Raw genomic sequence first — 144,179 nt, 5'->3', positions numbered from 1 at the left:
CATTATCATTTTCTATGTTTTTGGTGTCTATTTTGCTTAGTGTTTCATTAAATGAGGTCCAATCTGCTTTTGAATATATCCATCTAGGGGTTCTTTTTAGCGAGTTGTATTGGACCGTCATCTGCAGAGTGACTATTACTGGAAAGTGGTCACTGCCCAAGGGGTCAGTTTGATCCACTCTCCAGTCCGCCACCTGGGTTATTGATGGCGAGCAAATGGTGAGGTCGATGGCGGACATGAGACCGTTTTCTGGGTTAAGGCGTGTTTTTGTACCGTCATTTAAAATGGCTAAGTTAGATTCTGCGGTCCATTCTTCAATCAATTTGCCTCTTTTGTCCGTCACACCGCCCCCCCCCCATAGCTCGTTATGGGCATTGAAATCTCCACAGATGACGATCTGATTTACTCGTTTGTGATCATTTATTTGTTTGTAAGTAATTAAGTTAGCTGTGCCTGATGTTCCCCCTGGGTCATAAATATTGAATATTTGTATTTGACCCTTGCCTGTATGAATTATGAGGGACTGAATTTCGAATGCTTCGTTGCTACCTGGGGTTGGTGTTATGGTTATTGTTGTTACATTCGGGATGTTATCTGCTATATAGATGGCTAAACCCCCACCTCCTTGTCCCGTGGTTCGATTTTTGAAGTGACCTGGGGCATATCCTGGGAGTTTGGGTATTTGTTTGGTTCTACTTGTTATTTTTGTTTCTTGAATGCATATAATATCTGGTTTGTGTTCTAAGCTTTGTAATTTGGCTTTGAGTTCACTGATATTACTTATTAAGCCTCTAGCATTCCATTGCCATATTATAATGTTCCGGTTTGTTGTATAATCCATTATTGGGGTGGTCATTTATTGATTCTTTTGTGTTGAGGGTTATTATGTTAACTTCAAATTTGATTCGATTTTGCTTATTATGCTTATTATCTGTGTTATTTTATCCACGATGTAGTGGTGGTTGTTGATAAGTTCGGCTTTGATCTCTGTGAGTAACTTTTCTATTGTCGGGTTTGACAGTGATTTGTTTTTGGTGTTAGTGTTATCTGATTCTTCGGGGTGGAGTTGTGAGTCTTTGTGGGATTTGATTAAGAATGTATCTTGTTTATTTAATCTTGTTTGATCTTGTTTGACCTTGTTTGACCTTGGTAGGTTGGGTGTTTGGGCTGTGGTTGCTTCAGTTGCTGGTTTGTTTGGGGTCATGATGTGGTAATTTTTATTATTGGGGGTTAGTTTTTTCGCCGCATGATACGGGATTTGCTTGTTGTTCATGATATCTATGGTTTGATATTCCTTGATAGTGTTGGGGCATTCGTGGGATTTAGGTAGGTGCGGGCCCCTGCAGTTGGTACATTTGGGTGTGGTTCTACAACATACATCTTTGTGGTTTCCCCCACATTTGTAGCATAGTTGGGTATATCTACATCTGTTAGAGAAATGTCCCCAGTGTTGGCAGTTGCTGCAGAACCTGGGTTTGTTTATGTATGTCTCAAGGCGGTGGCGTGCCCCAGAGTGATCTAGTCTTATCATGGTTGAGAGTGGAGAATTTGATTCTAGTATCGCTGTATTGGTTTCCTGTCCTAAATGATTTTTGAGTTTATACGCCCTATTTATGGGGGTACCACTGTCTTTGAGTTTGGCAGTGAGGGTTTCATTGTTTATCCCTTTATTTTGTCCTGTGAGTTTTAGAACTGCTTTAAATGTGGGGGTGTTCGTGCGGGAGTATGTGGCTAAGTCATTTGTTCGTGTGTTATTGTTTATTGCCATGAGGGTCTGGTTGCTATTGTGTGTTTTGGTTATTATGTTCTTTGTCCCTATTTGTTTGTGTCTTTCGACCTTAACCCTAATGTTGTTAATAATTTCAATTTCTAGGAATTTGGCCATTTGACTGCGAGTGCTGCAGTGTACTATTATGTATCTTGTGTTTGGCCTAAATATTTTGAATTGTCCTTGATGAACCCTAAGGAGGGCCTGTGTGAGACTGTTAACAGTTAAGTTTATCAGTTTATTGGAGTTGCTACTGATATAAAGTGTGTGTTCTATGGGGTGGTATGAAAATTTGGCCTGTTTCTTTGGTTCTTTGTGGGGGTGTGAGTTTGAATTATTTTGGGGGGCAGGTTTGTTCTTGGTAAACATGGGTCCCTTCCCTTTACCCTTGCCATCCCACACGTTAGGTTTTGATTTAGTGGTTGGGTTAGCTTGTGTTTTGTTTCGGCTGCTGAGTAATTGTTCTTCAGTTAAGGGTTTTGATGGTCCAGGGGTCTGACTGTTAGGTTTTGATTTAGTGGTTGGGTTAGCTTGTGTTTTGTTTCGGCTGCTGAGTAATTGTTCTTCAGTTAAGGGTTTTGATGGTCCAGGGGTCTGACTGTTATGATATTTCGGTTTGTTGTTACTGATATGAATGGGTGGAGTTATCGTTACCATGGGCCCCATTTTGGGTGTAGTTTTTTGTTTGTTACATGAGTTGGGCCCTATTTTCGGTGGGTTTCTTATTATCATGGCTATATGTTTTTTTTCCGGGGATTGTGCAATGACCATGTATTTGGGGGTGGGTGGCTGGTCTTGTTTTTGGAGTGGCGATATTGGTGTTTCTATAGGTATTGTATCATCCAGGTCCTTGTTTGCCGATGGATCTAGTAAGTTTTTGAAACTTACAGTTGAGTTGATACTTAAGTCGGCTGCTGATATTTGAATTAGTTCATTTCTCTCAGGGGTGGTTAGATGCGGTGTTGTTAAATCTTTCCTTTCAGGAGTGGATGAGAAGTTGAGATTCTTCTCGCAAAGTTCAAGGTGCTTGGAGTTTTCACTGAGATCCAATTTCCCCGTGATTATTTGCGGGTTTGGTGTCATAGGGGTGGGAGGTTTATGTGATTTCATTTCCTTTTCAAGCCTATTGTTTCTTAGAATTTGTTTTCTAGTGTTAAAGTTAAGTTTGTTTGTGATTGATTGAGACATTCCTACTTTGGTTTTGAATAAGGTTTAGGTTACTTATTGTTGTTAATAGTGGTTGTGGTTATGAAGAAACAATGAGAGATGAGATTCTGTTACGTTCCGTGAATCGGAAAATCTCACAGCGGTTAGCTTGTGCTTGTAATTTGTGAGATTCTGACCAGGCGTGGTATCAGTGTGTTTCCTAGTGCCTGTTTTCGGGAACAGTGCTAACAGCTAGAGTTGTTATTATAAGAAAAAGGTAGTCGTTAGTTGTGTAATTTGTCGAATTTATTCTCTATGATTGAAAATCACACAATGATATTTGGTGCTTGTATCATGTGTGGGTTCAATCCAGTCGGTTCTAGTATGTTTCTTAGAGACTGTTTAAGAGAATAGGCGGCAAATTGAGTAGATACGGAATTTAGTACAAGTAAGGTAAAATATGTTATAGTGAGATGTAAACAGCATAGAGTTTTAATTGCCCGCAGGCTTAGTAATTTTCCTACCTTGTACTAAAGTACTTAGCTTTTATACGAGGTGGTATGATCCAAAATGGCTGCGTGGCGGGCTGCTTGGCTGGATTTCCTTTGTCTGATATATTACTATCTTACTGCGTGTTCCTATCGTTCCTTTGTGAGAGTTCCTTAGATCTGTGCACTTCCTTTGTTCACGGCTTGCCGGGTTGCTAATCGTTTCCTCTTCTTAGCATTATTTCTTTGCACAAGTTGTCCTGTTCCTTTTTTCTATATTAATTGGTGTTGGTGGTGGCCGCACTCAGTAGAAATTTTAAAATTATACACCAAGCCGGTTTTAAACAGTAAACAAGTCAAGCAAATTCACATTTGCTAAGAAACAATAAAGAAACCCATAATCTACTATTCTCACAAACATACCTTTACTCATACAAACACAAACACATACCCTCACATTTTTTAAAAAAAGAGTTAGTGTTTATATACACACATTGGCAAATTAATAGTTATTTCTTTTCTAGAGTATTGGGTAGCCCTGAAAAGGGCTGTTGGTTTTTTTCAACTCCAGATGCACCTATCTAATGGTTGCACCTTCCTGGCCTTGCGCCACACACGCATCTTCTTCCCCAGTCTTCTTTCACCTTTCTTCTGGGGAGCGCAGAGGGAGGATGATTCGCTTCAACACCCCAATCCTCTGTCTCGGGAATATTGAACGACATCCTCTCTTCTCTTTTCTTTTCCTCTTCTTCCCTCTCTCTTCTCTCCTCCTCTTCTTTCTTCATTCTTGCTTCTTCTACGATAGCCTCCGCTGATAGTTCGTTTACTATGCGCCTGGCATATTCCAGGTGCATCTGGAGTTCTAGCAGCTTCACAATCCTTGTATTCATTGTCTTGCTGTTAACAGGTCGACGATGGGCCCAACTGACGATTTGTTTTTAATTTATACTGAAAGCGCGGACGTGATGGAAAACATCCCCCTAATAACATAAAATTCATCTTACCTAGATCATGACCAAAAAAAACAACAACGCGCGGACCTAAAAGAAACACTCACTCACTTTTTATGCTCCCCATCACTATTTTAAAATTTTTTCATAAATCACTTCAATAGACTATCCACATACGCAAAGCAATCCAATCTAACCCCAAATATACACCTCAGACACCAAAAAATACATCATTTTAATCTACTATCCACACCAACTTACGTGAGCTCTTACAAACACACAAACACACAAACACATACTCTCACATTTTTTATAAAAGAGTTAGTGTTTATATACACACTACTCTACCTACACACATTGGCAAATCGATGGTTATTTCATTTCTAGAGTATTGGGTAGCCCTGAAAAGGGCTGTTTTTTTGTTTTGCTATGGCATTCTTTTTTTAGTTTCTAAGAATGCGATGTCCTCTGAGGATAGACTTTCTGGCGATAGGTCTGCTTCTTCGGAAAGAGAAGAAGAACTCTTTGGTGTCGATACGACAATCGACAAAGCCTCTGTCAAGTTCAGGTTGCTGCTGCTGCTGTTGCTGTTGTTGCTGCTGTTGCTGCTGTTTCTGAAGTCTGTACTTCTCTGTCCATTCTTCTTTTTCCCTGTTCACTTCTTCTCTGAAGAGCTCTTCTATTAGGTCTTCAGTGATTTTTAACATTCTCACATTCTCTATTTCTTCTGGCTTCGGTATCAGACTGTGTCTGACCCTATGCAAATTCACGTAGGCTTCGTTGAGCTTAGCTAGTTTGGAGCACATCTTCGTAGGAGGATGAGTCGACAATGGATGGTTAGACTCCAAACAACCCCCCGTTCTTAAAGTGAAAGCGCGGACGTGAAGGAAAACATCCCCACACGGTTTTCGATCCGCAACGTTCAGTGAATGTCATCAGAGGGATAGTAAGAAATGAAAGAGCATCAATCCAACAGTCTTATAGCTAAACAAACCACAAAGGCATTTTTTTCAAAACACAACATTTTTATTCAAAAATCACTTAACACTAAACAACAACATTTCTAACATTTTTAACAATAATCCAACACTATAACATCAAACAATTTTTTTCAAATCACAAACATTTTTTTCTTCAAACTCTAACTACTTTGAACAGGGCTGACAACGTTGTGAATGAAATTGTGATTTCCACTGTTGGAAATCATTAGGCCATTGATGGACACTACGTTTCCTAGCTTGAGACAAAAGATAAGCATAATGGTCACAAAACCATCGGTCTACTTTCACATCATTTCTAGCAGAAGAACGAGGATCGAAATGAGTCACTAAATGTTCTAAGGAATAGCCCAGGCTGCGATGATGCAGAAAATACACACAGTACTGTCCACACACCAAGGAATCTGTGCCTTGTAATTTCACGTTATTGAATCGGGTGGTTTGAGCATTTCTTCTCATAAAGTCGATGATATCGTCTTCCAAAGGGGGCAATCCGTACGAATCGAAATATTCCACACATCCTTCTTGAGGAAAGTAGACGGCTACCCAGTGGGTTCCTGGGAGATGACTGTCGTCCGTGTTGATCACGTAAGCTTGATGGTCTTTAGGTTTGCGATGAGGGAGTTCATCTTTAGCACAGACGACAGGATTCCAAGAAGACGTATACGAACTGTGGTTCAAAAGGTAATAAAGTTCCCAGGTATCCATTGTTTTGTGTGTTTTTTTCTTCTTCACAGGTAATAATACGTCGTCAATTCGATCCTGACTTTTTGCTTGAAAATGTCTGACGAATAAACGGTTATCCGTTCTGTTTCCTCACTCTGATTCAGGAGAGCTTCGATACGATGGATCTCTTGAGTGGTTAATGGTGGACAAGAATGTTCACGCAAGTCTTTATACCACTGGTGCAACACGTCTTTGTTCGAGATGAGACTCCAAGCTTCGTCCAGATACTCGTCCAATTTTTCTTCTTGACTTAACATCAGGCATTTATCGTGTTGAATTTGACTGGGATGATCGTTTTGACATCCATAGCAATTTTTCTTGATCAATTCCGTCATTTTGTCGACCAAGTGTTTGGCAAAACAGGAGACTAAATGGGCTTCTTGTTCTGGCCATCTCGATTTCATCATGATCACTTCTTCTTCTTTTTCCACGGTCTCCTCACATTCCATCTCCAAAGTTTCTCCACTAGGTAAAGAGGGATAACAGTCTTCCATGGCTTTCTAATAATCTAGAATGACTTCTCTCAAACTGTTGATTTCTATGGTATTATCGAATTCGGCATACAGGATGACGTTCACTGTCTGTTTCAGTTCTTTTGCAAACTGAAGTTCCACACGAATCTGGCCGGATTTTATAGGGTGGAAATGTCCCTCGTCGCTGCCTTGGTCTGGAGTGAAATCGAAAGCCCACAAAGCATAGCCTCCGTCATAATCCTCGTACTCAATGCCGTGACTGGTGTTGGTTCCTAACTGACCGGTGGCTTCGTACAGGGACAAGTACGATCTCAAGTAATTCTTCTCTTTAAAGTCAGGTTCGAAAGGTCGGGTACACAAGGTCTTGCCATCGCGACTGACTTCGATTTTCTTCACGTCGAAGTGTTGAAAGTTGAAAGGATTTTTAGCGATAGCTCCGTTGAAGGCTGAATTCTCGACCATGCCAAGGATTAAACGCTTGGGTAGCTGTCCTTGAAACAGATGATCTTCGGTTATGGATTGCTGGTTAGCGGGAATGGTGAACGTTTTCACTTCCACACGTCGTATGGGACACTTGGCGGTTGTTCTGCTCAACGTTTGACTGATGTCGTTACCCACTTTGGGTAACACTTCTACGCGTCGTACGTAGAGTTTGGCCTCTAAAATTTTGCTTTTAGGAGCCTTATCAAGATTAGCAGCCTGCAAATGGAAAGTGGCACTGCTGCGATTCAGTCTCAAGCGAACATTGACCCCGTTCAGCAAATATTTCTCTTGCAACCACATGTCCAAATGCAAACGATCCATCAGTTCTAAACTCTTCATATTTAAGATTTTGTTTTCTCTTGCCTCAAAGCCTTCATTGCTTGGATCTATTTCGTCGAACTTGTCCGGTGTGTCATCTACCCACAGCACACAGGCATTGAGATGACTTGTCTTGGCATCTGTTCCGTACGTCAAGAGATTTTCCAGGTAGGCACGGTAAGGGTAAGTATCCATGCTGCTGCTGACTAGTTTGTTATTCAAGTACAAATCCACTGAGCTGAACAAGGAATGCATGAAATTGTTGACGGGAGCTATATTATCATCGTCTTCTACTCCTTTATCATCTTTTTTTAGAACTTGGACTTTTAAGTACAAGTAACTGCTATTCAGATCGATGTAATCTTCGGGCTGTCCTTTGATTTCAAACTCGATGGGAGCGGAATCGATCAATGAGGAGACGGGATTAAATTCCACCCATTGGGATTCTTGCATCGTCATCATGGTAGGGGGCATGGCAAACAGATCCAGTTCCGTCTTGGAACAGGCGCAAGACTCTCGGTGCATCATTTTGTTCTGTGTTTCAATAATCGAAAACGTCTAAGTCTCGAACGGTTCTTCTTTTCTTGGCCTTTCTCGCTTGAAGTCTGGTGAAAGGGTGTTTTCTTCTTCGTCGTCTCTTTCTGCCTTGTCCTTGCTGAATGCTTGACTCGGTAGCGTGCAGGGCATTTATAGGTGTGTCTCGTCGGCCTAAAATGTCTTTGCCCGTTTGCAGCAAGACATTTTTGCCTGCCCTCATGAAGGCTTCTTTAGGGTTTTGTTTGTCGATGATGACATTTTGGAGAAATTCTTTGCCTTGCGTCAGTGCCGCATCTTTCAAGGCGTGCAATCCTCGTGTCACCATCGGTTTCAACACTGGGGCCACCGAACGAAAGGCCGATTTTAACATGTCTCCTAAACCGTGTCCTCGTTGTCGAGCCACCCCTCGGTACACTGGATACATGACTTACTTACTTACGAGTCGTGAGAGAACCGTTTTCGAAAATGGAGTTTCACCGTGACTTTTCCTTTGGTGAATGGAATATTTTGTCCCAAATCTCCTTTTATAGTAATGTTGACCGTGTCCAAATACGACTTGCTGACAGGCAAATAGTGAGGATGGACAAATTCGCGGTGGACGTGATAAGTGTTTCCACCTTCCTCGTCAGCGTTTGTGGCAGAATCCACTTTGAAAGGAATGACACGCAGTAACGGCACGGAGGTGTGTCCCACCACGTTGTATTCCACCACATCGGAGTACACGAAGATCAAATTCAGTCCTTGGTTCAGTTCTACCGGGAAACGAAAATACTTGGCAAAAGAGTCGTTGTCATAAATGACTGGTAATTCGGGGGATTTTTTTTGTTCTCCTATCTTCCTCATCTCCATGTCACCGCCCAATATGTCAAACAATTCAGGACAAAATAAGAAAGACATGAATTTTTTGGACCCCTCAGAAAATTTCATCAGAAAGCGACGAGCTATTTTGTGGTATTCCAGGGTGACACTTTTTTGGACATTCCCCAAAGCTTTCAGAAACACGCCATTAAACTTGGAGGCTATGGCGCTGACCAAATGATGACCACTGAAATAATAGCCTGGGAGAATGGACAAGTTGTAGGTCCACGTTTTAGTTTTGTCATCATAGGTTTTATTGGTATATGTGCCAATCTTATCCAACTCATCTTGCAATTGTTTGTCATGAACTTCTACCTTAAAATAATTTTGATTGGGAATGACATTGTGGACTTGGGTTGGGTGAATCATTTCCACTAAAGCCACTTCCCAATGGGCTTCGTGATCTAAGGGGATGGCTTGAGGTAATTTGGCCGTGTAACAGCACAACGTGTTGTTGGGAAACACCTCCATGGAACTGTCACTGGGTAAGGTTAAGTAAAATTGATTTTGGTGACTCATAATTCCAGAGTTCTGTGGCTGTCCGAGGGAATATTAGTGGATGTCAGAGGTGTGTCTCCGCCCAAAATGGGGTTCTGGTTGTGGTTGTTGTTGGAGTGGTGACTGGCACTGGCACTGGACACAACGTTCCCGTTCGAGGAGAATTTCAGGGAGGGATTGGGAAGCAGGTAACCGATGCAACTGCTCAATAAAATGGTCCACAATTGTTTGTCTCCTTGTTGCAAACTCAAATTGGCGATGGCTGCCCCGATGACACAATACACCACGAAGATTTGGCAGAAAAAGACGATTTGCGTTTTAGGCACACGTTCTCCACACCACACCCACAAGGGTTGTTTTTGTAAATCTTGCACAGAAGAACTAGGGGAAGAAGGAGTGGTCGACGTAGCTGCGTCTGCTGAGTGAAAGGGCATGATGGTCACTTCTTCTTTTTATAGTCGATGACTTGCGAAGCGTCGATCCAAGAATCGAAACTGGGTGGATATCCTTTCCAACGTACTTTGACTTCTTTGACACGTCGTTTGCCCACTTTACGGGTTCTGCGTTCGAGAATGCTTTCGATGTCGTACACGTCGTCTTCTTTTTTGGTGACACGTTGTAACTCGGGCAAATAAAACGTTCCTTTGAGTACTTCTCCGTTCATGTCTTCCAATTTATAGACGGCAGGATGACGGCCATGCACTCGTCCAGTGACGCGAAACAATTCGGTCGTCCAGTTAGGTAAGTAACCTTTGTCGAAAGTGCGTTTGGTTTTGCCAATGCGCACCCAATCTCCTACGGCCAACTCTCCACTTTTCTTGGGGACAGCCCTCGTCGGGGACGTACCGAACAGGCGCTCAAACACCAGCACTTCGTTGTCAGGAGTCACGTCTTGCGGGGCACGTCCGATGCTTCGATGGTAAGATTGGTTGTACGCTTGCACCAGGTGCGGTAAGATGTCGATGTACTTCAGAGTGTGGTGATGCGTAAAATATTTCCGCATGCGTTCTTTCAAAGTGCGTTGAAAACGTTCCACGATGCTGGCTTTGGTTTCGGGATTCTCGGTGGTAAAAAAATGAATGTCACGTTTCTTTAATTCTTTTTGGAAAGCTTGGTTCAGAAATTCGGTGCCTTTGTCCGTTTGCCATCGAAGAGGGCGACGACCGCTTTGTTTCAACACCCGTTGCAGGGCTCGCACTAACTCGCTGCTCGATTTGGAAGTCAAGGGCACGACCCAGGCAAATTTGGAAAAGACGTCGATGACACAAAACAAATATTTGTAGCCACGATTGTAGCTGGCCAAATGAGAGACATCGGCTAAATCGGCTTGCCATTGATGATCGATGCCTTCCACTCGGGTGCGACTTCTGGCAAACTTGCGTCGAATGGGTTTGTGTAAAGTGTAGGTAGCTTGTTCTTGTAACCATCGTTGCACTTGAAGTAAACGGAGACTTTTCAGTCGAGTTTTGGCAGCACGATACAATTTTTGAACTCCTGCGTAACCTGCAGGATGCGAGGGATCGTAGTAAATGCTGGCTAAGACTTTTTCCATTTTTTTGTGTTGGTTGGTGTGTTAATAAGGCACCCACTCTTGGAAGAGGCTACTCTTTTTCTCTTGGGGTATTTTCTTGGATTGCAAGGCTTTGCGTGTGCGGCCAGCAATAGGTGTCGAAGAGGAGAAGGATGTTTGAGCGGGGGATATCGGTTCTTGTTTCACTTCTGTCTTCACTTCTGTCTTCACTTTCTTTTTCTCTTGTGATGAAGAAGGGGTGGCCATCATCTTTTTAATCCATCCAATTCTGGAGGTAGGTGGTGTTGTTAACTTGCGTACTTTTTCTGGTGGAGTTTGAAACCCTTCTTCTTCTTCTTCTTTTCCTTTTTCTGTCTTGACCACTGGTACCGGTACTGGTACTGGTGATGGTGTTGGACTTTTCATCAAGGTCTTAAAATCTTTCAAAGTGGGTAGAGCTGTTTCGTCTAAAGCTTTCTGGTGAAAGAGTTGCAGTCGTTGCAAGAGTTGACCGTACTTTTGCGATTTTTCTGTTTCGGACAAATCTTGGCGATCCATCAAGGACTGCAATTCGTGTTGTAACTGGGACATCTCGCTCAAATTGGGATTGGGAGGTAAATGCGGGGTGCGTTGTTCTTGCCACCGATGGTATTCCATCCATCGTTTGTAAGGCACTAAAGCTAGTTTTCGTCCTTCCATGGGGTTGTCAGGGGTCGATTCTGAGATCTTGGGACTTCCGAAGGCCTTTTTATCTTGCTCCCACCAGTCCTCCCAACATGGTTCCCAAGACTCCTTTCAGTATGGGGCCTAACAAGAGAGGTAAAATGCCTCCACGTTGGACCAACATCTTCTTTTTTTGACGAATGGGAATTTTCTTTTGAACCATTTTCCGAAGAACGTGACGATGTTTGCCTAAGCATTGTTTCTGATGTTTGGACAAAGGGATCGTGCCTTTCAAAACGTTCAAACAACATTCGCACACGGTATCGATGACCTCTTTGGAGGCCGTTTGAATGAGTTTTTTTCGTAGGGGTGGAGAAGCTTTGGACAGGACAGATAACAGGTCCCCATGTTTGGCTAAACGTGGTGGCAGTCCTTTCCTTTTCTTTCCTTGGGGTTTTCTGGAGGGTGACATCTTTGAGTCTTTAGGAGCACCTAAAAACACTGATACCCTACTCGGTCACAGGCCTTTTTTATACTGGAACGCGTCGCCACTGATTGTCTTTACGGCGTATCAGTTTGAGGACAGGCATGACACGTCGTGCAGGGGTACGTAACGGACTAAATCGAGCCAGTTCTTGCTTGGACAAATCCAGTAAACTTTGCAACATGCCCGATCTTTCATGGACTTTGATTTTGGGAGAAGGTACTTTGTGAGCAGCAGCCACTGCCGCTAAATGGGAAGGTCCTGCCACTGGGGAAGTTCTTTTGGGGGTCATCAACGGAGAAGTTCTTGGTGTGATCAACGTCTCCAAGTACTCTTCAGTTCCTGGTGACATCAACGGAGAAGTGGACAAACGTGAGGCTGCCGGAGACGCAGTCACCGCTGTGGCAGGTCGTGGTTTGCGAGTGTAAGGTTGCGTCCTGGCCGAAGTGCCTCTCTTGCGACTAGTTTTCTTCTGTGGACTTTTCTTTTTCTGAGGACTTTTTCTCTGTTTCTTTTTTTGGGGACTTTTTTTCTTTTTCCGGGGTGGTGTTTGGTAAGAGGAGGGTCCTGCCACTGGAGAAGTTATTCTTCTTGGGGACCTCGTCTTTTTCTTTTTCTTCTTGGGGTTTCGTTGGACTTTTGTCTTGGGGATAACTTTGGGGGCATTAGGATCCCATCTTAAGAGTGAGCGAATGATGACCCCTCCTAGAGTACCGCTCCCTCCAGGTTTCAAAATGATTTGTTTTTTGGTTTGAGTGTCGATGCGGAGATCGGCCAGTTGGACCAAAGCGACTTTGTTTCGATCGAAAAAGCGTTGGGTTTGATGAGGAATCTGAATGATTCCTTGGAGTAATTGACGTGCCGTCACCGTGAACCATCGTAAGACTTCTTTGAGACTAGCTTCTAAGACACGAGCTCGTATTTGTGGATCTTTTTCTCGACTGATGCCATACAAGGCACGAATCAATTTGACGGGAAGATGCGACTGAAGGGACGTCATGTTCACACTGTGTGAGACAGACGAAAAAGGGTCTGAGGTTTTTATAGATTTTTTTCATGGGGAGTGAAATGAAGTCGAGGACGGAGACGTGTACAGGACAGGTCCTCCGTCTTGGCACCAGTGGTGAAACAAGTGGGTACGAAATCGCAAATCCTCGGGAGTCGTAGGTTTCAAATCGACGAGTAAATAGGCGTGTGGCGTTTGAGTGGCATCGTCGTACGCCTGAGTCAGCCAAGGCGTTCCTAACTGTTTGGCTAAGACTTGCACTTGCGATTTATCTCGAGGGCTTTTAAACAAGACCACGTAATGCGCATTGAGACTGATGGTGCGATGGGCTTTACTTTGTTGAAACAAATTTTGGGTGATGTAAACGACACTGGCATTACGGTGATGCCCTTTGCGCGTGAACCACAATTTAATTTCTTCTTCGTCTTCTCCTAACATGTCGTCGAAAATGACCAAATGGGTTTGACGGGAGTCAGAGACGATGCCGTCGTCTTCTTTAGGAATGCCTTCCACAAACACGATGGAATCGCCTTGACTTTCTCGCAAAAGGCTGTACGCCGATTGCCACTCTTTGTAACACCACACGATCCGTTGAGGTGGCCGATCGATCAAATGATGTTTATGTTCGATCAAACGTTTGACGAATTCGGTTTTGCCCGAACCGCTAGGTCCAGCAATGAGCATGTTAAAGGGATGGCGAAGATACAAAGCCTCCCAACTGGCACGATCTAAGTGTTCGTCGATGACTTTGACAGTAGAGGAAGAGGGAGCAGAGACAGCAGAGGTAGCCATGGTGTGAGAAATGTCACTTGTGACACGAAAAACAAACAAGACAAGAGTTTATATACTTTTTTCAGAACACGTTTATTGAATGTTTCAAATATGAACACGAAAGACAAAAATACATACAACCCAAATAGTGATGTACAGGAATATAAAACACAGCAAAGCGATCAAAGTGGAATATAAACAAGTGTCTGTACAACATGTTTTGGGTAACCAAGATGTCCTAGGGACAGTGTGTAATGTTCTTACAGTCTCTACATGAGGTATTGTCACACAAGTGTCCTCCCGGAATGACCTTTCAGGAATGTCCATGACAGTCCTGTCCTGAAGCGAGTGGTTGTTCTCGGTGACGGGTTCTTCTGGCACCGTCACTAACACAGGTTGAAAAGTAACTTTTTTCCTTGAACAACTCTTGTGCATACTGGGCCACTTCTTGGGTCCAAACCTCAAAACCCCCCTTTTTCCAGTCACGAACATCTGTCCAATGAGGGTGTAAGTCACAAGCTACACACACATCGTCATACACGTCTTGGGTAGCTAAAAGTTGACGAATCTTTTTTTCCTGTTGAGGTCGAGAAGTATCCAGATGAAACCGCAAGGCTTTGAGCAAAAGGAGTTTTTCTTGACCATTTAAGGCCATGGAGGCGGTAAGTACTGATCGTAAAGAGTCCACAAAGAATCGGCTGGTAAACGAAATCCCAGAAAACAAGTCACTAAGACACACACCACTTGTCGTCCCAAATTGAATGGATACAGTTCTTGCAATAATCGATGGTAATGATCCACGGTTTGAATATGGTCATTGAGTTCCTTCCACGGAATCTGTTGGATTACATACGACATAAGTCGTGGCATAGCTGCCTGTTTTTATAGTCTCTTTGTTTCGAAAAGAATACACGTACTTTCTAGCCAGTGATGTTCGTTTTCCAGTGGGTAATGTAAATCTTGCATACTGTAACCGAAACGTCAGAGTTCGATTAGATGTTTCCTCTTCCGCTAAGTAGATTCCACGTAAAATATGTTGGTAATCCTTTACCTCGTCTTCCTCAATGGGTTGCTCTAGGTGAATCTCGAAGTAACCAAAATGATCAACACGTGAATCATCGGGGGCCTGGAAGTATTGAACAAGGTCTGACCACTGAAACAATTTCTGACGAATCAGTTCTCTTATACCCTTCAGGTACCAGTGGTTAAAGATCTGGTGACGTAACGGATGCAATTGTTCTTTACGTTTCACTTGTATTTTGACCAGCTCTCGGTAAATGCGTTCTCTCAACTCCACAGGCAAAGCACGAATGTTCTCTTGTAAAGTATCCATGAATAGGTCATACTAAGTCCTCTTTGGTCTGACACAAGAAATGTACTCTTTGCACAAACATGGTTTCACTTCAGTGTCGAATTTAAATCGTTGAGTCACTAATCTACACATTACAATTCGTTCAGAAGTTTCCTCTTTCACTAAGTTGACATTGTGTTCAAGATGTTGGTAATTCGTTAACTCTTCCTCTGGAATTCGATGCAGTACGTTTACAATGATGTAACTACAATCGTCCATACCAAACCAATCCTTTTGAAAACTAGAGGATCGTTGATCAATGTCTGTCCGATGGAACACTTTCAATTGAATCAATCCTTGTATAGCTTTCAGGTACCAGTGGTTCAAACACCGGTGACGTAACGGATGCAATTGTTCTTTACGTTTCACTTGTATTTTGACCAGTTCTCGATAAATGCGTTCTCTCAACTCCACAGGCAAAGCACAAATGTTCTCTTGTAAAGTATCCATGAACAGATTATTATGGTAAGAAGTTACTTCAATGTCTCGGTCCCACTAAGGGTAAGTAATGACAATTCGGTGACCATCGAGCATGTTCTACGTAGGCCGAATCTTGCGGTTCCCAGTGGTGAAGTGACACACCGCAACTGAAGCACTTGACTTTATCTCCTTCGCCCAAGTAGAAAAATCCGGCTCTGGCTAATTCTTCGGGGGTCGGTCCTCCCAGATACTTAGGCCATTTTCCTTTGAACGATTGAAGACGATTTTCAAAGTCGCAGTATTCCGACAAACGCACAGGGAACGAATATTCGTCTTTCACAGGTTCGTTTCGATGAGGGTTGAGTGACATGGGTAGGAGTTTGCTCAGGGCTGGATGACATCCGTAGGGGGGTAGACGTGAAGGTGAACATTCCCCTTTAAAACGAAACCCAGTAAAATGTCCAAGAGGACGAGCGGCATCACTTTCGCATCCCACAGGTTTGACACGCACAGCATCACTTTCCATGATAGGGGTAGGGGCACTAAAGTTCCCATGATGCTTTACGGCATCGCTCAGGTCACAAGGTACAGCATCGTACCCATCGCAAGGCTCACAATCGCATTCCACTTCCGAAGCCTCACACTTGAATTGTGCCCTTCTAAACAACTTGTTCTGTGTTTCTCTGAAAGTATTCATCTTGTTCGCTCGGTCTTGGTAGTCACAATGAACTATCGATTTTGCCTAGGGTTCCTTTTTATATACAGACCAATACCGACGTGACCGTACGGTAAGGTGAAATGATTGGGAAGTCGAACTCGCTTCTGGTATACAATTTGATAGATTTTTTCCAAGGGTCGACTGACGATGTAGTGAGTGGGTAAACGTACAATCTTGTTCGGTTGATAGGTGGTCACTTTAAAGTTTCCATCCTCTCCCGATTGCAAGGCTTCTTTCAATACCCCAAAGTTGACCACTCGACTGGTACGATAATTCAGAGTCAGTCCTTTCACTTTGCACGTCGTGTGCACTTCTCCTTGTTTGTCACGGTATTCGTAGCCGTAATTTTTGGGACCGCCACTGACGAAACTTAAAATCTTGTCGTCGGGATGCTCGACTGTCCAGGCTCCTAAACGGTCTCCTTCGATGTTAGGGTGATGTTGAATCGGGTGATGGATGTAAATGCAACTGTCCGTGTCAAAGTACAGGACGCGTTCCCCTAACAGTTCTAAAGCCTCGTACACTTTTAAGCGAGCATGGGCTGTCACGTAAGCCGCAATGATGACATTTCCAAAAGGGTCGTCTTGTACAAAGTCCAGATCTTCTTCGTAATTGACCAAGATCAAATTCTCTCGAACGACGTCCACGTGTTTCATGTATTTGGTTTTGTCGTGAATCATCTGGAAGTAGCGGGAAGGTTCTGTCAAATATTCCGTCTTGGGTAAACACGGTCGTTGTGCCATTTTACCCCACAAGCAATTTAACATCACTTTGGCAAACGATCGCCTGCCTTCGTTTTTCTCGATGTGGTCTAAAGTGATGCCTTCTTGTTCGTAGTATTTCTCTTTGAATTGTATTTGGTCTTCGGGAGTGTGACACCAGGAAGGATAGCCGCTGGCTTCTTGCTTCAGTTTCAAAAAGGCATCCACGTAGTCTGCGAAAATGCCTTTCTGAGTAGGGTCACCCTTGCGGTATTGTTGTGTCTTGGGAAAGTGGCAAATTTCGTACACTTCTAACAGTTGGTATCCCATGTCCAGAGCTTTGAACAATTCTACGCTGACCCACGTTCCCGTCAAGGCCCGTTCTTCCTGGCTGTGCTGACAAGGTTGGTCTTGGTTGCACGTTTCGGCACAAGTACGGCACAAGGGAAACATCAGCTTGCCTTGACAATGGTGAGGTAAGACGGGATGGTAGAGGTTCGTGGGAGGCAAAACTTTGCACTTGATCAAGCCTTCGTATTGTCGAATGTTTTTCAGGTCGATGTGTTCCGTCAGCAATTGCGGGTGCCCTACAGGAAAGCGACACTATTTGCACACGTAGGGATACAGCGAACACACGTCCAAGTATTTGATTTCTTCTCCTTTCTCTTCGTCGGCTTGGTACAGCAAACAGGTGGCATTGGTCCTTCCTACGTACAAACTATCCCTCGGGTTCAGCGGGTCCATGAACTGGTAACTTTCCACGAGGCGTTTAAACTCGGGATCCGTTTTCATACGGTGATCGTACTCGTGTTCCCACATTTCCACCACTTGGTATCCTTGCTGTTCTAACTTTAGGCGTCGCTGACAAGTGTCCTGGTACAAGTCTTCCATGGTTCGTTGCAAAAACTGATTTTTAGTACCACGGTCAGGGTAACAAACAGGACATCCGTGAAATAAGCAACCGTTAAACTCGTACACGATCTTGGGGTTTTCTAAGTCCCAGCCATCGACCGAATACGTTCCGATGGTCTTTTCACCCCCTCCGTTGCGGGCATGCTGAATCCACTTGTCTTCCTTGTCGCACAAGTAATGTAACCAACGTAGGGCTTTGACCGAGTATTGACGCTTGACAAAGTGGGTCGTTTGAGGGCTGATGACAGCCACTGTGTTTTCAGGCATGAATCGTTGTCGATACACTAGGGAACACGCTTTGGCAATGGTGCAAGCTTCTTTCAAAGGATCCACCCCTCCGTGTTCCATGAACAGTTCTCGAAATTTTCCACAGCAACGCCGTAAAATGTCCACGTCGGAACGACAATACTTTAGCATTTCTTCCTGAAAGTCGAAAGGGTCTGAGGCGTGAATCTGGTACCAAGCGTAGAAAGCTTCTCGTTGTTCGGTACGCATGTTGTCGTGGTCGTAATAGTGAGCCTCAGGCAAATGGGGTAGAACGGCGTGTTGATTGGCTTCCGTATTGAAAAAGTGTGGAAAGTACCCTTTAGCCATTTCTGTCATTCCAAACGTTTTAGGCATTCGACTCAAAGGCATGGCCAAATAGCTCATCGAATCTTTAAACTGTACTTGTCCCACTTGCATGAAAATGATTTTGGCTCCGTTCAAAGTCACTTTAGGACGCTCGGTGCCTTGTTCCGTATAGTGCCTCAAAAGAAACTGTCCATCGTATCCGGAGAAATTGTGAGCCATCACCGTGGCATGACGATGACAATCTCCGTAACGTTCGATGTCCTCTTGGCTCCACGTCTTGTCGATGGGGTCTAAGACCCATCGAGCGAAATCGGCTAGCGTGTTCGGCCCCCGAAAGATTTTTTCACGTCCTCCAGGAATCTTGCTGCAGTGAGGGCAATGACTAAAGATAGGTTCTTGAATGCACTTCTCGCACGCTCGATGAGCCACGCAGAAATTAGGAATGTGAATGCCGGTCTCTTGCATGCATTCGAAATCGAAAAAGATGAAATTGCCTTTCTTCTTGTGACCGTCCTCTTTCTCTGGTGGGGGTTGGTATTTTTGCACGTAACATTGGTGTTCCAAGTCCACGATGTGGTGACAAATGTGACATTTTTTCTTTCCTGAACATACGTGTGCCTTGGTATTATTGGTACGTATGACTTGTTCACACGTAGAGCACAATCTCAGCAGTTGACAAGCGCATTTCTTCTGTGAACCTTGCGTCATCAAATGTTGTTGGTAACAGGTAGGGCTGACAAACGTGCGCAGACAAGTTGAACAAGGCACTGGTTCTTCGCTCAGACAGGGTGAAGAGGCCAAACATCCTGTGCATTTCGATCCACAATGCTTGTGTTGCTCTCGATTGTTATAACCATGGTCACATTTTTCACAGTAATAACTGTATCCCAGGAATCAAGTGATAGTGGTAATCGTATCGAAATGGTCATCGTGATAATAGACATGAATGTATTTTCCGTCCTTAAAGTCTTGCCCTCGAAACAATAGAGGTCCGCGCACTTCTTGAGGGTGCACTTTCAAGGTGTATCGTGGAGCTAGGACATCTTGCAATTTTTGCATCTCAGGAATGCCGCAGGGTGTGTCTTTGGGCAGTCCGGCTTGTTGTAACAGGAGTTCTGCTTCATTTCGTTGTTTGGCTCGGTCGGAACGTTGAATAGTGTCCCAGGTTCTTTTCCATTCTACCGTGTCGTTCTTGTTGGCATAGGTTCGTCCCACCACGATGGCACGGGCTAAGCACATCTGGTCATGAGGGTTGTCAATTCGGACGAGACTTGTTTTGGTGTTGCGAAGGTCGTCCACCAATAACATCTTTTTGCGTCCTGTCCCTTGAGGAGGAGAGACGTGGGTCATGTCCAGTGTGGCTTTACCATCGGTGATGTCAAACTGGTCATTAGATTGTTGTACGTGTTGAATCTTGTCCATGACTTTGGAAGCAGTCAATTCTGCAGGGGTGCTAAACTCGATCCAAACAGGGGATTTCAAACCGTCGTGTTGTATGGAAAGTCTCAAGCGATCGTCTTCTTTGGGTTGACATTGTCGCTTGAGTGAGGTGAGCAAAGAATCCCACACCTCGGTGATGAACACTTCTGCTTTCTCTAACGGCACTTCAGCCTTGAAATCTTTAAACTTCACCGTGTATTTGTAAGCCGTGGTTCTAAATTTTCTAGAGGAGCGCTTTTCCGTCTCTTGAATGGAATAGTACTTTTCAGGGTTGACAAAGGGTGGTGAACTTGGTTTAGAGGTTTCGGATTCTGGTTCACTCATGTCCTCTTCAAAATCACTGGCATGAATTTGTGCCAAGATTTCAGCCCTGGTACGAGGCGATAGATCACGTTTCTGCCTCTTACTTCTTTCTTCTTCTTTCTTCTCGAATGAATGGGATCGTTTCATCTTGAAAGCAAAAAGTCAAATGACTCAAGTTCAAACACCATAAACTACTTTATAGTCATAGCAGACCAGCGTATATAAAAGGGTGTGTGTCTTGTCCTTTCACTATTCATTTCACTCTCAAGCCGAGCACAACGATGGAAGAGACTAACCAGATGGAACGTTTCGTCAGAGCTTTGCGAGGGGTCATTAGAAAATTCTCTTCAGACCAGCCGACGGACTACTCTCCTTCCTTTAGAGATAAAAGTCAAGATACTTGCTATATCTGTCAGAAGAAAGGGCATTGGTCTTCAGAGTGTCCAGACCGTCAAAAAAGAACAAAAACAGGGACTAAAAAAGACAAAAGTCAAGATACCTGTTATTATTGTCAAGAAAAAGGACATTGGTCTCCAGATTGCCCAAAAAAGAAACAAGAGGAGTCAGAAGAAAAGAGGAATTCTTCAGAAGAAAAAGAGCAGGGTTTCTTCGGAGGAAGAGAGGGATTCTTCTGAGGAAGAAAGAAGACAGGTGAAGAAAAAGAAACAGGAGAAAAAAAGAAGAAGGGAAGAAAGCGAGGAGGAAGAAGAAGAGGAAAAGAGTGTGACGGTGAAGAAATTCAAAAAACAGAGAGACTAAACAAGGAGAAAAGAAGAAATCAATGAACTTTTAATTAAAGTGTTGTGTTGTGAATTGTGAATTGGATTGTAAAAACAATGGAGAAAAGAATAAATGAATGATATAAGGTAAGTGTCTTTGAGTTTTGATTTCAAAAATAAGAAGCTACACTCACGCGCTCATACACAGACACGTACTATAAGGGTAAAATGGGTGAGTTTTTTTGAGTTATTGGCAAATTGAAATTGTATTTCTTTTCGAGAAATGTGGGTGGCCCTGAAAAGGGCCTTTTTTCTTCATGGTGAAAGGGTGAGTTTAAGCAATCAACTTTAACTGCCTTATGCCTTTGCCACGGCCAAGGCCTACTTCTGGACTGCGTAATGTTGATGATGATTGAGTTGAAATCACTAAGGGTGGTACGGTAGGCTTAGTCACAGGGTTGACGTGTTTAGCTCGGTAAGGTCGTATTCTCTTCGGTCGTGATAAAGAAGTCTGATACATTTGTTTCAGACTTCTTAACTCTGCTAAAATGTCCAACAGTACCGTGACCGTTTGATTTTCACCCTCTTGTTTCTTTGCTGCTACTTCTTCTTGCTGTTGCTGTTGTTGTTTTTTTCTTACCTCTTCTTCTTGTTGCTGTTGCTGTAGGAGAAAAGCCTGTTCCGCTTCCTTTTGTCGTTGTATAAATTTCTCCAATTCTTCTTTCTGTCTCTGTCTAAAATTTTCCACTTGCGGTAATGAAGAAGGTAACGAAGGTTCCGGAACAAATTCTTGCGAGGAGAGAAAATCCACAAAATCCCAATTCACCTCTTCTGAAAGTAAGTCCGAGTTCCCTTGGGCAGTCTCCCCTGCTGGTGCACCCCAATGGATCGTTTTCTGAGTTTCCGTCATGTTGAATCACTGTCGCATAGATTGACTGCACACAAGCGCTAGCGAATCTATATAGACTACGTGACGTCACAGACTGCTCTCTTCGGATTGGATGCGGGCTGACTGAATTCTGTAACGCGTGTTAGGATTGGTGAATGAACTCAATCCGTTTCAATCCTTCCTATCCCTATAAATAAGCGCCGTTCACTGCATTGATTCACCTATTCTCGGAGCCTCAACATGTGGACAGACGTTGAATCTTCAACCCTTGTGTCAACAATGATGTTCAGGACGGACATGCTCATGTATGTCCGATCCAAGTGGACCGTTGTCCACAGGACCAACAGCAGCCTGTGGATAAGAAGAGTCTATATAGAGAGACAAGGTTGCCTCAAGAGGACTCTGATGTATGGCCCTGCTGTAAGACGAAGTTTAAGGAAAAGAAGATGTCGCAAATGCCCTTTATGTTAAGGGCATATTAACATAAACCAAAGGCCCTTTTCAGGGCCAGCCATATTTCTCGAAAAGAGATAGTCTTTGAATTGCCTACCCCTTTTTTTAAAAAAAAATTTTAAAAAAATCCCATGTTAAATTCCCCTTGTCCGTAGAGTGACCCACGATTTATCGCCATGTTAAATTCCCCTTGTCCGTAAAGTGGCCCACGATTTATTCCCATGTTAATTCCCCTTGTCCGTAGATTTGCCCACGATTTTTCTCCATGTTAAATTTCCATTGTCCGTAGATTTGCCCAAGGGGTTTTGTAATGCTAATTCCCATTGTCCGTAGGGTGCCCCCCTTCACTACTATCATCGGTGTCGTAATGTGTGTCACTGATGTCTTCAACAAGTTCATAAATCAGCGTGCAATATGTTTGTCTGTACATAATGGCAGTACTGCGCAACCATTGACAAATAGATAAGGCCTCGCTGATGACCACCCACGAGTGTTTAGAGGCGACGAGTAAGGTCATTATGGTCACATGGTGCACCAAGGCCTTCTCGTTGTTTTGGGTGTTGCACTATCCGCTTTTATTTTATTTGTTCTTGTTCCTCTGGTGTTTTCGCAGGTGATACTCTTTTTGGCCGTTGTCGTTTTGCACGCGCTTTTTCAACTTGCGTTTGTGCATGCATTTATGCCAGTTGTGGAATTAGGGTGCAGGTGAACGTTTATCATTCGTTCCATTTACGGTATTTTGGATAAAATAAACCGTGGTGTCGTCAGCGTTCTGTAAGCCTTTGATTCATGCATTCTTCTGTATAGTTAGGTTCAGGTGTAGCTGCCACTTCTGCCCATGTAAAATATTATATCCTTTCATATGATCGATTAATTTCTCCAGTTTTAACCATAGCAATACATCATTATAAAACTGAAACAAGTTACATTTGGCTTGTTTAAACCCAGTGAATACCCTATCTACAGACTTGACCCATACCTTTATGTATTTTGTGTTGGTTGTTTTATCACTATATTTTCACAGCCTGGGTGTATGCATATGAAGGAATGCACAAATGTGTCTTCAAAGATCCACTAGTGACTGTAATCTTTAAAATTTGACTTCGGTGTTTCTATTATTGAGTAGTACTCTTGTGGTCCTAAAATCGTTTGAAGTAATTCTTTGAAGGTTTGCTCTTCTCTAATCTTTACAAAATCGTCTACGTCTTCTTTGGCTTTAGCAATTGTATCTGGTAAAATTTTCCAGTAGTCTCTGTAGCTGTTCTTGTTTTCTTAATATGCTTGGTGCGTTTGGCTATTTTGCGAATCGGACCCGTTTATTCTGTTCCTGATAGCGCTGCCAATGATACCATCTTTGCCCTCATAATATTCACAAGACTTTTCGCAATTTCCATTGTTGGTTTAATCTGCGTGCAGATGTTTGTAAAATCCCGCTGTGAGATCTTCTTGTTCAGTTTATCGGCACTGTAACACTTCTTTGAAACTTTTACGACCTGCAATAGCATTACGAATCAATTCCTGGCGTTCACATGCGGTTTGTAAGGTGTTGTCCTTCACACGCATTAACAACATCACTGACAGAAAGCGGAGATTTTTCATTTGACATCTTATATAATTATTATGATTGGTCAATTGTTTTATCAGACATGTTTGTGACCAGCACGATAGTTTTGTTTAGGGCCCACCTGCCAAGTCAATTGTAAACAAACTATCCTGCTTCGCGAGAACATAACACGAAATTCATGCTATGAGTAGTCAGCGGCACACCAAGTCCAATGAATATTTTAGAGACCATGCTCCTCAATGCCACGAAATATCATCACGTTACAGTTGTCACGGATCACTTAAGGCTTTGTGTATGTAATTGAGTCAGATAGTTCACATCAGTGTTTTTGTTTCGACCTCGTGTAAACATTTGCTCGGGACTGATTTCATTTTCAAGCATCACATTATCGTACACTACACATGCCGAACAATTTTATTCAGCCATAAGTACGCCCAAGAGTTATTATTAAGATCTCGGAGTGCAGAGAAATCTCGAATGCATGGTGCTATCACTTTCAAGCGATCACACGAATTGGTAACTTGACTTCCAATGGACATAGAAGCACTCAATACTGAAATCAAATGTGCAATTAGTTTCAATAAGCTAATGCAATTCGACAGAAAAGGAAGATAATTTGTTCGTTATCTGTATGACCCTAAAGACTTAGAAGATTGGCAACTTCGTGCTGCTGATCCGATATGGTCAGTCGAAGTAATTACTGTCTCAGTACGGATTGATACCCCAAGTAAGGCAACAATTTACCGTCTGGCGCCTATTAATGAACAAGCAGCAACGCCTCCTAGCAGAACATTTGTGCGAGAGAAAGTGTTTCTCCATTTTAATGTTCTTGTATCCAGAATTTCATTTTCACTTGTGGAAATGCAGGATCACACCAAAATCAAATAAATGTTAGGTCGAAGTCACACATATTCTTCGATTGGTTTACCCAACCATTCGTCTTTGAGTTTACCAGCAACCTTTATATTCTTATTGCTAAACAACGGGTGATCTTCTTGATAATCGCTGAATTGAAATTCGTGCTCTTGATGCGATACCTGAATACGCTTCATCGGTGGTTATATGCATCAGCAGTGAGTCAGTGTCTGTGTAGAGCATATTCACACGATCCTGATGAAACGGTATTATTTTTCAAATTATGAACAAGAACAAGCCCACCATGAAAGATCTCTCGTGATTCAAATGCAGCGAAGCTGATCTTGTTCACTATCAATACCAAGGTTAACTTGAAATCGTTTCCACAAATTCTCCACGGTTTTACCAATCACAGCATTATTCACGAATTTAAGAAAGTTCTTACAAAATCACTTGAGTCATTTGTGCGCAGATCCGTATTAATTTGCATATACGGCACCATCCAAACTTGGCGAAACCTAAACACTCAAAAGACTTTACTTACACGCATTCCAAATCTTAAGTACAAATGAAGATTTCGCACGTAAATACATAACTGTCCTGAGACTTCAAACAAGTTTAGTACATTCTGTACACTTGCGTTCCAATTCATTCACGGTTGAGTTCTGATACGAAGACAGCCATCCGCTAGGCACTGACAACGCTTCTGGTTCTAACGGATAATGAGCACAATGAAATGGTTCAGAGGATTCTAGATCAACTTCGAAAAAGTGTCCGTATTTAATGTTGCCGTTATATTCCTGTACGTGTTTTTGTACGTCAGTGTGTGCGGCATCAACCCCAAACGTATCGACATGTAACGGTTGCATCATTGACTAAGATTATTGGTATCACGATATATGATGTAACTGTTAAGGACAGAGGGCTCATATCCGTCCACATTTGGTTTGTTTGTGCGCGCATATCAATGACTTACCACCATAGAAATCCCGCCACGAAGTGAGCGAGCGATGAATAGTTCTTGGTCAAGATCTATGAGTAATTCCATTTCGATTTTGGCTTTTGTCACAAAAATGTTTCAAACCTATCCACAAGCAAAAACTCATCGGTGCGCAAATAAAGATCGTGCTAGTTACCAATGTTTTTGCATTTAAATGAGGACCAGATTTTGTCTGCGCGCGCTTTGTCGCTGGCGGAATTGCCTTTACATGATAGCAATGAATGAAACGTTTCAATAGATAGCAGCTTTGTTTCCGCAAATTTGTCCCATTCGCTTACGTTCTCGTATGAATATGGATACACACAATTTCTCGTTATCAAGTCAGTGCTAATGGCACAATATTGATAAGTGATTTTGATGTTTTCTACCGCTATATTGCTTACTAACATGTCCAATGACGAATGCAGAACCTGTAAAGACTCGATGCACTGTAATCGTCCCAACCTAAACGACATCAATTTTTCATTACAAACTGGAATAATACTTAATGATGAATTTGACACTGATTCTACAACTTGCATTATTATGTGGCGACCATTCCAGACTGGTTATGAAGTATTACCTGAATGTTGGTTTTCTTTGGGTAAATTCATAGTTGCAAATTACATGTGTTGTGCCTATCTCTTTTATATATGCCAATAGTGCTAAAGTGATCAAGAACTTTGAAACTTTCAGTTTCATCAAAAGCTGTTTCACATATCCAGCAATGAATTGCTGCGGAAAGTTCACGAATATTTTGTTAGTCATAATTATGTATGCGGAGAGTAGAGCTTTTGCCGGATCCATTTAACCGTGACTTCAAGAAAAACCACAAAGTTCTTGGGGCTTGCGCCCTGGGCGCGATACATTGGTAGCTCAATTTGCCCGTCACACCAAAATACTGTATAACTAAGGCCCCATGTTCAGCAACTTGTGTTGTATTTATTTAAATCTTGTATTTATTTATCAGGTCATGGTCGTTGGAAGCATCGGTAAAAACTTCGAGACATCCAAAGTCCGCATTGATGATGTACGGAACAATTGTCTTTCGTTGCAGCGAAGCATATCCGAGAATATTTTTGCTTTGTTGTGGCATTATTGTCCGCTGTGGTTTTTCACTGATCCCACCACAGTAAAAGTCATGCCAGTGAGCAGTTGTTTGGTACTAAATATATGCATGCAACGTCTGCATGGAAATTTATTACCCTAGGACGTGCTGTATTGGTTAAGCAACCGATCATGATTCTTTATCCATACTTAATGAAATAACGATTATGAACCAATCATAACACTCAGCAACAACAAATCATTGGGGATTCGTTCGCTTGGTTCACGTGGGGATAGTGCAAGCGGATAAAAGACTTTATTACGAGCGAACACATTAACAGCGATAAAGTGTTTAAAATTTGTTCAGTGTAGCTTTAGCAATCTTCACAGGAAATTCTACATCACCAAAATCAAGTTCACTTAAATGCTCTAGGTAGTTTTGAAGCTTGTTTTGATTATCATTAGCAGAATATAACGCTGAAAAAATGCCCAGTCAATATTTCTTTGTCAGAATCTTTTAATATACATTTATCATTGACCGCTGTGGAACATAACTTTGGTGTTCATATATAACTGGATATACAAAACGGTTGATACGGGGAAGATATGTACTTCAACTTTCTCACATTTGTCAAGAGTCAGTCTTGTTTCTGTAATGTTGTAATTTTCTAAAGTCTCGAGAATTCAGTGGTGGATTTCATCATGATAACCCTGGTGTCTTTACGATTCAAAAGTATACGAACACTGCTGTGAATCCAAGGTGATGTAATTTTCAATCCATCTTTGTCTAATGACTTTCGATTAAGTGGACTAACCAAATACGCATTAAGAACAATATCAGCTTTAGTTCCTGAGGTGCCAGAGTGTTCTAACGCCAACATAAATCATGGAATCATGTCCGATACTACATTCAGACACCGACATAAATCATGGAATCATGTCCGATACTACATTCAGACACCGACATAAATCATGGAATCAGGTCAGATACTACATTCAAGACAATGTCAAACACCTGTGTTAACTCGATAAGCAAACAAATTTATTTGAAATATTCATAATGTCATCCTCTGCGGCATAGTTCACATTTCCCACGCATACACCTATATATGTATTGTGTCCCAATGCCATTGAACTTTTTATATAAGTTTATCTAATTGGGCTATATATGAATACGTTTATTCAACTGGGTTATATATGTATATGTTTATCTAATTAGGCGTAAACAAAGATGAGAACGATCTTAATGTATCTTAATCTGAAATATTGCACGATATTCGAATAATCAGTAACAAACAAATCAACAAACTCGTGTCAGATATTTCTTGAGTCCCTTTCTGCCTAAATCAGTTTATATGATCCATCACTTAAAAAAGTACCAACCCACATACTAGCGTTTGGAGCATCAATGATATATATCCTTTTTGAGCAAATAATACAAAAAACAACGTACGCTAAAATTAAATTGAACATAAAAGAGGATTGGATTTAATTTTAGAGTCACATGTTAATGAAATCTAAGAATATTTTTCGTGCATAGACGTTAATGTTTTTCAGGTTGGTGCAAACAATTACGAAACTAACTTCGTTGTCTCAAATGCTTCTGACCGAAAACGAAAAGTTTCCGAGGGTCTGCTTCATTGAGATGGATTTCAAAACAGAATGCTTTGATTGTACTTTAACCCTTGGGTTTTGACAAATCAAAACTTATTTGCTTATTTTGCTCAGAGCTCCAACACATGAGAATTTACAGACAGTCACCCCCACAAGAAACTAAAAAGAAACAGAAACAAACAAGCAAACAAACAAACAATCAAGAAGAATAAGAAAAACACAACAAAAATCCTCAACAAAACAAACAAAAACAACAAACCAAAAATTAAGTTGGTCTAGTATAAAAGATAGGTACAAGGGAAGTTAAATAGACATATGTAAACTTGGAGCATTATTACGTGTAGTGCCTGAGTACATTGTGTGTGCGTGGAACTGATGCAAGATATATATATATATATATATATATATATATATATATATATATATATATATATATATATATATATATATATATATATATATTTCATACAATTAATTGCATTAGAGTTAAATTCAACAAGTTAAGATTGAGCCAATAGGAAATAAAAATACTTTTGTAAGTTCCTGTTCATGGCAGCAGTCACGACGTTGAAAATACAAGCTTTTATACTCAAATTTAGTGTCTCTCGATGTATAATATGTGCATGCTGGCTGAAGTATACATACTGTGAAAGAAAACAATCAGATACATTTTGTTTGACCCAGGGGTAAATTATCAGATATGTCGTTTAGTCAGTACCTTTTTATATTCTCTCTCTCTCTCTCTCTCTCTCTCTCTGCACATGGCGTCACACAGTTTGATTTTAATAGGGACTATTTGACTACAAGGACACTGACCTGAGCTCACTAAAACTAAACCACGCCATCATACAAAATAAACTTTTGGTGTGTTTCATATTGAAGAGATCTTATCATGCATTGGCCTATTAATGAAAGGGATTGCACTAATAGTTAACCGACATTAGCATATAATAATATGTTAGCTATGTATTATTTGACTTCAAAATAAACATTATTGGTCAGGTACTGTATGAACTTGATTTTGGACAGGGTCAAGTATAATATACAATTAAAGCTTACAATCATGGTTTAAAAATTAAGAAATACAAATTAAATATGCATAACACAGGTAAGTAGTGATCGTAATAGTCGCAAATATGGCTAGAAATAAAGTGCAAATATATTACTTACGTCTGAATTTTACCTACGATAAGCAACCAGCTTATGTATTGCTCATATATCCAAAGAAAATTAAATAAACTTAAACAATCAAAAGATAAAAAGTAGTTAAAAATATGCCCTCATCACCCCCACTCCCACCCCCTACCCCCCGCGATAAAACAAGAAGATAATGAAAATAGGTGCTAACCTAATATTTGAAGGTATGCTGGAGCTGTTGAGAAGCTCTTTAAGCAAGTTACCGCGTGGCTTAAAAATGTGTGTACTGTGAGACGAAGTTATAGGAAATGAGCGGGGAAGGTATGGGTATGTCTATGTTTATGGAAAACTGCAACAAGCAATGAAAATGCAGCTTGCAAAATATAGTTTTAGATATTGCTTTCATCTAACTCAGAAAGAGAAATAAAAGCAAACAGTTAATATTCAATTATTTTTCTGTTCTTCGTTCAAGCTACCAATTATTATCAAAATCATCATCAGCGAAAGGCCTGCGTCGAAACGTTTAACTGAGAATGACGAAAAACTTCTTCACTCATTAATGACATAATCTATGACGCAGCGTTTCCAAGAGAACGTTTCTTATCCTTACGTTGTGCACTAAGCTTGCTGTACGTATTCACGTTGACAAAAAGAAATCTTTGATTTTCCAAGTCTATTCATTTCAAATTTGATGAAATGGTGGATTTTCAAGCAATGAGTGATCTCCCGGAGTCATATTCAGCATTAACGTGAGTAATTTATAAATAATACTATATAATTTTGAAAGCAAATGAATGGTTGGATGACTCTTTCCTCACAAATTGACCCCTACCCCCGCGATTGACATGGTATTTGAGCTAACCAAACGCTACTATCAATAGTTAACCTTTTGCTTATGGTAAGTAGGTCGGAAAAGAGATTCGGCATGTGCATTTGCATTATCATTATTTAAATTGATTATGAATCGCAAGATCAAAGAGAAATTGTTGCCATTCTTTCCATTACATAGTCATCAAAATAGAGCTCTGTAAAAGAACGCATTGGTTTCATTATATTACACGAATAGTGCTTGATTATTTCAGCATGACCCGACAACCATAAGTAGCTTCAAATGAAATCAAAGAAAAACTGGCAAAATAAGTGCTCTTTTCCTTTTCCTACTGTAGGACCATATTTCTTTTTCCATCGCTCAAGTTTAAAGGTTCCGTTTAATTCCTTATTTATTTAGATCTAAATAAATATATATAATGACAGATTAATGTGAAAGTTTTGATAATGGAAACCGGAAAACTAACACTATTAAAAAGTACACGACGGCTTTCAATCGGTAGACAAACATCATTTCATTCGGTCAGTTTAACTAACCGGAACTGTAGAGTCGAAGCACAGCTCTTTTCGTTTTGAAGGCCCCATCAGCAAATTAAAAAACAAACCACTCACTTCACTGGAAGAAAATGTTGCGATAGTTTTCGCGTGAAAATAATGTAATTAAGCAGACTTATGAATAATTTTAATCCGATTGATTATAGTTATATGTAACTCATTATGCTTCCTATTTCTGTTTAAGTGACTTTGACTTCTGGATGGATGTTCTGGAGGAGAGAACTCTCAGCCAAGATTGGTGTAAGACGAAGGCTCTGGCCTGGAACGAGAAACTTCAAACACGTCTGGACATGGCCAGAGGTACCCATCTCCCCGCATCTCTCTCTCCCTCTCTCTCTCTCTCTCTCTCTCTCTCTCTCTCTCTCTCTCAGTAGTAACATATTACAAGTAATTGACATATATCTGACATATCTCCTTCTACATCACCTTTGGTGATTGACGGTCAAATTGTACTTATTTAATTTATTATTTTCAATCTTCAAAGGTTACAATTTGTAACTCTTGCTTTTCGTTACTTCAGATTATCCTGTCATCTCGAGAGCTTTCTCTTCCTTCTTTTATGGTGTTGCTATGCAACATTTGGATGCCGAAAAGGACGTCTCTATATGCCTGGATACATCCAGAGTCTTAAGGAAGTTAGTATAGGCAGTATAATTTGTTCTAGTTCACCATGCGTCTTGAAATCTACTCTTTTTAATTTTATTTTTAAAGTCAATGGTTTCGTCTTCCGTTTCATGCACATATTGATCGATGTTCTGTTTGATTAATAGAAAACTAGAAATTTGATGACTGGTGTTTGAAATGGGATGGAATTCGTGTGTCCAAATTATGTTAAAGCTTATCTGCTGCTTGGATAAATTCGTTTCTTTTTAATAGAATTTAAATTTACAACGTTTCTCTTTTACTGTAAAGATTCAAGCTGAGTTTTATATCAATTAAACTTGGAAATTAATTGATAATAAAAGCGATGTAATCGTAAATGATCTACAAGAGGCCGAAGATTTATTCCTCTGTAAGCAAAACCTAAAATGTTTCCCAAAGTTTAGTGACATTTGGAATTTCCTTTTAGTTTCTTTTCATACAGCTTAGAGGTATATTTGTCTAGTGGCTTACAAGTTATTTAAATGTTTTCAAAACATCCTTATTTTGCTAAATACTTTACAAATGTTCCATTTCAGATTCTCTTTATCTTCCGAGGAGAAGATGATTTTGAACATTCTGAGAAAAGCCCTTAAGAAGACCAGAAAAACATACATACAGGCATACGGACAGACCGAGGACAGGCGGCGGGTGAGAATACGAGAATATTATGTATCTATATTCATCTGGATAAACAAACAGTGCCATTTCTTAGAGCATTGAACAGAAGTCTTTAACAATATTGTTTCTTTGTTCATTCCAACATAAGCGTTTTTACTGCACAGGAATTCTTCAGGCGGCCAAGGCGAAATTTTGTAATTTTAGTATCATGAAATATGTACATCTGTGCATGCAATGCAATATTTCTTTTGTAGAAGTACTTTTCATCACGTTTATTCATTATTACCTAACTTTCTCTTATGACAAACACCATCAATAATGTCTCGAATAATATTAATAATAATAATAATAATGACAATGACTACAACGACGATGATGAGATGTAATCTCATAATTCTACAAGTCGGCTGAAAAATGTTTTCTTATATTTGTAATTTATTGGTCATCAGTTGCAGTAACTGATTAGATTAACGGACATTATGGAGATTCGTTATGCTTTTAAAACAATTTAATTTCTTTCTTTATTTATTTTTACAGATGTATAAGAACGCGTTAACCCGCCCCGAGTCCCAAACGGGATCCAAGGAGGTCTTAAAACAGGCCCTTACGGTCAAGGCCAAGGAAGCCGCCAACCGCTTTGTGAAAGCCCTAGAATTAGAGCAGACTGCGAAGGTGAAGATGATGACGGTAATGCTGTTTCTTTTTCATGTTCACTTATTGTTACATGCGTTGAAGAGTAACTTCAGATAACTCATATAGCACACTCTCAGTGGCCCAGGTGTGGGCATGAAGTGACTTACGGTGGAGGAAACCTGAGAACCCAAGATAAACCAGCAGTCTTGGACTGACCATCACTTACACTTGTACGTGTAAAAACTGGAGATTTTTCACAAGAGATAAAAAGTGATCACGGCTTTTGCTGCCGTCTTTCCTCAGTTAAAATGCATGAAAAATGTATATTGTTCTTCAGCTTACTTGTATACGTGTTCATTTGTTACACTGAAACCTCCAAGTTACTATAATCATGTTTACCCACTATAATTCTTATAATCCTGTCTTCTATATACAATCCTTATCATCCTGTATCTTCTCTATGTACACAATGAACAGTATAGAACTTGAAGGTACTGCTGATATGCCTATGTATTTATTGTTTATTCTTTCCATAACATTCTATTGTAAAGAAAGAAGGAAAATCGATCAGTGGAGGTATTTTCCAATCCCCTATTCTTAATCTATCTCCCTATCCACCTATCTGTTAGGTTATGGAGAAATACGAATATGTGTCCAAGCGAATAGCCGTGAGAAAAATACAGCATTTTCTCGACACATGGAGAACACAGCTATCTCGCTACATCGAACCTTCCTTCACTTCCACCGAAAAAAGTGTTGGGTTTGAATGCATTCTGTATGCAATTGCAATAACCTATAGTTCTTTTAAGATATTTAAGTAGAATCTTTATCGTGAATCGTGCTATACTATATAGTTTTTCTACATTTACTAAACTGTGAATGGAGTAAAACAGTTGTGATTTATGTAATGATTTTTTTTCTATTTGCTTCAATTCTTTCTTTTGAAATTTCTCTGTAATTTACATGATGTCTAATTGGAGAGTGACATTACTCTATCTGCAGTTAGCCCAGGAGCCTTATCTTATCATAATAATTTCACTCATCTTTATCTTCTTCCATTTTGAAAGTACTGACACTTTGTTTATATATATATTCGTTATTAACTGTGAAATTTGTCTTTGTCCTTCATGGCCACATGGCCAGTCTGTATCCTCTTTAGCACTATACCCATTGACAGAAAAGAAAATGCTTTGTAACTGTATATATGGATTAAGCTGTATCACACCCATGAAACCTTGGTCACTGTAATTGACCTTCTAAAGTCAATTGAACAACATTAATTTTTAACGAACCACTGAAGCGAGAATCTTTTCTTAACCATATTTTTGCTTTCTTTCCTAAAAGGCTTGAAAAAGTATAATCAGTGCCATCGTTATTATTATTATTATTATTACAGAAATCGATATCGAGGTGCCTTTATGCGAGTCCTTGGTGTCAATGCACATGATGCAGTTGGAACACTTATTGAGTGCAATAGAGAATATTCATAACATTACAAATAAATGTAAGCAATAAACGACGATATTTTATCAAAAGTGATTCAATTTATACTGTACAGTGGTTTATCATACTTGTTTTCGTCATTCTTTCAAGGAAATTTACATAATTTAATTTCTTCAACGCTTCTAGAGAGTTTTGGATGAAGATTTCGTAAAAATCTCGTCTCTTGTATAGACTTTTAAATGATTGACCCTAAAACGAATAGACTATAATGCAATGTTCTTTCTGATTCTTACTCATGATGGGGCATTAAAATGTATAATCTTTTACCAACTTTTATTTCCCTCTTCTTCCTAGTTTGCTTTGATGTAGGAACTAAATTTTAATCTTGCAGCATTTGTATCTTTATATTCAACTCCTTTACATTTAAAACCAGTTTCACAACTTGAAGCTAACCTTTAAATTCTAAGTAGTTTAATGAGAACCACTCATTTGCTGCGGATACAGTTCCATAGGTTACAAACTAATTAGGTAAATAGGTGTCAAACGGTTATGTATTTCTTTCTTTTTCAAAATAGAGGACCACTGACATTGGTGTAGACGTAAAACAAGTTCTTGGATTTGAACCGAAAGTAAGATCCATGACAGAGAAGACGAATGACATTGAGTCATATATGGGTAAGTAGATATTTCAGCATGTACACTGTAATATGAAGTTCCTAATAATACGTTCATAATGCAACAAATATTTGACAAGAAATGTCCACAACGAAAAATGTTAATAATTGTGACATTTAGTATTACGAGCGTGTACTTCTACAGGTGCAGAACTCAACCAATGTCAACGCGTAACGTAAACCTCTACGAACTTAACATGCATCAGCAGTTAATGCATATTGGTTTTACGTCGCTTTTGAAGGACACCATTATCGCTATCAATAATTGTCGTTATCTTGTTCTGCAGAGTATTCTGGTCTTGCTGACTCAGTGTTTCTGCCTCCAGGCTTTAAATGGCATGAAGTAGACCAAGATACAAGGCAGTCCCAAGTGACATCATCAGGTTAGATATTAAAATTGATAAATAAATTAAACTAGATAAATAAATAAATAAATAAGAAATATGTTTGAAGATATTAATATGAAACAGGATAGGCGCAAAGCGAGCGTTTCATTGTGTGCTATACCGGTTGTCTGACTTTCCAACATACGGTACAATTGTTCTAACATTTCGACCAATTGGCAAATGATTGAAACATCGCAGTTAATCAGCTGAAGTTATTTTTAATACAGAAATATGTGCATATCTCATTAAATCTTTCAGGCTTGTCTACAACCCTCAAACAACAAGTGACAGTTGCACATGGCCATAAGGCCAATGGAAAACACGAGCTCAAATGCAAGAAAGGTAAGATTTCATAATATTTGATTTGCAGAGAAGCAAATCTCATTTTAATACATTCTAAAAGCATATTGTTCTAATATGGTCAGTTTTTATTGCATTTGAAATGACTATCGTGTTTGGCAATTGCGAAATACAGTAAACATTGTTCTGATGCAGCCTTTGTGACAATCTTTGTAATATATTGCCCTTCCTCAGGATGTTACTGTTATTGGTGGTGGTGATTTATTTCTTTTTTATCAAAGGGATAAAATTACTTAGTACAGTCTTAAAAGTATTAGATTTTCTCTCTGTATCTTCACTAATTTTATCGTCAATCGGTAGCGTCATTTTGACCAAAGAGATACAAATCTGCAAATCTAGGTAGATATATGTGACTTAGTTGTATCTGTAAATGACCAAGCGGGATAAAGGCAGGTAAATTGAAAAGTCTTTTTTGCTTTCTTCTTTTCAACAAGTACTATTTATAAATTCAAACCAGGATTTAAATCCTCCTCGTAACACGAAATAGACATAAAGCTCCTTTCTACTGACTGTAAATATAGAAGGAAAAATACAGGCAAAAACGTGTTGCTGCTGCATACTTTTAACAATAACTTAACTCACTGACACAAAATGTACTAATGTATGAACATTTTATCCACAGGGATGGTGGTCAATCAACTGACGGATGCCAATGAACTTGGACGGGCACTCGGTTTTTATAAGAGAACCTACCCTTTTAGTAAGAACAAAATCGGATTTGTCCCCTTAAAGTGTGTGAGCTCTGAAGCCCGACTTGTTTTAAAGAAAAGCTGCAGACGGTAGTAGCCGAATAACAATCATCGGGTATTTTCTAACAAAATGTAAATATTGTTTATACATGGAAATTCATTAATTTTTGTTCTAGTGAAATCATAATGAATAATGCGAATCGTGTCTAAAGCATTATTTTGGCCAGCAAAGGCCGTGTCACTGAATATTGATCATGATAATTTCATTTATCCATGTATGAGAGAGAGAGAGAGAGAGAGAGAGAGAGAGAGAGAGTAATTCTGTCTCAATAAACTTATTATGTTTTACCGATGTGACTTATCCTGATTCAGCGAATAAAGAAAATCGTCTAACATATTTTGTGTGTTATCATTAAATCATCAAGCTAGCCTAAGGGATTCACCACAAGGACAGACACAGACACACATCCCTTCATCCTTATCATAGAGTGAGTAATGCATTACCTAAAGATCGTCGATTAAGACGATGCGAGAGCACTTGAAGAAATAAGGAATAAATATTACACATAAACAATATTCTGCTGAGTTTACTAAAAAATTTAAATACATGAACCGGCGTGCGTGCGTGCGTGCGTGCACACACACACACACACACATATATAGTGAGAGAGAGAGAGAGAGTATGTATGTGTGAAAACGACATCATTCAGCTAAAAAATGAATTTATAACCTTTATACTGATGAACACATGAAGCAGACTATACGAACATTTTATGAAAAAATATTGATTTTATATACGAGTTAGATGACTTCATACTTTAGCTGGGCAAGACTGCGACCGCTTACAGGTATTGGACGACTGATTATTTTACAGCCTGAGGACAAATCTACTATTGGATAGTAAAATATATTTTACGAGATACTTTAAGATGCACCCCTTATCTATTAAATGTATTTAATTGGTTTCCACTATACATTTCATAAGAACCTACTTTATTTTATTTTGATATCATATATTTAATTTTATTATGGAAAAATAGCATATGGACTCTTGGTGCGAGGCTATGTTATTTGGTGCAGACCAGGAAATCACCCCTTTAGGAGCACGAGGCTAAAAACAATGCTACCAAATATCTGTCTTGTTTTAGTCCAGTTTCTGTTACACGGACAAGCGCGTATTTGGCGAATATCAATCGACCAGGTCTTTCTTTTCATGGTCGAATAAATATTGGTTCAGCATTTATTTTTATAGGTTGATAATGTAACCCTCCACTTGGATTTCCTAGTCTCGGTACAAACGTCGACATAGATTACTTTTCTTACCATATTTTTTCCAACTAAATTAAAATAACCCCGCACACCCTTTCAATTTAGTTAGCAGATTCAAAATACAGTATTCATCAGGTACTATTATTGCTTCTCAGTCTATATAAAGGTCATCCGACTTTTACAATTATCTAATAAAATCTATCCCAATGTTTGAAAAAAGAAAGAAAATCAAGACAAATTGTATCACTTGTATGTCCTGGAAGTATTGCTCAATGTGCTTCCTGAGGCACGGCTCTTTGCTTTTCCCAAAACATGTACTGCACATTACGACCAATATGTTAGTGAGAGCAATAATGGGAGTGGACCTGTCGACCCTAAGTACACAAATTCTAAATATAAACAAAATAATCATTTGATAGTATTACTGTATTATCATATTAAATCGACGGATATCATATAAAACTGACCATATATAATTAATATATTTTATACGGTTAAGTTTCAACTTTCATCAGTTCTAGTTTGGACAACATTTTACGGTAGGAAACGGTACAGTACTGTGCAGCACTATATGTCTACTCGGCACAGTTATAATAAAGTGTAGTAACATCAGGAAATTTCTAATTTAATACTTTCTTGAAAATGTATATTTTCTGTCCTGAAAATATGGCAGGCATTTCTATCACTAGCGCAATGATACGCAATACGGAAATCTTTTTATTGAACAGCATGTGGACTGATGAATGAACCACTCTGTTTGGTAAGTGCATTTTTCATACGTAATCGGGGCGGATTGTGGATTTTTGACAAAGTGAGAAAAAACCAGACTGACATAACACATTTCTGGTTTTTGCCGGCATTGCAGCAACACTTAAGAGAGTATTGGTATGTGTGGTCAGTGATGTATAATGTGTGCGTACCTAGAGCTCTATCAAATAGATTGACGCGCGTGCGCTTGTGTGTGTGTGTGTGTGTGTGTGTGTGTGTGTGTGTTTATGTCCAAATGTTTTGTGTGGTGTTATCAAAGTTGGAGAGACCTTAAGTTGCTTTATGAATTAATTTTTTTGTGCTATAGATACGTTGTTCTTGGTGTTGGAGTTTAGAATAACTCTGTCAGACACAGCAGAAGACATCAAAGATTTCTTTTCGAACATAGTTCCTAGCGCGTGGATGACAGATCATAGATAACCAGACTAAGTTAGGAAAAGTAAGGTGAGCAAAACAATCGGATTTCTCTTTTGCATGGTAGAGAAATAACTAATGTGGATTCATCAGTGAATCTCACATTATCCTTTTGGAAATTTTTTAGTTGATTTCACGCTCGACGTTGACGCATCTATTTGCTAGGTGTTTTCGCGTGCAAATGCAACATTTTCAAGGTGGTCTGGATTTGTTGGTGGCATATTAGAAGGGAAAATTGCAAAGCAGCTGAGGACATCATATTCCGACAAGATACTTTAATAGACTCTACAGAGCACGGTTGATAGTCCGAACCATTAGATTTGTGAATATTTATTAGCATCTCTGCAAGATAAGATTTAAATGGTCAGCATGGTATTTTCAATATCTCATATGTCACGTTTGTTGCAGACATTGTGGATATAACGTTCAGTCTTTTGCGTTGTTGAAAGTTTCTTTGTGTGACTCAGTGAACGTGTCCACATCGTCAACTTCATCATCTCTACTTTCAAATGTTTAGTTCACCCTTAGACGAAACTAATACATCAAACGCTCCGACATCTGCTACATGGGCGTGCATTGTGTCTTTACAATCGAAAATAGTTCCTACCACATAGTACTACTTTAAGACAAACGTGTCGTGCAGTATGAAGCAGTACAGAACGGAAAATACTGCATGAATGAGCATATAACAAGAACTGATATTCATATGACAATACACGTCGATGTAACGAAATAAATATTACAACTGCTACATAGTCTTGGAGTATTCTTTAATCAAAATTTGCAAAAATGTTAAGAATTAAAATTATTTGTAGCCAGGAAAACTATAAATAACAACGTATTTGTAATATTGGCATGAAAATAAGATTAGTTTTCATCCGAGCAAATTATCACATCTTCACGTCATCAGGGCTGAATGGCAAATGCGTGACGCGAACGTATTTCTGCGTGCAAGTGCAAACGAAGAATTTAAAGTTAGCGAACTAACACTTTTTTACTGGGTGACTCATAACACACACTTAAAGTAAATAATTTTTTTACAGTATTCAAAAAACAGAAAAATCTGCAACTAATAGCATACCAATTCATTTTTAGAAAAGTATAACGTCAAAATCATATCAATTTATTATTTTATGATTTGCGTACATACGATCTCGTGGGGTTCATTATAGGGGGGAAAATAAAAACGTTAAAACGTTATTCTATGACACACTTCTCCCTTTCGGGAAATGTCCTGACAGTTTATCCACGGGAACAATCACAAAGTAACATATACAAACAGGATACAAGAATAAAATCATCATGTCAGTATCCAGTTCCACGTGCAGATTCCATGGTGGGGCACGTCTAGTTTATCTGCCACTTTTACTATGTCCTTAACACAATAAGACTCAGGATGCTTCGGCATCTGTTACAAAACTGACAAGTCTATTTACAACTGCATTTTGAGTTTTTATGCATCAACCAGTCTTTCCCATCCCTCGTCTGGCAGGTGTACGTTACCACAAGATTGATCATAGTATTTAATAATTGTAAAGCTTTGGTGACAGAAAAAGTAAACAGCTTTTTTAATATAATATATAATGTATGCAGTTCATTTTTTGTGGGACTGAGTCTCATGTTCTTCCTCTGCCTTTGTCCAAATCTATTAAGGTGTGATATAGAATCCTGTATATGTACAACCAGGTATATTATCAATTAGTTTATGATGTTAATTGTCAATACAAATTTCATTACCACCCAATAATCCACCATTTCTGTACAATTTAATCTCTCTCTCTCTCTCTCTCTCTCTCTCTCTCTCTATATATATATATATATATATATATATATATACATATACATATACATATACATGTATGTGTGTGTGTGTGTGTGTGTGTGTGTGTGTGTGAGGTTCGAAAGAATTAGCTATATCTGCACATTGGCAGTATCACTTGAGTATGGCAAAGCTAGACAATACTATGATTATTCTGTAATGCAAATAGCATTAAACAGGTAAAAAGTAACTACAGTTCGCAATGCACATCCTTTGAAAGCTAAAAGCTAAAACTTCATAATGCCGAAAAATACATGTTAAATGATCTTTTATCCTCACCTAGTTTGGAGCTGTTGCCAAGAAAGAAATTATTCTATATATTTCATATAATAGGGTTTGCGTAAGCCGCATAAAACCTTTCAAATGAGACGCATCAGCCTGAATAGTTTAAGAAGCATTCTTATATGATACAATTTTATAATAACATTGTTTGAAAGCAAATTCACGTCCTCACAAGGAAGCATAACATATTGCTTACAGTCAGCATAGGTCAAGAAGTATTCGTCTTATTCTGATCAAAACTAGGCTTTTAATAATCTGACTCGTAAACTCATGTGTACCTTTCCAGATTTTTTGCTAGTTATGTCTACACCATTTTGGACAGGGTTATTGTCCTTTTTCATTAACTTCATATTCTTAAGTAGGAAATTGCTTGTAATCCATATAGTACAAGAATCATTCAACATTTGATTTAATTTGACATGAATACTGTTTGAGGGACCTAGCTGTTTACTGTCATCTAAAACCTTTTGGACAGACCTATGACGAGAAACATGGAATCGTTACACTATGTGGCTTCGTGAGACTTTTAAAACGGCGGATTTGAAGCATTCCACACCATAATTTGGAGAAGTAATGACAGACGAATTATCGTCTTGTCCTGACATTTGCTCTCCAACACAAGTTTCCATGTTTAATGCGCCAATAAACACATTTTCCTGAGCGGAAAGCTTTGCAATGAAGTCGTTGCGATTCGATTTAGTTTCCGTCATCTGTCTGCTCACACAAGAACTTGCTTCTCCTCTTTTGCTGTTGTGGTGGTTGTGTTGTTATGTTTGTTTTTATTTTAATCTGGAACACATTCTAATCTATGTTATGTTCAAGTTGTATCAAATAAAATTTATAATCGAATTATAGAATCTAAACTTACAAAAACATAACAAAGTGTTCCTTTTGTAAAAGATCGCATTGTTGATTGCATCAAGAAGACTGTATCTTCATCAAATTCTAATAATAAACAGTAGTCTGATGTGTGATATCATAATACACTGACCATCACTATCAATCTCAAGTAAATTTGATTGATTAGTAGACCTGAATTGACAAGATGCTTTGTGAAAAAGGTTGATACGAATTCCAATGTTCCAAATCAAAATATTTTCAAAAAAACAGAGTAAAATATATGCTACATTATTGAGATCAAATGAAGTTATAATTGATTCGATTACATCAAAAGTGCATTGTTTCAATCTTCGTTATGGGAATGAAACTAACTATACAGACCGAAAGTGAGACTTTGCAAATATTTTATTTTAGACCAGAATATGTTTCTTTGAAATATTTATTACTTCCTCCTTTTATACATTCCTTTGATAATTAAACTAGCTGAAAGATCCGTCAATTGACAGATTAATGCAAAATATCGAACTAAACAATGAATGTACAATCTTTTTACTCTATTGCCATTTGTCCGTATGACGACTTAAATAACATGGCTCTAAATATTGCCTCATCAGCACTTGAAATATACTAACATCTTAACAGCTGCCCTAAATTAGAAATTGTTAGTTCTAATGTGTTCTGTATCTGAAGTTCAAATTCCATACAAAGCAACTGTCACAGTCAAACAAAGTCTTAACCAATCGTTTTCTAAGAATCCCTAGAGATATATCTACACTTGTTCTTCGGGAGATTATGCAAAATACTAGTAATATTTAACTAATGGGACGTAAGGCACTACAAAGGAGCATCATCGCATCGGATATGAAATAGCTGGGACACATCGCACACTGCATGCAGGAGAGTGGCTGTATCAACTATAAGCCGGGCAAGACAATCAAATTATTGACATGCCAAAGATAGGCTATTGTGTTCACTATATTGTAGAACATACGTTTTATAAAGATAGCCTGTCAATACATTTTCTCTAAAACTGCATTTATAAATGTAGTGTATTCTCTATAATTGTCGGTCCCATATAATGCTGAAAGCAGAGTTGGTAAAAGAAGCTATTGGCCACTATGCTCTATTGTGTTGATTCTTTCGTTTCATAGATGCGTACAGAACTTTAAAGGTATCCATCAGTATTCCGTCCTGTTTCAGACAGTCTGCCATCAAGTTCAGAGACGTTGTGAGGCAGTCCAACCATACTAGCATTTCCGTCTGAAAATCATATCTGCGAAAAGAAATGTTCGTGATCGCCATGATTTCAAGTACTTTCCCACAATAGTCTTTAAATTACCCAAATCATGTTATTAAGTGCTACAAACCTCTGTGATATTCGTCCCTGTAGGTGTAAACACTGGTACTGAAGAAAAAAAGTTATACACTTGCCTCAAGTAGAGCTCTAGGTAACCAGTGTGATATAGTCATAACAACACATAGTTCTGATCCCGTGAATTTGAATATTTTAAAGATTAACATTTTCAGTATGCTGTGAATATATGATAGGCTGAAACACAAAGCGGAAGCCAAAACGTTCTGAATAATTTTACTGCCGAGAGATCTTCATGTAGAATCTTTGAAAGTGTGCTGGGATTTAACATATCCACTTGTTCACAAACTAAAGTATTACGTTCTTTGCAGTGAATGACACCAGAAAATATAGACCAACAGTTAGCCTCGCAGAAGCTAGAAGGGATCACTGAAATATTGCGCCGGTTCAGACTGGCTTGAACATCCTCGAATATCTACAGTAGAACATATAAAGAACACATGTAAATTTATACATCACAACTAACCTAACACTTGCAAATTTTTGAAATGTTTTAATCACAGCAAACACACAATAGTTCCTACACCCAATTTAAAATATCTTGCTTGTGCAATGAAGACAGTGAAATGAGATCAGCGTATTCAGAGGAGCAGGAAAAAAAACGTGGTTCTGTTGCCAGTCAATTCTAAAATTTTTAAACTCCAACATAATGCGTCATTTGTAGATTTCCATTACTTCTGCAAGTTATAATAGGAACATACATTCCTGTAACATAATTTACTGTTAATGGAAATATTTATAGACTAAGCAAATATGTTTAGTTACTGATTTGTCAAAGGCAAAAATTTCAAATCAGCTGCTACCAATTTTTTTATCTGTAATACACCATTATCAAAGCAAAGGCGTTATCAGTAATGGATTCTTACGCTAATAGAGTAACAAAACGTATTTTAGACTTATAAACAACGATTATCTTGCATGTATTTCTTAACTATTGATATTCTGTTTATCTCTTCAACTGTTATAATTTAATATGTATAACTGACTTTCCGGAATGTTATCGGAAATCATCAATGCAAGCTGTTACAATCCTTGTTTTCTGTAAGGTTATTTAGTTTGTAAATGAACTGTTCTAATGGGTAAAACAAAGTCGGATTGAATTATATTATGAACTGGAGTGTTTGTACGTTTTCTTTGCAGTTCAGTTGTTTTTGCAATGGTATATCATAGCTAGAAAGGTGAACTACTCAATATTGATTCCTAAAAATCGATCTAAATTTCTGTCTCTGTCTCTGTCTGCCTGTCTGTATCTTCCTCTGTGTCTGTCTCTGTCCCTCTGTCTCTCTCTGTCTCTCTCTCTCTCTCTCTCTCTCTCTCTATATATATATATATATATATATATATATATATATATATATATATATATATATATATATCGAGAGAGAGAGAGAGAGAGAGAGACAGAGAATTGCAAATATACGCCCAAACAGAGCCGAAAGTGCTCTACCTACCAAATAATTGTTTAATATTATCACAAAGATTAGAGAATTTTAATTCGTTCTTTGTGGAGACTCAAACCCAGGTCCTAGGGTTACAGCACCTTACCTGTAAGCACCAACTCCTAAACCATTTCGACTATGATCCCTTGCACACATTTCCAAATTGTGATGCTTCAGAATCGGTGGTTTAGGCATTCGTGCGTTGCAAACATACCCGCATGTCTCTCAAGTAATTAATTCTCAAATAATTTCACTGCCACCCCGGATTCCTACGATAGAAATCACGGTATATAGAGCTAACGTTGAATTACAAATATACATTGAACAAGTTTGATGACGCAATAAATTATTCATTACGACATGATTATTTGATCCATGGATTAGTCTGAATGGGTTAAGAATACAGAAAGGTTGTGTCACTGTGAATAATACGTATGACAAATGTTTCTTTAACGCTAATGATTCAGTTATTAATACACCCACATAATTTCTCATTAACCAAGACGCAAAGTGGAAACAGGAATGAAACCATCGACATCGTCAGAGATAAAGCAATTGGAACAGTTGGTGATATTGCCGGAAAGGCATTTTCTGAGACAGACTTGCACAATTAGTATCTAAAAAGAACTTTCACCAGTAAAACTAGCGAGCACAGTGGCAACGCCTGCTAATATTAGTAAACTCATATATACAGCGAACCAGCGATTACGAGAAATGGTTCGTTCCCAACCACTTACTACCGCGTTGGCAAACAGACCATCAGCACTGGAAGACCAAACTATCGCTGCAAATCTGATAGCCGGTAGCCGGCTGCCCGGTCATAGTTTTAGAAAAAACACGGCAGGTATAATACAATGTTGAAACGTGTGTCAGATCTCGCATTTGACATGCACTTACCCGTACTTAAAGGAGACCAGAAACAAAAACAAACTCCTTTTATGTATGAAATTCTCTACAAATTTTAATTGGACTGTGATGTTTATAAATTAAATATCGTAGGCAGGTAGTGATTATATTGCGCGGAAGATACCACGATTCTGTAAATTGCCGAGTTTTTCCGAGCTTTGAGCAGAAAACAGATCACGTGGTCCCCTGACGCAATACTAGCCAGTCCTCAAATACAAACATATACATGGCGAGCGAAACAGACAGGAGGAGACCAGATTTGGGTTGCTAATTCAAAAGCTGAATATCCTTCCGAGTTATGCTCATAACTATATCTGTTGAACTGTGTGTTAACAATGTGTTTAAGACCTGACATCAGAAAAGAACAAGAGTAAGAAGGTGCTCATATTTCATATTTTGGAATTTAAAAAAAAGCAATGTAATTTTTTAATAAGTACTTATACATTGTGTGCTGTGCAAAAATGTGATAAGGATTAAATGATGGTCCCAATGTAAAAATTAAAAATTTACCACAATGCAATAAATTCATTTAAGAAGGATGAGGTTCAATCGTATTATGTGCAAATGACAGTCATTACCTACCCCCAACACACACACACACACACACACACACACACACACACACACACCACCACCACCACCACCACCACCACCGGTATGATATCTTGAAAATATACAAATAAATCTGAAATGCAGAAATGAAAATTAATTTAAACATTAAGAAGCTTCTTCTTATGATTCAGTCACAGTGTATTTTTACATGCAGGCTACAGATAGCTTATTGACAAATCTGATAGTATATACATGTCTGGTATAAATAGTTTATGTACTGTACTGGTCAGTGCTGAAAGAAATATTCTAAGCCAAGGTCCAGGGCTGGTGACTTAAATAAACTCACTAGCCCTAAATGAAATTCCACATGTCCGGACAGTTCGTACCTGTCAACTCTCAAGCCGGGATAAAAACCTCCGGATTTTGGGGGTATTTCCACACCTACCTCCCGATCTCGTATTATCTCGCGAGTTTTCACAGATAACTCCTTATTATTACATTATGTCTGCCAATTTTCATTTCTCAGAAAAAGAAAAAAACATACATAAATAGATAAAACGTATATAATCCACAGATGCCATATTCTATCACTTGTGAATACTGTAGAGACGAAATAATAAATATCACACGAGGTTTTTGTTTTCTTCAGTAAATAGAATGTTAAGATTAAATATTATTCACGTAAATTTCAGATTTTTTAAAACACAACAACAGAATTGTAGTAATAAAAACATTTTTGTTTTTAAATTGTCACCAGTTAGCTTAAATTCCATGAATGATCACTGTGACTGTTGCCTACTTTTCTCTGCAGACAAAACCAATCTCCATTTCCACCAAAGAAACTCGGCCAGTTAACGCCTGACATTCCTCTACCGTATATGTAAAGTTTAATTACAATGATTAAATTAAAAGAAGGAATAAAAGAAAATATGCCACGCATTATATGTGGAAAATAAGGTGGGATTTAAATGTGGGAAAAACATATTTTAACTGTTAAAATGAAGTCCTAGGCATCGAAAGTTATAATAAAATAGGACATCGTTTATTTGCCAACCAATGTTGATGTTTACTTATACCTAATGTAGAACTTGCTTTCTTTGAAGTATGTCCGAAGGGCAGTCCTTTTCACAAGATAAATGAATTGATAAGGATTAACTGTTAATTAGTCACACTGGCAATATGCTTGTGTACTGAAATCTAACCTTTAGCTATTATGCAGTTTAGCCACAGCTGACTAGAATAAGATACAAGGGTCTTGTCCTGGGGGATAGTAAGGCTTATCACAGGGAGAAATGGCGCTTCCCGTGGGCGCTCGCACTTTGGGACAAGAGGTGGGGACAATAATAGCCTCCCCCCTCCCCAAGTTTTATTGTCAGCCAGTTAAATTGAGACTTTGATTTTATAACTGACCTCTTTTCGTTTAGTCGCTGCTATTTAAACATCCCAAGGGATAGTTTTATATCAGTTCCAATCATTACAGATTACCGTTTATACATACTACATTTAACAGGCATAGACTGAAAGTTGTTTTAAAATTTGTAATTTTTGTTTAAGATTACTGAAAATTGTGTCTTCTCGAAACATGACCGTGTCAGGGGTTTAGAATCTTATTTTTAGCAAAGCTTCCACTTGATTCAAATCAGATCTCAATTTCACCTATGACAGAGAGGTGATTTGATTTCGGGTGTGCCGTGTTAAGGTATGTATGTCAACATCTTGAAAATACATTTACTCATTTCATCAGCGCGATCAAAGTTTCCTCAGGCAAACAATTTTTTTCCGACGAACCCGACTGGCACCTCACTTTAAATATAGGATGGGCCCAAACTAAAATTAGAGGGGCCCCGGGTGTCGGGCTATCATATTTTTAGCACTGCTGGTATAGATAAAAGATCTGTGAATTGATTGCTGCATTTTGTGGTCACTTACACGGCTTTCTGCCTATTTTCGTAACTCACAAATTTAACACTTTTCCCAGGATTTAAAATATCCAACAGTATGTCTGGAACAGCGAAAACTTTTTGTCTAGGCCTAGCATTTGCGTATCCTAGAGCTGTCATTTTTTTCAGGATCGTTCTCGTAACATTCCTTTAGATATGTAATGATCACATAGTGCTGTATGGTGTTGCTTTAAAATCGACTCACTTGTAATAATGTATCCATACTTTCTTTATGCTGTTATCTTTTGAAAAGAAAAAAAAAATGTTGTCCACAGGCTTTTCTTAATGTGCTATTACACCCGTAAGCAACGCAAAAGTAACCGAATAGGTACGGAAATTCTGCATACGAGGTCACGGAAATTCATCTCCTAGAAGATATGCCAATATTTAAATATTGGCAGTCTGGTCGCAGATGATACTTCAGAATCAGGTTTTCTTCTAAAGTGCTTTTATTATTATTCTGTTTTTCCATTGGTTGCTGGTCTCCTTTAAAGATGAATCCGTACGTGATTATGAATATAAATCTTATGATGATCGCGTCCCAAAAGAACGTTGACGAATATAATTACAAACACAAGATACAAGCAAATATTTCTTACTCGCAAAGGCATTAAGTCGAAGGAACACATAGATGGTAATCCATAAGTGGAAGGAGAACGTGGTGGTTTTGATAACAATGGAAACATTTACTGTTTTTAACAGTGCCAGATATATTATTGATAGAGCAGACATTGAAGCGTGTCAAGATAGCATAAATGTTGCAACGACAATTCGTGCCGATATTCCGACGATTATTGACGTAATGATGATGATTTTCACTAAAGATATTGTATATAGTCCCAACCACATAAAATATCTTCGTCGAAGGCCTCAAAGCAAAATCGGAGTATGACGCCGACGTCGAACATATAATTATCTATACCAACTGGCATTTTAAAGTGGGATTTGCAGCAAGTCGATCACAAATTAACTCGCAAGGTCGGTTTTCCTGTGTGGTTCCATTGTCATACATCTTTGGATTTTGCAGAAATGACAAAAAAAGTCATATTTGGAGCTAAACATCCAGTTGTGCTAACAAAGTTGTCACTGTGGATGCCAGTGATGATGCGGTCGTTCACAGAAGAACAACCATTACTTTCATTTATGTCATCATCTGGTCAGTCTACGTTCTTGTGGCTGTCTATAACAACTTATGCAGTTCAGAGGACAGCTGCAGGTTGATGTACATGACAAATCGCATTCCAACAAGGAATTTCAGGCCCAAGACACGTATATATAGCATTGCAAGATAGACGACATTAAAACTCACAGATAAGAAATCCAATAGCATTTGACAATTTAATTGTGTCTGAGATATCTCTGCCACTAAACATACACCAAGAACACAACCGGAGGAGTCTTGTTGGATTTTAATCAAAATCATATTTCAAGAGCTTATCTTCGCTTAATGTCATTCATGGGAAAAGATCAAAACACAGGGTTACAAATATCTCAGCGAGATTTTACATCATTGTATCCAACTTATCGTTTTTCACTGGAGCATCTAGATTTATTCAGACATTATGTGATTGGCATGCATTTTCGAGTTCGTTTACCAGCATGTATCGCTATACTACTGTCAGACGAAATACTTTTCCTTCAAGGTCCTGCTTGTTGAATGAAAGTCGTTGACACTCCAATAGAAAACATGTAACGTAATTGGTTACACGTAATAGGATAAAACATGTCATACCAACACTTAAATATAACCATGACACAGGCGTCACAATAAAATTCTAAAATATGTAGCTAATAATAAATGTGGAGGAAAGCTTTTCATGAAAGCACCACAATTTCTTGGTGGATAAAAAAAAAAGCTAGCGCTGTCTGAGCGACGGAAGAATCAACTCAACGAAGCTAACACCGAAGTCAAGTTAACGTTGTCCTCCTCATCGGCGACAAATAAGGTTTCCAGCAACGGTGGAATATTTCCATTTTTGTCTGCACTTCCAGTATTCATTGCTGCTTCAGCAACCGAGGTTGCGAAGCGACTGTGTTACTTTTTTTTTGGGGGGGGGGGCACCAGACAGATCCCCCCCCCACTTCCAGAAAAAAAAAGGAAAAGTTGTTATGTGTTCTGTATCTCCCGAAGGTGTGTATGTTTGTATTATTTATAATAGAATTTTAATCAAAAATGTGATTTTTTTTTTAAAATTTTGATGGGGTATTTAATCCCTAGTGTTTTCTAAAATGTTGTTCATCCGACCCTGGGTTAAAACCCCGGTGTCGAAATCCCTTCCCTTGTTTGTTTGTTGATCTATGCCAGAGATCTCTAAGTCCCGTGTGTGCTATATGTGTATGCTATATGTATGTGTGCTATATGTTTCTATGTTGGGACGGCTTATGTAGTCAAATTTCCCCAGTTGTCTTCTCGTATACTATTAGGCTAATAATTTTTTTAATTTATTTTCCATTAATTATTTAGATTGAGTTTTTGAGATTTGATAGAGAAAACGGTGTGATATTATGGTTTTTGTAAAGAAAACTTGTTGTTTTAAATGAGTGGTCATATTTGTCGTTTTCTCTCTATTTTTGTTTCCAAATGAGAGGCTTTGTCCGGTTAAGGCTCCACATTATTCTTTAACTTCTTAATGTTTCACCTTTAGCGGAGTGTAGCTCTCTCCTTTATTTATAGAAAGTGTAATTCGAAAGTTCCAAAAAGTTTTTATCTTGTATATTTAGTATAGGTTATGTTAGTATTGTTAGTTTTGTTACTTCTCTAAATGTTATTATTTCCCCATGTTTCTGTTCTGTTTGTCCATTTCGTCTGCATGGGTTTTTCTGTCACTATTTCGCAGGCCTGTTCACTTCGCGTAACGCCTTGTGACTTAGCCCTGCGACTTCTATGCAACGTACTTCTCCCACGCAGAGGTTCCCTGTATCCCTTACTTAAACTGTTGAAACGTGACAGGAGGAAGGGAAAAAAAGGAATTATTTTTTTATTATTTTTTACAAAATGGAAATTAAATCCTTTTTTGAGGTTTCAATTTAGATTAGGCGAGAGATGGTGGTTGGGTCCCGGCGCACTCACCCTTCACGGTCAGTACTCCAGACCCCCCCCCCCCATCTCTCTCTTCAAACCCAACAGATTTAGTCCTAAGAAACTAAAGGTGAGTATGGTCAGGCGTGTTTTATTTTTAATATTAAGGTTGTTAAATGTATGCTAAGCTTCAAGGAAAGATTGGGGCGAGCGATGGGGGCAGGGTCTCGGCTCGCATATGCGTTACCGCTGAAAGGTAGTACCATAGACCCCGCCCCCTCCCCCCTCATAACCACAGAAATAGTGTTAGAAAGCTGTAGGTGAGCATATTCAGACGTTGCTTTATTTTGGTAGATTTGTAATGTTTTTCTTATTTGGAAATCTTAATCACTTATCCACAAGATATCATAGTTGTTATTATGTAGTCTATTATTTTTAAAACAGTTTTATTATCATAATCCACATCTAAATATAAAATATTATTTTTATGATACTTATATTTTTTGCGAATTTCCATTACTAAACTAGTCCTATTATTTTTACTTTTGTCGCATTGGGCTATCTTATGTAGTTTGGTGAAATCGGCTTTCTTGCACAGAGGGCATTTTGGCATTATATTAATCATGCGACTGTGTTACATGCAGTTGGAGCCGTCGTTAGAATGTCACTGAAAAAGGCGACCGGAAACGGAATTACCAGGGAAAATCTTTAAAAAAAAGTACGCGGGCTCAGACTGACACTAAAACACCTCCCAACAGAAATGGGTCTCAGACTAAGTCGATTTTGAATAGGTCGTGTAAGGCAATAACTGTAATATTACCAATGATCAACCATGATTTTTTTGAAAAGGCTCAACGACGATCGATCGATACAACATTTCAGGAGCGTGTTTTTATAAGCATGATTAATCTGATCGACCAAACGGTTGGAAATTTTAAAGTATGCAATTTGGAGAAATATCGATTTTAGAGAAACTATGCATGTATAGGACATTTGTAGCTCTCACCTATCTGCCTGTCTGTCTGTATGTATGTCTGTCTCCTTTCATGTGGTGTATGGGTATATATATATCCTCGAATGAATGTGTCTTCGCATACGTATATTACATAAACATACTTCTGGTTAAAAACGAGTATAAAATGATGCTAAGATAGAAAGAGTGACTGATAGATAAAGACAACAAATATGAATAGTTGTGAGTATCCATTTATTATTGACTTGTAGAGTATGTTCTTACAAGCAGTCTCTTTTTTAAATCATACTCTTTGCAAAGTTACGTCCGGTCACTTGGATCAATATTGATTTAAAAGGCGAACCAAAGTAATATGACGGAATCTGTGAAATAATTGGATCTTTAAATCTTACATATTTGATGTAAGGAAAGTTAAACAGAATTAAACCAATTTTATGAAGGCTGTTCTAGATGGATTTGCTGGTGGTAATCAGAAATGTTATCTAAAGACCCCAGCAAATTTGAGAGTTATTACGTGTCAGCATAAGCAAAGAAAATTCATGCTGAAAGTTACTGCATGTACCGTCCGATACTTGATGTTTCAAAAGTCAAAAAGAAAACGAAACAACAACAAAAAAAAAACAAAAAAAAACAAACAAAAAAAAAAAACATGTCATTGGGCATGTTAATTAATCTGAATATTGTACGATATTTACACCAAAATATGAATACATATTACGTCTGCATTAATTACACACATTTATCGTCATTTATCGTTATGATAGCTAATGTAATTATTGCTTTGTTAAGTTTCTCTTACATTAAAATACTGTGTTCCATTAAAAGAAATAATTAAAAAAATTCTAGTTTAAAATATTCAGCATTACAAATCAGCTGACGTATCAAATTCGTGGAATAATTTTCTTATCGAACTTGTGTTATAACTTTCTTAACTCGTGCTATAAACGACCTATTAGCCTTGCGGAAGTAACTGAGAAAGAAGGATATATCAACATGTGAAAAATGCAAATTGTTGAGATAGTTTTCGTTAAAGTTATATAACCAAAAATGTGCAATAAATGTTTAAAATTGGAGAGCAGTGTGAAATGTTCCAACAAATGCATCTGAAATTATGGATAATGAATCTATATTATCAGGTACGGACAGTGTATTTAATTTAATTATTTGATATCATTTAAGCATGGAAAGTAAATATTATTTAATTATCTGCTATATGTAAGTATGGACACTTAATCTAATTATCTGATATTAATGTCTATAATTATTCTCCTAGCATGAACATAAGATGTTTGACGTATATAATTGATTCATTGGTTTAACCATAATGATCTGTAGTACAGCTAAGATACCTTCCTTCGTTGACTTTATGTTTCGCTAACCAAGTGTAGAACAGTGAACTATCCGGAACTGGAATTTTATTGTGGGCATGCGCATTGGAACAAAGGGAGGTAATGTTAGGCTCTACGATCAGTAACTCCGTTGCAACCGTGAAACCCCTTATTAAGCAAACAGATCCTGTCCCAGAGGACGGCCGGGTGCACTATACAATTAAGTTGTTTATCCCAAGAATTAAGCTGACAAAGTGAGCAGGTGGGCTTTTGAAAAAAAGTGAATAAATGGTTTGTCCAGACTTAATCCTGCATTTCGGCCGCGAGCAAGGTTTCCAAGACCTAAGGAAGTTGAAAAGGCCATGGGTTCCACCGACTACGAAATTGTTCACGACAAGTTACTTGGTGCAGGCATGTGTACATTGTTTTATAGATTTCGCGGCTGATGAGGAACTAAAATATTTAGGGGGCTTGCACCAAGTCCAATACTAGGTTTGTATAATAAAAAAGTTTACAATTAAGCATGTAAATTATTTATTAAAATAAATGGACATCACATTGCACGAAATATCAGGTAGTTACCTTATTCCTGTGCTGAAAGCAGGTTTAATGACCGTTTCATAAAATAGCAAATAAATTAAAACTATGAAGCATGCTTTGCAGAAAAAGAAAAACCTATATTGTTCCCAAAACCAATAGATAATGTTAATAGTTGTACTTTATCATTTGATAATAATGATTCACAGCAATAGGGCAAAGTAACATAAGTAATTTTCCCTAAACCTATTAAACTATGAAGTATGGCTGTCAACATCAGGCTGCGAGACATCTTATTGGCATTTAACTAGCAGGAATAAAGTCGACATACATTTCTCACATTTGCAATGAAATAAGAAAATTCCTGTGTAAGAATAGTGTGCCATTACCAGACGGACAATCGTTTATCATTGCAGGTATTAATATCGATGTAAAACAGTTTTAAAAAATAATAACATGAATATTCCCCTTTTATCATAAATGGAGATACATTAAAGGAAAATAAATATTTGATTAATAATGAACTTGAAGAACATAAGCATTTAGATCAAAATTTTAGAGAACCTAAACCACATAACAAATGACAAGTGAATACAATCGAAAATATTATTACAGATCTGAAATAGTATAATATAGGAAGAAATTTATACAATATAATGTTTACGGCGAAGCCTAGCCAAAGTTCAACGAATATCAACATAGTATGGGCTTATTTATTGTTCTAAGAGAAAGCAACAGACTTGCGTAAAAGTAAAATCCAGATTGAAGTTTACGATCTCAGGTTATTTGCGTTTTAGGAGCCAAGTACAAAATAAAACACACACTGTTATGTATATTTAATTTAATTGTTGTTAGTTTTAGAAAGAACATATTTCATTACATGCTATTGAAATGTAACATTGTATGCTGCACTTGACCTTGTCCAAAACTGAGTTCATTTCTGCCTAACCTGATTGACTTTTTATTTCATTTTGTGTAAACAATTAATAACTAAATTATTCTCTATGTGTAATGGCTTAATTTCAGGATCATTATTAATAGCAGAAGTAAATAGGTTTATTTGGGTCTACGTTTTGGAATTTCCTGGGTGTAATCCAGGTTATGGTTTTGATTTTGTAAACTTTAGGATCATTCTAGAAGGTCATTTTCCATTAGGTAATTTAAAACAAAAATAGAAAATGATAATCGTGACCTCAGATCAAGCTGAGAACTATATAACCTTGTACGCAGAGAACGATACAAACTTGCAATTGCAAGGACTTGGTCATTCGTGCTTTAACATCTAGCACTTTTTAGGTTGTATTATGTTGTGTCCAGTTGGGATGAATCTTTTTCTTCAAATTACTTAATTCAAGTGATTATTTTCTCTGGAAATACAAAAGTTCTGATAAAATACTTGGATAAAGACATTCCCTGGAATTTATACTGAATTCGAACCTGGTATTATATTACTGTGATTCAACAAAAGACTGTTGACACAGCAACACTACTAGTTTTAACAGATCTCATCATCTTCAGATTTGGATTTCTTTGGGACATGTACTGAGTTTTTTTCAAGCCGTTAAATTCCAATGACTTGTGTCTGTAATTCTTTAGATTATTTTGGGATTTAATTCGTAATACCGTAAGTTTTTTTCTTCTTCTCATTTTCACTTTGTATTGTAGGGAGATAAATTATTTGTCAAATTTTTCAAAGCTTGTTGTCCTTCACTCTTTTCTGTTACTTATTTTAAGAGCACACACACACACACACTTATTTTATCATAATTCACACTCCATTGGTTTTGCAGTTCGGAATTCGGATCCTTTAAGGGATGCTGCTACACATTAAGCTGCCACGCTATCAGCTAGGTTGTTACACTGCCTGTTATGCTGCTACATTTAGCAGCTAAGTTGCCGCATTTCCGGTTATCCTGCCACGTTACCAGCTGTATGCTGCCAGAATGCCAGCCCTATGCTGCCAGCCATTTCAGCTATAAATGGACCAAACTGGCTGTATATTATACTTATTAAACTATATTAATAATAATAATAATAATAATAATAATAATAGGTATACCTCTCGTACATCAAAACATGAAATACAATATTACAAAATCGATGGACACTATCAATTTTTGTACGTGAAAAAAAAAGACCTCACGAGTGAGCTACATCAAACCGATTGTTTTCCATACCCAAACACTGTATAATTTACCAGAATTTTAAATATCAAGAATGTTAGGTAAAACGGGACATCCATATGAGGAATTTAAAATAAGGATACACTTACAATTTAAACTTCTTTTAAAGTTAGCTACTACTTATCTCTATGGCTGTAGTAAAATGTTTAATGTCAACACTTTCTGGCAAGATTTTGGCGAACACTGTGCCTGTACATAACATTAAGCGTCGTATAAATACATATCTTTTATATATAAAAAAACTTGCAAGATTTAAGGGGAAAGTACCCGTGCACATCATGAAGTATGGGTATCTCGCTTTGATCGATCTACGACGAAATGCACGTATTACTCAGTCACTATTTGTCGAGGCATATTTAACAAAAATTAAAATAAAACTACTCTCGGTAATACTGTACGCGCCAACAATATCGATTACACAGAATCGTTTAATTCATTACCAAGGAAATTTCTTGCCTTATTGCGTGACACACATGTTAGTTACAATACATTAAAAGTTCAGATGGATGTGGTCCAGTACTAACTCAACCAGTGAGCCAAGAATAACATGTTCAATCTACCGTTATAAATATTACCAACAGTCATTAATTACGTGCCTTTCTATCGAATGATACACATATTTGGAATAAAAGTATCTTCTTAATCTGTGTATCTGAACGCTTCCGTGATTTTGATTATATATGAACTTTAATTGTTGACCTATTGATGAATTACATTTTGATAATGAACTGAATATTTATTCTATAATCTTAGAGATAGATTAGCTATATATTATTTATTTACAAAATAAATGTCAGTCAGGTAACTCGATTACTGACCAAGGTCAATCACACAATATGTATGTATGTATGTATGTATGTATGTATGTATGTATGTATGTATGTATGTACGTACGTACGTACGTACGTACGCATGCATGCATGCATGCATGCATGCATGTATGTATGTATGTATGTATGTATGTATGCATGCATGCATGCATGTATGCATGTATGTATGTATGTATGCATGCATGCATGTATGTATGTATGTATGTATGTATGTATGTATGTATGTATGTATGCAAGTATGTATGTATGCATGTAATGTATGTATGTATGTATGTATGTATGTATGTATGTATGCATGCATGTAGTAAAAATACTCTGATAAATTTCTTTTTGGACTTACGGCAGCATTGATTTCCCCAATATAAACGCGACATTATAATTACATAGGAGACCTTTTTATAAAGCATGAAACTTTCTTAATATAAAGTAAAATTTTGATGTAGCGGTCTGCGCAAAAGTTTTTGTACATTGCAGTTCATAATAGCAAGAAGTTTTTTTTTTAATCTTACATTTGATATTATTTCGAAAAGTAAGATCCTTTAGCACGAATCTTAGTCTTGCACCCTTTTTCGCGATCTTTTAGATAAATTGTACAAAATAATAAGCTTACCCTAAAATGCAAAGCACCAACAATAAATCAGTTCTTAATTCTTTTAAAACTCTTGCTTCCAATCAAACTGAAAGTTGATTCTATTGAATAAGTTCATTGAATAAATATGTTTTACCTAATTAACGTGCATATGTTTCAATGATCAAAGAATTCGAATAATTTTTATAATATTGTTCTCTGTATGCTTTATGGAGTATGCTTAAACAATTCGAGATATTCAAAGTAATACGGATTTGCTATAATATATGAAAGTGTACGTATCATGTTCATAGTTCATTCTCGATAAATATATCTCTCTCTCTAGCTCGCTCGCTCGCCCTATTTATATTTTTGATGAAGCTAATTACGTACAGCTCCACCCTATTATCTGAGCGAATACATTGTTCCACGTATGCACTCCGGTTTGTCCCTAGTTTTTGTTCCGCTGTCTGCCAGTCCGTGGATGGATGACTGATACGATACCGACCTCCCACCCCCAATTTAAAAAAATATATATTTTAATACACATGTACCCATCCGATTCATCATAGATAGTTTAAGACATATCAAGTATGTGGAGGAATAAAGGATCCGATACACCTGTGAATGTGTGTGTACGAGTGTGTGTGTGTGTGTGTGTGTGTGAGAGAGAGAGAGAGATTAACTAACACAGACATACCGTCATGTGACCATGGTCCAAAGATTAATAGGTCCGTATTTCCCTATGGCGAGCTGTGCGATATACGATGCGATTGTTGTAGGGGCTGGTGTAGAAGGTTTGTACACAGCCTATCATCTCGCAAAACTCAAACAAAAGACTCTGGTTTTAGAGCAGGTAAGATATGTCATTTTTAATGCATGATGTAATGTTTGACACTAATCCATGATGACAGTCTATTTGTTTGAAGGTTATAAACCGGTCACGAGTAACATGGCGTAGAGTTGTACTCAAATATTTTGCAAGAAGAGTAGAGCAGTGATATATTTGCTCCCGCTCGGTATACACACACACAAAAAAAAACTATTTTGTGAAAAATAATTTTTCATATTTGATCCATCAATATGCTCTTATAAACGCCTCCAGCTACGTCGTATATAGTTGCTTTCTTTACCAGATGTTGCGTCAGGTATTAGTTTATAGGCAGACGAAACTATTTCCACGATCCAGTTGGTAAAGTAATAATGGACCGATCAAGCTGGTAAAGTAGTAACGGACTGAAATCAATAATCAGAATCACTATATTAAGGCATGTAATAGGACCAAGTAAGTGGACAAAAGAGTTAGTCAACTTACTTCGATCGGTTATTGTTATTATTTTTTGTTGCTAATGTCAGCAATGATATGAGGAATACCTGTGTTATTATTGTTTTGCTAATGTCAGCAATAATATGAGGAATACCCGTGTTGTTATTATTTTGCTAATGTCAGCAATGATATGAGGAATACCTGTGTTATTATTGTTTTGCTAAGGTCAGCAATGATATGAGGAATACCGTGTTGCTATTATTGTTTTGCTAAGGTCAGCAATGATATGAGGAATACCCGTGTTGCTATTATTGTCCAGAACATGTTAAATATTTCTGAATGATTCATTCAGTGTTAGGACTGGTCGGTCTGGTGTAAGGATAATGTGACTGGGTGGGACATCATGTTACATGTCCGCGGCATGATGCCTCAGTGTTAGACATAAACTGCCACACTGCAGACATCGTAGCAATATGACTGAAAATTGTTAAAGCCACGTTAAAAATCAAAATCACACATACATACACTGAATGATTCATTCAAGTAATGCCGTGTATTCGAGTAATTGTAATGTATGACTGAAAATTGTTAAAGCCACGTTAAAAATCAAAATCACACATACACACACTCAACGATTCATTCAAGTAATGCCGTGTATTCGAGTAATTGTAATACCGGGTATTCGAATAATTTTAATTGCGGGCATTCAAATAATTTATATTTGAGTGTTTAAAGTTTCTCCGTGTTGCATTTGCTGCGCAGATTATTTGGTACTCCGTCATTTGTTTGGTTTTCACTCATGTCAAAAGAAAAAAGAATTTTACAGATCCCTAAATTTACGACTTTAATTCACATATGAGTAGATAAATTTTCTCATGTAAAAAAGCATTTCACATGCTAGTCATTTATTTATCATATGAGAAAAAATGTTTACTTATGACTTCATTTCCCATATATAAAATTCCTGTTAACAAGTCAAAATATTTTTCAGATATGTGAAATTCATTCTACATATGTAAAAGAAATGTGTCTTCTACGACACGTATATCAAAAAACTTTGCATACGCAAAAAAGAATTATAATATGCAAAATAAGTCATTATTTCAAATGTAGATATAACTTTCTCGAAGTTTAAAAATTCTTGATATCAGCGGACTTCGTTATTTGTCCAGAACGCTGACACGAACGGTGAGTGGATCAAACCATTTTGCATGAAATATTTTTTTTAATGAGGTTAAGAACCGCCCTGTTGGATATTTTTAGGATCATCTATGTGGATAAATAAAGGAAAGTGTGGGTGGGTGGGCTTATTTTCGTTTTTGTTTTTGTTTTTCATCATTATTTTTTAATTTGAGAGAGAGAGAGAATTGTGTTATATGTAAAACATAGCTATCGACATATGACCATGGTAAGTATGTTCAAAGCTTGTGATTTGTATTATTTCTTAACATTTGTATATTAAAATAATCTCTTCAAAACTAGCGCAGTTGGGGAACAAATTAATATATTCTTAAATCCCAGGGTTGATCAAAATTCAATGGTCCAGCGAAATATGTATTAGCAACACAGAATGTTTGTTTTCCTTGTTCACGAGACTCTTTAATCGCATCTATACAAATTGTATATTCCTGATGAGGGGAGCCAAACGCGTGATAGTTCCAATTCCCGATATGGGCAGTCCTATTAATATTAAAAATGATGCTGATATTACTTTAATTAGCAATTTTGCTGAACTATTTTCTACCGTTTTGAAAGAAAGACTGAAACACTGGGTTGAGAATTACGATACATGAACAAATATCACTTTCGTTTTAAGTGCAACAAAAGTATACTGTGTGTTGCTTCCTTGTTCTGTTTTTAATAAGATGTTGTCAACAAAACAGAAGCTGTATGCAGTAGTTGTCGACTTGAGGAGAGCATTGGACATCAACTTGGCTTCATTCTGGCGAACTGTGCGATTGTTGTAGCGGCCGGTGAACACGGCCTGTCATCTTGCAAAATTCAAATAGAAGACTTTTTTCTTGAGCAAATGAAAAAATCTATTGTTGTGCAGGAATAGGGTGTTAATACTAATTCATAATGACAGTCTATTGGTTTCAACGTTAGAATCAGCGACGATTCACATGGCTTAGAGTTGTACACGAGTTTCACAAAAAGAGGAGAGTTTTATAAGCAGCGGCATTTTACACCCACATAAGTATAAGCGAAGAATGACTTGTCATGAAGTATGAGAAATGATTTCACAGATTTGATCCATAAATATGTTCCTTTCAACACTTTCAATAAATTGTACTTTGAGTATGTAAGATTGATTTTTCTTACCAGCCGTAACGTGAAGTAAAAGCTTGAAGACACAAGTTGTTGTTGTTGTTGTTGTAGGGTTTAACGCCATTTTTCAGCACACGATAGGCTATACATGGCGGCCAGTATTAATGGTGGAGGGAAAATCCGGGAAAGCCCCGGAAAGAACCACCGACCCTCGAGAAGCTACTGGCAAGCTTTCTCACATACCCACATTGTCCCAATCCGAGACTCTAACCCACGCAGACAGAGGTGAGATGGCAGTGATCCGTAACGGAGAGCGCTTTAGACTACTCGGCCACTCGGGGCCCCGAAGGCACAAGTAAATATTTCCACAATCAAGATTTACAATTAGTAATCACGATTAATAGTCAACATCCATTTATTGAAGACTTATAATATGAGTATGTAAGACGCAAAGATTGCTAAACCTACGTCGCCCGATTATTTCTGTCAGTTTTTGTTATTGACAGCATTATTGTGAGTATATCATGACCAATAATTTCAGTATGTAAGACAACAAAAATTACTCGACTTAGTGGACCGGTTTTTGCTGTTATTGTTTTTGTTATGATAGCAATAATGTGAGTATATTAAGTCCTGTTAATTTGATTATGTAAGACGACAAAGATTACTCAGGTTGGTAGGCCAGTTTTGCAGTTAATGTTTTTGATATTGACAGCAATATTGTGAGTGAATCTGCGATGCTAATGCCATCCGGGACAGCTGATTGCCCTTGGGATTTCGACTTAAAAATTATTTCTCCGAATAATGTGGTTAATCAAGAACGATGAAAAGTGTGACTTTCAAAATACGTTAGATCCTCTATATCTCGAAGCGTTGAGGGGCTAATTTAATTCGTGTTTTCCATAGTTTTAAGATTCTGAGGGGGCAAACAAGACAATTATTTCATTCGGGATCGAGCGAGTTATTTTAATAACGCCGGATATTCGAGTAATACTTTTGGCTATTCGATTTATGGATGCTTGAGAAATCAAAGTTTGGCTGTGTTACATTGCCTGAGTAGTCTGTTAGGCAGTCTAATGTTTATTCTTTTTCACATTGTAAACATAACTTGTTTGTGTTTATTTCACATTTTCGAGAAGAAAGAAAATAGCTTCGCATGTAAACTGGTTGTTTACACACTAGAATATATCATTTATTTCAAATATATTATAAAGAAATTCACATATTTACTTCAGGGTTTATTTAACTGTAATCTGTTCGCACATGTGAAATTCCTTTGCCTTATGTGAACTAGATTGAAATGAAAAAAGAAAAACATTTGCGTATGTACGAACGTACTTTATCTCACATATGTGATATAAGCATTTTAAATATGTAAAACTCTTTATCACTTATGTGTAATACATGTGTGAAATAAACTATTTATTTTACAATGTGAAAAAAATTTCGCATAAATACTGCTGGCTTATCCTTCTATCAGCTGTCTCCATTATTTAAAAAGTATTACAATTCTATGGTCTTAAACTAAGTAGTAGAAAAGAGCGAAAACCAACACGTTTTGTAAAATACTTTTTTCATAGCATAAAAAGTGAAAATTTAAAAGCAGCTTAGTTTTGTGAACTAAATTCAAAATATTTCGAAAGTTCTGTCACCAGTACTAATGAATAAAGTTCCAACTATTTCCAGTGGTGTTCCCAAAAAGATTAAATCCTGAATGTGTTGATGTGCCTGTAGTGGCATGTGACGTGTAGATGTGCCAACAGTCTTTTAACCAATCATTATAATATAATCCAAGATGTCCTTGTTTGAATTCATTATAATTACAAGTTAATGTCTCTTTCCAAGAATATTTTTGAGCACTTTGTAAATCCAGTAAATAATAATTTTAATAAATAATAATTTAAATAAATGATTCCACCCAAATCAAACACTGAACACAAAAATACAAACGATTTCTACTTCAAATGTTATCGCAGGAATGAGTAATTTCTTAAGTAAACAATATTACATTAAAAAATTAAGACGCAAAAATATAGCCAGGATCTATGACAAAAGTTCATTTCTAGAAAAATCTAAGTTGTCAACAAGACAAAGTCTGTTGCTAAAATTATAATAAAGAATGTAGCAAACATCAGGTACACCTGGCTTATTAGTGGTAAATACAAACCTCCTTAACTCAGATTAAGATAAATAGTAGGTTGTTTACAAAAATCAATGATCCTAGTCAGGTACACCATGAACTTGATTTTGGACAAGGTCAATTACAAATTACAATTATACATAATATAAATTAACAAGCAGTGTAAATAAAATATACGAAAAAAAAGAACGGTGAGATGTGCGGTGAGAGGATCAAGCTTTTCTGTTACACGAAAGATTTGATTATTTTACTGGGGTTTTTGATATTTTAAGATGTGTGGATCATGTAAGGAGTAACAAAGGATTTGACGCTTTTTGGTCATTGCTTGTGTCTCTGCGTGTGCATGTGCACGCGCGCATATGAGAGAGAGAGAGAGAGAGAGAGAGAGAGAGAGAGAATTTAACAGCTAAATATGACCGTAGCCTAAAGGTTAATCGTTCTTTATTTCATTATTCACGAAGGGGCCTCCCTATGCACCTCTAAATAGTGTATTGCTTGGCGGTGAGTTGTAAATATATAAATCCCCATACACCTTGAAATGCACGATCAAGGTCGGTGAGTATCGAGTTGATCACCATATTCACATGCAGAGGGTGCTCCTCTAAAATATCGGAGTAACGCCCGAGAGAAACAATGCATATATATGGCAAGCAGTGCGATATACGACACGATTGTTGTAGGGGCTGGTGTAGAGGGTTTGTACACAGCCTATCATCTTGCAAAACTCAAACAGAAGACTCTGGTTTTAGAACAGGTAAGATATGTCATTTTTAATGCAGGATGTAATGTTTGCCACTAATCCATGATGACAGTCTACTATTTGTTGGAAGGTTATAAACGGGTCACAAGTCACATTGCATAAAGTTGTACATGGCTGTTTCACAAAAAGCGGGTCGCAGCGGCGTTTTTACTCCCACGTCAGCATACGCGGAAGAGCAAACAAACAGACAAGCAAAAAACTAATGAATATTTAGAAAGAGTTGAATCCATAAATCTGTTCCAATAAACGCGTTCAGTGAGTGGTATTCTGAGTATGCATGATGGATTTTCTATTCCAGCATGAGCATGCGTGATGGATTTTCTATACCAGCATGAGTATGCATGATGGATTTTCTATACCAGCAGCGACGTGAATTAGCTGATTGCAGGCATAAGTAAATATTTCCACGATGAAGTTGGAACAGTGGTACTTAACGGACCAATATCAGTATTCAGAATCCATTTATTGAAAAAATGTAATATGACCATACAAGTCTACAAGACAGTTATGAAACTTCCATCGACTGGTTATTGCATTTGAGTCTTGTGTATAGTTTGTGTTACTGTTCTACTGTAAAGTTTCCCTTGATAATGAGAACGTACCTAGCGTCACAAATTGTTTTTAACACTAATAGGAAGACAATATCATGTTCTCTATAATTAATGTTCAAGGAAATTTCCAAGAGGAGAATTGTCTGCGAAAACAGTTATGTCCTTTCAATACTACTAGTTTTATCAACACCTACAAATGAATAATTTGTACATTATGCATTTATGTGCATAAACTTTGCACAATAGGTACATATCGTTCGTGTTTTCTTCTGTTGCTTTTAGCTCCGTCGCCGGAATATGTTTCAGTCCTAGATTTAGCCCCACCCCCAAGGGGGTAGATGAAACTTATAAAAAAAAATGTCGCTCATTCATTGACCAGTCCAAATTATATCTCGAAGTTAAACGACGCTATCATTCCCGGTGTAGGTGGAATCGCATAACACTGCTTATGTACGCAAGCACAGACGTTCCGTATCACGTAATCCTCGGATTTTCCTCAAATCAAACAAAATGCAATAGAGAATGAACGAAAAAGTTGTGAAAAATATCTCACATCCAGTGAAGTATGACTGATTGTCCTTGAGATTTCGAGCTTGTATTTCTTTTTCTTCCGAATCGTGCGGTCAGCCAGGAAAGGTTAAAAGGAGGAGTTTCGAAACACATTAGAACTTCAACATCTCAGCGCGCTGTGGGACCAAAAAGTTCTTGTAAGTTTTTAATAATTTTGAGTTTCTAGTGGCTCAGATGTCTTTCGAGTAATGCTGTATATTCGAGTAATGCTGGGTATTTGAATGGTTGATGCTCGAGTAATCTTACCCAGATTCTTTGTCATTTTAGCATTCTGTACTTTAATCAAATATGTCTTAAAGAATTTTATCCATGCAAAACGGTTTTCAGATGTGCGGTAATAATTGTTTTTTTTTGTGTGTGTTTAATGCCATTTCTCAGGGTAAGATAGGCTATACATGTTTGCCTTAAAATTAGTGGAGGAAGAAGCCAGGAAAACCCCGGTAAGAACCGTCGATCCACGAGAAGCTACTGGCAAGTAGAAAAGGTAAATATGTGAAAAACAATTTCACATGTTAACAAAAGACTTTAATTTACGTAAGTTTAATTCTTGTTCACCTATGTCGAAATATTGTTTTGCATATTGATTTTACATGAATGATTTTTTGTTAAGAATGTAGAAACGATTTGCGTATGAGGTACAATGAAAAGTATGTAAAACAGGCCTTTAACTCGCGTGTATAAAATATTTTTTCATACGCATAAATTATTTTCAGCATATGCAAACAGTTTTGACCTTTTTTACATAAATGTTTCACATTTGTACGAAGGACTATATATGTCATATGTAACATTCTTTTTTACGTATGTGAAATCATTCATCACTTTTATACAAGAGCAATACATATATGAATTAATTTTTTGTACATGTGGGAACAGAATCTCGCTTACTTTGAAAAAGAATATGTATGAAAAAGAATTAACAAGTTAAATATGGGGCACCAAAAATATGAATACATCAAGTTATGACATGTATTATCGCTCTTCATTATTTGACCGGAACGGGAGACGAGCGGTAATTTGATTAAGCCGTTACTTACAACTTTTTTCTTTTATTGGGGTGGGGTGGGGGTGGAGGGTCTGAGGTTAAAAAGCGTCTCGGTTGATAACATCGAACTATTCTGAACTATTTTTGCAGTGTCCTCACAGAAAGGCGTCTTCTCCAGGAGCGGAACCAGGATATTTTCCAGGGGTGGGGGTGGGTGAGGGTCACATTTAAAAAGCGTAGTACGTTTTGCATTAAATAACCAATTTTTTTGTTGTTGTTGCGCTAGAAAAGGATACTAATTTTATTGAAAAAGAGGATTCACATAACGATAGCCGATGCGGTCTGATCTGAAGGCATGATTCAAACCCTCGTCACGTTACAACTGAATTTTGCTGCATCAGCAACATAATTTCATTTATTTAGTTTTTCTTTTTTTCTTGACTACGCTAAATTTGAATTTCATTTAACTGTATTGTGGCATTTATTTGATTCTTCTCGTTGCCAGAATTACGGCAAAGTAACATGGAAATGGAAATCTCCTTTAAATGTGATTTCATCTAAGTTATACCCAAGTTGTCATATTATTTTATGTCAAGAACTTTTTCTTTTCTTATAAATATGTATTTTGTATAGCTTATGTTTGTAGGAAAACAATTAACAATCAACAAACGAAAAAATCGTTTTTTAAATCTATAATTGGACAAAGAAAAACAAATCAAAAATGAAAATCGAAGAATCAGTAGGATTAATAATTTATTTCGACACGTGATTTCTAAGTTTGAACCAGATATTATGAAGCGGCTGCACGATTTACCCAAATACTGCCCAAATATACCTAAATACTGCCCCAACACACCCAAATACACACAAATACTGACCAATATACCCAAATACTCTCAAATACTGTCCAGAAACAAGCACGTGATAAATTTACTACTAAATTGTTTTAATTCATTGCAGAGTTATGTTCTTGGTCAAAATAAAATAGGTTAAATTACTAAAGCAGTCAGAAATTCTTAGTACGAAACGTAAGGAACGTCTCCAATTACCATTTGCTCGGAAATTATCGCCCGAGTCCGGGACGACAGTTTGTCCCTAATTTGTTTAATTAATTGCAGATATCTATATTCTAGATTTGTGGGCACACCTTCGACATTTAGTTATAACTAGCTATTGGCCTCGAGTGTGTTCCCCACCCCATGGCTCTTTGTTCGAAACAAAGCCTTTTATGTGTTCGTGTTTCTCTGATATTTATGTGTTGGTTCTTTCCGTACAAAGTCAAAAAGAATTTGGAAGAATAAAAAAAGTATAAGATCGTTCGTTTGTGTGGTGGTTTCTCTTAATTTGCTACTTTCATGGATGAGTAGTTATCTGAGGTTCCTGGGTATACAGGCCTCTATATACTTGATGGCTTAATTCCATAAAATTAATAACTTGTTATATGTTTTGTACTATGACCATCAAATTTGTATCAAGAAAGAACGATCATCCTTTAATCAAAGAAAGTGATATTTATAAAGTGTAAACAAATATTCCACATTTCTGTTATAAATGGATATGAAAATGTGATTTCTAAATGTCAACATGAAAACCTATTCCCTGAACGGTCTTGAACGTGTAACCCAGAAAAACCTATTTAATTTGTTTCTTTTAGAATCATAGAAATAATTATATTATTTAAAAGATAGATATGTTTACCTCGGAACAATAATGCATCTTAATCCAAGTATCTAATTTTTACAAGAAGTTTTCCCACATTTATTTTATTATCTGCTCTCCAATTTGTCAGCTTGCCGCTCAAACGGATTCTCAAGAAATTCCCGAGCGTATAAGTATATTTCTAAATTCTTTAGCATTTGTTTCCCATAAAAGAGATGTTGTTCACACATTACATCCTATTCATTGTTGTTTCTCTTCACCATAATAGATTATTTGTTATAAAATGTTGATTTTTTTACAATTTTGTTTGCAAGATTGGCTTAATTTGCTTAATATCTCTTAATATAGCAAATGCTGACCAAATAGACGTAACTACTGCCCAAATATTCTCAGATAGTCTCCAGAAACAAGCACATGATAGATTTACTACTAAATACATTTTAAATTCATTGCATAGTTATGTTCTGGGTCAAAATGAAATACGTTAAATTACTAAAGCAGTCAGAAATTCTTTGTACGAAACGTAACGAATATCTCCAAGAACCGTTGAATTTTCGAACAAAGAGCCATGGGGCAGGGGACACACTCGAGATCAATAACAAATTATATCTAAATGTCGAAGGTGTGCCCACAAATCTAGAAAATATATATATATATATATATATATATATATATATATATATATATATATATATATATATATATATATATATATATATATGCAATTAAGTATGCAAATTATGGACATGTATGTTGTCCCGGACTCTGGCGATAACTTCCGAGCAAATGGTAATTGGAAATGTTCGTTACGTTTCGTACAAAAAATTTCTAATTGCTCTTGTAATATTGCGTATTTCATTTTGACCCAGAACATAATTTTGTAATAAATTAAAAAATTTATTTAGTAGTAAATTTATCACGTGCTTGTTTCTGGACAGTATTTGAGAGTATTTGGGTATATTTGGTCAGTATTTGGGTAATATTTGGGAGTATTTGATCATTTTTGGGGTATATTTGGGGAGTATTTGGGTGTATTTGGTCATTTTTGGGTTATATTTGGGCAGTATTTGGGTGTATTTGGGTCAATTGTCCCACCCGTCCCCGGTGAATCTTAAATTTATGCATTTTTACATAATTCAGTGTGTTTAACGCGTTCAGATAATTCAGAATGTCCAAAACCTGAATATAAGACTTGTATTGTCTTGATTTAATATTATAGAAATAGATTATAAGATAATCACAGTAACCCTGTGATCAACGATGACTTTATGGACCAATCCTGCCGATATACGCAACTACAAATCGTGTTAGTTCGGTAGTTACCATGCCCATAGTTTCAACTAGAATGTTGCCAAGGCTGTCATCGGTAGTTACAGGACTCACGGTACTAATTCCACTCCAATGGTAAACATATGGAAACACTGTCATATTCAAAATTCAATAACTTAAAATTTATGGGTGCTGATAATGACACCTATAATTTTTCGTGCACATCTAACCTTGGTGCAAGCTTATGTGTGGAGAACACCATATGACCCGCGGCAATTTGTTTACATACATGTGCATGAAACACGTGTTATTGATTCTGCACCAAATGAATCAGGTGCTACTTTCAGTATTGAGTACTCCTGAGTCAAGCCTGTAAAAATGCTAAAATTGCATCAGTAGAAATTTGTCAATATTTTTTTTACATTACATATAGGACAAGCTCTCAAAAGATATTTTTCCTAAAATTTTAATTTTCATTATTAACCAATTATGGACCACCAAACCTGTAAATACTCTATCATTTCTTCACCCATTTCTAGACTGGTTCACAGTTCTTCCATATAATTAGTACCGTGTGTCCTACAGTTACAATGCCCATTGTGAGGACTAGAGTGTAGCCAATGCTGTCATTGGTAGTTACTGTTACAATGCCCATTGTGATGACTAGAATGTTGCCAAGGCTGTCATCGGTAGTTACACTTACAATGCCCATAGTGATGACTAGAATGTTGCCAAGGCTGTCAAATTCATTCTCTTAACCTGAAATTCCTAACGCTAATAAAGTAAAAGACTTAGCTATTTTCTCGAAATTCCCGTATTTCTAAATCAAAGTTTAACTCAGTCAAAATATATAATGTTATCAGTATTTTTGTTTTTAGAAGTAAGATGAGCAGTGTTCAAAATTCCATGATGTAATCATTTATATCTTTGGAAATATTCAACTTCAAAGTTTTAGGTAAATTCTCAGTCTTTGTCTTGAAAGTGATGAATTCAATGGCAGTTCGTAAGGAAAATTAATATATGCCTTATATTAGGTTTATCCAGCCCTCTTCAACTCTATTCCTCAAAATAAAATTAATACTTTCACAACTTATTTTACATTTTAATTTTACCATTTCAGTACTCACCCCCCATGAATTTTGTGTTCTGATTGCTCTGAAAATCATGTACTCAGAACATAATCTGCAGAATCTCCTTTTCTGTAAATGTTACCTTTTAAAAAACAAGTTATTGTCGTTCACCAAGCTTCCCACATGATCTCATGATAGCTGTCGGTAAGAGTCGTCTGATTGTTGTCAGGTGGTATTGCATATAGTATCGAATACATATTCTCAATAACATGTGGTTGCTGTGTTACATAATTGTGAAGGTCTTGTAAAAGACTGAAGTTTCGGAGGAACCACACAAAAGATTCGTACAACACGGCAGGAGTAAACTGGATATTAAAGAAATATCTATATTTTAGTCCTATCTATCTCCGTAATTATTTACAGTAGGGTCAATAAGTCTATTCCATAATTTTCAGTTTCCTCTTCCACATTACCGAGGAAGCTCTCATGGCCAAAGCCGAATCACCCGGATGGCTTATGGGGATCAGGACTTCTACACCGTCATGATGAAAGATGCCTACAAGCTAATAGAAGTTCTGGAGAAGGAGTCGGGACAGCAGTTGTTCATGTAAATAGACTCTTTTTTTTTGTTGCTGAAAGCTGTTGCCAATGCAGACTATGGTTCTATGTTTATCTCAAGATAAATTTGTTAACAGTAGTCAATCAAATGGACCTTACACAGACAAACTGTTTTTTCTGGAGTTAGGGCAATGAGCTCCAAAGCTTGTGGCTAATCGTGCATTGTTTATCGGTGATCATTGTGGTCTGTTGACTTATCATTTTACAATCTGCATATAAATTATCGCTGAGTCACATGTGACATGCACATTTACTTGAGTGCGACAGAGAACACAAAGACATCTGGGTAACCTCCTTACAGTTAAGCTATAATGAGCCAAACCGTTTATCATTTCTCCATTGAATACATTCTGCGATCATGTTAAAATTATGAAGACGAGCCTGCTATCTCCCGAATCCAGTCCCACTAAAAGACAAACATTTAACTGTTAGGCCTACATTATTTCGATAAAGACATCTGGCAGTACCTATCCGTTGTCACCCCTAGGTGTCGCCACTTTTTAAGCTTCGCATCCGTACACAGCATAAGCAAGGAATAAGCCTTCACTTATATCCATGACTTTGTGTGTGAAATTCAAGCCGTCCGTTCAGCATTATGGACAAAGTTGGAACAGTATTGCTTCTTAAACTGGTGGCATTGTTTGGCCGATATTTTGTGAAGTGTTTAAGTTTCTCTGACTTGGAACTACAAGGTGTTATTGATACATGTTGACATTCAATTGTTAGTGCATGCTGTCTTAAATTCTTGCACTGTGTATAGCAGGTGTTATTTAGCGAATCATTAACGCAGTGGCGGGTTAATTTATCAATTTTTTAAAAATTATTTTATCGCTTTAGAAACATGTAATCGAAATGCGGTAAAATCAAGAAATCCAGTGCAAGGAAAGACACGTATATGTCCTGCCTGGCGTGTACCTCTTCTTCTCCATGTAGGGTGTACAATTTGTGATTTTAGGATACCTGATTGGCCGTACTGAAAAAAAGCGAAAGGCAAATAGAATAGGGAAAAAGTACACAAAACCAGTACGGATGTACTAACTATTCATCCAAATTCCAAATCAGTTGTGAATCTTGTAGGGAACGCTATAGGTTGGGTCGGGAATCCGGGCACTTTTTCACATCCGGGCATTTTCAGTGCATAGTTACGACCGTCGAGGTGAAAACGACCGCCATTGTTCTAGTGACTTTAGGAACGTGTGGGTGACATTTATACAACATTTTAAAATATGCCTAAGATTTGCAGTTATTGTTATAAACGCAGTGTGGATAAATGTACGTAGGTTGAAAAATACGCAACTTTTAGTACTTATTAATCAAGGTTTAATAGGACAAATAAAGAATAATAATTATGGAAACATAAATTAATGAGAACTTTTAAAAAAATTAGGATCACAAGCAATACCGACTGACAATTTAAGATTTTGATATAGTTTAATTAAAGAAAAATAGGTCTGAGAAAAAGGTGTTCGGTTACTTCAACAAAATATTTTGTTAAAGAACAACTTACAAGGTGTATCTGTAAGATAGTTGCAAATATCAGGCCAAGTCACTTCAGGCCATTTTGTTGGGTAATTTACCCAAATATTTGCTGGAAATTTATAAGGAAAATCATTAATTTCCACAACTTTTAAGTTTCTATAAATATCGTGCATTAGCATCGCTATGCAGCGTCTCTTTGTAAACGTAAGACATTGCAAAAATGGCCAACTGATCTTATGAACCTTGCATTTATATTCATTTTATAAATGAAAAGTGTACAATATATAACAAACAGCCTTTAAACTGCCTTGACACTAATTGGGGTATATTGTCGTGTACACGTACGTGACACGTACCACAGGAGTCTGACGTTTTATCAATAAAGTACGGTAAATCTCTGACAACATGAAATCACCTTATCGATAATAAATTCTCCTTTCCTATTGTTTTTTACCTTCCCCTTCTTCTTTCAATCATTTTCATCATCATCATAATAAATGGTACATCTCTCATATAAGTATCATATTTTCTTCTCCACTATTATTTTCTGTTATGAAAAAAATATCAGTAGAAACAACAGATAATCTTACCAGGTGGCAACCTCTTGAAAATCAATCAAACACATTGGTAGAATGGGCTACTTCCGTCTGGTGGATTCTAACAGAAAGGGTTTGTGACCGTAATGGTCAAAATAAAGGTTAATTCGGTGGACTGGATTCATGATATGATCGTCCGAGAGTTATGCGTACCTCACTGTCTTTTGAATGTTTCTTGCGATTCTGAAGCGATAAAAGACGCGTGAGAAAAATCGAATCGAGCGGAGGGTTGTGGTCACGCTTGCACTCCTTGTGTTCAGTTATATTACCGATAAGGTGATTTTATATTGTCTGAGATTTCGCCGTACTTTATTGATAAAACGTCAGACTCCGGTGCACGTACACACCACTACCACCCTTATCAACCTAAAATATATTACGTCTATAACAATATCCAACAGACACATTCGTAGTTTTATATCCTGCTTTTACAGAAGTCTATGCAGCACTTCTGAACAGAAAACAGAAATAATAAACAAAATACAGGTAAACTTAAATTGTTTGCATATCGAACATAACTAACGCTACTGTACTATTACTAAACAATTGTTTTTACCTCCGCAATATGGCGGAAAGTAGGTCGCTAAGCTTGTGACGTCATGCCGACCCAACCTATCCGGGTTTTCTTCCACCACTTTGACATGGGCAGATTTGGGCGAGACGAATGAAGGTAAGTGGCAGTCTCGATTGGATATGCCAGCCTTTTAGCAACATATGCTTCGACTGGTGCAGGAAGAGGGGATACATACCTGACTTAAGCTCCTATTTTCCATCTCTTTCCATCTTTTGCTGATGCCGATTTGGATATACTGGGGGATTATTGTCCCATTTATAGGCATCCCATTGGGTAAATTCACGTGCATGTCCGAGCGTGGCCTTCGGGCCTGTAAGACCGGATGTATAGGGTTTATTTCGGAACCAATGAGTCCTGCATGCAGTATCGTATCGCCTTCCAGAACCATTCCGGCTGTTCAACCAACCCGTTTTCGATTACAGAAATTTGACTGATAGATCCCACCGTTTAGCTAGACACTTGGCTTCGTGTATTTAAACATGCGTATCGGAAATGGGAGTATAACCGTAAATCACATGCGTCCAGCCATGCTTCCGGCACGACCGGTTCCGAAACCGATCAGATCGGCTCCTTCACATATGACAACTGGAACGTCCATTCTCCCGGCTAACTAGTCGACTGCCCAGATGCGATAATACTATCTGGCAGAGCAGGTTTTAATATATTGTCACTACTCATCCGCAAGTTATTAGCAGTGGGTTTTCTTTTAGAGATGATGGCATTGCGTCATCATTACCTCAGGGTATGAGGACGAGCACATTCATGCTGTGATTGTGAGGGTAATTCTTAGCAACTGCCCTACTCCGATCTGACCATGTAGAGGAATGAGGATAGTTTTACGGTTGCCATCGAGGAGATATACCAGATATTGCTGACTTTGGAATGCCCTCGACCACTTCAACAACTAAGAATGACGAAACGACAGTCGACATCGATAATGAGGACGAATCTCCATCTTTCTTGCCGTTTCCCCACCCATCAAAACTTACGAAGATCAACGATTGCTCTCCAAACATATCTGTGATCTGGGGAATGCAAAAGCTTTCTTTTTGGGAACCATGTACCAGCCAAGTTTAGTTTACGTTGGTTCAGGACACATTCCATCGACTACCATATTGAACTCAAGGACATCGGTTTAGGATGTAATGGAATGTAACATTTATGCCTCACCATTGCTATAAGATGGATAAGAATGTGTTTCTCTCCACATCGAATATGATTCCAAAAATGTTTCCACGTCTCCAATGCTGAATCTGGAACATTTGGTGATTTTATGACAAACGGAAAAGTCGGCAAACTGACACGCCTGGAAGTCAATGGCCCGAAATACTCGAGTCATTAACATTTCAGCTCACCATACAATGACTAATGCATTGACTGCCTCTGTCAGTCTTGATTTCATATTTCAGGATGCGTATTTTGGCGCCACATCGCTAATAACGGATTACGCACCGACTTTAAGGATGACTTCTTTTGGCTGACCATTGTTTGGGTGCAAAATTGAAAACGTTTGGAGGCAGCCAGCTGAGAAACTAACCCTTCAGTTGGCTGCTGCATTTACATCGACGTTTGGGAACTCGCCGTCTCTGACAACAGAGGGACGACAGGAGAGCCAGGCAAATGGGTCAATCAGATCTCAAATTTATGGCAGCAGGCAACAAGTGAATTGCTCTCGGAGGCAATCATAAAGGGGAGGTAAGAAACCGAGTTTCTCTATCCCAAGCATTCTGCTTCCTGACAGTGACTTCCACGGGTGCCAGACTCTTACTGTTCCAATCACATTGAATCAACCTATTCACGCAGAACGAATGGATTATCCAATTCATCACGATGGGAATTCAAATTTCATTCTCCAACACCTCCTCCTTCTTCTCCCCTTTTACATATGTGCCACCAGATTTGGAGAAGGACCATATTCTTGATAAGGAGATATGGCCTCTGATTGACAAACAGGTAGGGGAGGTTGTAATAATACAGCAATCTCGAGTGTTCTATTCACAGTTGTTCCTTATGTAAAAGGCCAATGGCAAGTTGAGGCAGACAATAGACCATAGTCTCTTCACCGACTTCATTATTCTGCTCCAGTTCAAGATGGAGATGTGGAGGTCTGCACAATTCTATATCTGAAGAGGTGATTATGCAGAAGGTCTTGGCCTCACAGATGCCACCTTTCATGTCCCTACTCACTTTGTTTTGCAAAAGTTTCTTCAGTCTTCTTACCACTATGAAGTTTGCCAGTTTTGAGTCCTTCCTTTTAGTTCCAATATCAGTCAATGGGTCTTCACCAAATTTATCGATTGTTTCGTAACCGTATTCAGGTCGACATTCTCTTTGGCAACGGTGGCGTATGTGGACAGTCTCCTCCAGATACAAAATGGAAAGTGTTATTCTCATCAAGGACAGAAACGATCTTATATCCCTTCTGAATCATCATGATTTTCTTTTAAAATGGGAAAGATCCGACCTGCACCCATCCCAGTGTTTTGTCCATCTGAGTATAGAGTTTTTAAACAGTCTCAGTCTTTTACATCACCCTTGTGTCTCCATTCTATGGATCATCAAACTCATAGGCACTGTTTCCAACCAGTCATCGATTTTAGTGAGATAATTTTTTCAACTCCTCTGGTTAGTCAATGCAGCAGATCTGATCTCGCTTGGCCGCCTTTGTATGCAACCATTGCAAGTTCACTGGCACTCCTTGTCCAGTCCACTCGACGAGAATGTCAGTATTATGAATGGTGTAGAGTCATTCCTGTGTCAGTGGCGCAATCATAGCTGGCTCAAGACAGGAATTCCTCCGGACTTAAAGGTTTGTAAAGATGCCATTGCGTCATTTGGGGAACCGATTTTCTGTCGTGTTTCGATGCGGTCAGCAACAGAAGTGAACCATGCAAACAGCAACTTCACATCATCCAGTCTAAAAATGGAAAGCTATAATAAAATGCCTTTCAGCTCTGGAAGGGGTGGTTCTGTGGAAAGCCACTTCTGGGGAGGGGGACACTAAATCGCCCTTACCTGTGAATTCTAGTTTGGCAGTTTCTTCATTGGAGCTACCAGCTTCAATTGATATGCATATTAGACACATTCTCAGTAGACTCAGTGTTCTGGCCAATGTTCTATCTAGATGGGGGGGGGGGGAGTGGTCTAAAGTGCTCACAGTTACAGATTACTGCCATCTCACCTCTGTCGGCATGGGTTCAAGCGGGTTGGGCCTATGTGGGTACGTGAGAAAGCTTTCCATTAGCTTCTCGTAGATCGGTGGTTCTTTCCAGGGCTTTACTGGGTTCTTCCTCAGCCACTGGTACTGGCCGCCATGTATAGCCTATCTTGTGCTGAACAACCACTGTCCAGACAGGATTGTATTATTTATTTTGAGCTGCTCCTTCATGCATCAGTTTTTCAATGGATTTGTGCATATTGGGAGCAACCAATCATTAACCTGTTTGCGACAAGGTGGAACCATAAACTGTGTGCAATTATCTAGCACATTCTGGAGCTAAGAAGTTTGACATGTGGATGTGCTATCAAATAGTTGAGAATGGTTATGGACCTTTGTTTACCCCATGGTCTTCATATCAAAATGTGTACAGAAAATGTGCAGTCAGAATTGCAAGATATTTCTTATAGCTCTTTTCATATATGACAAGTTATGGGAAACAAATCTACTCAAGCTGGCAATATACCTATACAGAAAGATTATGGCTAAACCAAATCTTCTCAAACAATCAATGTTGCAGTTGTTTCAGCCCTGCTCGGATGGTCTTCTCCTTCACACCTGGCTCTTGTTAGGACAATCTTGCAACAGAAAGAATTCAGAACTTTAGTTGTGGGGAGAACCTCAAAAGGAGCAGAAAGGCCCTCTACTGTAAATACTTCTGGGGAAAATGGCGTGCTTTCAGTGATTAGTGTAGAATGAATACCATTGGCTGTTTGAGTGCCTTGATCCTTCAGTTGGCTGAATTTTTTCCCTGGCTGTGTGAGGAGAAAAAGTTGGTGCCAATTACACAATCAAAGGCTACCACTCCATAATAAGTAACACAGGCACCCTGATAGAGAAAGCATTAGACCTGATAAAGATCATCCAGACCTACTTGCCATTTTTTATTTGGATATCCCAAGATCTCTCAACCTGTTAACAAAATGGAATCTGTCCTGGATCCTAACATGGCTCAAGTTCTAGACATTAGCCTGGACCTCGCTGAAGCTGTTTTAAAACAAAATCTGTTTTCTGTTAGCAGTAGCTTTGGCTTGCTGAGTGAGCTACATGCCCTTTCAGTCTACCCAAACTATTTTCAGTTTTGATCAGATGGTTAGGTGAACGTTGTGATTAACCCAGACTTTGTAGCCAAGAACTGGCTACCATCATTGAACAGTCAGAGAGTTGTCATACATTACTTGCATCTATAGATTTGTTGACAGCAGTGGTCATGCAAGATCCTGTCTATGGCACACACTTCTTAAAGCACAGAGAGACTTAGCATGGCAAACACAAATGATTCTTTCTCACCATGAAGCAGGAAAGCAGAATATCACCTCTCAAATGGTGTCTTTGTGGCTTCATTGGTTTATACACACAATGTATTGTGATGCCTCAAATGATCAAGGTTGCTTCATAACGATTTCAGCTCAGGGAATTGGAACAATCTGCCAGCCACACAGTTGAACACAACGTTTTGATTTAAGACATAATAGAAGCTGTTGGCTGGCAGGCAGGATCAACCTTCACAAGATTTTATCTCAGGGCTTTAGAGACAAAATCTGAATCTCTCGGGTCCTGTGGATGTGATTCAGATGACAACCAGATCAAAGCAAACCAACACAACTTCTAATGTCGCTTGATTCGTCAGTAAATTTTGATGGTAAAACAATTTCAGTAATCATCTTAACATTTTCTCATGAATCATAGGCTGTGTTGTTTTTAAGCAAAACAGATTATGAGTCACATAGGGAACTCAATCTATCCTCCATAGAATGATACCTGAGGTTTAGGTAGTATAATCAGCATTCCCTCCACTTAGTGCCTATTCTTCAAATGTTAATGTGATCAGGGAACATATTCAAAGACTAAAGCAAATTTTGTAGTAAATTTTGTTTCTCCGAGAATGCTTACCTGATCACATTACTTTAAGATCCAAACAGCCAACACACTATGCTCATAAGCATCCTCATTTGTAGTTCAGTCAGCTTAAAAACTGGTAACACCTGGTAGTGACAAGAAGAAGCAATGGGCAAGAGTTATGGCTGAATTCAGGAGGTAGCAAACTCATATTCCAAATTTTAATGGGATTGGGCAAGTATTCTTGAAGACAGTTAATTTACTATGAAATTTGCTTTTGTGGACATATTGGACAAAAGTTGGAATAAGTGATAGAACATTATATTCAACTGTTTCCAATTTCTACCAAATACAAACATGTAAAATCACAAGGTTTTACCCATTCCTTTATTTTTCAGGTTGCCAATACATTGTATAGGTCTTCTGGTTCCTTATTCCAAAAGTCTTCATAATGATAAAAATCTTCTGTAAAGAGAACCAGTCAAGAAATCCCATAATAAACTCACTGTACCTAGTGACATACAAGAGTGACTAGTGAGTTATGCTGATAGAGCAGAATTCACCAGTCACTCTTGTTGTTAGGTTCAGAAAACTTGTGCACTTGCCAGGAGCAAAAACTTGCTATATTAATCACTTTTCAGTCAGACTGGTCTCCTGTGCATTGGACGAGAAAATGACCCAATAGTCAGAGGTTCTGCTGCATCGCTACAGCAACATGGCATTCCGCATGAGAGGTTTGGCACCACTGAGCTGCAACAGAAGTTTCCAATGATGTCATTTCCAGACAATTTTGGATTTGTTCTTGATCATTCTGGAGGAATTCTCAAGGCTGATAAAATTCTGCAAGCATTACAAGTATGTCAAAGTCCTTAAATCAATTACAGTCCTTCACCCAATATCCATCAAATCATACAGTCAGTGTGCGATATGTACAACAAAACTCTTTTGGGTGGTGTTTTTATGTATACCATGATGTGTAAAAGCAAGTGTGAAATATCTGTATAGTTCGCTTAGGTTCCCGAACTTCAGGGTTAAATACATTTGAAGTTCTCACCTTTCTAAAACTTTTACACCTTTACTCCTTGAATTGCATCACCATGATGAATCTTTTTTCCCCTGTGACACTACAAATTTATCAATTTGGTCAGTTGTGGCCAAACTGCAGAATAGTTTAAGGCTAGACTTCACGTAGGTAGATAAAGCAGCACCTCACCCATGATGATATTGTCCAGCGATTTAAGGGCTGATACCACCTATTCATTAATACATGCAGAATTTGGCAGCCAAGTTTGTTTACATACGTCAGGGTACATTTTGTGCACCTGCCTTTATTTCTCAAGGCTTTGGAGCTACCATCAGTGGAAGGTTTTTTTTTTTTGACATGTACATTATATTTCTGGAGCAAATCCTAAACTTTGGTGACATGCAAATCCACATGGAATAGCACAATCCTCTGTCCTGTGGCCATCTTGAATTTTGCTTGATATGACTGTTACCAAATACTGGTAACTGGCTGAAGTATATGCAGGTGTGTTCCAGAAAGATTTGCATGCAGCTAAATTACAAATTTTAATGAATCAGTGGCCTCACACCCACATATCGTCCAACAGTATCAACATAGATTGTGGGGGCTGATTTATTGGACTAGACTTCATGAAGCCAGTTTGACAAATTATTCATATCACTGTATTTAACTCCTCTAAAGGACTAACCCTCTGAAGGCTATTTTGACATGACTTCAGAGAAACTGGTGTTCTGTTTAGTGTGCATGTAACCACTTGGAACTGTTCTGCAAATGAATGATGCCTATTATTGTTTTGTGAAGGTGTTTAAATGACATTTTTGAAGTTGTGAATATAAATCTTAAGAACAATCTACCAGTTAGCTTTCTTTGAGTTTGATTTGGAGCATATTGTCAAATCAATATTATTCCATAATATTAATTATAATAGTAATGATGATAATAATAATAATACTACTAAGAATAGTAATAAGAATAATAATAATTGCCATTTACTGAAATGTGATTTAGACCATGACTAAAGTATCAGTAGAGGCAGAAATGTATATTGATTCGTACAAATAAATCAGCAAAATCTGTTTTCATTTTGCGGGAAATGACTTGTAATGAGAAGGATAATAATGCCACAAAAGCAAAACTAGAGGCAAACATTCATTTGACACAACTTATGAATAACAGTACTAGACGTAAATCTTATTTGAGTTCATCTTGAAAGCAGTTCACATCTGCAGTTTCAAGCAATGTATGTAATTCATGTGTAACAAAATTAATTCATATTTTCTATAAAGGCAACCTTATATCCTACCTTTATTTCTTAGGGCCAATGCATAAGTCATTGAAGACATTTATTAATTAGGATATTTATTTTGAATGAGCTCTTTGCACATATGATGCTTGGTACATTTTTTCATTCCTTGCTTCAGTTAATGATGGCAATTTATGTTTATATATATGGTATAGTGAAATGTTAGGTAATGGTTTCTTTGGTGGGAACGGGGATGATGTTTTACTACACAGCATGCGAAATGATCGTTCTTGTGATTGGAATTAATTGTTGATAATTGTATTGTTGTGGTTTCTTTTTATAGTATTGCTTTTGGGATAAAATTGTATATTTACATTTATTTTCTTTGAACATAACATGTACTGAAATATATTTGCTTTTTAGTTTGGTGTTATTAATGGCAAAAAATTTGGTCCTGATATGTAATAAAATAATTTACTTTTTCATTTTCATTGCTTTCTTTTTGATAGTGAGTGACTCGCAAGTTTATGCCCAGGACTGCCATATCTAGGCTATGGACTCCTGAGTTCCATGAGTGAAGAGTCCAGGACTCTTCATCTGAAACTCTGATTAGAGCCTTCTTATAGTGACATGAAATCTTGTTATATCTTTGAGCAATATAATTCATATATATTCTATCTCTTTAAGTCTTCTGCAAAAGTAAAACAGTAACACTATATATTTGGGTTTGATTATTGATGAAGGATTCCTAATGAAGTTAGGAGTTCAGAAAGACCTTAAATTTTTTTGACTGTAAATTACCATATACATGTTCATACTCACCATAATAAAACTTAACTGGATTTGCCATTTGTAACTTTTTTCAGTGTACAATCATGTACTATTTCAACAATTATGTTTGTGAAGAAGATATTGAAGACAAAGAAAAGACAATTATTAATGTGCACTTTTTCATATGGCAGTCTGTTGATTCTGTAAATGTCATGCTTCCACCATGATTCGGTACTCCTGTGATACTCAGGTGATGCAATAGGTGACTGGGTCAAAGTCATGAAGCCTGCTTCATTTTCATTTATATTTTATACCTACCCTAATCTCAGGCTGAAAGAAATATGTAGACTAATAGACAGGAAATAATACAACAACGATGCAGAATAGAAAACTCAGATGAAGGCATAACTCACATTCAGCATCTTCTACATAAAAGCAAGTAAGCAAGCAAACAGTAAATTAATGAAACAAAAAAGCAAAACATCATTCATTTTCTTCTATCTTATGCAGGCATTGATAAATACTTTGCACAGTTGTTTTCCTTCCTTCATTAGTGCTAACTGATACTTCCAGCTCCTTAATGATACATTTCCACATTATTCAAGTGATTACTCCATGGTAGTATGGCATGCATTCCATTTCATTAATTAATGTTTCTTTTAAGACTCAGTTTAAAAATTATGGAGGAACCCTGAGAGATGAGGAAGCAGTGGTCAATATTGATCCTGGAGATTCTGTGACAGTGCAAACTACAAAGGGATCCTATAAAGCCAAAAGTATTATCCTTGCACTTGGACCATGGGCTCCCAAGTTTCTGACCAAACTTGGCCTTCATTTACCATTACAAGTGAGCACCTCAAAACATAGACATTTTGATTGCAACAGCTTAATGAACACTTCCTGTTTTTCCTTTCATCTATATTTACATGTGAATTTTTCACACATTATTTATTGTCTGCAGTTTTATTTCTTGATAAGCTTTATCAAATGTTTATATTACATCACGCCGAAAAGTAAGGCATCCATATGTATATATTGGCATATATCATGTGCAGTGCATATGTATAATCTGACTTAAAAGTGATTTTGCAGTCACTTCATTATATTTCTTATTTTATGGCATTTCAGCCTGTTCGGATATCTGTATGCTACTGGAAGGAGAAGATACCTGGACAACACAGTGCGGACAAGTTTCCAGTTTTTCTGATGGAAGGAGGTGGAGGGGATTTTGCTATTTATGGTCTGCCTGCTCAAGAATATCCTGGCCTAGTCAAAGTTAGTAATACAGGTGACATAGGGTGTCTTTTGGCAAGTGTGATCCAAAACATCTTTGTCATATGTTTAGTTACTTTGGCAACCATGGTATTGAATAATGAGATCATTGTTCAACCAAACACTAATCTGTCTTTGCCCTCGATTATCAATAGGTGGCAGGATGGTTGAAGTTTAGCATATACATGTATGCAGGTTAGTTTAAAAAACACAAGAAGAAATTAAAAAATTGAATAAGTTCAAAAGAGTAAATATTTATAATCTTTACCAAAAATTGTTAAAAAAAAGAAGGAAAAAGCTATCAAAGATGTATACATTAAATGTTTTTGTTTCAAAAATCAGAATATAGATTGTGATGATGAAAAGCAAAAAACTTCATATGGCTAGATTGCAAACTATTCATGCTGTAAACTAATTTGTATTTATGGAGCACCAACATTGAATTTTTGTTCATTTGAATCACATATTGACACAATCTGAATGTCAACTTATGAGAACCTATGAGCAAAAGATGACCTAAAACAATAACCTCAACCCAGAAAAAATGAGCTCTATTGAGATCACTGAATCTGTCAATATAGGTCACAGTGATGTAGTTTTCACTGATGGCTCAAGTAGGCCTCATGATGCAATAACATACCATGGTATGTCACTCCATATGAAATAGTCCTAGAGAAAATTAGATAATTATACAATGAACTAATTTTCATTAAGTGATATGGTACTTCACATGGCTCTTGTAAATACCAAGCCATCTGAGTCTACATGCAGAATTAGCTGAAGTTGCTCTTAACTCAAACTGTAACCTCAGGAAACAAAAACTTAACCCAAAGGTTAGCACTCCTCACTGAACCAAAAGATATATGTCACAGCTGTTTTATGTAGTGAATTTTTATAACATTTTTTGCTGATGACATTTAGCAAATAATCATATTTGACATCCTTTATATGCTGAAAACAGTGTTCCAGACACTAAAGCATATACATTATGGTTTTGACTAATGTGACTGCTCAGACCGTGATAAATGTGTTACATCACAGGTTATAAACCTCTAATTTCAGTCCATATCTCCGGGCAACATATTTAAGATGGTGTATCTGATAGACACTCTGCATAATTGTTCATTGAAATGATTTATGATAGTGAATATAACTGATTCATGTTGAATGATTAATACTTTCTTGTACAACGGTTTAATTAAAATCACAGGATCTTGAAATATTGGTCATTGTGATCTAATTGTCACTGAAAGGTGAATTACTCTACATGACACAGCAAAATACTAATTTATGTACAAATTGCACACACATTATTTTACATGTATGTACAATTCCACTGACAAATGTGTCAGAGAAAATGGCTGATATTTAAACCCAACCTGACACTGATGCCAGGTGGATAGACAGAATGAGAAATGGATAGACAAAACCAATCATTAAGTTTAAATTACAGTATTTTAAAGACTGATCAGAAATGTATGCTGTTATGATTAATCTTTGTTTAAGGATAATTTTGCAATCCACATTAACTGTTAAGAGTTTTTGCGCATGAGAAACAAATCAAGTATAAAAGAATTACATAAGCATGTTAAAATTATCAAGACAGCATGGCTTCCCTAGAATACAAATTTCAGTCATTTTTCTTCCAGATTTGTCTTCATAATGGTCCCAAAATTGATCCAGATGACCGGGACACTGTCGACAATCGTTGGGTAATGGATTCAATACAGCAGTACATACGGAACCATTTTCCACAGCTTCATCCCATCCCAGCTGTGGTCGAGACTTGTATATATACAGTAAGTTACTTTGTCAATCCAATGATCTGTAAGCAGTTAAAACATGTATTTTACTTTGCTTAGCAAAGTCTACATTTTATAATGTAAACTTTGTGTCTTAAATGTTCAATTTCAGAGGTCCTCCAGCTTTAGAATATAAGAGAATGAAAGAGACACCACTCCCAATGGAAAAGCTCTGTTCTTGTGATCTAACCCAAGAACAAAAATGTGCAAAGCAGAATGTTCCCACTGCACCATTTGGAACATAGAGCTTTTGCTTTAGAGTAAGGAAAGAAGGTATATTTTGAATTATACCTGGATGATAATTTGCAAGAAAAGTATAGTATTGATACATTCCAAAGGAGAAATATCTGTTTACTTAAACCACAAATCAGTGTTTCTCGTTGTCTATTTGAATGTGTTTTTGTAATGAAATCAGTTTTTGTTCCTAATAACGCTGTTTAGTTTTGGCATTGACTGCTCCAGTGGCCGAGTGGTTAGAGCATCCACCTTAGATGCAGGAGGTTACAGGTTCAACCCCAGGCCAAGTCATACCAAAGACTTATAAAAATGGTACTAACAACTGCCTCGCTAGTGCTCAGCATTAAGAGGTTTGTGTTAGGACCGGTCGGCCTGGTGTAAGGATAATGTGACTGGGTGGATGACCCAATACTAGACATCACTATAAACTGCCACACTAAAGACATTGTAGCAATTGAAGCTACATTAAAAATCCAAAACACACACCAAACACACTCTTGTTTTTGGCATTATCTTGTACATGAATTCTTGGAAATAAAGGGAAGTTTTCAATACATTCTTAATGTTATCTGACTTAGGCCTATTTTTGTGTTTACACTACCAGTATTTTGAAGCTCTTTACTGCAGTCACAGTTTTTGTATATGTAGAAACCAATTTTATTTGTATACAATTTAAAAGATCCATGCATTCTTTACTCAGGCTACAGTGATTTTGTGTTGCAGTTTGTGATGAATCTTTTTGTCTGTTGATCCAAATTACTCCTTTGTGATGCTAAGTTCTCTCTGCATATAATGTTGTGTCTTTAGTCCATTGAGAGAAACATACAGAAATATTCTGGTGCAGTTATTGTTTTTCAGAATAATTACCAAGAGTAAGAAAGATGTCAGAATTTCTCCAATTGACTATAAATATTTAATCTTATCATTGTTTATTTGTTGATTCACCAATATTAAAATTGACCAAATGAAAAGACATTGAACATGACACAAAAAGTGGCTGATTCTGGAACCAGAGGACTGCACAGTGCTATCTGAGGAACATTTCGCAATCAGGGAAAGCAATATTAATTACATTCCACTCAAACATGAAATAATTTCTTTTTAAAAATGAATGTGCATTTGCATTATGGAGGTATGCAAAATAGATGGTGATATATACATATATATAATGATTGTTTTGTAGAATACTCCAGATCATGATTTCATCCTAGATAGACATCCAAAATGGAGGAATGTCATCATTGCTGCTGGGTTTTCTGGTAAGACACCGATTTTCAATAACATAAAACACATCTTGACTATTTTGAAAAGAAAATAATAAGAGCAAAAGATTTTGAACTTTGCTGCATAATTTGTAAAATGGCTTTGCAAAGATATCTTCTGAAAGCTTCCATTTTTCTTGAATATAATAATGATATCAGAGGATGAATGACTGATTGGTTGATGATGACATAAACACAGACCACTAGTTAAATTTCACAAGTGTAAAGAACAAGCCCCAGAGTGGCTTGTATACTTTTAAACTAGCAACAGGTCAGTTGTTGCACGACCCTTGAAAAGTTGATAATTATGCAGCCTGTTCAAATGGAGAGGGTCTTACATAAAATTGTTATGCCTTTGCTTATATATATATATATATATATATATATAATTTCAGCTGCAGACTATACATATCAGGAGGTAAATTCTTGCTTTAAAAACAATTTACTTTCATTTTAATAAGTTGTTTGAGTTTAAATTTCCCACGTGTTCTTAGCCAAGCACCACCCCATATATTTCTACAGGAAAATATTACTGTAGAGGCATTTGCCCATTTGGGCGATACCAATTACTGTAGAGGCATTTGCCCATTTGGGCGATACCAGATTCTTTCATGCATACAAAGTTAGAAAATGTTCATTCCATAGAGGAGGAGAAGGGGTAGTAGCATTTTTTTTAAATTGGAAATGGCGTATCATCTAAGAAATTTAATAGCCAGTAAAACACTTTTTATTTAATGAATTAAATCTTGGATAAGTAAAAGATCATTGCAGTTAAATTGCCATGTATTTATTTAACATGGGAAGAATGGGATGTATAGTGGTCTCAAAAAGAGCTGGTTTCCAGCAGTGGTTTGTTATTTAAATAACTCTTTGAAATATCATTGTAGGTCATGGCTTCAAGCTGGCTCCCGTTGTTGGAAAGGTTTTGGCTGAACTGGCCATGGGAGCCAAGCCTTCGTATGACTTGAACCCATTCCGAATTGACAGATTCAAGAACACTTCTAAACTCTGAAATGCTGCCAGCACGTCAAAAGAACAGTGTTTTCTGTCAATTTAATTTAACTCTTGGGCTAATTGGCAGCAGATAAATGAGCATATATTTTTCTTTAATTCTTCTTACAGATTTTCAGTTGTTTCAGTAATAGTTTAAACAATGTGCCAGTAATAAGGATTCTGTGTCTCCAGTTTTCTGAAACAAATTTTATAATGGACAAACTGAATATTTGTTATGTTATTTTTATACTGTACAAAAACAAAACTAAAGAATACATTATTTAGTTATATTACATAGTCTGTAGTTAATAGTGTAACATAGGCTTTTAACAAGTCTAGATACACACTGCCACAAAATGATACAAGTTTTTTCTTCCCATTACTAGAATATGCAATATTGTACACTAGCTTAAACACATTTACATTTTATATATATATATATATATATATATATATATATATATATATATATATATATATATATAAACTTGATAAACATACAATAGGTCATCAACTTTGAAAGTGTAAAGCTTAATCCTGCCTCTGTTTTTATCTTGTTGTCTTCTTCTAACTGATTAGTGTTACAGACAAATATACTGATGGTAGGAAGTCTTAAGTATACAATCTTTCATATAAAGACAAATATACTGTTGGTAGGTAGTCTTAAGTATACAATCTTTCATATAAAGCCACCAGTAAATTATTAGCATACCACCTTATAATATGCATCTTTTAATTCTTCAATGTCACTGCAAATTCATAAACTTTAAAAAGTCCATAGGCCGGATAATATAATGTGTGCTCCTGTATAACATACATACATACATACATGTTTGCATATCAGATATCAGTACCATTAATATTTCCTTAGTAAGTTTAAATTAAATTAACAGTATCAGCCTAGGCAATTCAAAAACATTGTTCAACTGGTTTAAAATTTGAAACACAGTCATATGTAATTTAAGATTTCACATAAGCTAGCAATTTACAAAATTTCACTATAGCAAATCTCATGTAACTGGATAAAAAAAAACATACAGGTTCATATACATGATTGAAAATATCTTATTTAAAAACATGTTTTTATCTGTGCTGGTTTTGAATCATTCAGTATACATTAATTAGTGTGAAATATCTTCTCTAATATCCAGAGCTTTTATTAATGCAATTAATTTGTATGGTAATAAATGTCATTGGCTTGATCTGTATAATGTTGTTTATTCACTTAATTTAGTGCTTTACTTATACATTTAATCCTGATATTTCTTTTATTCTTTGAAACATTTGCTTCACAATGCAGAAAATAATAGATTTTTTATTGTCTCAAGTATGATGATGATTCACAGTTATATTTTGTCTTGCAGCGATTACATTTCATTGTTTGATGTTAGCAGTGGAAATAAAATAACACATCATACAAGAAACATAGTTTGTTACATCCATTGTGAAAGTTGTTGTTGAATTCCCTAATCATTAGTTGCACTTATTATATGAACAAAAGCGGTGGTGGTTGGTACTTATACGGATAGAATTTAGGGTAAATAACTCTTAACAACTTGGTCACTTTTCCACTTGGTATTGACTTTATGGTCTAACACAAAAGTCTAGCTTTTTCAGCATCACATTTTCATGTAAGTTTATACTCTAAGATTTTAATTTATACTTTCAATGCAAATAGCGTTAATATAATGGTTAATTTTGCTTCAGATTTGTAAAAGTGTGATTTGTTTCTTTTTCAAATGGTTGCTAAATAAATACAGATTTCTTGTTACCTACACATCGTGTGTTTTGTTGTTCCTATGGAAGCATATTCTTCTATATGTAACTTGATCAAACTGAGTCTCCTTTTGTTTTCATCAAAACCAAAGGCGAGTCTCATCAAAAAGTAAGTAAACATATGTAATTATGTATGTGTGTGTGTGTGTATGTCTCTAAGTAGACAAGAAAAAGAGGCTGCACATTAATAAGCCCATAAATGAAGGACAAAAGAAAGGATAAAAAGAAATTAGAATGAATTTGATAGATGGTTGGATGCATGGATGTCTTTTACCTTCGATAAAGAGACTGACACATGAGATAGTGAAAAAAGTACAGTAAAACTCTATTTTCTGAACTCTTTCATAATCCTGAGTTAGATACCCAAGTCTAAATTCATACTGTGTAACTGGTATTAGCAGTCACTTGTGTATAAATGACACCTGTTCATAAAGGACAAATACAAGCCACTTTCAGTTAGATCCTATACAAGTGTTCCCTCTTTATAAAGGACAAGCAATACCTTTATAATGGACATTTACAAGCCACTTTATCTTCAGTTCCTATGCAAGTATTACCTCTGTGTAAGGGACATATATCCAGAAAGGACATTTCAAGCCAATTTTGTTTAGTTTCTGTACAAGTATTAGAGCTTTATAACGGACATCTGTACACAAAGGACAAACTTACATGGTACTTTGTGTGTACTTTATAAACATATTGTATTATGTTCGAAATTTAGGGGCACAAAATTTGAATCATCATGGCTCCAGTGTGGATGTATTTTGATATTGCAAGTCAATAAATTTTAATAATGGGATCTGCATTCTTTTGTGTGATGGTAGGAACAAAATCCCAAAACAAAACAAGGTAATAAACAAGGTAAAGTTGCAATTATTTGTTTTTTTTATAATGTAAATGATATCATTATCATTATGTATGTTTAATTAATTTGGATAGTGGTGACCTGTATTGTTGTATTCACTTGCTTCAACATCTTACCATGTCATGTGCAAATGCAAATGCTGGCAGTAGGAGCACACTTAATTATGTTTTCCTTGTGATGGTCTAGCCATGTAACAGGATACAAAGGTCCGATGTTCTTAGTTTAATCAAATTGCATTCATGCCTTGTCAGGATGATGTCTTCTGAATGATAGCAATCTTCCTGTCAAGGTAGGTACAGTCACGGTAGGTAGGTACAGTCACGGTAGGTAGGTACAGTCAAGGTAGGTAGGTACTTGTTTAGATTTTTCTTTTCTTTCTTTATCTTTATTGGTAGATAAAGTAGGTTACATTAGATGATTTGGAATCTTTCAAAACTTCCATTATGTCAGACAAATTTGGCATAACACAAAGCTGGCAGCTTGAATATAGCCTTTTCATGTTACATTATAACATTTATCTCATTTAACAAGTGTGTTAAAGTATGTATCTTGTATATATTAAATGAAGACTGAGGTAGGTTATATATTAAATAATCTTCAATGATTATTCTTGTTTTTGACTGATTCTTGCATGATCTCAGTTGTCATATAATTCCTTATAGTCATTATTAGTACATGATATTTTTAATGTTTAACGACATCTTTTATTGTCTAAGTATACCTACCTTGCAAAGTCGTGTTTGTACTCAGTTTCTGGGGCGTATATTACACGGTTCAGTTGTGTAAATTTCCAACTTATTTTCGGATTAATTCGGTAATTTTGATTCAAACCAGTGATGATGGCTTTTTGAAGTGATATGTGACTCAAGATATATTCTACGTAAGAGTGATGTACCAACAGGTTCTTTGGCATAATAGAGGGAATACCATTCAAATGCCATCCCAAGGGATCCATCCTTTCATTACTCCCTACAATAGTGCCAGAGCGGGCTCCTTCATGTTCATGATATGAACTAAATTGTATCATAATTTCATGTCCATAATTCTTATCTATTTTGCGAACAATACAGTGTTGAGTATTATTATTTGATTTGTGAAAGAAAAAAACTGGATATATATATATATGTGTGATATATATGTGTGTGTTTTGTGTATATATATATTTATATATCCTCTGCGAAATTGTAGGTAGCTCAGACTCAGTAGCAAACATGTAACCTCCAGAACCTTGACTTGGATGACAATACTGTACGATGCATTGAAAACCGTCTCATTTGAAAATTGAATGACTAGCATTACCATTGTACCTTCATTTTAATACGTTAGAAATATATTTAGTAACTTAAGTGATGATTACCAACCATCTTTATATATATATATATATATATATATATATATATCTGTTCATTGTTGAGCCCATCAATTTCATGCATATATATATTAAATTGATTGGTGGAATATATATATATTCTTTCATTACACACACACACACACACACATATACATACATACATACATACATACATTATCTCAACTCTCCATTTAACATAAGTTTGGTACAACACCTACCTAGCAATTTAATTTCACCTTAACCAGTCTAACTGAGAGGAGCAGGCATTTTGTAACTTAGAATCTCAACAGTTTGTATTGAAAGGGTGAGCAAGCAAGAGAGAAGAGGGTGGGGTGGAAGATACATCCATTTAGGTTTATGATTATGAATTTATCTGTTGATTGAAATCCCTGGAATTTATAACCATTGTATATTTGCTACACGTTGACATTTTCAGGCATTTCATTTCCAGCTATATTTTCAATTTTAGTAACTTAAATGATTTTGCCAACTGGTTTGTATCTGTAATTTCTGGCTGTATATGGCTGGATTTGACAACTTCAGCAGATAAAAATATCACTTTGAATTTCAGAAGGAATTCTGAATGTTGTTCTGCTAAATGACCAATAATCTTCTAATCTTTTTTGCTTGTACAGTAATAGCATATACAAATTTTATGTATTTTTTCAGTCATGTAATTAACATAAATTAGAAAGAAGCAATAAAAGTAGTAAATGAAAAGTTAGAGTGTCTAGTGTCTTATGTCACGTGTTTAGCTTTGAATACACAGTAACACAAGAAAGAGTGAAAACAACAAGCTTTGAAAAAATATAATCTATTTTCCTGGACAAATTCTGCAGAAATAAAAAAATATGAACTTAGTTTTATATAATCAAATCCAAAATAATCCAAGAATAATCCAAGAATAAAATTTAAAGGTCACATACACCATGTGACCTTGAGGAAAATCAATCATTTTTAAATAAAATAGAACTTGTTTACATGTTTGCTACAAATTTTGAAACAAGGTCAGGATTTAGATCAACACCTGGTGTTTATAAACTAACAGTCAAGGTCAAACTATTCTCTGAAAAAAAAATATCATCTCTAGTGAATAAATTTACAACACAATATCATGTAATGAAATATAAAAAAAATTGACAAAAAATTAAATTCAAATAAATATATATTAAATCAGATATAATTAAATTAAATATAAATAACAAGTACACATATTGCTTATTTAGTTGGTGTGTACTTTGAAATTAGGCAGCCTGGACAGTAACTAATCTTGTTTCATTCCTCTTTTATTTAAAAATGCATGAAAAATGCATTTTTCCATTTGTATGGGAGATATATATATATATATATATATATATATATATATATATATATATATATATGTGTGTGTGTGTGTGTGTTCGATTTCTAAGAAATATTTGAGAAGAACCAACGAAAAAGTCTATTTCTCGCGATTTTTTTTATGACTCCTAAAACTTTCAACTCAATAAGTACAGGCCTTGCCCTAGAATGTGCGGGGCCCAAGGCAACATGCGGAGCCCAAGACAGCAAGCGATAAGCGCGGGGCCCCAAGCCAAAAAAATTGCATTGCTGAGTTGACTTCCTGAAAGCGCAGGGCCGAGGGTGGTTGCCTCGTTCGCCTTGCCCTAGGGCCGGGCCTGAATAAGTACGCTCTTGCGAAGTCATATTAATACGGCTTGATGTATTAGTTCATCCAATAGCCTTGAAAATGTGTTTTTGGTCAAAAAATTTCTCCATGGAAGGGTAAGTAAAACTAACTTAACGTATATGTTTTAGACTGACCGTTCATTCTGGTTAACCCAGCCTCTCCAGTTGACGGCCTACGTCACAGTGGTGTCTATTAATTAGCTAATTACTCGGTTAGGGAATTACTAATTCCACATAAGTAAATAATTATTCAATCAAATGTATGGAATCTATTAAATGAGACGTGAAATAGCGAAAAACTCCAAGCATGTTACAATAGACAATAACATATATGATGTTTTATAAATGCACAAAATCCAATGTTGATAAATAATACTATCTGATATAATCAGATCTACTAAAAAAATTCAACATTAACTGATGGTACGAGTTTTTTTCTTCTAAAAAAATGAATCGCGTTTGTATCAATTCATAGACACCTGCTAGGATACACTGTTAAATTTGACCCAGGTTAATATGATTATCACACAGGTTCTTGGCTTGATCAAAGTTCCAAGTACTGTTCAATACATTCATATCAACGGGGTTATGTCAACACATTGCACATGACTTGCATCGTTTGATAACACATATCATGTTGTCAGAGGCGTAGCTGGGGGGGGGGGGGGCAGGGGGGTACATATGTCCCCGGGCGCCAAGGTACAGGGGCGCCAAAATGAGGCTTACAACGTTACATTATAATAAGTAAACAAGGGTAATATTCAAAAATGTGATTAAACGGGGAGGGGGCTGGGGCGCCAATTTTATAGTTCGTCCCCGGGCGCAAAATATCATAGCCACGCCTCTGCATGTTGTCCAACGTCACGAGATAAATGTCTCTCTCTCTCTCTCTCTCTCTCGCACACACACACACACACACGTGTATGTGTGTGGTTTGCATTATTCTTTCCCGTTTGATACGTCTATCTTTTTCTTGAGCAGATTGCTACGGTGAATATTTTTGGGGTGGATATTTTGTTCCTTTAATCGTATAGTGTAGCAGATACTATCTAGATAGGTGACACTGGACATCAAACAGAAACAGGCCATGCAAGTTCAGTCACTGACAATTTGCAAGATTCATGTAGGAAAACTATTTTAAAAAATAAGCCAATACTTCAAACGTACTTTGTGGAGTTCGAATTTAGGCATTTTTGTTATATGGCATCTCCATGTTTCTTATATAAATGTACAGTCTTTGATATATTATAACGTCTATTCATCTCGATGGAAAAGGGGGTGGGGATTGAAGAAGAGAGAGAGAGAGAGAGAGAGAGAGAGAAAGCTAAGAACAATGAAATGGACATAACTACGGGTGTAACATACGTAAATGCACCTATGATTTTGTTTTGTCAGACTGGTGGATTTCAATATCTTTTTATGAAATAGATACTAAAGGCTGATATCAAACATTAAAATGATATCATACAATGTTTCAAAAGGAAGGAGTGTAGCAGATTATTTTCGATTAAATGAGTATGACTGATGATCGTAAGATGATGACAACATTATAGTTGGAGAAAGACATAACGTATATATTTTAAGTAACTAAATACATAGATACGTAATGCTGTTCAAATGTAGTCTCCATTTTATTTGCAGTTCAAGTAGAAAATCTTATCTTTCCATAATCATTCAACAAAAATAAACATGTAACTTATTAGTAAGAAAGCAAGATTTAAGATGGCACATTGTGTCACATTCTGTGAAGTAGATGTTTTAGATTTTAGAGTCAACTTTAGTAAATGCGAAAATTAGACTAAAATACGAAATAATTCATACTTTTGAAAGGACTGAAGAAATATTGCAAATTTATCAAAATAAAAATATCTATTTTAGTTTACGTCATGCTTGTCATCAGTGCTACCCAAAAGTAAATCATCATGTTTGAAGTAATCTCCTTTTGATTTTATGCCGTTCGGCATTTATTAACTGGTTGTTAAGGAACATTATATAAGGCAATATGACTCTCAGGATTATATTAATAGGATTTTAATATGAGACTGACATTTCAGCTGCCTACATATTAATCAAGTATATAAGCTGTTTAAAGGCGACCTAACATTCAGCGATTGAAAGATTGGTTAACTAAACAATGTATCATCATTCTGTGCAAGCAAATAAGTAAAATACTGCATTACGGAATTGTCCATGTAAGTCATATAGATGAGCAGATTCTGGAATGCAATCGCACGAAAAATGCAGCAGTAGATACAGATATGTTTAATAAAGATTCGTATATTTAAGAAATACGCTTAAGCAGAAATTAAAGCACAACGCTTTCAGAGATATATTTAACGAGTGAAAGCATGAAAAGACACCGCTTGATAAGAAAAATGATTTATAGCTTAAAGTTTAAATGTGTTAGAAAACTGTGAATAGCTTGCAGCTTATTCCAACCAGAACGTTTCTGTAGTAAAATGCTTTAACAAAACACTAAAAATGAGAAAAGGGGGAAATATTGCACAGAAATTTAACAAAATTTAAAGGCGTTTTATAAACATTAAATTGATACGGATTATAATTATAGTAATCAAGTATTCATAGATATGGCGGCAGACGAAACAAGTAAGAAGGAAACGGCTAATCAGTATAGAAGATCATATCTGATTACCTGACAACACTAAAATATAAAACAGGAGAAACCAATAGAACTTCGATATGCAAAATAATCTTTGTAAATATTTAACTGCCCCCATTTACTGAGGAGAAACCTAAGGTCAAGCAGGTTAATTTATGTGGTGTAATTATTTATAATCTTTGTTTTACATAGAACACTGACCAGAACAAAAATGTATTTAGTATTAGGTTTACAAAACAATGTATACTTACCGATGTATCATTTATACGTACAGATTATTTTGAATATTAGGTACCGGTATAATATAAATATCATTTTATGCAAATATTCCCCCAACATACATATTTATTTTACATAAGATACAAGGTCCAAAATACAGTGCATTCTATTCTGTTGGCCTTACATTGGAATTGAATCGTGAATTAAGTATACAAAATTGTAGTTGTTTCTTTCATTTTCTGTTGCACAATGAATAAAGTTCTAGACAATGCCTTTACGAGTCTTTCGTTACAGACTTACAGGTTTTACGTTGTTCAACAATAAACAGCAGCATTGTGGCAACTGTTTACATTTCTATTATCAATAAAACGGACAAATAAGTGAAACCTGATTTTAATTTTCAACAGCTCTTAAATTACAAGGGGTATAGAACCGCTTGTTCATTGGTACTTCCTTGCTAGGATCCGCTTCTATATTCAAGTTATGCGAAACTACACTAAATCTAGGCAGTGCCATTTTAATACGAGTTTCATTTATCACACCGGATTTTAAAAAAATGATAAGTTTTATTTTCTACGGAATAATGCCCTAGTTTCTTTGCTAATCTCACGACATATACTTTTGCTTACACTGATAATAATAGCTCTGTTCTATGACCATATGAAAGTAGTTGTTCCATAGATAAGATAATCCCCATCCACCTAACAAAGATTTAACGTGAACTACCTACCATTTCTCATTATAAGAATTACTGTTATCAGCATCGTATAAGTTCTAAAAATCAAACTATCTCCGTTTACCATTATTCGAGTCAAAATGTTAACAGGCGTGGGTTTGTAATATCCTACCGTGGTTATCTCCAAAGATTGCCATAGTTAACATTCAAATTGTTGAATGTTTTTGCGCTTTACAATAGTCTTGACAATTATGTATAAATGTTTTGTTAACATTCTTTACTTGGTGGAAGTCTTATAACTCTGACTGATAATCAGGCACCGATACAATTAGATTATCCCAAACATCGCATTGTTTTTGTCTTACATGTAGAATAACATGTTCAAATATTTTTATAAATTAAATGAACAAAAGTCACTTGAACACTCCGATACATTCCTGTTTGTAGCCACTCACTATTTTCGAAACAAAATGCAAACCATAACTTGATACATAAACGAATAAACATTTTCTAAAATTTTGCTATTGTATTATAGTGATGGCTTTGACCTTTTGCCTAGTTCAGAATTTTTTTTTTTGTGGGGGGTCCAACTGTTAATCTAAAGGCTCCCAGAACTGGTATTCGATTCCAAATTATTCAGCATGTTTGTACTGACTGTTCAGTTTTTGCAAAATTTATTGCATAATGTAATGCTAACAATAAAACAAGAGACTAATAATGTTGTTGTTGTTGTTGTTGTTGTGGGGTTTAACGCCATTTTTCAGCACGATAGGCTATACATGGCGGCCAGTATTAATGGTGGAGGAAGAACCCGGAAAATCCCGGAAAGAACCACCGACCCACGAGAAGCTACTGGCAAGCTTTCTCACATGCCCACATTGGCTGAATCTTAGACTCGAACCGCCGCAGACAGAGGTGAGATGGCAGTGATCCGTAACGAAGAGCGCTTTAGACCACTCGGCCACTCGGGGCCCCGACTAATAATGTAAAGATAAAACATTACGTTTCCATTATTCAGTCTACTAGTAAAAGCTTGATTTATAATAAATACAAACAAAAGTGCTGAATGAGGTTCCCCTTGTTTTAAGTCATAAATCTGGGTCAAGCGATCTGGAAAACTATTGTCGTATCTCACTCAAGGTTGTACAAAATTAGAAAATTATAAAGAGTACATATTGACTTACATAACAAAGTAGTACGTTTACGAGTATTACGTCCTAGGGGCTTAAACTACGTAGCAAGAAAATGTAAAAACCCAAAAGGCAAAATATAATCCAAATTATAAATTTAATTTCCTAAAATATAAGTCAAGCAAAGAGAACGAATTAAAAAGAATAACTTAGTATATGGTATGTATTCATATTATTTCTAAATGTGCTATCAATTTCACAGTAATCAGGAAACGTTCCAAAAGTCTTCCGAAAGAAGGTTCTAATGTGCTTATGTGATAACACCACATAATATCTAATTTCCAAACGTTTTTACTTCAAGCAAATCCGATGAAAAGTGCATGTCACAAACGTTCTTAAATGTTTCACGGTATAGGAACGCAATTAAAATATCTAAGTCCTTGAATAATTTCACAATAATCCAGTAATGTGCTGTCTGATTAGAGTAAATGTTTTCCGCCCAGCAAATTTTACCGAACAATAAATTATGTAAATCTGAATCATCTCGTAACTGAAACGACTGAAATATAACTGATGAATGAAACGCTGCATATCTTATTTCTTTATAAAACCACTATATACACACATCAAATAACAAGTGGATATTAATGGAATAATATAGCAGATATTTTAATTATTTCGTTATGAAAAATATCTTTAACATTTAACATTCGACTTGTTTCTATAATTGAGGCAATCAGCAACTAGAGCGGTCATGACATATCCAGAGTACAGCTGTTATCCTAGAATCACGTGATGTTTTATGACCTCCATTCAACTATTTCGTGGTCTAATTTGACCGAGTCAATTCTTGACATGAACTCGGCAATTCGAGCTTGATTAATGAATGGAAATTGCACAAAGTATTGTACATGAATTCTACACACGTCATATGACCTCACATTTCAAATACATTCTATAGTGTTAGAATACCAATCTTAAGGATATTGGCATTAACCAAATGACTTAAAAATACTAACTGTATTGTAAACAAAATTAATGTCATACAGATATCCGTAACACGGGTTACTTTTTTCATAACATACTGCAGTCGATTAATTTCAACGTTTTCTCAAAATCAACGAATGCACGATTTTGTTAATTTTAATATTTTTCTTTGAAAAGAGAATTCAGCACATTGGAAATAATTGCGTTGATGACACGTCAACAAATTTATAATCAAACTAATCATGAAAGCAATTTGGCGTTTCATTTTTTTCATGCTTGTTATCTTAATAGTGCACTATGAAACCTTGATTCCATAAACTTTGGTTTTAAATATCGGAAGGTTTGGCAACCATGTCAAACATTATGTTATCGAGCCACTTTGATATATTTCTATCCAATGATTTTATAGCCTTTTTAATTTAGTTGGTCATATATTTATATTTAGGTCTCTCACGTTTTTCGTTCTCTATCTACTGTGGCTGGTTAACAATTTTCAGAAGGGTCGGTCATTATTTATTAAGAACCATACATATTTAAAAATGCTTATAGACCAAGTAATCTCCACAGTATTCATTATATGGCTTACTTTTCTTTTTCTAGTATAAATGACTGGCCAAGAACATATCACGTTACTATTAGCCATATTGAACATTTCGTTACGATCTTCAACCGCATCCTTTTTCATCTAACTCTACTTGCATGTAATTTATCTTAATCGAGTTTTCACGTATTCGTTTTTAAACAGAAAGGTATTTTTATTTGACAATAAGCTCAGATCGTGCTTGCTTGTGCTTGCTGGTAACTTTCATCAAACCAAGCACCACCTTTCCGTTTGTGTTAATGAGATTGTGCTGGCCCATTCTTTTAGGAACAATTCCAATGCACATGTCTCAATACAGTTAGAACTATTAGCGATATTGTTTAATACTGCAGGTTTCTGCACTGCTGAAATGTAAAATTAGGTACCAACAGCTTCGTATCTATTATTCAAGTACGACACATGTTTATCTTTTTGTTATTACCCACTCCATAGTTGTTTCACATTGCATGTATTATAATGGATAGAAGTGGATTCCAGTATTGAAGTATAACAGTCTCTTATTGTAAACGATTTTACCAATACTTAAATGATAAACACATCTTTCATATAGAGATGCATTCAATACTCAGGTGAATATAATAAAGCAATGCTCGCAGTATTTGTTCGCATAGATGCATTTTCAATCTAGTGAAGAGTATCCCGTAGTTAAAACACGTGATTTTTTAAAGTCATACTTTAAGCAATGCATTCTATAAAGTTTTTTTAAAAGAAATATTTGGGTTCACGGACACTTATTTAGGCTGCAATAACACTAAAATGTGTTTAGTTTGTAGATTGGTTTATGCCACGTCATGTGTTGTTCATACATGTTGCACACAGTATATGAAGAACAGCTTTATGTAATTCAAAATAATAATAAAAAATCAGGCATTGATTCTGACCTTTCTTTAGAAGCACTGAAACAGCCAACATATTTACAACTCAGTAACATTAAAAAGAATATGCACGTATGCAATGGTGCAAAGTTTTATAGAGATAATTGTGCTGTGCATTATGTCATGTTCAGCGTGACACGTAACCACTGAGATTGACATATAGATCAGTGTCTTAATAACTTGGCAGCTTGTAATAGGTAACCGCTCTTGCTTGTAGACATCAGTAAATTTTATTTAAAGTCAGTTTGATAACTGTGAGACAGATAGACGAGTCCAATGTTAAAGTAAGGTCAAATAGCAAAATATGACAGTTGAGACAAGCTCCAGAAAAAATCTAAGAAATCTAGAATGATAATGTCCAGAATGGTTATTAATAAAGGCGGTCTAGAGAGAATTATTCTGACTTTGACTGGTGCGTTAAAATATTTTTTGGCGCTTAGAGAAAATAATTCTGATTCGCTAAGCTAAACGAGGGGTTGTTTTTCCCAGATGAAGTTTCATGGCAGCTACACGTGGAGGAACAAAAGCTTAAGGCCTAGGAGTTTATAGAAATCAAGTATCTGTTCAAGTTATTTGATTATAATGGATAGATGATGCTGAGGGTTAGACAGCAATAATTACTGAAGGAAAACCAGAAACATCTTACGAATTCTTATGTATATTTCTTATGTATATATATCACTGACAATTGACTACTTAAATACAAGATTGAGAGAATATAGCTTGGTGACTTAAATAAAATGGACGATTTTTTGTTTTTAAATGATCCTGATGCTAAGACAAACCATGAACAACACATACAATTAAAACTGAATACGAATACATTTTCTATGCAGTTGTGATAGATTCCAGTGTATGTGTTGTTTAGAAGGTTTTGGAGATAATCGCTCTTTTTCATCACAACAAAATATATCTCTACGCACGGTAAAGAAATACCTCTTAACAAGCAGACGAAGAAACCAAAAGGAGTTAAATACAATAATCCCAAACAGTATTGTATTGCGTACACGGCTAGTAGAATTCAACCAGATCAAACTTTGCAGGACTTTATATTAAAGCTAATATTGACTTACTAGTAGTTGTTTCGTGTCGTTTGATATAATGGTGAAAGGAGATGATACCATTCCAAAATATATATCAAGCAATTGAGTGCATGTGATGCCCAGTCGTGAATCTTGTTTTCATATATTTTACTCTTTCATATATTAAATGCAGACGCTGAGTTAGAACGGAGCTTGATCTTCATCTGGGAATATAATAATATTTGCAATCTTTTACCTTAATTCGTTCTTGGCTATTGTGTTATCTTACTTTACCAGTTATAAAACACCAGAGTAGAATCACTACCTGTGCAAACTATTAACCTATAACATTAATGAACATTTCAAACAAACGTGCTTCGTAGCAGCTTATTAAATTAAGAGGTCATATTCAATGGCAAAAAAAAATTATATATTTAATATTCCCTCCTTAATGTGTTCATCATTTCAAAAGTCTATTTGTTAAGTCCAAATTTAGCCCCACTCCCCAAAAAAACTTCATATAAATATTGATGGTTACCAATACGAACCCTGTACTAATTGTATTTTGTTTCTCCAATGAATCTTTACGTCTTTTCGCTATGATTTTGTTCACATTTGCTTATGCATTCGTCCTATTTCGTTTCTGGTTGTAAAGGTATTAATGGAGCCTTAACTGTTATTCCTAACTGGCCGGAATTGGTCGATCTAGTATAGACGTATTCATCATTGATGTTATATAGCAATTATCTCACTATAATGTGCGTCTCCATCTTTAAATATGCGTGATCAAAACTAAATTTAAACTGTCTTCATAAATTTGAACAAAACGCGAGAGTACTTCATCCTCAGTCATTACCTTTCATGTTGCTTGTTTCTCGTAGCTCATCATGAAAATCACAAACGGGACGAGCTCGTCCATGGCGTCTTTCTTGATTCTTATGTTGTTTCATTCGCACGTATGTTGTTTATAGTTCAGCCGTGTGTTCATCATTTATTTTACAACTGTGTCACGACGTTCCGACCCATGCACTCAGTACAAGAAAAGCTCCTTCCTAGTGTCTTTCTGGCTTTCTAATTTCCTTCGATGCATTTACGTAGTAACTTTATTATTTTTAAAATTAATTCTCCCTTGAAATTAAAATAATTAGTAGTTTTTTTATATGCGACAAGCTTTAGATAGTAAAGCGTTACCAAATTTAATATGTAATGTTTTAGGAAGATGTAAGATTCCAACCAGCGACCTTCGGTTAAAAATCCTTCCCAGCCAAATAGTTGCGTTGTTATTAATCGCTTTACAAGTGTTGGGATATAACTTTCAACTGTACTAGGTAAATAAATATGTTTATCGCAAAGGCCGGTTGCTTTATCTCTTATTGGTGATAAGTAATATTCCAGTTTATTTCACAGCATACGAATTACAACACAGATCACGCCTCCTGAGATAAACGTGAAGGGCAGTTATCCATACCAAGATGGCGGCCTTACACATCGAGACAGTAATACAATGTGTTTTTTTCTTGACAGCTTTCAAATGGAAGGACATCCAAGCCATAGACACGTGTATTTGCCCATCTCTCTCTCTCTCTCTCTCTCACACACACACACACACACACACACATGTATGGATGTATCTAACTTTCTCGTTTAAATATTTCTTTGCTGATGCTAATTTCCTTGAAAACTATTTTTATTCTTTTCTTTGTGTGTAACTCTCTTCTATTAATTACGAGTTGTGGTTCTCTTTTCTTTCTCGTAACTGAGTGAGTTTGTTACACGTTTAGCTTTATCGTAGGAATAGATCGTATAGTCTATTCCTACGATAAAGCTAACCGTGTAACAAACTCACTATACTCAATTGGATTAAATGCAAATGGAATGAATCCTATAGTTTCTGTGAAAGTCTGGGAAAGAGTTATATTGCCGTCTGCTTTGTATGGCTCAGAACTCTGGTTTGATATGTCATATCAGGGCATTGAATCAATGGAGAAAATACAACGATATTTCGCCCGGAGAGTACAAGGTTTCCCTCAAAGATCGCCTATTGGATCTATGACATCATGCTTGGGGATGATATCAATGGAAGCTCGCATAGATAAGCAAAAACTCGTATTCCTTGGTCGCATGTGTAGAACATCAGCAAACTTAACTGCTAAAAATGTTTATCTCTGGGCTGTTGGAAATTTGATTTTTGACCCCCAACATATCTATAAGTCTTTTATATATGATATAAATACTGTACTCAAAAAATATGATTTAGAAGACTATCTCAAGGACTTTATTTTCACTGGAAAATTTCCAGACAAAATAACATGGAAAAACTTAATTGGGACAAGAATACAGATATCTGAGGAGAGAAAACATGAAATGAGCATCAGAAATCCATGAGAGGGATTAGGTAGATTTTTAAAAATTAATCCAGGACTAAAAATGCATCATCTATGGAAAATAGTTTACACTGACTCAAGCAGAAAAATGAAATATGGGACATTAATTCGTACTGGAGGAATGCAAGCAAGACCTGGACTGTGTCCCCTATGTGGCAAAATGAGTCATGACCGTATTTTGCACATTTCGATGAATTGTGCCTTAACCTTAGACGACAGAAACCACTTGATGGAAAGTCTATTTTCGTATATGCTTCCAGTAATTTACCGTGATTTATGTGAACAGGTCGATGATGTTATACTGATTATACTACTTGGTGGTTTAAATGACATATCAGAACGTTTAGAATTTGAGGCATGGATAAATATGATCAGACTATCTACCAAGTATTTGAATAAGATAAAGGATATTATATATTCGATTCAATAGAGAACTCAAACATAACATAAGGAAAGAAATACTTGTACTGGATTGAAAAGCGATTGGGAAACTAACTATTTTTGTTGAGAGGTTACATTTTCAAATGTTCTATCGTGTATATATATATATATATATATATATATATATATATATATATATATATATATATATATATATATATAGTTTAGTAATGGTTTAATTTATTTGTTCATTTGCTATTGAAAATAATTCAATAAGTAACGAATCCACTATTTTTTTTATTCTATGTATTTAATTGTATTTCTTTTTTGTTTTAAAATCTTCAGAAATAGGAGGAATAAAAGAATATCATCATCATCATCTCTCTCATGTACGGATGTATCTAACCTCCTCGTTTAAATATTTCTTTGCTGATGATAATTTCCCTGAAAACTATTTTTATTATTTTCTTTGTGTGTAACTCTCTTCTTTTAATTCCGAGTTGTGGTTCTCTTTTCTTTCTCGTAACTGACAGTGGCATGAAATTAACAGGACATGTTAGTGAGAGTTCAACTCAAAAGTTTACTCCGATTGACACGATTATGCATAGTGGCTGGAGATCCTATGATTCTTCCACTGAGATCATAGCTGATATATATCAGCACCACGAAAAGCAAGTCCACTTTATTACGCTTCTAAAGGTACTAAACATATTTTATTAGCCTTCGATTTTTCTGCCTGTACAAATAAATAACTTTTAAGTTTAGAGGACAATACAAATTACAATATTTACAACATTCATTGAGAGAAGTACGAGTCGTCTACCCTGCACCACGATAAAAGCATATATTTACTAGTGACAAAATATGATAAATGGGTAAAATGTTCAATTTATACGACTATCAAAGCTACCTCGACATATATTATAGTTACCAAACATGGCCTTACATTTAGTCAGCAACGAGATGCCGCAACATTGACTCAGCTTGATTATTTGATTTCTGTTCACGATTTGTTAGGTACAACATAGTGATCCCGTCTGCGACGGTGAAGTCATCGGGAAGATGACGAAAATAATAAAGATTATATATAGTTGGTGGCCAAGATGGGGCATTTTTAAGGCCATCTGACTTCGAATATTTAATCTGTATCAAAATTGGATCGCAAGCATAATATGCTCGCTATCTACAAAATTCGTTCTATTTTTAGACTATATGGACGATCACTGTGGCGGAAGTGTGGACTTGAGCCTGCTAAAAGTTGACGCGATGAAATTGAAGCTTACTTCTTTTTACCACTACCCGTAAGAGCGAACCTAAACACACACACACACACACACACACACACACACACACACACGCACACAGAGAAAAACACACAACAGTAAATATGTTTGGTCCTGTTATTTTAATGAATCTGTGATCATCATTTAAGGATTTCTTGTTGCCCGAACGATTTTAATAGAGATGTGGATTTTGCGTTTGTATTTCAATTTTAAAACACGCCATGAAAAATAACTACATAGATATAATGGTTGCCTCCATCATTTCGAGAAAAGCGCGAAATATAATATCTTATATTCCGTCCGCCCACCCACTTTAGTTTCCGATATATAACTTTAATGCCGTTTGATATTGAGGATTAAAACTTGGAATATTCGAATATCATCATTTGAACTTGTTTGACATATTTCTACTTTGATAGTGTTTCAAAGGCCAAGGTCATATTTCAAGTCTTTCAATTTCCCTCGCACCTCTGTTTTCCGCTTTGAAACACTGAAGGCATTTGAAGTAAACAGATGAAGCTCGATGTATTTATACAACCCCATTTAAAGCGTGTCATAAATCAAATTGCTGTGAGCAGATATTTTCAAGGTCAAGGTTATTTCTCAATAGCTTGATTTTTCCGTCACATTTACGCTTTGACATTTTCAAGCCGTTTGCGAATACTGTGTGAAAAGAGCCAAATTGAGGGTCTTATCTTTAATATCAAAACCACGGCTGCATATTTTCAATTTTCCCCTTGCTTTATCCATTTTACGGTATAAATTTAAAACTTTTTGAGAGGAAGGTATGAAATTTGTTGTATTTTTACTTCATCTTAAAATTTTCTTTTGCGTACCACAGTTCATGGACAAGGTCACGTATCAGTATATTTAGTTGTGATTACACTTTATTTATATTTCGTTATATAATGTTTCAAATTAAGAGGTGAAATCAAGTATACTTTTACATCATCACTGAATAGTGTGATGTATACCACAATGTGGATCATATCATCAAGGTCAAGGTCGCGATTGAATTTATATGTTAAGTTTTCAGTCGGTTCGAGTCTCGGATTCGGCTAATGTGGGTATGTGAGAAAGCTTGCCAGTAGCTTCTTGTGGGTCGGTGGTTCTTTCCGTGGTTGTCCCGGGTTCTTCCTCCACCATTAATACTGGCCGCCATGTATATAGCCTATCGTGTGTTGAAAAATGGCGTTAAACCAACAACAACAACAAGTTTTCAGTCACGCTTTTCAATTCAGTCTTTAACGTTAGAGATGTTAAAGGTTAAGGGATGAAACTGTATATCCTTACATATTTTTAACTAAATGGTGTGATGTAGACTACATTGGTGGTCCTACCTTCAATATTTTAAGTTTTCCATTACACTTTCTGTTTTTCTCTATAACATAAGAGGCGTTTTTTGTAGATGAAGAGATGAAACATGGCATACTTATACTTCATCATTAGAAGGTGTGTCGCATACAGTAAAAGGGATCTTATATCCAAGGTCAATGACACGAGTATATATTTCGTGGTTACTTTTGTTTCCGATTTCTCTCTTACAAGGTGTTTGAAGACAAGCGATCGACAATGTTACACTTATATTATTTACGTTCGCATGCATCTTGTGTATCACAGTCAAGGCTATATCTTCAAGACCAAGGACACTTATAGATTTCTTCTCTTTTTTCTGGAGGTTTACTCCCACCAAAGTAGGCAGGAGACTACAAATAACTGAATATGCTTGTTAAGCTTTACTTGGCATGATGCACGAGAGAAGGGCCGATTTATGGCGAAATTGCACATTTGGTTTTAGCGGAAACTGTGGTAGGTTTAATCAGGTATTTCCTGTTGCATAAAGTGTCTTATGAACAAAAGGAATTAGCTGACTCAGCTGACTCTTCACTACAGACCAAATATGGACTGCAAGATGACAATCAAGACAAGCACAACCAAGAGGTTTATGTTATTCTTCAAGAATTTCGACGTTGAGTCCCGCGATTTCCTTAGTAACAGCTGCAACGATTGGTTAGAGGTGTACGGGAAGGGCGACGGTTCAATGCCACTTATATCACAAGGTATAGTATAAAACGTTTTAATTTCCGATAAATGGCAAGATTGAACCGTGTATAACGCACATTCAGATCAGAACAGTGTAGACACAGATCTGCCAGATATTCTCTCCGCTTAAATCATAAGCGGCCGATCAGGTACAGTTTTGTTCGCTTAAGAATCTGAAGCAGAGCGACCAGTGTTGACCCTGGTCTAATGATATATCAGGAGCTAGCAGATCGGATACTGGTCTTTGCTGTTGGTTCTTTCTTACAAGATGGCACACGGTAGCACTTCATATTTTTATAAATGTTGCATGGACATTTTCTAAATTTATTTTGATTTCGGAGAATGACGAAATGTGTTGTCATAAAATGGTTTGGGGATGCATTAACGGATGCAACAATATAAGTATAGAAGACGTTGGGAATGGAGGTCACTTTATCAATTTTTTTGAACAGTGGTACCTCAAGATTTTTAAAAAAAATTTCTAGTTGAAATATGTGGAGAAATTCCGTGTTATCGTTCCTCAGAACGATAGCTAATACAGCGTCAGCAGGACTGATTATGTCGTTAGATATCGACATTTTACAGTATAATCGGTTTGATCACCAATTGTAATTACATTTTGTTCTCGAAAATTGAGTAAACATAGTATACATACATTAAGTAAATGTGTGACTTCAACTGCTTCCATTCTTATTTTAGAAAACATTTCTGTGTGGTCGATGTTTATTATGGATTTCAAGACAGAAACTTTATAACCTATATAACCTTTTAAATTTATCAGCGCTTAATTTGATGGTCTAGCCTAGAAAGAGATGTCTTCTGCATTAATATATACTTAAATAGTCCAAGCCATACACTATTAAGTTACTTTTCCCTATCAAAGTAATAACTGAGGAGACATTAGTCATATGCAAAAAATAATGTACCAAACAATACACCTACTTCAGATTTACCTTCCTACACGTGACAAGACGAACGCTGTCTTTTATGCAATTTAAACATAGCTATCTGCAAAGGTAAGTATTACATAAGGAATACAAAATGCATGATTTCACAAACTATTGAAAAATTGTATCGCGTTACCATTTTGTCGGAATGTCTTAATTCATGGCAACAGTCCTGAAATACAAAATGAAATATTAAATTAAATAATTCATGACAATATTATGCCCTCTCGTTCCTTCCTTGAACTCAGCGAGACAATAGACGATTTTGGCAAAGCATGCCTCTTAAAACAATACAGAGTAAATGCTTCTTCCATACTGAACTGCACTGTATTGCACTGTGCTGTGCTGTACAATGATGTAATGTAATGTACTCTAACGTACCGTACTATACTGTATTGCATAGTGGAACTTGCAAATTGCAAAAACCAAGACTAAAAAACTCAAACAAGCAAGTGTTATCACATGCATATATATATATATATATATATATATATATATATATATATATATATATATGCAAGCCCATTGTTGTGTAAGCTGTGTACAGTTTGTGAAGAGTAAGATGTTTTTGCATTTTTTAAGGAATAACTAACGGCAAGCGGCTTTGCGGATGGCAAGAGAAAGACCGAGTGTATGAATCCAGCTCGAGTTCCCTCATTCTACGTTTCCACAGCGATGGTTCATTACAGTACGAAGGCTTCACATTGATTCTAACACCATTCCATTATGGTAAGAAGAAAACAAAATACTTAGAATTCACTAATTTGTGCTGGGTACTAAATGTTTGCGGAGTTCATGATTGCTAATATCATCTTCTATAAAAAACAAATCCACCTAATTACGATCATTTTGTGGAACATTGGCACCCCTTCATCAGTCCCGGAATTTGAGAACTGAAGAACAATTATAATTTGCTAATACTAAAGAAAATTGATACCTACAGCAATAAAGTGTTTGACCGGATACATTTTTTGCAATGCTTCTGAAATATTCAATAAGCTCTGAAAATTTAAATAACGAAGAGATACTGGCGTATTGTGAATTTCGAAATGAAGGAAATAAAAGGAAGGAAATAAATATACAGCCTCGGATGAGAATTTTGTATCTGTAAACTCGTCTACTACGTAGATGGAGCTCGTACCTTTTGAGTGCGCTCTATCTGGATTTGTCCTTCAGGATGGTTATGTATTAAGTACATACAATACTGACAAACACAAAAATCAGAATTTTATCGATTATTATGCAAGATTTGTTGCTTTTACAGTATATTTTTGCAATAAGACACTGGAATTCATGGTACTCGACAAATCGAATATCGACACATTTCTTACGCAAAATTTCTTTTGATTAAAATAGAAAATCAATTTCCAAAACCTAACCTCTCAATTATTCTTCTTCTAGACGATAACATATTCGTTCATGCCAACTGACTTTTAGAGCAGGAATTTACACTTATGATTTAATTCAGGAGATTGTTATGCCAATGGATACAAGTGCCATAACTCCAGATGCATCGGAGAAGCCAATACCTGCAACGGATATAATCCATGTGGAGACTACTCCGACTGTCAGCTACGAGGTGGCGCAATTGCTGGGATTGTTATAGCATCAGTAACCGGTCTTATTGCAATAATAGTAACTGTGATATACTGTAGAAGGAAGAGAAGGATTGCATTCAAGGTTTGTTAGATTAAATGCAACATAATTTGTTTTATTGGGGATCATTTACGATCGATACCAATGTCTTAAGTTCCTATGTATTGCCATGCAACGAACATAACAGACGAAACACGTGAAACTTTTTTAATAATCAAGGCTCGCAACCAATATAAATTATCTGACCGATTCCCTAATTTTATTTTGAAATTAGTAGGATGTTTAGCGTGCTCTATGCATACGAAATTGCGATTATGTGTATGGTAGTGGTGAATAAAATAGTTCATACTCACACAAGAACATACCCCTTCAGATTATAAGTTTCTTTTGGCAGAGACCCAACGTGCAAGTTCCGGTTCAGACGATGTATCCAGTGGTGGGACAAACTGTTATTCATACGCACGCATCCTCTCCAGGAGCTTATGGGAACTACATTGGAGCACAAGTGAACAGTCCTGGCATCACTACGCGTGTGTATTCGGGTGCATCGCCTACCTATCAGCTCACAGTGCCTGCCAGCAAGCCACTGCCATAAACATAACACAATTTCTCAAACTAACAGTATCCGTTCATTCGAAAATGTCGCTTATTGTAACATTCTATTCATGTTATTCTTTAGATTCAAAATAAAACATTCAACGTTTGAGGAAGACATCAATGACTGCTGGGACCTAATATTTCTTGAGACAGTCCGTGTGTGTTTTATCCATTTAATACCATAAATTTTATCAGTATTTGATCAATCGACATATTAGTATCAAACCATGTTCCCATCAGTGTGGAGAAATACATTTCAACAACATCTTGTTAGATAAGTTGAAAATAAATACGATTTCGTTGAAAAATTAGCCCAGTTCTAATAATTGCAACTATCTCGGTTTCTTGCTGATGAAGCAGAGATGCAGTTTATTAGTATTTTTGCAGCCAGTATGTACAAAATTAACATCATTTCTTTTCGGACTTAATTTTCAAACGCCTTCTAAATTGGCCTGTGTGTGGCAGATGTATATGCGGATTTAGGATCTCATTTAGAAAGGTTCAGACAGTCGTCCGGTATAGATGTCTTTACCCAATGGTGTACATTTGGTTGGTACTCAGATTGGTCAATGGACCAAGTATGTTTTTCGACATTGTCAGTTGTCTATAGGTCTATAATGTATTTAGCTCCGTCAAAGTGTATTTCTTGTTGTCATTAACAGTTCATGATTATATGCATCTAAACATATACAATGTATGCCTTATGCAAAACGGTCATATCTGGTTGATGGTGTAGTTAACTAGGCCATGACGTAAAAGCAGTTTTATGTATTAAATAATTACTTTCGACTAATGGAAAAATGATGAGCAGAAATATTGATATACTTAATGAAAATTTCTTTAAAAATAAATAAAGCAAATAGTAGTAACTTACTCTATAATAAGCAGAAAATATTTTAAAACTTACGTTTGGTCATTAAAAACTATTATTCACAACACCTTTTGAAAGACAGTGTTATACAAGTTTCAACTCTGTATATCGTGCTCATTAATATTTATGCAGATCGGAACGCTTTTGAGTTTGTGACACTACAGTAACTATGGACTGATTTATAAGTAAACTTCTGAGCTTCCAATTTAAGATCCTTATCTATTACAGATCTGATCTTAGTTTAAAATGGGAAATCTTTTATTTTTCTAAAAGAAAAAATATGCCACTGCATGCCTTAAAGGAAAATTATGTTTCGATGGAAAAATAAATGTCTCTCAGTCTTAGCATACCTTCAGTTTTGCATATTTATTTCTAGCAAATGTTTAAAACAGCCTATATGTATTGAGAGTTGTATAATGGGTAATACTGAGTGTTAGCATTAAGTTTGATTTCAGCAATGCCACATTAGTCCTAAATATTTCAAATCACTATAATGAACAATAAAGTATACAATAAAATTATTCAGTTATAAAATCAACTTTTAAGACAAAACACTTGAGACTGTGAAATGGTGTGTCACATTCATCCATGGCAATGTTCAAATCTGCACAAAGTTAAATCGATAATGTTTATTGATGAAACCAGCTTTACGAATCATTAGGTTATGTTGCTTTACGCCAAAGATGCGAACGAAAATCATATTGTGCTTGAGGAAACTTCAGTATTTCGCTTCAACATATCTCAAACAAGCAGTATGCATACTTTTCCTGGGCATCATACACCAAACGTTTCATTGTCGCAGTATTCAAAAAGTATTATGGTACTCACTAGACCCTAAATAAATGTTTCATATACTTTTAAAATTATAGGTCACTACCGCCTCCCATAAATCTCGCTAATATTACTCTCAAAAGGATTTCATTTTAGATAATTATGACACAAGTAATGCTCGTATTGCTGCGTTCAAACAATTCCCGCAGCACGAGAAAGGGCTTGAGCCAAACAATTCCAAATCCTTGCCGAGTCATCTCGGGAACATTTACACACATCCAACTGTGTATTACCCTTAACCAAACATACTTAGTTATGCAGCTCATGTACTTTATGTCAAATGCCACAAAAGTAGCGTTTAAACACGGAACAAAAACAAAATACTCAAACATACAAGTCCTGAGCTTGGAAATGACGTTACCAAGTCGATCGCGTTGTCTGATCATTTATTGTGACTATAGAACTTTTACAAACTATAAGTCTGTGGTACTTAATACATGCTGATCGAGACCAAGAAATGCATCTCCTCTTCAATATATATATTTTGCATTCAAGATTTCAAAAAAATCAAATGCAAAATATATTTTTGTCATGTGCACGTCTTTATGATCTATCTGGCGATATTCATTTGTAAGGGTATGCTAATCATCCTAGCACAGGACGGTTTTACAACAAATTCATCGCAGCAGAAGAAATAAATTTTCTAAAGTGATGCTATACTTTTTTGGGGTCAGTATTATTGACTTTCTACGCATAGCACCATGGAGTTCCTGTTAAGTTATGATAATTGTTACGTGTTTAGGCTCGAATAAACAGTAACACAGAAAGAGTGAAAACGACAAGCTTTTTAAAATTTAACAAATAATTTTTTTCCCTGGAAAAATTCTGTGAAAATGAAAAATGGAGAAGATCTTACGGTTTCAAGAATCAAATCCAAAAATAATCTAAGAATAATCCACGAATTAAATTGCAAAAGTCCTAATGTTCTAATAATTCCAAGTTCGAATCCTGATGGAAAATCCAAGATGGATGACGATGACGTATGCTGTAGTCTATACTGTGTTGTCTTTTACAGTTCCTTGTTGAAATACAAATAATGACACTCCTTTGTTGGAAATCCAGATTAAATTTGTAAGCAATGTCTTTCCGAATTTTCTTTGTGAGCACTCCTCAAAAATATATCCAGAATTTTAAAATCCTTTTGAAATTCAACTGATCTGAAGAAAGTTATAGCTCAAAATCTGGCTACAACAAAATAACTTGACATCAGTGGAAAAGCCCAAAATTACGAAATCCCTCTCTACGCATCTCTATTAAAGCTAAAAAAATGCGCAGTAATGGAAATACCGGAATTGCAACATCGAAAGTCGGGGGTGGGGAAGCACGTGATCGTGTTTATGTCACGTACACCAAACAAATTACCTTGAAGAAAACCAATCATTTTATAATAAAATAGAACTTGTTTAAAAAGGTTGCAACAAATTCTGAAACAAGGTCAGGATTTAGATCAACACCTGGTGTTTACAAAAAGAATGATTTAGGTCAACCGATGTTCTGGAAAAATATCATTTCCAGTGAATAAATTTACATTATTATAGCATATAATAGAATAAAAAATAAAAAACTGACAAACAATTAAATTAAAGAAATATGAATTAAATCAGATATATGTAACAATAGTATAAACTTCATTATGTGTTTGATGATGATAGGCTTTAGGCTAGTAATGAATCTGTGATAGATACGAGAATCTGGACATCATGACGTTTTATCTGATGTCTGTACCGGGTTTTGTAATGATTCAAGTTCAATTTTTGTTTGATATATTTGAAACCTTCAAGTTGCTGTATGTCTAATAGACGTAATCCTTTTAGTTCCAGATTTCATTCTCTTACTTTGAAAACAGAATCTTTGTAGGCGAACGACTTGCCCTCCCACTTTCTGGCTGCTAAGAGGTAGTGAACGAAACAGTGTTCTTTGTTGACTTTACGATTATTTATGGGAACTCATCCATCACTCTTGATTGTCGCTAGTTTTCGTGAGTATGTTAATATTCTCTCCCTTGTGACAGAGGAGTCTATCTGATTTGCCAACCTTACCTTTCTTATCTCATTCTAGTTGTCTCAGTCATGGTGTCCGCGCAATATTAACTACCTGGCAGAGTTGGTTTAAAACCAAACAAACTCAAGAAAGAAATAACAGAAAGATATTCATTCATAAATTCATATCTCATGGATCATTTAAATGTGATGATACAGTAATAATATCAAATTATTTTATGGGTTTTTTTTCTCGTGCGTAGAACTTGTATGCTTTAGGATAGACAGGCCACTCCACTCGCGTCATTAACATATTTATATTAATGCGCGATGACCACAAAAAAAAAAAAAAAAAAAAAAAAAAAACGTCGAGACGCTTGTGGTGCAATATCTACAACACGTAACAGTTATACCTGGATTTTTCGCTTATATTTTTTTTTCTATGAGCGATAGATATATCCAGATTCGTTTGAGATAATAATTTAGGTTTTTTATTCAACAGAATAAGACTGGATGATCTACATAAAATGTAAGACAATACCATTACCCGATTAATACTGTATGTGTTGAATGTGCGAAGTATTTTGCGAAAGTGCAGGCTATATTAATTTGACTGGGGTTTGCGACGAGATAAGGAAATCCCATTCGCGGGATTTTATTATGTGTCTCTGCCTCGTGGGACTCCCCCCCCCCCACAATAATTAAAGCCTTAGACTGTGATTTCTTTTTCTCGACTCAAAGCCCAACATAGATTCTATTAGTCTCGTTCAACAAGACTCACGTGACTTCGTCAGACCTTATTGTTTTATTGTGACTAATATTGCCATATGATATTTTTCAACGCTTGAGGCCTTGAGTAATGTGTCGTCTTGACGACATATAGGGTAACGCATTTAGATAATTGCTAAGTTGAATTAACTTTTCATGTGTTGTCAAGAACGTTGTAGTGGGACACGCTCATACAACCTGGACGAACAAAAAAGAAACGTTGGATACAAGTGAACTCAAGACTGCGAGAATCCTTAGATATGAAAGAGATCTAATGACAAATTACACAAATCTCATACTAGTTTGCGAATCTCGGAACCAGAGAAAGTATACACGAGTAATGCTAGATATGCAGTTTAAATAGAAATTCAAATACCCCACCCCCACCGAAGATTGATCTGCTTCAAATAATGAATATTACAACTGCAAATAATTACTACTAGCATTACTACCAATCAGAAATGTTCCCATTCCTGTGTTGTCTCGAAATAAACAAAATCAGAAAAAGATGCAAAAACAGTCACATCACCAATATACAATGGGATGTTTACATAATTTTGGCTGTTGACTATGGGCCGTGAGGATAGCTGATTTAACACCGGCTTCACATCCTGTCCATGGTATTGACGGGACAAGCCGATCTCCTATTTCCGGCAGTTGAAAATTTCGATTTATCCTCTCAAAGCTGGCGACTAAGGAGTATGCTTTGCATAATTAGGAATTTAGTGGTTGAAGAATTCCATACGCCTAACTGATTGCATATTGTCCACCCGATCTCCACTTCCAACAAGCACTCCCAACTGCCCATTACTGATCCTTGTTAAAATACAATTTCTTCAAGTAAGTCTTAAAAACCCTTGTAAATATGTCTAAGTGTCTACATTAAAATGCAGCTCTTTTCCGAAAATACGTATATACACACACACATATACATGACTCCCTGGACGGATTCTACTCACCGTCAAAGTGTCTGCAAAGAGTCAGGTTAGTATTTTCAAAAATACATAAGTTTGTACTTGTTTGAATGCCGGTAATTTTACATTCATTAAATAATAATTAGAAGATTCCAAGATGGTTGTTGTTGTTGTTGTAGGGTTTAACGCCATTTTTCAGCACACGATAGGCTATATATGGCGGCCAGTATTAATGGTGGAGGAAGAACCCGGGAAAACCTCCGGAAAGAACCACCGACCCACGAGAAGCTACTGGCAGGCTTTCTCACATACCCACATTGGCCGAATCTGAGACTCGAACCCACGCAGACAGAGGTGAGATGGCAGTGATCCGTAACAGAGAGCGCTTTAGACCACTCGGCCACTCGGGGCCCGTATTCCAAGATGGACATGATACGATAATAACAAAGTGCCTAGTAAACATTGTTTATGATACCAAAGTCTTAAACAAGTGTGTAGCTCGTTACATCCACACCTTTGCGAATAGATAGGTATTTGTCAGATCTGTACCCATTCTGTGTCCACTCGTAAATTCCGTTAATTAGTTTGTTATTCATGGTCATCTAAAGAAAAAACAAATCACATTTTTTGATAGGTAACCTTTCTCGTAATCTAACCTCCATCTACACCGATTTGGGGTTAATGATCATATATAATATAATTTTTCAACACAAAGATTCATATATGACAAAGGTCTTGAAAACAGGATGCAGCCGGGAGAGGTGGATGGATGGAAGCCAAATGTTCCCTTTTCGTCATTTGTATGGACTTTTGCTTTGTAATTCACCTGAACTTCAAACAAAGCCGACTGAAAGAGGGTGATTACATATGGTGTGAGTTTTCTGAATGCAGCCATGCAGGTAAATAAGAGATGTCGCTGCTGGTACATCAGTAATTTTGAAATGATGTAAGGCTGCTTCAAAACTGTTTTTTGTTGGATAACAGTGACTCGTATTTAGTATATTCTCTGTTGTGACGTACTTCCGTACTGCCGAGTACTCAACATATTAAATTCAATAAATGGGCTAGTTTAGAAGTGGTTTTCTTAATTATTACGAGTAGAGGGTTTGCTAGGGATATATTTCATCTGATTTAGTTAGCATACTGAATGGAACAACAGTAGACTTTGTCTGCTCTCCGCAATCAGACTGAAGGTCAGCACAGACGAAGAAAACATTGACAGTGAAATATATACTAAAATATTGTTAGTTAAATAAATCAGTGATAAAGTCCTTATTACTTTATTTACTGATTCCACAGCAAGTTAGAAGAAGGTTACAACTATCAATAATATGTCACCCGACTCCAAGAGAATTGAAATGCATAAATAAGCAAAATATAAATATATTCATAACGAAACGAGTTTAAGCTTTATTAAAAAATGAAATGTAATAGAATACAGATTTTACGGCGGCAACATTCATGATCTTTACGAATTTGTAAATGGCATTGAACCAACCATGAAAAGAAAGTTTTCATTCGGAAAACGAGACCATAGAATTTCTTCAATAATTCAATACCATTTTAGTGATAAGAGGTATAAACACATTCATCTTTTATTGCTATTGTATTCTCCACATTCACAAGAAATTCTAGAATGATTTTTCTCTCGTACGTGTTCATTACTCTGTGGCAACACAAACAAACCTCGTTTCTTATACATAAATTTTATTTATCCCTGGTATTTCTTTGAGATTGAAAATATTATAAATAACTGGTTAACTTTGAGGTAATTCTTTGAGATTGAAGATATTATAAATAACTGGTTAACTTTGAGGTAATTCTTTGAGATTGAAGATATTATGAATAACTTTAAACTGAAAATGGTAAATATTTTGTCCAGGGAAATGCACAGTAATTAACGTCATTGTGATTTTCATTGCCCCATACGTTGTTTAATATTTCGTAGACCAACCTGAAGTCATTGTATTTGTTTTTACAATCTCTTTTAGCACATATTGAAACTCAATCAGATCGTTATTCTATTATAGGGTTGTTTAGTCTCCTCTGTGATGACTGTTACATCAAAGATAGGAATTATATGCAGTGCAGTCACCGTAAAAGCGTTTTTCACTTATGTCCTTTTAGGATTCAGCTGTGATGTATTTTGAGTGCTTTCTCGTTTCACTCTCATTTCGAGATTAGTGCAAGCTTTAATTGCGTCGTGTTCCTGTTTGAACCACATCTACCACATGATATTCAAAAGGTCAACCAATTCGTGCTACTTGACACTGTTACATATATATTTTGCGTCTGTCTTTTACTCTAAGGACATGATGGTTCCAGCAAATTTTCAGTTAAATAATTCATCAAATTCTCGCCATTACACGCAATATATGCATTTTTACTTTTCATTCTGTAACGTAGCCCTCTTAGTAAGAGGGGTGGTTAATTGGATTTGGCTGGCGTGATCTAGAGGATTACCTCCCTCGATATTATAGCCCGGCAGGAGTGAAAGAAGAATGGAATTTCATCAGAGAACTGAGCGAGAAAACTGGAAAGAAATAAAACAATACGAGCCCCTTTTGACAAGAAAATAACAACTTTTTAATGAGAACAAATTAATAACGGCAATTCCAATGCAAGTTAGATTAGATCAGTAGAATTTAACAGGTGTGTCTAATTCGGATTTATTTCATCATCATAACGAAAGGTGAAAAGAGCGCAATGTCCACGACCGATCTGCATCACCTTCCTATCTGGACCGTATATAAACGTTCATCCTTCGTAAGCTCTACGCTTCGCCCCTTCCTGGACTTCCTGGTCCTTTTTTATTCTGACCTCGTCTTTCTTCTTTACCCGTACTTCTGTCCCCAGGCTGTCCCGTCTTTCTCTGAGAAAGCTGTTCCTTAAAGGACAAAATTACCCCATAATTCTGTATACCCCACTCTCTAAAGGTACATACAATTCACTTACGTTATTCAAAGCATGTTGCTATCCACACACTGCGTCCATTCTGACTTAGTACGGTAAGACATTGACCTCGCTTTGCAGCGGCAAGTCTTAAATTACCGTATTATTTTACATATGCTACTACATGTTCGATTACTATTGCATGAAATTCACAAAATGTAACTCACGGCATTCCTTAACCTTCAAGATTATCCAGGCGTTACAAAATCAGATATAGCTATGTAAGTATCGTTAACTCATGGTATCTGTATCGTCCTAATAAGCAAAGAAAGGAACATATGAAATCCTACACATATGAACATTTGGATTGCATGCGATCAGCTCTTCCAATGAACTAATAACTGTATAAGTAAAAGGAAAATTGCATAACAATTCTAGCAACAACACATTCCATGAAATTTAATAAAATAAAAGGCATAATAACTCTAGCATCAACACACTCCATGAAATTGAAGAAGAAACAAATTGCATAACAACTCTAGCATTAACACATTTTAATGAATTGAATAAACGACACATACTATGGAAAATTGGGCAAATAATATAATATTTCATGAAACCGAAATTGCGTACCTTAACTGTTCTCTTTCAGAACTTGTGCGTCCTAGCACTAAACCTGTCTTTCATTTTACAAAATGACCACCTGGTCCCTTCTTTGTTTCACGAGGAAAGCACTAATCTCTTTATGCTTCCCACGAAGTCGACTAAGTTTCCTCTTCAGGAAATTAAAGCTAAAGAATTTCGACCAAGGTCGTCATTTTAAATTCACATTGCTTCTAAAGTGTACGTCTTAATTTATTCTGCCCAATCGTAGGCAGCGGCTCCTATATTTTCTCCAAGATAATAATTTCTTCCGTCCGACTGAGACAGCATATAATCTGTGAACTACGCGGTTTATCAGTTTCCCTTTGAAAATGATAATTTGACATGGATTCCTATCAAGCAGTTATGGTTGCTAGCTTACATTCTCAGGACAGCGTAGCAACGCCCTTATTCAAAATATCACTGTCATAAATTCTAGCCTTTCAAGTTTTAATACTGACATGGTGGTGGGGGGGGGGAGAAAAGAAGAAACGTCGAAATGACTCTTCACAAAGACTTTTCTGGCTTAAATGCGTTACCATTTTAATGCTCTGTGCATTCAACTTTAAGATTCAATACAATTCAAAATTTGACACTTCACAACAGATTTTTTTTTTTGTTTCTGTGACTGATCATGTTCTCATAATTGATTTATGTTTGCGGAAGGACTGTATGTTCATGATTGTAAAAAATATTCTTAAATACTGTTTTTTATCATGCTTTTTAAATTTCACTTTATGGTCACCAACCAGAGGCAAATAACAACATGTCGACTGGGCCGTGCTTGCACGTTAACTTCCATCACAACTACAGCATTTCTGACATCAGCCGTTTGAAATGGTAGAAACCAAACAGCATATAATGGATATTAAACGAATGCTTATTTAAACGCTATGCTTATTAAATGCAATCTGTAAATCTGCAATTCTTCTCAAACCTTGTATTATAGCTTTCTTGATGCTTGAAACTGACAAATCAACATTTTGATACTTTGAAACAACAGCTAATTTAGACCATGCTTTGTTCATTCCAAACTTGTAAAGAAATTCACGTTATGTCTTGATGCACAAATTGTTGCTTATATTTTAAACGCATTGAATATTAATATCATCTCTCCAAAACAAATATAACGTTGAGTATATCACAGTACAGATTTGTGCTATAATTTATTTTATATACAAAACTCAATTCTGTCTTATTTTGATTTTGTAATCATACTTTACGTGAAATGTGTCTGACAGCTATCATATTGTTGCTGCACATCAATATCTGCTCTGACATTCAGTCAGATCGCATAGCGCAGACAAGTCATATGTTCTTACGATGAACGTGAAATCATCTTCGCTAGCCAAGGTTCCCATGTGATAACCCTATCTTGACCTTGGCGTATCAAGCAGTTATGGTTGCTTCGGGTCTGTAAATTTCATTGGATACCACGGCAATTCACCGCGTCCAATCAAATTTACGTTGTTCAAATTTGAACACTATTCCTACATGATTGGGACCAGGAAGCCCACAACTTGATTGGACTGGCAAATAAGCAATTTGTCACTGCCGGTCTGTGTTTACACAACTATCTTTCACTCAAACAGACATGTAATGGCTTCCCTCTGGTACATAGTCATACTTTCGATGTTAAACTTACAAGGTATTCCCTTCTGGGCAATTGCCCCCACCATTTTCGGCCGATGTACAATGCACCACGCTATTGGTTAGCTGGCATTACATACAAAGGGAGGCAACTCATGAATGTCGCTAGGACAAAACATCAATATATATTTTCGATCCGCCAAGGTGTAAATAAGGTTATCATATTGGAACCTTGGCTAGCGAAGATATTGTGATATATGTGTCAGAATAAGTTGGACCCAGCAGTGTTCATGAAAATTCATTTCTAAACACCTTCCATTTAATTCATTTCAAATATGGAGTATGCAGTCATATGAAAGTGCGTCAACACAAAGTAGATAATAAAGTATCCCCGAGCCCGTCTTTAAGAAATCTCTCTTTTTTTTATACAGCAGCCTGTCGAATTAATTTTATATTTACAGGTGTTCCAATGCTGTTATCCATTCACGTGATGCGGTGGGTGACCACATATCTAAATGAGAAATGCACTGATATATGCGATGGATTCCATATTAACTTTTACATTTCAAAGCAATATTTGTTCAAAAAGTCATTTCTTACACATTTCATACCAATGCCTATCAAAGTGAGGTTTTACTTATATTATTTCTAATGACGTCATGATGCAAGTAAACCAAATATGTTATTCATTATATATAACCTTTTATTCAAAGTACCTTTTAGTAAACTCTGGTATGACCAAATACTTCAGTTAACTAATAACCCCCAAAAGAACAAAAAAAAAAAAAACAAAAAAAAAACAAAAAAAACAAAACAATCAGCAATCATAAATAATATATACTTTTCACGTATTTCTGATTATACAATGAACACAGAAATAACTTAAAGCATATTATTTCCTATATAGAGGGTTGTTTTAAAATCTAACAACGCCATGTGCAGCTTCTGACAGACCATCTAATTTCACTAAGGTGCCTGCATTTCATTAATCGCGGTAATTGATTTTCCACAAAAGTGTGTACCGAGGCCCCGGCAAAGAGTTTTATAGGCACAATAATATCGTGCCATGCTAATTAATAATATAACACTTGGATAGCCAACGTGGTAAAACTCAGTGATTTACAGCCCGAGAAACCCATACAGCATTTCCCCATGCAATTAAGGTCTCTAGCCACAAATGTAGTTACATTGTAATTTATAATCTTTATTTCAATCAATTGTAAGTATCACAAACTTATCTAATACAGCCTGACATATTGGTTGTTGTTGTTGTTGTTGTTGTTGTTCTAGGGTTTAAGGCCATTTTTAAGCACAAGATAGGCTATACATGGCGGCCAGTATAACTGGTGGAGGAAGAACCCTGGAAAACCCAGGCAAGAACCACCCACCCACGAGAAGCTACTGTCAGGCTTTCCCACGTAACCACGCTAGCCGAGGACATATTGGTATAAATCTCGACCTACTAACAATTGAAAATCCACTGATTGCTCTTTTTGACCATGCTTGCATCAATGGATAGAAGGGTATATGAATCAATAAATGAGTTTATGGATATATTAATAGATCAATACTAATGAATCAAATCCAAACTTTATTTACCTTTTTCTTTTGACAGCTGGATGTTCTAATCGGTGCATGAACTCACTTTTATTATTCAAACAAATAGTTTTTGATGAGATTGTTAATTATTAAACATTAGTTTTTCTGCATGTCTACACAAATGCATTTGGTATCTTATGCTTCTATTTTATTTAATGTCTACTTCTTTTTCCACTAAATGTCTTTAAAAAATATACACGCCATCGTCGATTGCTACATGCAAATAAACAGCACAATCATCTGGGATTGTAAGGTGATATGTTGTGCGCGTTCAAAAATGAACAGCCACCACTCTATGGAATTTACAGTAGTACATCTTATTATTCGACAAGGGGCGCAGTCGTCACAGCTATGGGGGTATTTAAAACAATGATTCATCATAGTGCAATATAATTTATGAAAATATAGATGAAAATCATCAAGTTATTTTAGGACAAAATCTGAATATCATAAAATATTCTGCAGACAGTTAACAGCCATTCATCAAACTATGGTCCATTGATTCGTCTTACAATCTAACTGACTCTCAGTCCTTTACTAATGGTTATTTTGTGGATGATATATAGCTATATACAATAGAGAGACAAATAATAATAATAATAATAATAATAATAACTTCTGCTACTATTACTACTACTACTGCACTGTCGTCAGGCACATTAACTTATCTGCTTCTCCGTTTATCCTGTGATTAATATAATGAATAAATAGTACGCATGGGCACTTAAACTTCCTTACTAGGAAGTTTAAGTGCCCATGCGTACTATTTATTCATCATCATCATCATCATCAGTAGCAGCAACATACTCTTAATATATAACGGTGTCCTACAGATAAGATGAGTATTGTTTTATTCTATATTTGTTCACCATAATATCTTATAAATAAAAACTTGGTCAAACAGGGTACGTTTCATATCCTGTGATAAACAATAGCTGACGAAAGCAGACGTCACACATATGGAGGGTTAATGCTTGGCGAGAGGGTGGGGGAACAGTTCCAGTGCAGCTTTAGCCATGGAGAATGTGTAAGTACGCATGAAACATTTTTCCATGAGGAAAGGCTACTCTACCGTTGCTTTTAGTTATTTCAGGTGTGGTAAGAAACTGACTTGGTACTCTGGGACACTAGCACATGCTAGTTCTTGAGTAGTGAGGGTTACTACGGACCGTAATCTATCTTGCTAATACAATATATCAAGTATATGGTACGCTATATAAAGTACATTATACTTTCAAACTATATGATACGATATATCGAGAATAGGTAACGCTTTATCAAGCACATGATACGATATATTAAGTGTATGATACGATATATCAAGTGTATTATACAATATGTTAAGTATATGATATGATATATCAAGCATATGATACACTATGTCAACTAAATGGTATGGCATATCAAGCATACGATATGATATATCAACTATATGACGCAAAAAATGTTCCTTGGGATAAATTTTAAGCACGAATTATTATCCACAAAAAATATATTAAAAAAAACTTGAATACTGAATAGTGTTTACTAGTGACGAGCTTATTCACAAAATAGCTCATTTTATCGCAAAACTTGATGTTATCTTAGTCTAGTATCATATGATATTCATTCTTCTCGAGTTTCATTATTTCGTTGTTCAAATTATCACATGAAAGCCCACGGCCCTACTTTACTTTCTGTCATATATAAAACGTCATGTCATGTTAGTGCGGGTTAAATATTCAACACGTTTAAAAACGTAGCGTGTGAAAAAATACTGACACAGCTATTTGCTTCGAGCTAAAACTCTACAAATTTAGTTCTGAAAATAATGTGTCAAATAACACCGGAATGGATCGAGAGAAATGGGCTGTGCGGATACAGTTTTAGTGTGTGTGTGTGTGTGTGTGGTTGAGAGAGACATATAGAGGGTGTAAGATTTTTGAAGCTATAGAACCCTTATCCTCCAAATCAACTTGTATAAAACCATTCAATAGGTAAATTATGTAATAAGTTTTCGAAAGAGACCATATATTGAAAATCACAGTAGAATTTTAGGGATAAAGATGATACACCGATTGTAGCTGTAAAGACGACTGCAGAAAAGAATCCCTTAGGTCTCACTGGACAGTTTATCTGATAAATTTGCATCCGACAATGACCTATTGCAGAAAAATGAGAATAATTTTACACTGAAGATACAAATAAAAACAAACAAATGATTTTTGTAGAAAGTATACATGTGAGATTTTGACAGCGGCAATCAGTTTAATTCCTAATGCAACTAATGGCTTTTATACTGAACCAACACTGCCACCAACCCCTCTTTTTTACATTCATTTTTCACAGCAATGAGCTCTTTTTAATATTTTCCTGTGACAATGCAGCTAAAAGAATCAGTAACTGCCTGATGCATGAATAAAGTTCACTAGTACTATAACAGATTAGTATACTTTTCATCACCCTTCAACCATCTCAACTTTTAGATATTTACCTCTGTAGCAGACGCGTGTAAATACGTAAGCCAAGTCGGCTGCTCATTTGCAGCCCAAGTTAGGCGTTTGATCTCCAATGCTCGTCTATCTGTGACAGGCAGTCAACAACAAGCCAACCCATTTCCAAGCCTAACTCAAAGTAAATCTCAACCACATTACAGATTTAGCTTCTGTGTGAATTTATAAATGCTAGGATTGTGATAATTAGGTTCATGCCTTCTACCTTATAAATTAGGGAGGTGTCAAAATACGAAGGTATCCAATGAGACCTTAAGAATTTAAATGCCAGTCGAATTAGGATAAACGCTTCTCAGTTTCAAAACTTTGGGCAATTCTAAATAAAATGCAACCTCAACATGTGTAAAAATCACAATCGTCTGTTTCCTATGATGTATGGCATTTGTCGATGATCGAGAGCCATGATATAGAGCAGCATCTATGAGACACATTCATACTTTCATTTTACTTTCCAGACTTAAACAGACGATTTCCTTATAACAATTCAATGTCATCATTTGTGATACCTTTGATATGTCACCTCAAAAATAGTACTATTTATGAAATATCAAAATGTGAGGAATAAAATATTTATAAAAAACGCCAAGCAAATATGCATGCCAAGCACTTAACAATATATGAACAATGCACAGCATTTATAAACTGACCAGAATTATCTCACTGATTTCATGAAGAAAGTCAAATCTATACAAATACAGAGAAATCTTATGTAGAATGTACGAGAAGCAACTCATCAGGTAACATAAAATGTATGGACCAGTCTTTGTAAACTGAACCACATCAGTTGGGGATTTTAAATTATGAAATTTTATACTCAGATTCATCCCGTCTGTTGATAAAACAATATATATGGATAATGTATTTTAAGAACACTAAGAAGGTCACCTTTGCATCACATTTTCCCACTGGTCATCATATATTATTGCTGAACCTGCTGCTATTTAGAGAAGATTTTGTTAGTGATTTTAAACTGCATAGAATCAAATCTAAACACAGAAAAATCATGCAAAGTAAAAGAAGACAGGAGAAATAACACAATGTAAAAAGGGACAGCCATTTTACATAACTCATCAAAAACTCCAATGAAGCTGATACAGATACATTTGTTTTTGTGAAAGCTCCACAATAATTGGTGCGGCTGACTCCCAAGGAAATCTTTATCACTTAGGCAGGTGTGCTCCCATAGACCTTGAGGCCTACAAGAAAATAAAACCCTGAACTTCTTATATATAGGTAATTATAACTGAAATTTCTGGAAAAAACATAAAATCTATGAAACATTACATCACGAGTATATATGAAATGCAAAAGCATTGAATGAAGGCACTGTCATTAAAGTAGGAAAATATACTAAGCATGTACTGAAAATATTGTGAAACTGAATAAGTATATGAAATACTTTAATTAAATCACCTTGTATGAAACTTATAATGCTTTTGTTGTTCATTAGCAGAATGTATCAGAAGCAATACCTGGGAACTCTAACAGTATTGAGTTAACTCCCTTCTTCCACTATGATTAAGTGCTATCAAATCTATAGGAAGTGTATGTTTGGAATACCTAACTATGACAGATTCAAGACATCGGAGTAATAAGAAAATGATTTATGGCACAAAGAATCACATTTGACAAGACTGAAAAAATGACACCCGTGCTTAAGGTCTCACTGGACAGTTTATCTGATGAATTGTCATCCGACAATGACCTATTACAGACAAATGAGAATAACTTTACATTGAAGATAGAAATAAAAACAGACTAATGATTTTTGTAGAAAGTATGCATGTGAGATTTTGATTGTGGCCATCAGATTAATTCCTAATGTAACTGGAGGCTTTTATACTGAACCAACACCGCCACCAACCCCTCTTTGTTACATTCATTTTGACAGGAAAGAGCCATTTTGAATATTTTCCTGTGACAAGGCAGCTAAAAGAATCAGTATGTGCCTTATGCACGAATCAGGTTCACTAGTACTATAACAAATTAGCATACTTTTCATCACCCCTCAACCATCTATATTTTACCACAGTATGCATATTATTATGATGATCCAGGTAAGAAGGTACTGAACGTTCTAAAGAGCACGTTTCATATAATAAAATGTGACTTTATACATAAAGGATTTTACCCTTTATTGCCTTTTAACTTTGTTGTTCCTATCTTGTTTGGGATAGCTAAAGTTAAACCACATTATATAGCCAGGATTGTGCTGATTTACAAATGCGTGCACTTTATTTATTCGAGGAATTTGGATATTATTCGTAAATATTCGGCTTACCTCAAGAGGAATGTGATTGGCGCGTGGATCCATATTTCCAGATAACGTAGTGAACTGTGCAGAAATGTTGTAGACATGATATTTGAAATCGAAGTAATGACGTTAAGTTATCCTCAGTAAAGTGAGTGAAGCTTTTCATTATGTATCTGATAATGTAGCGTGTAAGTGGGTGACGCTCTTCATCGTATATCGGATAGTGATACGTGTAAGCGGAATAGCTTTTCATTATGTATCTGATAGTGTAGCATGTAAGTGGGTGAAGATCTTCATCATATATCTGATAGTGTTGCGTGTAAGTGGGTGAAGATCTTCATCATGTATATGATAGTGTTGCGTGTAAGTGGGTGAAGATCTTCATCATATATCTTCATCATATATATGATAGTGTTGCGTGTAAGTGGGTGAAGATCTTCATCATATATCTGATAGTGTTGAGTGTAAGTGGGTGAAGATCTTCATCATATATATGATAGTGTTGCGTGTAAGTGGGTGAAGATCTTCATCATATATCTGATAGTCTTGCGTGTAAGTGGGTGAAGATCTTCATCATATATATGATAGTGTTGCGTGTAAGTGGGTGAAGATCTTCATCATATATATGATAGTGTTGCGTGTAAGTGGGTGAAGATCTTCATCATATATATGATAGTGTTGCCTGTAAGTGGGTGAAGATCTTCATCATATATCTGATAGTGCTGAGTGTAAGTGGGTGAAGATCTTCATCATATATCTGATAGTGTTGCGTGTAAGTGGGTGAAGATCTTCATCATATATCTGATAGTGTTGCGTGTAAGTGGGTGAAGATCTTCATCATATATATGATAGTGTTGCGTGTAAGTGGGTGAAGATCTTCATCATATCTCTGATAGTGTAAGGTGTAAAACGAGGTAACAGTTGGGCTAATGTAAAAGCTTTTGTTTTAAGGTAGATGCAGATAATTTTTAAAAAACAAACATGGAATAAATCATGTTGACGATGATTTAGCAGCTTTGCTCAATGAAATCTTGGCCACCAATTCGTGACACAGAAGAAAATACATCTAATCTCACGTATCAAGTTTCTAAAGGGTTTGATTGTGATGAACGATAACCACGCATTTATGAAAAGGGAGGAGAAAAAAACACACACCACGGGATAATCATAACAGCCATATTTTGCAATATTTTTATATAAAGGAGTAGATTTGTTGGTAATAAAATGTATAAGGATCATATTAACAATTAATAATTACCAGTATTTCATATCACAGGGTTGTATTCAGAAATAGAGAAGTAATACTAAAATTTGTTAAAGTATATTTGTCTTTCATATATATATATATATATATATATATATATATATATATATATATATATATATATATATATATACCCTGAACTTTGTTATTACTATGTATAGTATTGACTAAGGATGATACTTGTCACGTGGCTCTTAAGAATCAGCACTCAAATCCAGTTTCATGCGCTCATCCACAGGGAACGATGGTACAAGGTCTGTGTGTGTGTGTGTGTGTGTGATCTGTAACGTAGCTTTAATAAGTTACATTATGTCGCTACGATGTTTGCAGAGTGGCAGTTTTTAATGTCTAAACTGGGACTTGCGTTTTCTAAGTAAGTTAATTGAATCTACCTAAATTTGACAATGACCGCATTTACGTCTACATATTAGCAAGTAAAATTAATTTTCACTCTAATAACTACATCATCCATTTCAATTTTCATTACAGACCACAGTGATTTTATGATCTGTACATATAATGTGTTGATTATTTTAAACTTCACCTCATCAACACGCTTTTTCAGGATGCCCTATGCTTTCAAATATTATATTTCTCTATTATAAAAATAAAATTCATGCTTCTCATTAAACGAATAATTACCAGTATTTCATATCACAGGGTTAATAACAGTTTAAGTACAAAAAGCTTTATTAACCAGAGATAATTTCTTCTTTATTACAGTCCCAAGATCCTACTTATTCGACTGTGTGTTAGATTTCACTCTTTTGTCACATGATTTTACCCATCTCACCCCCGAAAAATAAGAAAATCAGAAACAATAAGAGGACATTTTGGTTTTAAAAAAAACTAGTTGCTGTCAATCGATTAGTATTTTTATTAACAGAATCGAGTACATGTGCACGTATATTTAAAAATCCTAAACCAGAACTCAAAAGGGAAGGCATTAAATATCGCTGCTTAGTCTATAAATTACATATAGAATACAAATCCTGTGGATAATAACAATCCTTTCAACTTTCAAGCGCACTTGATCTAGCAAGGGATCGCGTGTGTCAGGGATTGACCAAGATGAACGCAAAATAAAAATGGCAACGAAATGTGCAAAACTAGTTTCTAATTAGCCAAAGTATATTCGATTTTCAGTGAGTCTTTTGTCAAAGGCAAATATAGAACAGACACAAACAATACAAGATAGTACATTTATGGATTCACAAAACTTTATATAATTACATGTGTAATGGAAGTATGGTTTTGATCCTTATATAGGTTTCTACATGTTGGCTTGAACTTCGTTTGAAATAATTGCAACCTGATTGGAATTAACCAACAAAAGTAGGGGCAGTTGAGTCATCCAATGATCTAAATGTTTTTTTTTTAACACTGAATCGAAAATGAAAATGTGAGAATAGTCGTGGAAAAGCCAAGCAAAACTACGGCACTGGTGTCAGCAGAACGTTTGTTTACTCAGTTCTATGGACGTCAAAAAATTTCCATTTTATATAGCAAAATTATGAACGCATCTACAGGATGGGTGTCTAAGACTATATATACGTTACTTAGAGGGTGGGGTGGAAGAGTGCATGTAATAAAAAGAAGCTACATAATTTCTGAAACAAACACATAAGGACAGACTAGACTTGTACACATTAAATAAATTTGCATAGGCCCTTTAGTTCTATTTGTTTATTTCGTCCTTGCTTCATAACTTCCTTTTATTCATTTTTTGGGATCATTCCGTAATCCTTCTTTTATTATCTCTATGTTTCATTCAAAACCACAAAAATAGAAAGTGAAGACCTTTACGTAACCGTGTCATGTAATGTACTGGTCAAGAGCCCAAATCGAAGAAAATAGACATCAGTAGATCAATGAAATCCTCTAGACGCTGTTCATACAGGTATCTCCTCACCATACCCCATCCACCCCAACTAAATGGTCAGCATTGTATTTCAATTATATTCTTTTCTACGAATCTGTAAGGAAAACGTTAATGTTATAAACTACATTTGTATTATTCTGACCAATCGTTTTCTGGATCAAACCTATTGTTTTATTCACAACACATCCGCAACACATGTATCAATAAATAAATAAATAAAGGAATAAATAAGTAATGATAAATCTTCAAATCTGAATATCGGACTGAAATATGATGTTATCGTTTTAAATGTTAAGTGAAAATTAGATATGTGTAATTTCTGGATAATGTTACAATGTTCAAGTCCAGCCTCATTACTTTTCAATCATGTATTCTTCGTTTTGTTTGGAATGGGTGGGTCCTAGGCTACTACCGTCTAGAAAAATGTAGTTCTTATTAAACTCAATTTTACAAAATGTTTTTTTTTAAAAAAACTGTGTGGTTTATAAAAATAAACGATGATCACATTTTAAAGAAAAATATGAATAATTTAGCATTGTTTCATGCAGTATTTTATATCAAAACAGACGCTAAAGGAGTAAAGAAATAAAGGTCAGAGGTTAAATAACACTGTACCAGACTTTACACATCCTCGATTTCACTCACTGTCAACTTTCACGAGCAGTCTCGTTTTCCTTTTGCAGTTCGTCTTCTGTATATATATTAACTAAAATGTATGTGTTATCCACACACTCATCTCATGCTATAGTCTGTGTAATAAAAGCAAAACATCCTTTTTTATATTAAAAACTTCAAAAACACCATTTATTTATTTATTAACACATTTAACAAATCTATATTTATCTAACTGACTTGCAATAACTACTTTATATTAATGATTTATTTATCAATATGGATATGCAGCGGTGAAACAATAAAACAAAACTCAAGATACCAAACATAATGGTACATGTTCATTGTAGGGTAATATCTATCTATCTATCTATCTATCTATCTATCAGCGTATATGGGGTTTGCTGCACACACACACACACAAAAAAAAAAAAAAAACAGAATTTGAAACAGTATATTAGAGAAGCAGTTTGGTGGGTTTGTAGGCCGATTCCAGGGCAGGCAGGTACTGTACACAACAAGAAAACATTATTGATAGTGTAATGAAATACTTTTAGAGGATTTTGTCTACTCTCAGTTTACAGCGGCATTGTCTTTGTTTGCTCATTTCCTGTGAAGATTGCTACCAAGATGGCGTGGTCAAGAACGTTTACTAACATTTTTGTATTCCTATGCAAATTCTACGATATATTTTCTGTCATTACAGTAATTATTCATTTTATCATGTTGTTGACAGTTTGTTTGTATTAATGTACAGATGAATGGTGTGGATTCTCAGGCATTATAAGCAGTCTTGCCATTTTGTGCGTTTTTTAAAAATTATTTGTGGAATTGCACGTATTTTATAACCAGAACTTGCTAACACATGTAAGCACAAATCACTTAAGGTAGACAAATGAAAATAAAGAGTATATTCATATTTTTATTAATATGTAGATGATTTGGTCAGATTTTCTGGGCATAGCACCAAGTGTTCAATTTTTTATATTATTTTCCTTTTTCGACAAAACATGTTAGCATGGTTAAGTACACATAATCGAGGTATACCAATAACATTTTGGCATGCTTATGTGTGCGCTCATAAACACGTAATTATTGAAATTAAAAAAGTTGAGTTTTTAAAGTAGATCGTATGGACTTCGGCGTTTTGCAAACACAAATGTTTTATTTGTGCTTGTTTATTTGTTTGCTTGTTGATAGTTTAGACACTGCCGGTGTCATACCAGAAAACTCCAAATAGCCGATTTCTATTCGAATTCATTGCCAGAATGTGTATTTGCTTTGTACTGTCACACCATTCTTCTCATTGAAAGATAACAAAGTAGACATGTAGCCTTAAGGTTGTCATATAAACTCTCTGATACAAATGAGTGTTATAAACTCATTTGTATGCGTTTTAGTTTTTCAGCTTGTCAAAATAAGTTCCACTGTTCGCAGCCGGAAAGTTAATGTAGTCATCTCATATGTCCAGACTAATATCCTCGAAATCTGCCTTATCATAACGGATGTATACCTCAGACTCTATTCCATACAAAATGGTCAACAAATGTCCGAGTCGATATGTTTTTATCAAGGCCGGCCATATGTTGTTCTTGATATGGCGCCTGTACCAGATTTTATTTTGTTATGCCCCCAATCAATCTGGAATAGCAGAACAACTCGCATGTGTAAAAATGAGCAATACCCCAATGTGAAGAAAATACTTTTAAGTTAACATTATGCAATCAAGTTCTATTTGCATCTAAATGAAATTTTAGATAAATTCAAAGCTATACAACCATGTGACAAATTATTGTTTGTGGAAGGGTGCATTTGCAAGAACGAAATGTTGTCCTCTTTTGAAGTTTAAGGTCTTTTTCGGCACTGCATTCTTCAAACATGCACCCAGTAATTGATGTACAACAAAAGCATAACATATCAGAAAGTCAGCAGGGGTTATGTTGCATGTTCTAAAAGTAGTGGGTTTTGAATAAAATGAATGGAAATTATAGTGAATGTCACCTTTCCGGAACCAGCTGAATCACACCTGTATGTTAAGTCATCCTGCGCAAAGCATTACAGTTGAATTCAACACACATTTTACTTTCTGTTTAGGTATTAATGCCACTTTTTATTTAATGCTTGTAACTTTCTTTATTGGTCAACAAATAGATAATATTGATGATTTTCCCTGGGTCTGCAGAGGCATGCAAACGTTGATTGGCCCAGTTAGTGTACTGATATCTTCAAGGAAAATGTATCTTATTCCCGACTTCCAGGTACACAACGATAGCCATTTTAGGTATCAACATATCACAGAGTCTAGAACCTAAATACATTTTGTTTCTCTCAGTTTTGTAGATAAAGGTTATCTTCTTAATTATTGGTTTGGGAGCCATGTATTCATCAGTGGCACAAACGATTACCTCAACGTTTCACCCAGACACATTTGCTTTTGTGATCGCGTAGTTTTTTCGCGTTGAACATACAGTGTTGAAATACTTATCTAAACTAGTACATTTCGGCAGTAAATATGCCATTTGAAGAAATATTATACCGCGGATTTGTTGGCAATGTTTTCAAAACATATTGGTTGTAATTGGGAAATATATTTATTATTTAGCGTAACTGAAGCTTATGCTACTGAAGAAAAACTTAAAATACAACATAAAATATTTATTTATTTCTGTCAATAAATAAGAAAATAATTATCCAAGTAAAATTATGTCAGTTTAAAGAGAATAAATCAGAATAATAATGATAATAATAATAATAATAATAATATAAGATGGATAACAATATTGCACATTTATCTTATAATTACTTTGTATAGAATCACAATCTAACCCGAAATAATTAAAAAGGGTCGTACATATGTGTTTATGCTGAATTATATCACTTTACATGAACAAAAATATACCATTATATTTATTAGTATCATCCGACAGCTGATTATATTCAACAAAAGCGTATACGAGTAGTTACATCAATCACGTGATTCTAAAGTATAGTCGTATGCCGTCTGGCATCGTTTGTGAATCATGAGTTGACAATAAACGTGTAATATCGAGAACAAAATGAGATGGATCTCTAAAACATGAATTCATTAGTGTAATATAATCAGAATAGAAATCTGCACGTACACTGCATCTCTACCTACCTTTCCCAATTGTGGCCATCCACGCCTTAAATACATATTGAAAGTCCAAGATGATACAAACCATATTTATTACAAACCTTTCGATTCTCTGACATGCATGCTGTAGGAAATGAAGATGTATGAAATTACACACACACACACACACACACACACACACACGCATACACCAGTTAACAGTTGTGATGCACAGACGGCTAGGACGACTGGAAAAGATCTGGAGAAAATACGTTATGCAACAAGATTTCCAGACAGTTCGATATCGAGACCTTGTCATTACAACCGTCATTTTAGCCACTGTCTGAGCGATACCAATTTCACAATTCGTGTCAATGCTCGTACGTATAAAATAAATTATTTTCTAATGATATTCAGATGTTCCACCTGGGTTCATCATTCGGTTAAATTCCGAATGCACACAAATTACCTGCAAACAAATGTGATCTAATTAAGATTTTCGAGATGGCGATTTTTTCCGTGTTCAAATGACTCAAACATCGAGTGATCTATACTCTTCATTTAGAACAAGTTTGGACTGAGGCTTCATGCATTCTGTTTCTGTATGCAGCCTGAAACATTCATATTCGACTTCGTGTGCTCGTTTCCAGTCTTTGAGTTCGATATACGATAGTCCTAGTAGCTGAAATGATCGGATTCTGGAACTGTTAATCGCAATAGCATATTCCAGTCTTTCTGCACATTTGCGGTACTGTCCCGCATTGAATAACCAACTTCCTTCGTATTCTAAAATGGTAGCGTTATCACCCAAGGGAATTTTTCTAGCAAGAACGAATAACTTATCAGATACTTCTGGAAGCAAGGATCTGTTTAGTACAACATATCTCCCTTTCCTAAACACTTCTTTGTAGCTTAGGCCCGTAAAGTAAGACACCTCTGAATCTTTACACACAATATAATTAAACTGGTTGCTTTCAAGCAGTAGTTTGCTCATGTAATGATTATTCTTGCTGTGGAGGAAATCCGAATATCTGTTAATTATTCGCAATTGTGGACTGGTGCCTTCTTTATTTAAATGATTTCTCCCGTACAAATGATACTCAAAGTGAACACGTACCAATATTGGCACATCTATTTGAAGAGCACTGTATCCACCAGTGTAATATATACTCTCTGTAATTAAAACTCCCTCTACCGGCTCACCTTGTTGACCGATCAAAGTAAGGCAGTAATTCAAATCGGCCGAGCTAGGTCGATGTTGATAAGTCCATCTTCGAACCGATCCATCCTTTATATTTGGGAATTGCTGGTATGTATTCACTAAGAAAAGAATGAGAATTGCGTATACGAAATACTCTGATCTGAAATTCTTCACCTTTTGTAACAGCTGAACCGCCATCTTGAATGAAGCAGCGAATAATGTCAATTGTAGAATAATAACATTATGAAGAAATCTTTCCTCTTTATGATGAACAATAGAGTATAGACCCAGAATTCCTAGGATTCCAAGTAAATAAACAAGGGTGATATTCAACGTTCTATTGTTTTTCAAATCCCCCAAAATTATCTGAGACATTATAGAAACAAAAAAAATCAAATTAATCAATATAGTCATATAATCTGGCGCCATTGCACAGAAATACTTGAGAGAAGAGGAGGAACCAAATAAATTGGCACTCTCATTTCTGAGGTTAAATTTAAACCACTGTACCGGTGAGATGAACCAAATTCCATATCTGCGTACGTCTTCATATCCTCCAATAATTATTCCCAGAATACTCCCAACACCAATACACATTAGTCCGCAAATGAGGGAACGTAAATCCCTTCCCCTCACGACTAACACAGGTGCTAGATAAACACCAAAGAGAAGGCAAAGGTCAACTCTGATATACACCGTGAGTCCTAACAAAAGGCTTCCAAAACAAGCACACTGTAATGTAGAATCAAACTTTACTTTGTTCTGAGCTTCGTTAGCAACCAATGACGACTTTTTCTCTGTGGTTTGAGGTCCAGGGTGTTGGCCATTTTTACCGCACTTGATATGGATTGCCGTCTGCAAACGTGATGTCGGTTGATTTGACGAAGTCACGTGCTTTTCTAGCTTTCCAGATGGAGAGTAAAAATATGACGAGCACATGCCAACTCCAAATATAAATGGCGTTGCTAAGAAACTGTTAACAAGGGTATGTGTGCCATATATAGTCAGAGGGAGAGAAGAGGCTACCAAAATACACGAGACAGTGGCAATCACATGACAGCGAAACACGGTCTTGTTCAGATAAAAGACTGAAAGCGGCAAAAACGAGCTGATAACTGCATGGAACATCTTTCCAACCTGCAACAAAATAGGTAAGCATCGGTTTGTGATCACGTTCCCATAAACACATACGACATTTCAATCGATTATACCTACAACGTTTTCCTCACTGTATAACTTATGTTGTTGAGCAACAGAAGGATGTGTGTAATAACACCACCCAAGTTTCGAAGTAAAGGTTTAGAGATTTTACCTACATTGTGAATGCAAGAATAAACTAACTAGTGCTGATCCTATGTGATATAAAGTAGCAAAACCTATATATTTTCTTTGAATTGCATTTTTAAGAATGTTAAAATGACTGACACTTCTTAGATAACTTGTAAATGTCTTAGAAGTTATATCGTCAATTGAAAAAATAAAACAACATGCATATTATAAAATTGTTTCTCTCTTTACTGGGCTGCTACGTTGCATTATGAATCATGATTTACTGGTTTAAACAGAAAGAGAAAACCTTATGCATGGTCTACAATCTACTTTCATTTCAAGACTCGATCTCATGAATCGTGGCTGAGAAACTATTTTTGAACTAACAAAATGTTAACAAAAGTATTATCTTCTGCTGAACTGCAAAGTAATCAGTATGGAGGCCATTGTTTCAACAACTCACCAAGAAAGCATTTTTCCCGAGGCCGATGAACCTGGCCACATGGAATACTAGCATCAGCATATCTGGAAGAAGAAACGATCTGAGACTGTACATTCCCATGTCAGATTCAAGCTGTTCCACGCCGGAAGTGACGTTGTAAGGCGGTGGCAGATACTCGTATGTTCTAAACCCATAACCGTACACCTCGGAGAATGCGACTATAATAAAAAGAACACGTTTCAGACTTATGTGTAATACATATGTATTTTCGATTAGTTCACAGAACACCTGAGTAACGACAGTCAAACATTGTTTAATTATAACATGATCAGACTGGCTAAACTGGCTTACACGGTGTGATTTCGTGACGCCAGCAACAGCAAAGTATCAGAATTGCACATGCTATTTGCGTGAAAATTTTCGTTTTTAAAACAGATCCTTTCATTTGTAGTTGGTGTATAATTTAAATATGTTGATCAGTCATGAGCGCCAATTGTGGAGCATCTGGGAAACCCTTTGTACGAATTCTTCCATGTACTGCAGCAAATGTTTGTACGAATACATTGTGTACTGTTCGTGAACAGTATACGGGCTGCGTGTACCTGGATGGTGTAAACAGGGACTTCTGACTGATACATATATGTTTTCTTCTGAGTTAAAATACGGCAATTGGTGTAAAGTGTCTGGCACAGAGACACTTCACCGCTGTCAACCCAGAAAATTCAGGAAACGATTTGAACTCGTAATCTTCAGAAAGAGAGTCCGGTATGCCAACCGATGTGCCACCACGGCTCACGAGTGCAATGAACACTTTGTAAGATACAGTCTGAAATGTGTCAATGTCTGAATTAGAGGTGTCACAATTAACAGTATCTTGAGAGATAGCTTTTCTCAACATAAATTCATTACTTTTCCTACTTAAAAAAAATCGGGTGTTATGTATAAAATGGAACAAAATCATAGATTATGTAAAATGTTTGATTTAGGGAAGGAATAAGTTCTAGCAGAGAATGAAATGTATCAAAGGAAGCATGTCAAGTAAAAACTTAATTATTTTAAGTATCTTTGTAATCGTGATATATATTTTACAATGACAGGGTAAATCACGATAAAAATCCATGTCAAATAAATTTCCACCAGTGTGATTTTCTTCTGTCTGGAGTTCAGACGGACGGTAAGTTTCAACCTGACACGTGATTATCCCAGTGGAATGTTATATTTTATATTTCGTGAAGTAATGATCAAGTATATATTTGATAATGGGACATTAAAATATATAAATGAGAAAAACATTGATGTCGCCATAGTGGCGATAAAAGTGGTTTCCAGATTATATTTGTTGGTCGTGAGATTTGAAAACCCTTATTTTCATTTCAACGATAATATCAAACAATATTTATTCTAATAACAGAAGCATTACTTTACAAAGGCACGAAAGAAAAATCTAAACTTTCTTAGCAAATGAGATTTTAAAGTTTCTTTTCTTTCATAGGACTTTAGATGATATTGATGTGGGTCATGATAATACCCAAGGCGTTTTGTACTAATGCTGGCGTCTCTTCAGTCGGAAATAAGGGGACATATTGAGTCATTTTTAAGCTTAGACTGGAGATATATACCGTTATACAATTAGCCGTGCCATAACAACTTCGTCTGCTTTGGCGCTTTCGGGAGTGTTTCCTGCAGAGTTATTGTTCAGTGTGCTTTTTTGATGGGTGTGGATTCTCGATTGAATGAATAGTTTGCTTGCTGCTTACATTTTTATGTCCTTCTCATTTGGAGGAACAAACGATTTCTTGTGTGTTTAAAATAAGGAACCTTCAAAGCTTGAAACTGAAACAGACGGAAACGGTGTTGATTGTGAAGATACAATGAATATAGAGACAACACAATGTTTACTGTGTTCAAACGATTTCCACAACACACGAATGAGACCACTGAGTTCAAGATCTTTTGTACTTGCTGCGACATTTGCTGAAAATAAACTATTATTGGTTCTCTTGCCTAATTTATTACTAAGTACATAAATCATACATAAAATCCTAACAAAAAGGAGATTTTAAACATTACAGAAAACATGCGGTCAAGCGGCGTGTGGAGTTGCAATGTTTGAATACATCTGACGTCATAAAAGTGATGGATGTCAAACCAGTTGGGACCAGCCCGATTGTTTAACAATATGCTTAGGGGACGCTTAAAATATATTATCAAAATCTGAGAGAAGGATATATGTACTATGAAGTTCTTTGCATTTGCAACATGCATAGTAGAGAGCATTTTGGCATTCGTCAAAGTATCTTTCATGTACCGTGACTGTCATTTCTTTCGATATTGTACAAGTGGAAATTGCACATGATCTAAGCACACAGCTAACGAAAATGAATGCTCCCATGTGCTCCAAAAAGATAAGCATGAGTTAGTCTAAACTACATTATCTTTAGCAGTTACTAAAACGGAGAAACATATTTTGCCACCCTAGACAATACCAGCTTCTCAAAGAGCAGCGAATGAATTACAAAATATATCAAATGCAAAACAAAGTTGTCTGATCTTTTTTACAATTTACTTCTGAAATCAACGTGGAAATGAAAATGAACTAGGTGTTTTTGTTAGACTCGCACATTTGATATAAGACCAAACTGAATACTCTATGGCCTGCCTTAACCCATCAATCATACATCAAAACAAAGAGAATTGAAAGTTCTTTACATAACATAAGATATTTTGCAGAAGAAAAAAAGTGCAGTAGGAAGTAAAATAGAAATTAGTAATAGATAATGACCAAAGTAGATTAGTATTCTGTTACTCTAGAGAATCGAAGATATGAAAATGTTTCATGAAAGTACTTGGCAACTACTTGGTAAGTTCACTGGTCGAACGTATATATGTCTTTTCCATAAATCTGGCAAGGGTATACTAATAAGGGTAACGCTAAAGTGAGCCTCCATATATATGGCAGGTTTACAAATAGTACGAATTATGCTCTTTGAAGCCTCAATATATATGACTGTGATATAATAATACGGTAACAGTTCATGTCGCCTTCATAGATATGGCCGGAGCATACAAAATTAATACTATCTATCATATCATTTACCCTCGATAGTCTGAAATATTTCATCCGGATGATGAATCCACCAGTTCTCCGGTTCACTCACGTAAACCAATCGAACTGCCATGGTCAAAGACACAACCATATATGGAAGCCAGTGGGGAAACATTCCTTCCAAATTACACTGACATGTGGTGCCATCCAGTTCTACATTACTAATTGTCTTCTTCGATATCTGCACTTCTTGGCGTTGTTTGACGTGTGTGGAGTGTCGAGGATAATTTCTTCCTCCCATATTGAAGCTTTAAATTAAATGATCACTTGATAATTACTTGCATGTTTTTTTTCCCACTGATTTGTAGTAGCAGTTCTTTAACATACATCACTCCAATCATTTCAGGGTCAAATGCCCCATACACCTGTTTAAAACTGAAACTTCCTGGTGTTGTTTGGCATAGGTTCAATAGCGGTTTTAGTGTCAGCCGACTATATAGATAAATTGAATTTCGGATTATATTACCAAATGCGCAAAACTCTGAATCACAGCAGACATATTGATTCACTTCAGTATTTATCCACAGCCATTTATTTCATCATTCATCTTTTATAAAGCAAATACTTGTCAATGTTACTCGAAGCTATGGTGAATTTCTTCTATTGTTAAGATTTTCACAATGCAGACTGAACTCCAGGATCCATTCCAGTCTTTGTATCATTCATTTTAACAGCTTTAGTTGACATTCAATTCGTGGAAATCTGTAACGTGTCAGGTATTACCAAGTCATGGTGAAGGGTTTAACACCGTGTCAGGTGTATTGTCGAGCACTGAAAAATAAGACAATGAAACTTGGAAAATATTGTGACAGTTTTGCTTGTCCATCCCCCCCCCCCCATAAGAGATTCTAATTGGTCGACTTCACCCCTTTATCATTGGTTAATTTTTCTGAATAGGGTCGTTTTCGGTAATTCACATTCACCGATTCAATCCAATGCCGCTTTAAGGAACATAACTGATCATGAAACATTGATATCGTTCAGTGGATGATGCATAATTGTTTGCACATAAAATGTACTCTATTATCGATCAATTTAGGGTACGGAAATGCAAATGAAGCAAGAATATTTCATTTAACAACATTAATCGTTTTGAATTGCACTTGTATTTACCATTCTAAGACTTCTCTCAAAACCAATAAGAATGAAAGAGTATTCGGAATATTTACTCCGGTAATTAAATTGTGTGAATCCGGTCATTGATACGTAATGAATGATAATTAACCAATCGCAATTAAATTATAACAGATGGTACATTCGATGGATTGCTGTCCAATACTCTCAAATTGTAGTATATTATAATATTACAGGTACGCCGTCAGCTTATCCAGCTTGTCAAGTAGTTCTTTGGCACTTATGTAACTTTTACTGTATAACATTAGAAATCAAAATCGTTATAACAGTTATGTCCCTTCATCCCATTCTCGCAAAACTTAAAACAACATACAACTGTATATATCATACCGAAGACATGGGAGCTAAGTGACTTTCCCAAAGGCTTACCTAGGCAGTCGACCCTGACTGGACAGGGCGGATATTCAACCAGTGAAAATTGTATTACGAGTCCCATGCTCCTCCAACCTAAGTACAACCGAACATTATTTCAGCTAATGTGGTCAATTTTCAGAAGAAAGGATTTGATAAAAATAAACAAATGGTATGTTAATTGGACTGGCTTTGTTATCCCAGCTTTGACAATATGTAATTACTTGTATAGCCGCGTGTAATTTTATTAAGGCAAGTGGAAACAATTGGGAAGATGCTTCATTATGTTGCAATACTTTAGTTTTGATAATTCGGTCCTAGTTTTAATAGAATCCTTATACAATAAGTATCTGAGTAATGTATTCACTTTGATTACACATCGGTGAAGTTTTATAATCAGCAGAGTTCTCTACCCTACCCCATCACATACGTGCGATTACTGTAATGCGCTGAATTTAAAGTTATCCTTGGTACCTGATAACACTGACTGAAATACAAAAATAAGGCGACTAAATGGAAGTTGACTTTATATATAATATAAATCATGACAAAAGTTGATCCAAAGATTAGCTGTTTTTAAAAGGTGAATGTTATCAGAAAGGTGACTGTCGTGCAAAGGTGACTATTAGATCAGGTTTGACTGTGTGCTGGTATGGCGTCTATACAGTGTACGTTTATAGTTTATATATAAGAATTAAAACCTGTTCCTTATAAACCGTAAACAAGGACAAGAAATCCGAGGCTTGACTTAAAAATATATATTTACCTCTCAACACTTATAGGAGAAATTCCATCCAATATGACAATGAACACATAATCCATAAACCAATAAATCAGCTGGATACATTAGTATGACAAATAATCCGATTCTCATCGCGAACAGTAGCGAAACTATTGATGAAAAAAGTGAAAATTTGACGAATAATAACGGAGGAAATTATTTCTAATCATTTGCTGCACATAATTCGCCTGGTCATGTTATCCAATGAAACATGTGAAAAGTAAGTTTTACAAGAGTTTATAGCGTTATTGTGATCAGTTATTTTACCTGTGACTGACTCGTGCCAAAATGAAAACAGCTGTCGCTTATAAAATTATATTCATTACAGATATTATATTACACCTTGCCATTGAATACTTTACCTTCCACAAAATTAAGCCCACAATGACAAGTACGGCTCACTGGAAAGTATGTTTGTCGCCCTACTGTAATGAACGATACCGTTTGGTTTTAGTGTTTCTGAAAATAATAAAAATATCTTATTAAAATCATTATTTATATTGACGTTTACATCTCATAAACAAGATTCTAACTTTTAAACGAAGCACGCACATAGAGAAATAGAACACAACACTAAAAAAGCAAACCCACAAACCGACCTAGAGTGACAGGCATGAACAAGTGCTCCGAGGCATCCCAGTTGGCAGAGCTTCGAAATAGTAATCATAGGGTGGGTTTCAGCGTGACCAGTGGTCTAAAGCGCTCGAATTTACTGATTACTGCCTTCTCACCTCTATCCTCACGGGTTCGAGTTTAGGGCTCCGCCAATGTCGGAATGTGAAAAAGCTGCCAGTAGCTTGCCATGTGCTGGAGGTACTTATCTGGGTTTCTTGGGTTCTTCCTCCAACACCTATATTGGCTGCCATATAAAGCCTATCTTGCGATGAGGAATGGCGTTAAACCACAAATCAACAACACATTAACCCGAAGGTTGTGGGTTCAATACTCGTACAGGTCGTCTCGGGCCGGCTGCCTCGGAGTGTATTTGGGAAAAGGACTTAGCCAGTAAAAGTGTATTAACGTTATTGTTGCATGATTTGTAACTAAGTACACAAACTATATATAAAATACCAACAAACAGGAGAGGCATGTGGAATCGCAATGTTTGATTATATCTCTTTTCAAAGAAGACCACGATGTCATATCAGTAGGAATCATCACGCTTGTGTAACAATTTTCCTATGCCTTGCTATAAGGAATGGGACAAAACATAGAAGAGACGATGATAAATATGTTCGAAGACATGAAAATGTCTGCTCAAAATGGCACAAATTACATGGCAAAAATTATTACTCAAACAGGGGTCATACTTCTTTTACTGTTGTAGCAATTGATGAAATAGAATGTGGTCAATGTATTTTTAATGTAAATCATGGTTGCAAATTTGGCTAAAAATGACGAAAACCGTCAAAGTTGTTGAATAGATGAAGAGATTCACGACGGACGTGACCAGACGGAACGAGATGTAAATGAGCTTATTCACATTCAACATATTTTAGATTACGATGCATGTCTATGAAAATAATACATATCTAGTGACTGAAAATATTTCGGTTTGTGTTGTTGACGATAAAGTTTTGCCTTGAAGTCTCTGACATCCGATGGTACATTTATTGTTGAGGCTGAATCAATTTCTGTAAGGGACTGGATTTGTTCACCAAAGAGCAAGCACAGATGAATACTTTATAAATAAATCAAATTTTCATTGTTTTAAAAAATATTTCAGTCCAAAAGTGGACATAGGAAATAAAATACAAGTCTGTAATAAATACTGGCAAGAGCGGAATACGAATCTAAACCAGAACAGAAAACTCAAGTGTGCAGCCAGTGTTTGATGAGGCAGAGAATCGAAACTATGAACATTTTTCATGAAACAACTTGGCGACTAATTGACACATTTACAAGCCAACCTTAGATATATATCCCTCCATATATATGACGGAGGTATAATAATACAAGCTTCAATATATATGGCAGGAGTATGCTAATTTAGGTATACGGTATCTAAAATATAAATTACTTTCGAGAGTTTGAAATATTTCATCCGGGTGATGAATCCAGAAGTTCTCCGGTTGACTCACGTAAACCAATCTAACTGCCATGGTCAAAGACACAACCATATATGGAAGCCAGTGGGGAAAAATATCTTCCAAGTTGCACTGACATGTGGTGCCATCCAGTCCTATCTTAATAGTTGTCTTCTTCGAGATGTGAACTTTCTGGCATTGTTTGATGTATGTGGAGTGTCGAGTACATTTTCTTCCTCCCATATGGATGCTTGAAATTAAACATTCACTTGATAGCGACACACAACCATGTGTTTTTTTTCCACTAATGTTGGTGTCAGTTCTTTTAACAAATATGATTTGAATCATATCAGGGTCGACGTCCCAATACGTCTGTATAAATGAGAACTTGCTGATGTCTGATAGAGGTTGAATATCGTTTGAAGGGTCAATCGCCTCTAAAGAAAAATAGAGATTTCCAATTGCACAAACCTCTTTA

The 144,179-nt window shown here is 36.3% G+C and overlaps 4 protein-coding genes across 8 annotated transcripts; 3 read left to right on the top strand and 1 right to left on the bottom strand.

Annotated features, from left to right (window-relative positions):
* The first annotated feature begins 30,919 nt into the window (after positions 1 to 30,919).
* On the top strand, positions 30,920 to 34,118 carry LOC149775934 (uncharacterized). Its single transcript, XM_089943542.1, has 5 exons — positions 30,920 to 31,035; positions 31,914 to 32,025; positions 32,533 to 32,682; positions 33,258 to 33,388; positions 34,025 to 34,118. Exons 2-5 carry the CDS (start codon positions 31,939 to 31,941, stop codon positions 34,116 to 34,118), a joined length of 462 nt encoding a protein of 153 aa, XP_089799668.1. The 5' UTR covers positions 30,920 to 31,035; positions 31,914 to 31,938.
* A 23,829-nt stretch (positions 34,119 to 57,947) lies between these two features.
* Positions 57,948 to 88,686, top strand: LOC149775933 (peroxisomal sarcosine oxidase-like). 2 transcript variants are annotated; one of them, XM_089944409.1, is made up of 8 exons: positions 57,948 to 58,075; positions 70,214 to 70,365; positions 78,723 to 78,936; positions 81,784 to 81,966; positions 82,248 to 82,394; positions 84,041 to 84,190; positions 85,614 to 85,689; positions 86,580 to 88,686. In XM_089944409.1, exons 1-8 carry the CDS (start codon positions 57,965 to 57,967, stop codon positions 86,702 to 86,704), a joined length of 1,158 nt encoding a protein of 385 aa, XP_089800535.1. In that variant the 5' UTR covers positions 57,948 to 57,964; the 3' UTR covers positions 86,705 to 88,686. The 2 variants fall into 2 exon arrangements, with proteins under 2 accessions (XP_089800535.1, XP_089800536.1); XM_089944410.1 differs by lacking the exon at positions 57,948 to 58,075 and adding an exon at positions 63,509 to 63,648.
* A 13,210-nt stretch (positions 88,687 to 101,896) lies between these two features.
* LOC149775932 (protein tolkin-like) lies at positions 101,897 to 109,831 on the top strand. 2 transcript variants are annotated; one of them, XM_089943342.1, is made up of 7 exons: positions 101,962 to 102,035; positions 103,774 to 103,939; positions 104,448 to 104,541; positions 106,417 to 106,583; positions 108,096 to 108,242; positions 108,982 to 109,193; positions 109,504 to 109,831. In XM_089943342.1, the coding sequence occupies exons 3-7, from the start codon at positions 104,453 to 104,455 to the stop codon at positions 109,702 to 109,704; spliced, it is 816 nt and encodes a 271-aa protein (XP_089799468.1). In that variant the 5' UTR covers positions 101,962 to 102,035; positions 103,774 to 103,939; positions 104,448 to 104,452; the 3' UTR covers positions 109,705 to 109,831. The 2 variants fall into 2 exon arrangements, with proteins under 2 accessions (XP_089799467.1, XP_089799468.1); XM_089943341.1 differs by lacking the exon at positions 103,774 to 103,939 and having other exon boundaries at positions 101,897 to 102,035.
* Positions 109,832 to 132,943: 23,112 nt separating this feature from the next.
* On the bottom strand, positions 132,944 to 142,139 carry LOC149775931 (uncharacterized). 3 transcript variants are annotated; one of them, XM_089943787.1, is made up of 4 exons: positions 142,037 to 142,139; positions 139,400 to 140,179; positions 136,324 to 136,520; positions 132,944 to 135,728 (listed from the first exon to the last, which is right to left on the bottom strand). In XM_089943787.1, exons 2-4 carry the CDS (start codon positions 139,647 to 139,649, stop codon positions 133,923 to 133,925), a joined length of 2,253 nt encoding a protein of 750 aa, XP_089799913.1. In that variant the 5' UTR covers positions 139,650 to 140,179; positions 142,037 to 142,139; the 3' UTR covers positions 132,944 to 133,922. The 3 variants fall into 3 exon arrangements, with proteins under 3 accessions (XP_089799913.1, XP_089799912.1, XP_089799914.1); XM_089943786.1 differs by lacking the exon at positions 142,037 to 142,139 and adding an exon at positions 141,660 to 141,871; XM_089943788.1 differs by lacking the exon at positions 142,037 to 142,139 and adding an exon at positions 141,660 to 141,871 and having other exon boundaries at positions 134,585 to 134,710.
* Between the last annotated feature and the right edge of the window lie 2,040 nt (positions 142,140 to 144,179).

This window comes from Sinohyriopsis cumingii, chromosome 19, assembly GCF_028554795.1.
Source record: "Sinohyriopsis cumingii isolate HCF-2022 chromosome 19, ASM2855479v2, whole genome shotgun sequence".
Classification (NCBI taxonomy): domain Eukaryota; kingdom Metazoa; phylum Mollusca; class Bivalvia; order Unionida; family Unionidae; genus Sinohyriopsis; species Sinohyriopsis cumingii.
The sequence above is the reverse complement of the archived record's forward strand: the minus strand, read 5'-3'. Positions and strand labels throughout refer to the sequence as shown.

Excerpts from the sequence above, each read along its gene's own strand:
- LOC149775932 (XM_089943341.1), top strand. The coding sequence starts at position 101,948 with ATGGCGGCCTTACACATCGAGACAGTAATACAATGTGTTTTTTTCTTG. Across the intron at positions 106,584-108,095 it reads AATGCCACTTATATCACAAG|GAATAACTAACGGCAAGCGG; the intron begins GTATAGTATAAA and ends GCATTTTTTAAG. Across the intron at positions 108,243-108,981 it reads TCTAACACCATTCCATTATG|GAGATTGTTATGCCAATGGA; the intron begins GTAAGAAGAAAA and ends GATTTAATTCAG.
- LOC149775931 (XM_089943787.1), bottom strand. The coding sequence starts at position 139,649 with ATGGGAGGAAGAAATTATCCTCGACACTCCACACACGTCAAACAACGC. Across the intron at positions 136,521-139,399 it reads AATATTTCAGACTATCGAGG|TCGCATTCTCCGAGGTGTAC; the intron begins GTAAATGATATG and ends TTTTTATTATAG. Across the intron at positions 135,729-136,323 it reads TCGGGAAAAATGCTTTCTTG|GTTGGAAAGATGTTCCATGC; the intron begins GTGAGTTGTTGA and ends ATTTTGTTGCAG.
- LOC149775933 (XM_089944409.1), top strand. The coding sequence starts at position 57,965 with ATGGCGAGCTGTGCGATATACGATGCGATTGTTGTAGGGGCTGGTGTA. Across the intron at positions 82,395-84,040 it reads AATATCCTGGCCTAGTCAAA|ATTTGTCTTCATAATGGTCC; the intron begins GTTAGTAATACA and ends TTTTTCTTCCAG. Across the intron at positions 85,690-86,579 it reads CATTGCTGCTGGGTTTTCTG|GTCATGGCTTCAAGCTGGCT; the intron begins GTAAGACACCGA and ends ATATCATTGTAG.
- LOC149775934 (XM_089943542.1), top strand. The coding sequence starts at position 31,939 with ATGATTTTGAACATTCTGAGAAAAGCCCTTAAGAAGACCAGAAAAACA. Across the intron at positions 32,026-32,532 it reads AGACCGAGGACAGGCGGCGG|ATGTATAAGAACGCGTTAAC; the intron begins GTGAGAATACGA and ends TTATTTTTACAG. Across the intron at positions 32,683-33,257 it reads CGAAGGTGAAGATGATGACG|GTTATGGAGAAATACGAATA; the intron begins GTAATGCTGTTT and ends CCTATCTGTTAG.